Consider the following 139881-nt stretch of genomic DNA (forward strand, 5'->3'; position numbering starts at 1 on the left):
TTCAAAACCCCCTTCTTCTCTAGATGCAATTGTAAAGTTAAAAATAGTAGAAATGCAAAGCAGAGGAATATTTTGATTGGTAGCTGAACGATCTACCAAGATGGGGGGTTCAACGGCAATTCCTGTGCAGATTCTCCAGAGCGGGATGGATTTTGCCACTTAATAGGTTAGATTTGCTTCTCTTTCGGATTTGAAATATGTTTTACAAATCAATTTTTGTTTTTTTTTTAAATAATATATTAGCTGACATCAACAATTCCGCAAAAGGTACCCACCGGCCCGTACCTGCAGCAGAACTGTTTATCTCACTGAGAACTTCAGTAAACAAAGTCGGAAGATATTTCACTAAAACATAAAAATACAACATCGTCTTAAATTAACACTGACATATTTCAGTCGGATGTTTTGGGAGAATTTGAAGGACTACGCAAAGTCAAGGATCAGGTTGCCATAAGAATATGCCTGATCCCTTGTATATACATGCATGCGGGGCGATGAATATCGCAAGAATATAAGTTATGCTCTACTGTGAGGTGGCAGTTTGCACCGCAGCAACCGTGGAGACCATGGAGTCGACCCCGCAGATATTGCGGCCCCTGCAGATTTTGTAGAAACCATTCTCTCCCCAGTTTTCACCCCATGAGTTCTTGATAATCCAATATGGCTTCTCTTTCATCCGGACAGGAGCATAGCCAGCAGAGCCGTATCCCACCAATAACACCCCATGATCTAGCCTCTTTGAGCATATGTATGGGCAAGAAACTCCGCCTACATATGTCTGCATGAACACCGCATTGATGGCCACTGCATTTAAGCAAAAATCAAGATTTCAATCATTAGAATTCATTCTAGTAGAAACTTGGGCGCAGCCCATCTAAATATCAAAATAATAATAATTATAACAGAAGTTACCATACCTGCCAGAGGACCATTTTTCACAAGATTAGCAGCAATTTGATCTTCATCAAGGGAGACGACACTGAAGTTGGATACTGATGCTGCAATCTTGCTCTTGTCAAATTTGCAGGTCCCACGATCAGTACCTGTGTAAGGATAGTCCTCCTCTCGCATTAGTCCACCAGCTTTAAGTGTGTACTCAAAGGCGCTATTCATCAACCCACCATTGCACCCAGAATCACAAGAATCCCGTTCCTCTGGATCACACTGCAGAATGACACAAGCTTTATTTAGAAAATGAATACAGAAGAAGAAAGGAATAACCCTCCCTTTTTGGCATTGATGCAGAAGAGTCGGCCCATAACGTTCAGAACACAAGTTTGAAAACAAGATAGAGCACAAGTTCAAAAACATGATAGAGTGGGGTTCATGAAATTTATGAGCGCCTCATTCCTCATTCTATTCAATATATGTATACACAGATGAACATCTAAAGAGATTGTGTAGGATGGCAGGTTTAATGGATCAAATTCAAGTTCTTGTGTAAGTTAATCAATGAACCCCAAATATTTATATGCAACAAAGCAAACTTGACACTTTTTATGGGAAGGCAGCACCATGATTGTTTTATATCATAGTGATAACAACAGCAGTATGACCAAATCCAGGACGAACCTTCCACCATGCATAATCAAGACCTCAAAAGACCATTAACATTTTACAATCCGTCACTCCTGAATACATCATTGTGTACTTCAGAAGCACCCATAACCCAATAAATCTAGCTGAGATAATGCTAGATTCAGAAATGCAAATGAGAGGCTTCAAATGCTAAATTTTTTTCTCGCAATTTCAGCAACGCGCAATGCCAAGATATTTACGAATGCGTAATCAACACAATCCTATTATGCAAGACACCACACCATCTAAATTAATTCTGTAAGAATCGCAACACACACACATACATGCAGATATCAACCACATAGCGATAAAACACCCACACCTAAAATACACAAACGCGCATTAAAGTCTGCTTGATAAATGGCATAAACTAATCGAAATAAAAATTGACATGAAACATCAAGCATACCGCAGAAACTGGAAAGAAAAAAAAAATGAGAGGGAGAACCAAACCTCGTGATCGCAATCCACAAGCTGTTGCTCGCTGAGACTATCAAGCTTCCCTGTGGCAAGGAAGTTAGCACCTTCCAAGGCCCCAGTTGTGCTAAAGCTCCAGCATGATCCGCACGAACCCTGTTTCCCACAAGGCCACAACCATCAAAATAAATTAATTAATTATCAGTAATTGATTCACAATCAAAGTCAACACAAATAATAGTCCATAAACTAAACACAAATCGGCTTAAAAATGTAAACTTAGAAAGAAGAATCGAATACAAACATTTCCACACACAGATAAAACGCTAAAAACATGTCAAAAGCTTAAAAACTCAAAAGAGTACAATTTGTTTTTTTAATAATCAGAGTAAGAATACACATCTGATTATTAGTATCTTAGAAACTTAATAGCTTGAAAAATAATTATAATAAAAATAAACTCCTTTAATAAAAAATGAATACGAATAATATCTAAAATGGCTGTGAATTAAAAAAGAAAACAAGACCTGATTTTTGACGGCGGTTACAGCTCCATGATCTCTCCAATCAAAATCGGTAGGAAGATCTTCGGTCGGCAAAATCGGAGCGTTTTTGGCATCGGAGGGCAGCCTGAGGCGACTCCTGAGACCCAAGAAAGCCCTCCGGAACTCGGACGGGGTCAAGTCGGAGAACTGAGTCACGCCGTGAGTCGCCGACGGGTCCAGACTCTGGTGGCGATGCGCGCGGCGCAGGTTGGCACGGAACACCTTAAACCTGCGGTCATGCTCCTCCTGTGACTCGTACGACTTTCCGAACCTCCGCTTGAAGAGCTCGAAGTGGTGCTCCGCACCCAGCCGCGGGTTGTTGAGGTTCTCCGAGCCGTCGACGACCTGCCGTATGAAGGTTTCGGATTCAGAGGCGCTAAAGACAACATCCTCCACCAACGTCGTCGCAGCCGCCGCGACGACGACGAACAAGAAGAAGAGAGAGAAGAGAGAGAAACGAGGATCCATCGGCTCAGAGAGAAGTATGGGCTGTACAAGCCATAGGATGCTCTTTTATAAGCTAAAGGGTCCACGAAAGGGGGCAATTTCCCGTAATGCTTTCCAAAAAAAGAATAGATCTCCACTGCTAGAAAGTCGGAGCCCACCTTAAGTAACGGTTAAGATCAATTCATTTGTTACCTGCGTTGTAGACGAGAAACCCACTCTGTCGTGTAACGGGAATGCGGTTTGCTTAATCAGGAGGTAAAGATGTGGGAAAGCAATAAAAAGAGGACAGGTGGCGGGGTGTTGGGGTTGAATGGTAGTTGCTTCTCTCACTCAGGTTTGGTTGTTTATTACTTTTTTTTTTTTTGAATTGGGTCACGTGCTTTGTTAGGTTACTCGTAGAGCAAGTGGAGGGGAGGGGACGGGAGGTTGGGCTCTCTGGCGATTTTGCTTGCTGAGATTCCCGAAAAGGTTGAATGGCAGTTGGGTCAGGAACAAGTTGTTTCACTATTCTAGTCTTCTTCTGCTTTTTTCTATTCATTTATTATCTGTTGTCACTATTTTTATTTTTTATTTCTATTATTAGCCTCTGATATCACCTGAGTTATGTAATACTAATATTCTAATATAAGATGATAAATAAGCAAATTAATAATAATATTGAAGAAGTATTATTATAAAGAGATTTTATAAAAATAAATTCATAAATTAATATATTTTTATATGATTTTTTATATTTATTTTATAATAAAAATAAATTTAAAATTAAACATATTGTATCTATCAAAATACGTTAGTTTAATTTTATAAATTTTTTTATTTTACTAAAATATTTTTCTAATATTATTTTGAAGTTTTAACAGAATTTATGATGTGTTGGGCTTTGTATAGGCCATTAAAAACTTTGGGCCTCGAAAATACAAGTCCTATGATTTTTGGGCTTTAGGCCTCAGTTCAACAACTTCGGTTTTAGGTTTTGAAGACTTGGAGTGATGCCTTTCTAGAAGTGGAATCCGGTTCATCTTTTTATTTAGAGAAATACTTTTTACAGTCGGCAAATGCAGTCGGTGTATAGTCGTGGAAAAAAAAGTGAATTAATACAGGACCTACATGAAAAAAAAATTATTTTTTTAACTTTTTTTTATTCATGTAAGTTTTCCTGAATATAAAAAAAAATAATTTTTTTTTATTTATTTTGTATAGTCGACTGTACGCCGACTACATTTACCCACTATATCTAGCAAAGCCGTTTTATTTATTTATTTGGTAAGACCTGAACCGACGGGCCTTCACGTGACTTTGATGGAGCTAACATTAAAGGAAAATGTTATGTTTATTGTTGGTTCTACCGCTGGAGTTTACCCCCGTGCTTTTTTATATTTTTTTATTATTATTATGTTTTACTTAATGATTAAGTAAGTATTTTTTAATAATATTATAAAATTTTTTAAATATTTAAATATATTAAAAATATATATATTTAAAAAAAAAAAAAAAAAAAAGGAGGATCTCAAATGCACGAGCGGCCCCAGCGGCCACTCGGGAGCTCCCAACGTTAAAAGATGCGATGGATCATCTCGGGCGGGTTTCACCTATAGAAGAGTCAAGAGCTGCAGTTGTCGGCACTTGATTAACTCATAAATGACAGGCACATTGACAAATGATACTTTTTGAATATGAACTCGATCAAGCTTTATATTCTAACTTTAGGACTTAATGGATGTGCTAATCTTATAAAAAATTAGACACGCGCGGGCTTATAATATTTTAATATCCTATAACTAAAATGTTTGGATATTACGAAATATTTATGTTCTGTCTATCTTTATTTTAAATTGTATTCGATAATAATTAAAAATAAAAAAGATGTAGTCCTCAAAATCTATTCCTCTTTTACTTTCTTTTTTTTTTTCATTTTTTTCTATTATATTATATTTATTTCACAATGGATCTCATATTTTATCTACATTTCTCGTATACAATATGCTAAAATTTCACAATCTAAACTACAAATCATTTTCCTAAACTCATGATTTCCCTTTTGAATTAGACCATCTGGGCAATTGATTGAATCATAGACAAGACACATCCTAAGATTTTAGCACCATAACCCAAATCTTCTATCCAACATACACACAACTATGCAACATCCGCTTTTAACTATAGTCAAACATAGGAAACCCGTCGAAACAGAACTATACGTACAATTTCCAGACCGTAAAGCTGTTCAAGAATCAAAGTTAAAACTCCGGACTCCAAAGTCAGCTTTTACATAAAATCGTCGTCGTCGGCTGAAGCCTGAAAAGTTAAGTATTTCTACAATTTATTAATTATGTTCTTAATTTATTAATAAATCTTAATCCAATGCTTCTCCGTTTAAAACTAGGCGCTTTTTGTTTGTTTGTTAATGTTTATTTAAATTCCAGGACAACTGGTTGGGGAAACCGCATCGTTAGCGCCCTGAATTCTGTATATTCGTAAGGAGCTCTGAATATTCGGTGCATTTTCCAGGTAAGTAGGAAACTGAGTGTAGTCGTTTTATATATGACGAAGAGGAAGGAGGGTCTTGGCTCTTGAGCTGAAAGGGGTCCCCGTGGGTTAGACAGTGTTAAGGATAAGGAGTCAGATCGTGATAAGTCCATCCGAGTTTAGAAGACTGGCTTAATTAGACTTTGTTTTGTTTTCCACTAATGATTCTGTTGTACAAACTCTTCCTCTATTAATACTACATGCTGCACGTTGTTTTGTGTGGTTAATTTTTTCATCAACAGTCAGGAGCTTGACTTGGGTTGTTCGGGAGAAGGTCGCTCAAGAATCAAGATGGGTCTGCGGTTTTCTTCTTCTTCTTGGGTAGCAATTATCTTGGTTTTGAATGTGGTGGTGATGTGTAATGGCGGGAAGACCAGCAGTTTTGTGAGGAAAGTTGAGAAGACTGTGGATATGCCTCTTGATAGCGATGTCTTTCAAATTCCTTCTGGCTATAATGCACCTCAACAAGTACCTTTCTCCCTCCTTCCCCCTTTTTTGTTCTTCTCCTTTAATTTTCTTACACATGAGACCAATTCTTGAAGTTTTATGGTTTTTGGGTTTTATTTCGTTGTCTGATATGTGGGCGTTTGTGAATTAAGGTTCACATAACACAGGGAGACCATATGGGGAAGGCAGTCATAGTTTCATGGGTGACTGTGGATGAACCGGGTTCCAGTACAGTGATTTATTGGAGTGAAAACAGCAAGGAAAAGAAACAGGCCGAAGGCAAAGTTCATACTTATAAGTTCTACAATTACACTTCTGGTTTCATTCATCACACTACCATCAGAAACTTGAAGGTGACTGAAATATTTCACACAACTGTTTAGTCTGTTTCAGTAGACTGCTCTGACACTATTCCTCTGTTCCTGTTCTGCCTCTGTTTATGTAGACTGTATTGATATATTTTTCTTAATCTTTATTGGGGCAGTTTAACACCAAATATCAATACGTGGTCGGGATTGGGCACACTCCTCGGCAGTTTTGGTTTATAACTCCCCCTGAAGTTGGCCCTGATGTGCCTTATACCTTTGGTCTAATTGGTAAGTATTCTGCATCAAATCTGCAAAAGGAGTTCGCCAAATCCACATGAGACAGTATTCAAAATAATGATTATCATTTGTTTTTTATATACTTTTAAAAATAAAAATAAAAATAAATAAAAGGAAAGAGTATTAGTTGCATGGGTCTTAAGGGATTCAGTGATGTACTTATATCAGCAATAATGCTATGTGTTCATTTTTATATTTGTTTTTACCTATTATAACTTGATTTATGCCTTTTCGAACTAATGGGTGTCATTTGTAGGGGATCTTGGTCAGAGTTTTGATTCAAACAGGACGCTTACTCATTATGAGTTAAACCCACAGAAAGGGAAAACGGTGTTGTTTGTTGGGGACCTCTCTTATGCAGACAACTATCCAAATCATGACAATGTTAGATGGGATACATGGGGAAGGTTCGTCGAGAGAAGTGTTGCTTATCAACCATGGATATGGACTGCAGGGAATCACGAGTTAGATTTCGCCCCTGAAATCGTAAGAATCTCTTGGAACGTTTCCTTGTTTGGTAGAAAATTAAGTCTATAATTAAGCATAATATCACGTGTTCTGTAATTCTAAGTACCAACATCTGCTTTCACATTAGGGACTACTTTTTGTCTTGTCGTTGTAATTTATAGTAGTGGTTCATTCCTCCCTATTGAGCTAAAGTTGAGCTCTTTTCTCATGTGCATCCAAGGGCTACTTCTCAATGCCTTGACAGGCCACTGCGTCATATTGCTTTACAAGATAAGACTAAGCTGCGATTACCTTCACTATTCCCTTTGGATTCTGATAATGCAAATACTTCTTATGGCAAAACTCCCCCTTTACTTACCTGAGAAAAGACAATTTCCCTTTGAACTATCCGTCGTATACAATGACAAGAGGTCTTAACATGGCAAAGATAACATAATATGTCATTCAACCAGGCTGCCATTAACATTACTTTCCTTTTACAGTTCTACTCTTCTTTGATATGATTTTGACTCACAATTTTTGCATTTCTGGATATAATTTTCTAAGTTTCTGAACTTTGATTGCAGGGTGAAACAAAACCTTTTAAGCCTTACACTCGCCGTTATCATGTGCCTTATAAACCTTCAAAGAGTACTGCTCCCTTTTGGTATTCAATCAAGAGAGCTTCAGCTTACATCATAGTGTTGTCTTCATATTCAGCATATGGTAAGCATGCATTTGTGTTGCATGATATATTGATCTGAACAGTGTCATGAACACAGACATGTACAAACTAGCAACTTGAGGTTTCATCTTTTTTTAGCGGTTTTGATGTCTGTTAAGTAACATGGTAATTGCAAGAGTTTATAATGCATACTGGGTAAGACAATCCAGTAAAGGTGGGTGATTTGGATACTCCTTACTTTTGGTAGGATCTGGATTCTCTAAGATCTCTACGATAAACATTAATGTGAGAATATCCCTACCCTTGAATTTGAGAACAATGGTAGGGATTTAAAGAAATCCACCTGAAAGATAGACTTGGAAGTCTGGAGGATCTTAATCCCTTTTGGTAAAGATCAATTCCTTTGTTTTTCAATAAGTACCACTCCAGTTCTTCGATCACACCTGCCTACCATCTTATACTGTTTAAATCTATTAAAATAATCCTCATTTCTTTTATTCTTATACAGTAAACACAATCTATCCGTATATGTGAGGTTGCTACTACAATGTTGTGTTTAGTGTCAGTGCATTGATGATGGCATATGTTTATGTATTTTCATTAACTGATGTCAACTAAGCTTAAGTAGATTAATTTTTGCCAAGCAAAAAGAAAGAAAGAAAGAATAGCTTATCTTTACTTTTTTTTCCCAGGTAAATATACGCCTCAATACCAATGGCTCGAAGAGGAACTACCGAAAGTTAATAGGGCCAAGACACCTTGGCTGATTGTTCTTATGCATTCCCCTTGGTATAATAGCTATAACTATCATTATATGGAGGGGGAAACCATGAGAGTAATGTTTGAGGCCTGGTTTGTGAAGTACAAAGTTGATGTGGTATTTGCTGGTCATGTTCATGCTTATGAGCGATCTGTAAGTCCTCCTTGCCTTTTAGAAGTTTTTGAAGTATGAGTTTTGACTGTGGTGTAACTTGTCTTTAATTAATTTCCTCTTTTTCCTGGAAATCTGTGTTAGAGAAAGATTTTAAAATTTAGCAGCATTGCTAAACCCTGCGTCCCAAAATATATAAATAATCAGGTTGCAAACAAAAAATGTTTGGATGGGAGAAACAAAATATGCTCAAACTGCAGTCTGTAATCTTCATCTTCTATCTACCCTTATAATTTTTTTTTTCTTTTTTTTTTCCTAATGATGCTCCACACTGACAATCTTGCATGTTCATAAAGCAGACACAAATCCAGACCATTTGATGTCAATATATATATAACTATCTATTCTCTGGCAACTGAGACTTCCTTCCTTCTGATGTTGATTGACAACTAACATATATATATATATCACAGGAACGTGTATCCAACATTGCCTACAATGTCATAAATGGTATTTGCACACCGGTAAAAGATCAATCAGCGCCTGTATACATAACCATTGGTGATGGAGGGAACCTCGAAGGCTTAGCAACCAGGTAAGACTATTCATTAATGGAGTATAGAGATGAACTCAAAGTGCTATTTGGTTTCCTGTTTCTCGGCATCATTTAATTTATGCTTTCTTCTCTGGTGCAGCATGACCGAACCACAGCCAGAGTACTCAGCTTATCGGGAGGCAAGCTTTGGTCATGCCACTTTTGATATCAAGAACCGAACCCATGCTTACTACAGTTGGCACCGCAATCATGATGGATATGCAGTGGAAGCAGATTCCATGTGGTTTTTCAACAGATACTGGCGTCCAGTTGATGATTCCACAAACTCCCAATCATGATGATATTAAAATCTGTCTTATGCTCTTTGAAATGAGAAAATCTATTTAAAAACCTTATTTTTTATATACTAGCATACTATTGATCTGGAAGCTTTCCACATCAATTATGCCAAAAAACGATTGGTGTTCTGATTTTTTTAAGTTATAATGGGTCCCACTATAAGTGATATGTTAACACATCAGTTTATGTGTAACAAAACTCCTTTGAAATAAATGATCTTTTGTAGTTCATTTTGGGCGGAAAAAAGCTCTCATACCAATTTCAATATTTTCTTCAACCCTAATGTGCTCCACCTCCCTGTACGCACTTGGGTATTTTGTTTTCAAACTCATCTTTTCAAGCTATCTTCTCCTGCTGTGTAAATTGGGTGTGTAATTGGAATGTTGGGATTGGACTCCCCAGCTTCAAATGCCTTTCCACATGCGCCTATATGTAGATCATTGATGTAAAACTAGAATAAAAGACAACAGCAAATGAAACCTACATCAACTAATCAAGTTTTAAGGTGGCAAAAGGCATTACCAATGTTGTTACCAAAAAGCATTCCCCGTGTAACAGCCCGCTAGAAATTCAATTGTGAAATTTCTATTAACTTTAGGAACCTCGTGAAAACCCCATAAATTTTCACGAATCTATTAATCGTATAGATTTTTGTCTAACTATATAGTTAGTGTTATTATTTACTATGGTATCAGAAGTGTGTTTTTGATTATTGGAGATAGTTAGAAGTGTCAAAATGTATTATGGTTTGTGCCATTAGATTCGGAGGGTTATTTAAAGTCTTATGGCGCAATAACTTTTTTTCATATTTTCGGACAAAACGTCTGTTCAAAACTGTAGATATTATTGGATAAAAAGAAATATCTTGAGATAATTTTCATGAATATTATTGGGTAAAAATATTTTGAGTTGATTTTTATAGATATATTAGATAAAAATATCTTAAGTTGATTTTTTGTAGATACTATTGGATAGAATATTATAAGATAATCTTTTATAGATATTTTGGGTAGGAGAAAACTACACTCAACTCTCAACTCCAGTCTCATCTCTTCCATATCTCATCCATAAGTATCTCCAGCCACCTCTCCCCACGAAATTATTTTCATTTATACTTTTCATTAAAAGAATATCAAATACTCTCTCTCGGACAGCTTTTAGGAGTTCTTTTGCATGTCCATTTCGAAGCTTTTGTAAGTGTTTTATCATAAAGTCTTCTTCATATAAGTTGTTCCTTTTTTAGTCTCGTTTACATGGATATATTATTTACCCCATTTGAAGATCATTTGGTCAGTCAAATATTATATAAACTATAGAATGGTCATTCTGGGAGATAAACTGGACAATATGTTATAGTTTGGAGTTTTTGACCAAGCTAATGGATAGATATTGGTTCGAAATTTTTATGGAGTATTGTTAACATGTATATGTGACTATTGGTTGAGGATTTTTGCATAATTAAAGGTTTTGATGAAAGATTTTCTTAGATTTAGAAACTTAGAAACTGGAAGAAGAAAAACAGTTTCTGTTTTGAGAAAGTTTAACTCTTTGGTGGTCTAAATCTATTCCAATGACTTTAATAATTTTATTGGAGGATCCTAAGCATCTTATATACATGTTATATTATTATTTTGAAGATATTTGATGTTAGTTTCAAAGATATGAAATTTTATGCAAAGAGATATTCAGATAAGCCAAAGTGTGGATATTCTTGGCTAAATTTATGTTTTGGTTAATTTCTAACCATGTGATCTTGAATTAGAAACTTATATATGTTTTAGGACATCTTTTTAAACCATGTGATGGTTTGGTTTGAAGATCATATATTTATAAGTCATAGATCAAGAGATTTATCAAAACTAGTTGAGGAAAAAGTTTCTATATTTGGACTAAGTGTAAAACCAAAAACTCCAAATGTTATTTTGTGATTTTGATGACTTTAGTTTAATGATTTAAAGCATGGTTGATGTTAGGATGATATTATGAATATGTTAGAAGTAAGATTTGATTTTTAAAATTCTTGGAGATGTTTTGATTTAATGTCAAAACTTGTGATTCAAGTGCTTGGATCTTTTCACAAAAAAGTTTGGTGTTGATTATTAGTTTTTTCTAAATAGATGTTTTAAGTATGGTTTTGAACTTATGATTGGAAGATGTTTGTTGCAAAATTTTGGTTTAAGCATGAGTTTTGAAGTTGGAAGGAATTGCAACAAAAATCAAGGGAAATGGCCTATGGATGTTTCGGCCATAGTGTGTTTTTCATAGTTATGTTTTGTTTTAAATTTTTCTAAGTTGATATTTAAGTTTAGGACAAAATTTATATGAGGAATGTAAATTTTGAAAACTTTTGGAGTTAGTATGCAAAATCCTTAAGTTATGGGTAAAATGGTCATTTTCCCACATGTAGAGAGTAAAATGAAAATTTTACTCTTTAAGTTAGTATTTTTCATATTTCAAATTATTAGTGATTTAGTTCTAACTTTTAGAATCACTAATTACAGTTCCTCGTGATCGCACTTGAAGTTTTATAAGAAACGCGGAGATCGAGGTAAGTTAGCTTTTAACTTACTAGCAGTCTACTGTGTATGTGTGCTAAGTAAAGAAACTACAGTGTATATATGTGTGTTATCATATATGTCATGCCATGCCAAGTTATCACGTAATTGTCTATTATACAGAATTTATTCTGTCATAAAATTTTTATCTGTTACATAATATATTCTGTCATGTATTACTGTACCTTACAAGTACGTCATGCTAAGTATGCCATCTATTACATGTATGTCAAGTCATGTAATATTCACTGTTACAAGTATGTCATGTTAAATATGTTGTCTATTATATGTTATGCCATGTTACGAAATGTTTCTATCTCAAGTTGGTCATGTATTTCAAGTTATGTTCAAGTCACGTTATATTACTTCAGGGTTTCAGTCATTTCGTATTCCAGTCACGTTTCATCTTGATTACTTATGTATGGGGTCACAGCAATTGTGGCGCATACACTACGTGAGACACAACAATTGTGATACGTAGAATACATTGGGCCACAACAACTGTGGAGTATGTATTTAAGCAGTTAAAGAATAAGTTTGCGTAGAATACATGGGGCCACAACAACTGTGAAGTATGTATTTACATGTAGAATACATGGGGCCACAACAACTGTGGAGTATGTATTTTTCATGTTAATTCAAGTTTCAAAGCAAGTTCATGCTAAGTCAAGTTTCAGATCAAGTTCATGTCAAATCAAGTTCAATTCATGTTTCAATTTAAGTTATGTCAATTGTGCTATGTTATACGCCAAGTTATGCTTTAATTACTTATGAATTTGATTATGCATTTATGTTTTTACTGTCATCCATGCATTATTAGCTTGTGTAGAAGTTTTTTGTTAATTTACTGAGATTTGTAATCAAATCTCATTTTGGTAGTCCCAACTACCATTCCCCCCGAATGGTAGATTTTGTTACAGGACCTGAAGGAGAATCAGGAGCTGATCAACTAGACACAGTTGACTAAGCAACGGTGCGACATCAATGTTAATATAGTAATTAACGTAAATTACTACTTGTACGATTGAGTTGCATCTCTAGTACTTTTTGGATCATAACCATTTTGGACTAGTGTTGTGATCTTAGTTGTTTAATAGGTTTTTATGTATGAAGTATGTTTTAAGCATTTGGGATATTTTCAATTTGGTGCATAGTATTGCTAAAGAAAAAAAATTTATTCGCTGCGAATATTGCATATTGTTAAATGCATGTTAGGAACATTGCATCTTATATGTCATGAACGGGGGCAGGTAACCTTGTATTGCATGTCTCGACGCTTCAAATGTCCATCCAATCCCAAACAGAATTTGAGGGCGTCACACCCCGTGTGTCTCCCCTCCCCTCCTTTCCTTCACCAGCGATGTCTACCACCCTAGGATGATTCTCTAACCAATAGACAACAATCGTCAGTCACACGACCATCCCAGCCATGCAAGTTCATCGCAACCACACACTCTCATATCCCTATTGGTGGTGCCACTTCCACCACTGGTGGCTTCTGTCCACCCTCATGTGGTCCTCGACCACCATGGCAACTATGGGAAGGAGGGGAGGAAAGAAAGACGGGAAGAGAGAGAGAGAGAGAGAGAGAGAGAGAGGGGGAAGATGCACACTGGTACTATACCAAATCAGTGTATAAGATCATTTTGTGTTTCTAGTATTTTCCTATGTAGCCTTTAATATTTATATATATAATTTTTCATCAAAGTTAAAAACAATGACTTTAATATAGACTTGCAAAACAAAAATAATTATAATTAATCCCCACAACAGAAAAGTCTTTTTTCATAAATATAAAAAAGATAAAAATCATAAATTTAATCCCAACTAGCAATACTTTGGTGTTACAGATAAATAAAAAAAATACAGAAATGCTATTGTCACCAAAAGTTGGATTTTAACAATTTTTTTATTTAGTGATTATGTAAATATTTTTTAATAATATTATAAATTTTTTTCAAAAAAATGAATAAAAAAAATTCTTATCGAGATCGGTCTCATGTTACATCCTGTATAGCACTTTTCTAAAAAATATATGGAAGATAAGATGAATTACAATTTTTTAATAATTTTATTTTAAACTTTATTATTTTTAATTACAAAAATGACAGATCACCTGGTTATTATATTACAATAATAATATGTTTTTAAAACTTTTAGTTTGACCTTTTATTTTAATTTGATGTGTTTAAATGTTTAAAAAATATTATTTTATTAATAATCAGAAATTGTCTCTTATTTTATATCCACTGCTTACGTCATACTCAAATAAATTAAAACATTTATCGTCTCCCGGCTCTCTCTTCTACCTCTATCTCCGAACTCGCGGACTGATCGATGACCATCCTCCCATTTGCAGGAAAATAAGAATTCGTGTAGCGAACAGTCACCTATGAAGGATCCGCAGGAAGCTTCATAGAATGGCGGAGCAGACCAGCGAGGTGAAGAGTAGCGCAGTAGAGGAAGAAGACAATAAGAAGAATAAGAGTGGGATCGTAGATCCAGAGCTCTTCAGTTGCTTGCTTCAGCCTGTAACCGCAAATTCTGATCCCGAGTACAATGGAACTCGTCGACTCCTTCTTTGCCTCAAGGCCGAGTCCGGTGTTTTTCGCCGCAGAGTAAACTCTTCCATCTTCCGCCATTTTTTAGCTTAATCTTCCATATAAATATATATATATATATATATTATATGCATGTTATGTATATGTGTGTGTTTGTATTTGCATATATGTCTAATTAGGTTTTATTAATTGGAGCTATGCTTAAAATTTTGGAAACCTGTGAATGTGTAGGGCGTGGTGATTTAAATTTTTTTCAAAGTAATTGCTTGTTATTGGATTTGGTAAAGGTTTCGATTTTTAATGCATTCTTCTTGTTACGATTGAGAATTTTCCTCTGAGAACAAATTTCGCTTCATTTTGAGCAGTAGATTCGAGTTATAGCATTGCTATTCTTTTATTTTTATTTTGCCCGAAGGATTGGAGATGCAATGGAAAAGGTTATGTGGCCTACCGTAATTACATTGGCAGGCCAAGGGATTGGGAAAGTTTGAAGTCACCAAGCGTTCAAGGCACTCCCGGAAACAGGTTACTAAAATTTTTATTGACGAGTTCAATACTAGAATTCACAATTGTGGGAAGAGAATCACCTTTTTCTTCCCTCGGAAATAGAACCTATTATTTCCTTATGAGTTGGTTTATTAGATGAATTGGCGGTAGGATTATATTATACCGCAAAACCTAATCTGTATATGATTATCCCTATTTTGGCCTACTTTTACAGAAGCGAAGCCTAGATTCATTCTGTAACATGATATTTTGTTGTTTAAAGTAAACTTATTATATTTTCTTTGTTTTAACCTATCTAGAAAAGTGTCTATAGATAAATATTTTATTTGATAGTCAGAAACCATGGAGAACTTTGTCTTGGAAAATTTATTAGTAATGGGTGCTGTTTTAAAGTTATGTTTCATACAATTTCTGACGTCAGGATGATTTACTGGTTGATGCATCAGTGGCCGATGGATTCCACCTTCAAGTCCACATTCCTTGTTTGAGGTGGACAGCTGGAGTTCTGGCAGGGTATGTTTTAATCATTACGGATTCCTGTTCTTTATGCTGCAATTATTTTTGCTTATTAATTCTTTCTTTTTCGTTTGTCGTGATATATTGATAGTAAAAATAGTAACTTTGTAGAATCTAGTACATTGTTTGACTACATGGTCTGTTGAGCATCAGGAACTGGCCACAATGTAGTGCCTATTCTGCATACCGCATGTTCACTTTTAAGTATTTGATATTGAAATTTTATTTTACTTACAAAAAAAAAGTATTTGATATTGAAATTAAGACCCAATTAGTCATCTCTATTGTACCATAATGACCCAAGGGTATCAATACCTTTTCCATATAGGTTTCTTACATGCTCATCAGAGCTTGTATATTTGCCTCAGTAAAATGTGTAAGCGAGGAAGAAAAAAGAGACTAGCTTCATTTCAAAATTAATTTCATGCATTTCTGGTTTACGAGAGAACTCACCACATCTTCTAGCATACTGAACCATTCTGACTGGGTATTTTATGAGATGTCAAAGGTGCACCACTGCAACATTGATGGTATTGACATTTAAAAGAACATACAATATACAGGAGAAAAGAGAGAAAAGGGGGGGGGGGGGGGGGGGGGGGGGGTTGCCCTACAAGCACCCCATACAAGCTGCACAGTAGTAAAAAAGCTTAAATATTTTTGGAAATGGACCAATAACTTGGTCTGGTCCAATGCCTTCTCAACCCAAGGGCCAAGGATAGGGGACTGCTTGAGTGGCGGTTTTGGGAAGCAGTCCCCGAGTTGGGCTGCCTTGAGAAGTTCCTGCATCTGCTGTAGTGATCTATGAGACATTGATTTCCAGTTTGGTTTTTAGTTAAGTTAGAGGAGGTTCTTTTAGCAGTGCATTTGAACAATGCAAGAGCTGAACACTGTTGTTCTCACTAGTTTCTTTCATTTCATTCTGATAGCTGTCTTACAATTTTTCTTTTTTCAGGACCTGCAAAGTGGCAATCCAGATTCAACTCGCAGATCAAGTTTTAGTTCAAATGCAAGTGATAATGATCACCCACGTCAACGAGGGGCTGAGCTTGCATATTCTTTTGTAGGAATGCATTGCATCTTTGATCAGTGCAAAGCTTCTGGTATTTTTTCCCCGAGCACCAATGTAGACTGGTTATGTTGCTGTCTGACATCATAAATTTGACTTATGTTGAAGAAAACCTTATTAGCCTATAAAAAAAAAAGCTTATCAAAAAAGCTTGATGTGCAGTTACGGTTTTGAAGTTTGGGCAAATGAGATCCGATCTACTTGCATATGGAGCATCAGATGGAACCTTGACAGTATGCACAGTGTCAGGACCACCTTCAATCATCAAGGAATTGAAAGGTCACTCCAAAGATGTTACAGGTTGGATTGGCTGGTATTGTTTCTGTTGTCTTTTCTTATATCGTATAATTTCATATTTGTAATAAATGCCTGTCTACAGCTTGGTCAATATACATGTAGACTGTGATCAACAATGACTTGAAATCTGATGTAACTCTTATATTTATAAATTGGGCCACAGATGGGTGCTATACTTTAGCACTTTCCTTTCACACAAAGTAACACTAGGGCTGGGGGTGGTAGGGTCCTATATTGCAGGCCCCAAAACTTGTCCTTGCCATCTTAAAATTATTTTTGTTGAAGTTTATGGTCCTATGGTCTCAAAAGCTGTTGGGCTTATTCACCCCTGTAAGAATAGGATGGCAGGTGTGTTAGGGGTTCAAGTTCCTAATGGTGTGCAAGTCATAGCATGAGATTAATTACATGTTGGGGCCAATTAAAAATAATTATGTGTTGGAGAACATAATAGAAGTAGGGGTTTATGATCCTTTTGAACATCGATAAAGCTAATAAATATGTGAATTAGTATATTTTGGTGCAAATCATACCTACTGTTTATGTAGTATTTATGGAGGTTTATATACAATGTTTTAAAATTGGAACCAAGTATTGCATCATGCTTCTAAAATACTAGTGCTTTCTCAGACTTTGATTTCTCCTCAAACAATCAGTACATTGCGTCATCGTCGATGGATAAAACTGTGAGAGTATGGGAGATAGCAAAAGGACTTTGCATTCGAGTAATATATGGAGTTTCTTCACAATCATGTATTCGTTTTCACCCTGTAAGTATACACTAATGTCAATAGCATATGTTCACAACAATAAATCACACTGATATATATTTTCAGGATCCTCCTTGTTAGATCTAAATGTTTTAACATGTTTTTCATTGCATAAGCAAGCCTGGATTACCTAAATCAAAAGATTAAGTTCCTGTGCTAACCCGTTTGGGCCCTTTAGATTGATATACAACTTCTTTACCTATCAAAAGAAATGTTCCTGTGCTAACCTTCGAGTTGTTTTGGTCCCAGTTCTCTCAAATATTGCACTGAAGTTATTATGAACTTCAGATCCTCATCTGATTTATATTTTTATTTATTTGCTCTTCTTATAATAGCTTTGGAGGCTATATGTTATCTGTTGAGAGTTATGATGCATATCATAACAAAAGGAAATTTTGTCCTTTTTGGTATTTCTTATTTACCTTATTTTTCATTAAAGGTCTGTTTTGTCTTTCATATTGATGCAGGTAAACAACAACTTCCTTTCAGTAGGCAATTCAAACAAAGAAATCACTGTAATTACTTGTTACCCTCTCTTTTGCATATCAAGAAAAAAGGAAAGGTTATATCCCTGGACTAGCATGATAGCTTCTGGATTGTTGTCTCGTTGCAATCCTTTTATTTTAAGTTTTTGCTGGGAGAAAAATAATAGATTCCATCAAATTATTCAAATATTTTGTATGTTTAGGAATATGCATCTTGACTTTGACAAATTAGGTTTGCTTGTTAGATTATATTGCTGAGCTATATACCACAATTTTAAGAATATAACATGAGGTTGATGTAAAAGTGAGCCTGCCATATCATATCCTAGCCTTGCAATTATCACATCCTAATGTGTTTCTGTGCAAATGTTCTTGTCTGATACACATATACCATATCCTTGTCATGGTTCATAGATCCTATCTCATTAGTGACATTTTTTATACTGGTATACCAGGTAATTAATTTCAGCACAGGGAGAATTATTAATAAAACAGTCTTTGATAGTGAGGTGACCTCTATGGACCATGATCACACTGGCCAGCTCATCTTTTGTGGGGATGCGCGGGTATGATCCTCTGTAATCATCTTATATTTTCATGATCTGATGAGCTCACATGTTCTTTTGCCATTGTTATTGGAACAATATGTGCAGGGATGTATTTACTCCGTTAGTATGAACTCTCACACGGGAGCATTGTCCCGTTCTCACCGCCATCGAAGTACCCGAAGGCAAAAATCCCCCATTACAACTGTGCAGTACAGAAGTTTCTCCCTACTTGCTCGAGGCCCTGTTCTGCTGACATGTACTCAAGATGGAAGTTTATCCTTTTTCAGGTCTCTTCAGCTGAATATATGCCTTAAACTTTCATGGCCATGTTTGGTGGCAATGAAGGAATGGGAATGAGATTCACATTATTGCCCAGATCCACATATGGGGCAATGGTATGGAGATCTCAGTTCTGTCTGTTGGGAAATGATTTTACCAGGTTTTTGGTGTAAAATCATACCAATGGATGGACATGGTATTCTGATTCCCCCACCCTTGGAGATAAGAATTTAATACTTTTTGTTGTTTCTAAGTGCACTCAAATGAAGGTATCAGAATACCAGGTCTGGGTATCTCATTCCCAGATTTCATTTCCATCAACCACTTGGGGCCTTCTGTCCTTGTCCTGAAGCACTGATAATAAGGTTTGCATGTTCTTAGTGTCGCTTTGGAAATACAAGGTTATTTGACTCTTCGTTGCTCGCTTAAGTTAACTCAACAAATACATAGCATTCGAGCTTCCTTCTGTCCTCTGCTTTCCCTTGAAAAAGGAGAATACATAGGTTTGTATGTCTCAATCAACATTCCATATTCTCCATTACTATAAGTTTTTTGCTACTTTCTCATGATATGAAAACCCAACACCATCTAAAGATGGTATGAAATCATGAAACTGAGATTTTCTATGAATCTACATACTTCCCTGCAGTCAAATGAAAAGAAAAATCTTTGTTGATTCTTGCTTATATTGTGATTTTGTTGTAAAATGTAGTTGCTGGAAGTGAGGATTCGAATGTATACTTCCATGATTTAACTCGGCCGACGAATACATGTGTAAACAAGCTACAGGTCCATCTTATTTTCCAATTGGGTTTTAATGATAAACTGCATCTATCAATCAGCTTTTCAGCCTGACCCAACTACTGTGACTGCAGGGTCATCGCTTTCCAGTTGTGTGTGTTGCTTGGAACCATGGAGAGAAGTTGTTGGCCTCATCTGATTTTTCTGGCACAGTTATTGTATGGAAGAGATCGAAGACAAGTTAAAATAAAAATACAACATTATACAGGAATAGAAAAGGTTCTAAACACGTACTCTCGTAAAGACTGGTGCAGGAGCAGGACATTATCTTTGTTTGGTTGATTTTGACATTCTTTTGTGAAATCTTTTGTACCATTTGCAGCTGATCACTTAACATGTATTGGGTTGTACTATACCGTTGATTGTATCAGTCAGATCAGGAAACTGAGTGATTTGCATTTGAACCAATGTTGTATTCTTCAATTTCTGTTGAATCTAATCTGTTTTTTTATTTTTATTTTTAAACATATCAAATACTTGAGCAAATAACTAAACATTTTCTGGGAAAAAAATTAAAAAAAATTAAAAAAAAAAAAACACTTAAAACATTCACTGGATGTTCTTATTATTCAATCATAAGCTCGTTGTTCATGCATCGAACCGATCTTCAAAATATTAAGACAGACCTCATTTGTTTTCATCAGAGTTGAGTTGAGATTAAAGTTAAAAGTTGAATAAAATATTATTATAAAATATTATTTTTATATTAAAATTAAAAAAAGTTAAAATGTTTATTTTATTTTGTATGAGAATTTAAAAAATGTATAATGATTAAGTAAAATGAGATGAGATATTTTGTAAAAATGAACAATGTGGTATAACTTCAACAGTCTATCATTTAGAATAGACACTTCTACTCATCATCCTTATATCACATACCATATTTTATTTTTTATTTTTTATTTTGTTTTTACTATATTAAAAGAGTTTTTTTACTCATCATTTATATATCACACATTTAATAGAAGAAAAAATAAATAAAAAAATCATGTGCCTGAGATGATGAGAATAATTTTTCATTTAGAATAAATAATCCAGTTATTAAAAGAATATTACAGTAATTAAAATTTAGTTATTCGACAACTGATCAACATTCCGTTGTAGTCTAGTTGGTTAGGATACTCGGCTCTCACCCGAGAGACCCGGGTTCGAGTCCCGGCAACGGAATGAGTTTTTTAAGTAATGGGATTGCCACCTCTCCCTGCGCTTTTTTCAGTCCTAGCCTAGCTGTAGTGCACATGTGATGCGTGCGCCCAAACAACATTAAAAAAGAAATAATAATAATTATAGTGGCAGGTGGAACGGGTCAGGTTCAAAGTCAATATCTGTTATGCAAAACACATTTTATACAACGGGAAGTATCTATTGCTCTGGAAATGAGATCTATACACGTTCCTAATTCTTCTCTCTTTTTTTTGGGGGGAGAGTAAGGAATACACATTCCTGATTCTAAGAACAAAGAACTGGAGAGTGTGTATTACAAGATTACAGATGAACAAACACATCCTCCTCGACCTTTAAGATTAAAAAAAAGGGTGATTTCCCCCTTAAAACAAATAGGCATGACAAAAGGTTTTCAAACCATTTCCCCTCTCCCATCAACCTCATAAATACTACAGCGTTTAATGCAGATACAGCCTCCGTGTTTGCCTGAAGCCATTATAACTCCTAACCATACGTTTCTCTAATATGTCACCTACGGCGTCGTTTTGTCTCCACCTGAAACATCATAATTGCACATGAACATTGATCATACAGCTGCAAGCTCCTGCACAGTGTGATAATATCCTATCAATTTGTTACTTTTTGTCTTTTTTTTCCACCCTTTCTTTTTATTTTATTTTTATTTCGTAGTCTCCCCTTAAATGTAGAGCTTTAAAGTTCATGTGGTAGCATAACCCCAATTAAAAAGACGAATAATAACCCTTGCTTAGTACCATGAACAGTATACCCTTCCTGATGAAAGTGACATCCGTACATGTTTTCAAGAATTTCCACTGTAAGATACTTCTTCTAACTGATGGTTATATCAATATGTTAACATATCCAACATCTGAACTTGGACATGCACATTTTGAGTCTGCATATAACTAACACGGGAGTGAAACTAAATGCTGTAATACTTACCTTTGTATCCAAGAGTCTGGAAGCAGTATGAGAATTCTGCAACTTCTTCTGACCTTCAGCGGAACAATTTTCGCACAAGAAATGATCAAGTATTTTGGCGTCCTCCGCAGTCATGTTTATACAAACAGGGTGAAACCTGAATAAAAAGTAATGGTCTGCTTTTAAGAGGCACATGAATTTGACAACTTAAGCTCTTGTAACCAGGCTCAAGCAAATAGCTTGAAACTTCAAACCAGTCAGGTTCATAGCACATTTGTGGTTATCACTCTCGCTAGGTCAATACATATCAAAGCCACTACATTTAATCATTTGCACACATATCATAAAGCATTTATCTTTAAGACTCTCTACATTTTTTTACCAGTATCTTTAAAACTCTTACATTCATAGTGGCTCACACACATCAGCCCTTGTGTACAAGGTTTTGCACTTGTCCTACAGCCTGTGCACAAAGGGCACCACATCATGATGGATGTGAACATCCAGGTGGACCACGCCTTCTCAATGTCATTCATTGTGGCTTGCACATCCCCTCATAGAATTGGTACCAAGCATCATTATATTGCCAAATGAATACATTTATAAGCACCCATTCCTCCATCATCATGCTTCCATTCAATAATACTCTATTACAGAACATCTGCATAGATGTATCTTTCTAGTCATAGTTGTTGGAGCATAGAAACATGACCATTCATTACTAGTACTTTAAAACAGAACTGTACTATATTGATTCCATCAACCATTGCAAGACATAGAAGCCCTAAATTGGAAACACCAAGAACTACATGAAAGGAGCAGATAACTCCTCTTTGCAAGGCTCCATCAGAGACATGCAGTTCGTTTGAAGTTAACATAGTCTCTAAAAGAAAACTACAAAAAACTGGATAGACTGTGATTTATATTTAATAATGAGTAATTTCAAGTACTGCTTTTCATCACATTCTCACTCTTTGGCAAGTTGTCAGACACTTGAATTAGTTTCATATCCTGAACACAGAATGGCGAATCACAGTACACAAGCCTATGAAAATTAAGAATAAAAGAATAAAAACTACATCAAGCGTGATGCGCCTTATGGTAACCAATGCTGGAGATTCGTTTCACACCGTAAGGCTGAATGCGTATAGAAACTAGAAGTCCTTGACCTCTGGCTCTAAATGAGTAGGAAGGAGAAACAGCGAAGTGAATGCTGAGCAAATTGTAGGACTGAGTGAAACGGAACCGGGGTTAGTAAAGATAGTTTACCTCCCCTGCCCACAAATTACAAAGGGAGGTGTGCTTTCGTAGCAACCATTCCATTTGGTCTAGCTAAGTCAAAAGAGATATGGAGTCCGAAGGGGAGGGGGGTTTTATTCAGGGCTCGAGAGATGGAATAGATAGGGCCCCACAAGTTAAGCCCGATCCTGGTTCCAATGCTGCAGAGACAGGTGTTGCTGATTGAACTAATCTACTTTAGGGATTCACCAAGCAGCCCTACTGTGGTCCGTTTCCTGGCTTCGCTTGTGCGATTTGGACTTCTGATTGGTTCCATCCATCCCCAATCATAATGAATCAAATATGAAGGGATCAGTCAGTCAAGCGGTTCGGGTTCTCAGTTGGTTCTTGTTCACTCAACCCCCTTATAGTTCATTAGTGGGTAGGGTGGTAAACTTAGAGGGCGACTACGGTGGTACGTGGATCGATCATGGCGAGAATGGACTTCTCCGAAAGGATGCTTCTGACTAATAGCATTCAATTTTTTTTTTTTTTATAAGTAAAATGTATTAATATCAATAGGCGTAGCCAAGTACATTGGGTGTATACAAGAGAAAACACCTAGCCCATAATAAAGAGCCCCTAATGAACATCACCCAAGAGGGAGAAACTAGAAACCTATCCAATCTACACCAAGCCCTACTGGGACAAAAGAAGCCTCCCCAAAGCAAAGAAAGTCACTATAACCACCCCAACCCATTGTTTCCCACAAGACTACACTCCACCTGAATGATTCTACGAGGACAGAGGAAGGCTTTATGCCCTCCCTCTAGAAGAACCCGTGTGGGTGTGAGGCAAGAAACCTTTTACTCAATTGTATGGTTCTAGATTTTTCAACATGTATCCAAATTTTTTATATCTAATTTTTATGTTTGGCAATATATTCAATTGCCATAAAATTTGGTATTTGGATATATACTTCAATCACTATATAGGAAAAATCACATATATTGTATAACATTAATAGCATTCAACTTACCAATCACTACAACCTTCACACTGAACCATTAGGTCATCAGGGTTGTAAGGCATCTCACACTTGCAATACCTGACAAAATATAACAAGCAATAAACCATAAGATCTCAAACCAACTGATGAAATAAGACACTTGAATCAACAACTATGAACTCCAAAGATCCCATGTTACAAGAATTATATTGTTATTAATCCAATAAACAAAACAAAAATGCCAAATATGCTGTGGTAAAGATAGAATCATGAAATAAGGGAGCCCCAAGAGTAGATAAAAAAAAAAAACCAATTAACCAATAAATAGTGGCTTATTTTGGATATAAAACATCTTGTGTCATTTGAATTTGGGCAAGCAAAAGGACAGCAGGTACAAGCCCCAATGTCGGGCTCGTCAACTTTTAAAAGAATTTCCATCTGGTATCCATAACTTTAGCTTTCTCATGTCATATCATGTAGGGAAAATCACATCAAGGGAAAGCGAAGGACCATGTAGGTACAATTTATCAACCTCAGCTAGCAAGTATTTTAAATTAGTGAATGCAACTGAAATATTGAAATACAAGTTCCAATATTTCATAGTTTGAGGATGGAGGGAAGAAATTTTGCTGCGAATGAGTAACAGAAGGATACAAAATACCAAATTGTGTTCAAATTTATCTCCAACTAGTACCAACTAAAGTGCAACTCAGTAAAAGATTTTAAAATTTAAGTAACATGTAATTTCTACATAAAGGAAAGACAGTTATGTAAACTTTATCGCATCAAAATCACAATCTAACTAAAAACAACTAATGTGCCACCGGTACTATATGCACCACTGGTATGCTGGTGCATACCATGCACCACTGGTATGCTACAACGTTTTTCCATTGATTCTTATACTAAATGAAAAGCTGCAAATGGATTATGCTACCAAAAGTAGAAGATTGAAATAAGAATCTTCATTAGTCAAATGGCACATCAAACTGGAGTACTCAGACTGCAAAATCAATCTACAACCTACTTGACATACCTGCTGCTACCACAAATTCCTCAACTATAATACGACTTGACAACGATAGGCTTGATACATACTGCCACTTCGGTTATTTCCAGCAAACAATTATGATGTCTCAATCACTAAGATTTTTCATGTTGCACAAAATTACTTAAGGAGCGTACAGGCAAAGGTGTAATTTTTTGGATGGATCGTAGCCTTGGGTGTAATGTTATGTGCAATGCAGAGGGACCAACTAAAACACCAATCATTTAAGAGATTTTTACTTCTCAGATAAATCACTTATGACATTGCAGCTGGAAGTTCCAATAGTACATCCATGGGAACGGTGGTAGCAAGCTTACAAAGGAGCCAACTAGATGAATGATAAAAAATGTCTCGATTTCATCCTGGGCCCTTTTCTAAACTACCTAAAGGATTTTTTTAACTAACAATCCTGACTCCATATTGTGCTTGTGTACCGCATGAATTGAGTTGGCTCCAAACGGAGCGCTGGGGACAAAAAAAAAACAAAAAAGTCGAAATAAATTCATTGACGCCAAAAGGTTCTATCTCATCAGCCCAAGCCTTTAACAAGTAAATCTTTCATCCGTTGCATTAACTTGGAAACCTTTCCATAGAAAGCTACTGGGATTTGGCATTACGATCCCATACATTTTCAGCAAAAATTCATACACACGTACGTATGTCTAAGTGGAATCATGAATTACTATGGCGAAGATAGGAAACCTTTAAAAAATAAAACAAAAGATAATGATAAAAAGAGTCTCCTACCCTCCTTTTTCAAAAGTAACTCAAACAATAACAATAAACTTTTAAAAAAAGGGGCAAAACCCGAATTATTCGCTTACATACACGGCGACTCTGTCGGGATTGAAAGCTCCGGTGGAGGAATTGTACTCGAAACGACAGAAGAAGTCGTCGTTCCCGACGGCATCGAGCTTGGTGTAGCTCTTGAAGGAGTGGACCGTACACTTGGCCTCAATGGTATCGGCGCTCTGTGCGTCGTAGTGATCAGATAGGAAAACCTCCTTGGAGCCATGGAATTGACGTCGGCCGCCGATGGACTCCTCGGGCCTGTAGTACCATCTGACGTGGACCTTCACGTTGGTCCCACGGCCGTCCGCTTCGATCCGCTCGATCTTCGCCACGTAGGACGGCTTCGAAGGATCCGACGGCCGCATGAGGACGCAGTCCCCGCCTGAAAATACTCGGAGAAGTCAAGTCATGAGATGAGATAGCTCTCTCTCTCTCTCTGAACAGAAAGGTTAAGGCGGTGTTAGTTTTTCGGCAAATTAGAGGAGGAAAGTGTGGGAAAAGCGCTTACCTCGGATGGTTTTGTTGATGTGTTTGACCGTGTAAGACTCAAGTGTTCGTCTCGGAGCCTTTGGTTTGGCCATGGGAGTCCTGAAGAGTACAAAGACATGCACAGGGGCAGAGGGGGAGAGAGAGAGAGAGCGAGAGGGAGCAAAACCATGAAGTTGAAGACTTTTTTATTTTTTATTTTAATATTTTTAACTGCTTTTGAAGGAAGATACGATTTGGTGCATCGCGGGCACATATTAACTGATGGTGTCTCCGGTTTTATCTTCGTCTGCTTTGTATAAAGATTAGACTTCCAGTTGAAGTGGAAGGGTAGATATGAAAATAAATGGATTGCTAGGGGTGGTTCCGTGGTTTGTTGAGGAAGGATCGATGCGAAGCCACGTCAGCGTCGATGCAGATTTGGGCTTTTATCCATCGAGTTTTCTAGTAGAAACTAGAATGTATGTAGAAGCCCTCCGTAGAATCTTACATGTTCTGGTGGGAGCTCCAAGCCTACGTGGATGGTATAAAAATAAAATAAATTATTTTATATCATTAACGTAATTTGAATAATAAAATTTAAAATTTAAATTTTAGTTTTTCAATTAAATAAAAAAAATTATAACAAATAAACATTTGATTAGATATATTCTTTACAGACTTAATTCTTTCAAATAAAATTATTAAATATTTTTGAAAAAAAAAAAATAATATGATTATTAAATATGCTTATCAAATAAAGTAATGCTACGTACAGTCACTTTTGCATATTCCCTGCGCACTCCACTGATATGATTGGCTGGATTAATTTTTTTTTAATATCCAACCAATCATATAACTGGAGTGCACAAAAGAGTGCGTAAAAGTGATTGCACATAGAATTTTTGTATAAAATATATTTACTCATATTTTTTTTTTATTTTTTAAATAATTAAGAAAGTAACTATTAAGAAATTTATATATTTTTTATTTTTTAATGATTAAAAATGTATAAAAAATATTTGTAAAAAAACTCATTTATGCTAATATATATTTAATAAACAGTTACCCTCACATTATCCTATAGAAAAAACAGATCGTCTCGGAATATCCAATGTGAGTGGGGCTCGCTGCGTTTGTTGACCTGTGCCCCCATAACCTTTTTTCGTTTGACTCTTGGGTAACACTTCAAAAAAAATGCTACTTGAAGCTTCAATTATGATGGTCCTAATTATAACGTTATATTTTCAAACAACCAACCTAGCTAGACTCCAACCATATTTGTCTACTCTTATAAATTTGTATTTTTTCTTTATTTTTTTTAATTTGTATCTTTTGTTCATAATATTGATTGTTTCTATTGTGCAGATTTGGGTATAAATTAAAAATACAATAATTTTAGAAAAATAATACTTACAGTCATCGGTGTACAAGTATCGTATAATTATTTTGAAAAAAATAAATAAATACGAAATTTATATAAAAAAAAATTAACTTTTTAATAATGAACAATATTCTTTCTCAAAACTATTTCACGGTACTTTTATATTTCACGACTGTATATAGTATTACTCATCATTTTAAGAAGCAATATATAATTTTTTCAAGAATATGATACTTAAGTTATTGGTCTTGTGTGTATTAATTCTAAAAATGAAATTGATCCTTTCTCATTCTCTCTCTCCTTGAGCCTATTTGGGGCAGCTGGTCCTCCCCTATCCTATCCCACTTCTCCTCCAACTTAAGCTGCCTACCATATGTGCTCCTTTATTTTCCTTTTTGCTTTATTTAAGTTTGTGTTTCTCCTCTCATTTTTAGAGCAAATCTATTGTTAGCCACTTGGTGCGGCTGCCAATGCCTTCTTCTCTACATCCTCCACCAGTATGCCTCTGCTCATCCTCCATGTTCTTGGCTTTTGATCCACATGTGTTGCCATCAAGCACATTAGATCTTCGTTTTTATGCTACTCTTTGCTTTGTAAAGAGCTAATTCCGGCTCAAAACCAATGCCCCTTTGTCAAACCGCATTGTAATTGTAGCAAATGTGTCTTTTGCTCCACACAGCCAGTATAGGGTTGGAACCACCTCATTAGCCCACATTCCCTTCCTCTAAATTACCTTTTGGTATCTTGAATTATATCATGCTATGAGAGATTTATTAATGGGTTTTAATTTTCTAAAAATTTCGATTTCAATTGAATCCAGATTTTGAAGGAATAGACCTTTCAACCCTAGCCAGTGCTGTGCATTATTCCACTAGTTGTTTCTTACAAGCTAGGTTTAGAGCAGCATGCCCGTGCCTTCTTGAGTCATTGCTTGCTTCATAGCTTGGTCCTTGAATCAGAATTCTATGTAATCGCTTACGTCAGAAGAAATGAGGACCCCATCAAAGTCCATTGCCATCATAGAAAACGACAACTCATTAGCTGTACTATCTCTGATTTCAGCCCCACTTTAGACTTTGGTACATTAAATAAGGGATACCTTCTCAATTGGTTTTAAGAAAAGCACAGTGCTACTTTCTATGAGATTCCTTTTGATCATGAGGGAAGGAGGACTCTGTCACAACACCATGAAGGATCAATCAATAATGGCCTGCCTTAGGCCTTGCCATTGAGAAGTTCTTTTTTTTTTTTTTTTTTTTAAAGAGTATGGAAGCTCCTACAGCTTCAGGAAGTTGCTTGCATTTGCGTTGCATACAAATTTTAGCACTTCACAAATCTAACCAGAACCGGGTTTTCCAATGCAGATTGAAATGAATATAACTGTTCCAATTATAGTATGAAGTTGGGATTCCTTTTCTTTTTCTTCTCAAACCCCTTAATTGGGTGCGGCAATTGTGGCATCTGCGGGGGCACAAACAGCTTCTACCAATAATTTTTTTGATATTTTTGGACATGGGTCTGCACCAAAATTGCTGCTTGATACGGTCACCATGCATTTCTGCTTTCCTACGCATTTCTGGAATCAAGAACAGAATATAAGTGAGTTCTAGATTGAACATGAATCTGGATTGGGTTTAAATGGTATTAAATTGAATTTGAATGCTCAAGAAATGTGGACTGAAGAAATTAAACAGCAGGCCGAGTACCTTCTCAAAGACAGCTAGAGAGCTTGGAGCATGACAGGTCCCATGCTGGAAACTACCACAAGTCCCAGATGGAGTTCCAAAACTTGCAAATTTAATTGCAGAAATGAACTGCCCGCCTGCACAATGTAGGCTAACCTTTGGCATGTCTAGACCTTCAGATTTGCCATCTCTCTCAATATGCCAGCCGTTAATGTTTGAGTGATCCCCGGATACCTTGGCACAGATACTTGTAACTGATCTTTTTACAAGTGCAATTTTAGAGGGATCTCCGCCTATTTCCTCAAATACTACCAACATATTTTTAGTTGGCTTCAACCATGACCGAGGAACATGGTACCTAAACACATGATAGTAGATGGAAATGAGCTAGCAATATACCATCATTTAAACTTCACTTTTATCTTGTTCGTGGAGGAGGTTTGAGAAAGTCCGTACCATTTTTGAGTTGGTTGACCACAACCAAATTGGCACTTTGTAGGCCGGAATGTGTCGGAATAACTGCAACCACTGCAATTACCATTAGCATAGAGATTCCAATATCTACCCATGCTCTCCCCATTGATCCACACTTGGCCCTTCCCCATACTACTCATGTCCAAAGCCAAGGCCTCCTCTCCTTCCGGTGCATCAAAATGGGTCTGCAGGTTCAAATGTCAATTTAGACTTGTTGAGGTTTTGAATAAATTTAAGAACAAGCCTACCCCCATAAAAAGCATAAAAAAGAAACAAAAAAGGATTATATCAAAGACTCCTTTTGATGTTCCCATACCTTATACCATGTCAGAGGCTGTTGTTTCTCTGCCACTAAGGATCCTTGCATCCAATCAACTGATGATATAGAGTTAGGAGAACATAAATTCATGGCTTCTCCTTTAAGCCCAACCTGTACAAAGATACACCTGTGAGGTAGATATTCATCAAAGAATTGCAAGTCCTCAAAATATGCAGAAGTGAGATGCTTAGACCTTGTATGACCATTTATGCCAGGACAAATCCCTATTTCCCTGGTCTATCCCATGTATGACAACTGGTCCAAGGATTCCTGTGTTCCTCGTCTCAAAGTGTGGACCATTGTTCTTCAACACCAACAGGACCAAAAAGAAAGGATCAGTTGAAGAAATACTAGGACAAGCAATATAATAACCTGTTGAAGTATTAACCGGTACTAATCTATCAAAGTCATAATAAAAGTGAGGATTGAAGTATTAACTGGCAATCCAACAGCTATACTGAGTAGTGAAATTTTGTTTTTTCCAGATTTCAGGTCAACATTCCCTGTAAAAGTAAATCTCAAGCTCTTCCGAGTCCCAAAAGCTGTGCCTATCATTAGTCAAACACAATGCTTTAGTAATCATTAACATGATATAACAGTTGAACCTCTCTCTCTCTCTCTCTCTCTCTCTCTCTCTCTCTCTCTCTCTCTCTCTCTCTCTCTCTCTCTCTCTCTCTCTCTCTCTCTCTTCCCCCTTTTTTTTCATGGAGTAACAAAGTTCAATCCAGTTGTATTTTCTGGCTTTCTGAAATCAATAAATTCGATGATGTACCTGAAAATTTCCCATTAGTGAAGACATGCATAACATGGCCAGTTGAATGCACAGTGAGAGTTGGATGTTGGCCTTGATGCAGGAATGGTTCTGATGAACTAATATGAACACTGGAGACAATTTTTAATGGTAAAAATGTTATGAATGTGTATAGATATTTAACATTAGAATGAAAAAGAAATTTAAGAAGGATCCCATTCACCTGGTTGTGTACCAGAGATAGTCGCTAGCATCTCTAGTGACATTCAACTGCTCCAAGAGACCAATGACACTAATTGTTGAATCATCATCGGCCAGGGATATGTCTTCATTAAATGTATCCCATGGAGAAAAATCAACATTTGTAGCCAACATTTGCACTTGGGATGTCTGAACTCCAACCTGAAAAGGTTGAGGTTGTGCATCTCAGCATGCATGATAAACTTCAATAGGATGGAAATAAAAACACTGACAAAAATATCTTAGCACATTTGAACAGGCCTGAATTTGTTTGCAGTGAAAATTAATGTTGGGAAAATGAATTGAGATTGTTGGATAAATCATGTTTCATCATGGTGGTAATGATCTGCATATTTTACAGTTAGTTTTGGCTATATTATGTATATGGATAGAGTATACCGTATGTACCTATAGTCAAATTTTCAGGCTTCACACAGAACGTCAAGAGAATATAGCAAAAACCAAGATGAATCCAGTGGTTCCGATAGTCAATTCACTTACTTTGGCGGTGTTGAAGACAACATTTTCACAATCAGGAAGGATGCTTATGGACCAGGGTGGTAGGTTGTAGTGCTTGTTATTGAAAGTCAGTCTTGCAACTGACTTAGAATTGTAATTTGAGAGAAAAGCTGCACAGCCTTCTGACTTGGAAGAGAATACATGTGCCTGGGAAATGTTAATACTAAGTCAATCTGATTTAGATATAAGGAAAAGAAAAAGAAAAAGGAAATTAATTTGACACTATCCTATAACCAGAAGCGGTAATTTCCCAAACCCTTTGGATAGAGGATATGACAAACCTTTTCATAATTTCCCAAGGATGTGATAGTAGGGTCAGCATTAAGCAAAGCTCGCTCACATGACTTGATAGCCATATGGAGTTCCTTCAGATGGCCATACTTGGGCTCCCTTATCAAGCCTATCACATTAGTATGGTTAAACTATTAGTTACAATCTGACAAACTGACTAATTCCCTGATTATGTAAAAATAAAAAATAAAAAATGAAATCTGAGAGTTTATAAATTGAGTTTCCTTTAGTATTATACTGGCACAGGTTTCTCACCATATTCATCAATTGGAGCATCATAGTCATAGCTGGTTGTAATGAAAGGGCCACCAGCAGTTCTTCCGAAGTTTGTTCCTCCATGGTACTGCCAAACACAATATGAATATCACGTAAATCATTTCCAAATGCACATTGTCGTTATTTATAGATGTAATGCATAACTGGAATGGATCAGATCCTAGAACACATAAATTCTGGAAGACTTCTTACATGAGATAATGTTAATTTACTAGCAGATGAGGACAGTGAAAGTAAGAACATTAAGAACTAAAGAATTGCCATTACAAATCATGATCTTAGACTTCGTAGTGAAAAATTAACATTAAGAACATTAATTGGGAAATGAGAATAAAAGGTAAAGTGAAAAACGAAATCAATCACACATGAACATAAGATTTACGTGGTTCAATAACGTGTCTACAAAGTTACAGAGGATTTTATTATCTTGAAAGTCGAATACATTGTGCAGCAATACAATGAGCGGCTGTACAGGATAGTACAATGAGTAATGGTAGATACAGCCCTAGAGTGTGCAAGACTCGCATACTCTATTTGAAACAAGTGGATAAATCTAGGAATCATATGAAAAAAATTATTTTTTTAATAGTAGACCCTACTTTTTTCAAATGGAGTGCATGGGAATTGCACACACTAGGACTAAAAATATCATTTCTCATGGTACAAAATATATATATGGCGAAACCCTAATTAGGGTAATTAGCGTTTAAACCCGAATTAGGGTTCAGGTCAGGCTGTATTCAGAGCTAAAACCAGGTCAAAATCCACAGACCCCCTTATTGAAAATCTACCAAAAAACTGTAACGAATCCTTATCGGATCAAGTCATGAAATTGGACAGCCACAAAGATAAACCAGGCTCCACACAAACGAGCTCAACGGTAGAATATAGGCTAGATATGATGTTTTCTGGGAAATTAAAAGAGAATCTGCCAAGATCTTTCCACCAGCTTGTCATTCAAAGTATTCAGTTTTCGGACCCCAAAATATAAATCATCTCCCCTTTATTACATGGTAATTAATGAGAATAATATTGAAACATTTTTGCATACCATTAAGAGGTGCTGAATGCCGTGTAATTATGAAGAGTGACTAACCATGTAATAATTTACAAAGGAGCCTCCCTTCTGAATGAACCGAGCAACTGCAAATGCCAAGTCTTCAACAGGTCGATGGTGAATGGGGCCACCAAACTCTGTAAACCTTAAAAAGGAGATTCAAGATTAAATGACATGTCTTAGAGAAGTGATTCGGAAGTGGTGGTGGATGTAAACCTTACCAGCCAGTCCAGGTCTCAGTCCATAGTGTGGGTTTGTAAGGTTTATTTGGGGAGAAATAGTCACAATAGAAACCATTGCACGTGTTTATCTGTCATCAAGATTTAGAGAAAGATGGACTTGAACTTTTCACGTCTAAAGCTGAAGAGAGAGGCTCACTCTCCCATTTTTCTCACAAATAGAATTTCATCAGCTTTTGGTAGCTTGCCATGGAGTTTCATCGTACGCTAATTGTGTTTACAGGTAAGAAAAAGCTTATTTGCCAGTGCAAAAATTAGCTAGAATTCACACATAATTGAACTATTAGTTGTGTTTATAGCAAAATATTAACATTGATAGAATGCAAGAGAACAAAAAAGTGACAAGAAAGACCCTCCAGCATAAGTTTTAGCATATAAGAAGAAACCATGGTTGGAGCTTGTATACGTTTCATGTTTAAGAAGCGTAATTTTCAATTTTCATTTACCATTGGGTCAGGGGCATCATCTTCCTTGCACATTACCCATGGGACCCCAGTATCCATTCCAGCAGCCATCTTTGCAGCCCAGGTCATGTATGCATGGCCGGCAGTTCCAAATGCCTTGCTTACAGGCTCATATTCATTCTCAATCTGCACACAGAAAATAAGTGCAAAGATATATAAGTAAATCATTAAAATTAACATAACGAAGTTGCACAATGTAGTCGTTCTTTACCTCTTACTAGAGCTGATTCAACTGATTGTTTTATTTCTTTTAACTTTGCTTTGTAATACACAGGAAAATTTACTAACAGAGACTATTGCACGATGCAGGAGTGGATTTTCCCAAAACGATACCTGAGAGAGGATGATGGGACCACCTTGAGACGCGAACAGATTTTCATCCTTCATCATTGTAACAATTTTCTGGGTAAATTTTTGCATTGCCAGCTGTAATACAGGGAAATGTAAGATACTCGTAGTAAAAGTTAGTGGTTATCGAGTTTTAGATGCCAACATTTTCTGTACAGACTTTCACATGTGCAGTTCATCAATCACCTGTTTTTATTTCACACACACACACACTGAGAAGAGAGAGAGAGAGACCTTGAAAGGCTCATTATCTGTTCTAAAGTTAATGCCTGGAACAAACTTCAACCAAACAGGAAACCCCCTAATAAAAAATAAAAATAAAACACAAAGACAAAAGGTGATGAAATAATTGAATTTGAAGAACAGCAACGCCTCGTCACCCAAAGAAGGAAGTTTTTGTTACCCAAAATTCCACTCTGCACAAACATAAGGTCCAATGCGAAGATGCACGTATAGCCCAGCTTTCTGAATCGTCTTGATAAACCGAACCAAATCAAATCTCCCCTCAAAATTATACTGAACCCCCGAGAAAAAGAAACAAAAAACCATAACTCATCAGTTAATGTCGACCAGAAAGTATAAGAAACGAAGCTGAAAACAGAGGGAAAGAGAGCACGAGCGAGAAAATGAGTAAAACCGAAGTACCTTGCCAGGAGAAGGTTCATGAACATTCCAAAACACATAGGTATCTATAGCATCCAAGCCACCATCTTTGGCTTTCTGTATCAGACTTTCCCACATCTGCATTATATGCAAATTGTTTGTTATGAAAAAAGTATAAGCAAAACTTCACACATCAACCACATTTTCCTTGATAAATGTGGGGAAGGAATTTGGATAAAGTTTTGTAAATTAAATACCTCAGGGGTGCTTCTGGGGTAGTGTATAGAGCCAGAAAAGAGAATTTTCCTCTGCCCATTAATGACGAGTGACTTCCTATCATAGGTGACACTGCACTGAGCCAGCTGAAGACTCAGAAACAAAACCATACAGAGCAAAAACCACTTGGAAGCTGAGCTAGCCTCCATTTTCTCACCAGACTCTCTCTCACGCACACAGAGTCTAAGGAAAAGTGTGAAATGCGGGAAGAAGCGGTTGTTATATGGTCACCACCCCGCAACAAACAAAGAGTCCATTTCTCTGAACCCTTTTGCTGTCTTGTATATACTGATATACAGCTATAAGCAGCTCAAAAAGGTGGCATTCACAATCTGTGTGAGCGAGAGAGAGAGGTTTATGAGTGTGGGAAGCACGAGATTATAATGTGGTCACCACTCAGCAGAAAAACCAGTCTATTTGTCTCGAATCTGTCGTTACTGCATATACTGACACGATGACATTTGGCTCAAAAGAATAACCATTCACAATTAACAGGGCCCCAAATCAAGAGAGAGAAACACACCATACCCACTATCCTTGCACCTGATTCACTACAGTGGCATAGTGATAATGTAACGGAATGGAATGTACGTGACACAACTGCACTGTGGTCCTGCTTTATGGCCGAAGCCTTAATAATTTTCATACTGGCTTCATGCATGAATTTGATTTCTCCCTTGATACCAAATATTTTTTTTGGACCTCTCTGTCTCTGTCTTACATGAAATTCAGACAACAAAATAAAACACCAATGACATGGGAAAGCAAACAATATGTCTATGGTTAATATCATAATATTATCTTACAACATTATAGTAAACGTGAGATGGATGCATCCAAAGTGTATAAGCAAATATTTCTATATTGCAGTATATATTTTGTCGCAACAACATTGATTACTAACCCCAAAAAGCGTTGGAAATAAAGTAATTTACTCCAAAAAGCATAGATCTTATGCATCAACTGTTAAAGCGGCTACTTTTTGTGCTTAAAGTATCTATATCTAGTGCTGATATCTATGTAGAATAGGTAATGAAACAAAGGGGATTCAGTCAGCTCTATAATAGAGTCAAAATGATTGGTCCTATGGAAAATGAAGGAAACATAGGATGCCTCGTCGGCTGCTGTTTTCGAAAAAGAATCTCTTTTTGAAAACTTGGTCTCTCTTTTATGACCCTCATAACGACCCATGTGGGGGGGAGACATGCCCACAAAACTCAGAAGCCCCAAGCTTCTTGAACTTTTTTTTTTTTCCTTCATATCTATTTCTTTGGAGTTTTCGCTGCTTACAAATTTAAAACGTTAATATTTTTGTTATCATTACGAGATTCCTTTAACAATGTGTTAAGAGGTATAAAAAAAACGAAGGAATTTACCAGTAGATTTTTTGCATGTGTGAGAATTACACTTGTTGAACCATGTGTACGCCGTGAATTCCGCGACCGTTGTGTTGGACATTTTCAAGCAAAAGAACCTTAATTAATACTGGCGCACGAGAATCTCTGATGGCTTAAGACATTTTTTTTCTTTCCTGATAAGAAGGCTTAGACAAATTGATCGTCTTCAACTTGTTGAATATTAAATATTTTTGCATGCTAAAGTCGTGGCACTATTAAACATGCCATTAGCTGGAACGTACAAATCTTTGCGTCTATAAGTTGTAGCACATATTATATCACACGCAGTTATCTACGGAGGAAACTTTTAATGCAAGAAAATATCATAAATTGGCACTAAAACCAACATGGAATTTCTATTATCTTAATTCATGTAACATCACTAATAATTTATCACATCAGCAGCAAGTATAGAAGAAAAGACAAAGCAAAATAAATAGTAGTGTTGCTGGGAAGGAGATGACAATTTTTTCCACAAGTGCATATAAGTTTCCTTGGGGGAAAGCATGAAATTGGAGTATTTTCATTCCTTTTCGGTTCCTTGTGCAAGTCGATTAATTCCATCCATCCATCCATCCATCCCCCGTGTTAAATCTTAAATATGTTTATATGCCATTGGCCGTCAATACAACAGATCGCAGGATCCCACAACTCAAAGTTCGCCTAGTTTGTCAAGACAACAGACAAAATTCAGTGCAACTGCATCCAAACTTGTATATGGAAATACCTCCTCATCACAGACTTCTGCAAAACGTGGACAGTCATGATTGGAACCATTTTCTAAGCTGTCTGGAACCTTGCTTTTCCCCATCAGTTTTCTCATCACTCTGCCGTGAGAACTTGGATCTGTATTGCTCAATCAGCATGTCAAGCTTATCTGCAGCGTCTTGCCCCACGGGGTCTTTTCTCTTTTTCGGCCTTTTTCCTCTTCTCAGATCTCTCTCTTCCTTCGGGTTTTCTCTTTGGTTCCGCAGCTCCCTCTTTTTTGGTTGTACATCTGCTTCCATGGAAGTTTTTAATTTGCTGGCATCACTGGCTATCGTTTTGCCCCCGAGTGATCTTCCATTATCAGGATTCCTGCCATCTGGGTGATTCTTTGACTTCCATTTGGAGCCTTCTGGTTTTCCTTTAGGATAAACATCTTTCTCCTTCGCACCAGCCAGATTGCTTTTTTGCTTCTTACTAGCTCTGTGCCCTTCAGCGGCTGCTTGGTCAGGTGTGCTCTTCTCCACTATCTCGGATAAAGAATCCTTCGCCGATCCATCATCACCTCTGGATTTCCTTTTTTTGGACTTCTTTATGTCTGGCTGTGAAGCTGGTGTGCGAGTCTCATGACTCTTCTGCACATATTTTCGGTCATTGTGGGCACTGTGCTGGTTAGCCTGTATCTTAGCTTTCCGTTGATTCAACGTCTGAACATTATCAAGAGCAAACTCCACAATTGGGCGATGTTCAGGACCAAAAGTATCTATAAGTAACCAAAAAATTGTATTAAATTAGAATATAATGGGATCAACTCATTCTAGTGAACAACCTCAAAAGCATAAAACGTTAGTTCAATTTACAGAAGTACACCACCCACAAAATGACAGTCGGTCATAATATAAAAGGAAGAAATATTTCTGGTGTAATGAACTTGCCACCGATCATAATATCATAGGAGAGAACAAGGGTAGTAACTTATTAACAAAATATGTTACCAGGGTTGTTGTTAAGAACCCTCAGGGCCACAAGTGCATGTTGATGCTCCGCAAACTCAACAAAAGCAACTCCACGTGAGTGATGTTTGGTATCGACCTTTCCTTTCTTTATGTCCTCCAAGAACTTTATCTGCATGTGCAATATGAAAGACGAGAAAATTTCATGAACATATATGCACAAAGTTATATATACACGCTAAAAACTCCGAAGTTACAGGTTTAGCTAACCTGTTTAATCACTGGTTTTTGCTTCGTAGCTCGTGAGGTAACTGCATCAATGCAAAGCTTCTTAAGTCCTTTTTCAGTCATTGACTTTGGTAAATTGTATATAACAAGTCTAGTCCTCGAAACATGAAAATTTGGGGATTCAAGCTTGGTCATCTTTTTGCTCTCCAACCTGCAGTAGACCCAAAAGAAGAGATTAAAAAAAAACTGTTGAGAAGGAATGCAGAATTTTACAAATGCAACACATATCTCAGCATTTGATTTTTCAAAAGCTTTATCAACATCTTGTTGCCAGCCATAAAAATTACAAGACCACCAATGTCTTCTGAGGAATTCTCAAGGGTCTTCTCCAGAGAGTCACTGGTTTCTTTTTTAACTTAAAATTGAATAAATAAGCATAAAAATTAGAGAGAGTGCAATATGCAAAAATCAGATAATTTCTTTTTTATTCGATGTTCTAGATCGCACATGTATGCCACAATGACAAACAAGAGCATCATCCAAACTTCATATATAATTGGGAAATATTTGTGCACCATGCACAGCCACAGGTAAGAACTGCTTCTCATCTTGCATTCACCACATGAAAGATCCAGTTCATCATTGAGAAGAATAAGCTGCATCATTTATGAAATACTTACGTTTGGCGTTTAGACATATCACTAGCTGAAACCCCTTCCGCAGCTGGAGTTCCGTCAAGAATAAGACCTTCCTATTAAAATATTCAAAAGAAGAAAAGAAGAAAAAGAAAGTCAATTAAATTTGAGACAAATACTAAAAATATAACATTGCAGATGTGCAAACACAAAATAAACTAGGAATTACAATGAACTGGGAAGTGGAATTAACTAAACCAACCTTTGCCAGGTAAAGATAGCGTGGGTCATGAACCTCATTTTTGGCCTTCTCCAATTCCTTATCATGAGCTGATTTTTTATCCAATGCCTTCAAAACAGTCAATTGCCTACCCTTTAGACAAATCCCCAGACCAGAGCCAACATTTGCAGCAGTAACTGCAGCACTGGCTGCTTCTGTCGTTTTAAACTTGAGAAAACCTGTTCCTCTTGGACGCCTACCACAAGCACATGGAGATTAAAACAGACTCCAGTAGCAAATGAAGTACATAAGCATGCTGAGTTTTAAAAAAAATGCATACTTGGTGACTTGATGGAGCACTGGTACAAAGGATTGCACTTCCCCAAATCCAGAAAACCGCTGTTTAACCTCTTCATTATTGAGATCAAAAGGAAGGTTATTGATAAATATTGTTCTCTGTAAATCATCTTCTCCTTCTGTCTGTTTCAGTCTTGATGGCTCGACTTTGCTGGAGCTTCCTGGGTTAGTGACACCTGATACTTCTGCAGACTCAGCAGATAAATTATTTGGTGCACCAATGGTGTCAACAAAATTCAGCTCCTCATTTCTCTTGGGCAGCATCGAAACATCAACCTGAGAGGGAAGAGTTACTTTGGTAGAGGATGTAATCAAATTTTTCAGAACCTTTCTTGCAATGTCTGTTTCCTCATCAAAATCAACTTCAGTAGGAATGTCTTCTTGCCCTGTTGTATTGAAGTCATCTGACGCACTATCATTGCTATGAGGGTGCTTGGATTTTTGGTCAATATCCTCCGCATCACCCTCTAAATCCACACTGCTATTGTCATCTTCATCGTCTCTTCCATCTTGTTTTCCTGTGAAATCTATGGCTATGCTTCATTAAGATGTAGAATTATGATCTTCTAATTCAATTATTTAAGAAATTAAAGATAAATGATTCACACCAAAAAGGATGTAGACAGCATATATGGTTTTCGAAAAATATATAGAATGCAGCTTATTTCCCATACCATATATCTGCATTACAAAGCTTATTTCCTATTATAAGGTTTTAAATAGACATGGTAATAAAACATACCCCGGGAAATGCATTTGGAAAGCTAAAGTGCCCAGTAAAGTTGCATTTTTCTGCTGGTTGGTGTCGTTGGAGAAAGTTTTAACTACTGATAATTTGAGGAAAAGGGATTTATATGTGATGGATTGGTGCTTCATGTGTAAAAAAGATGGTGAATCTGTTAACCACCTGTTTCTTCATTGCGAGATGGTGACTGTTTTGTGGAATGAGTTATTCGCAAGGGTAGGCATTGCTTGAGTGATGCCTTTTCATGTGGTGGATTTCTTGGCTAGTTGGGAAGGTGCTGCAGATTGTGGAGGCAATAAAGCTGAGTGGAGGATGATTCATTCATGTTTGTTTTGGTGTTTATGGCTTGAGAGAAACGGGAGGTGCTTCGAAGATTGTAAACGCACTATGGGGGAATTGAGAGATTTTTTCTTTAGCACTTTAAATTTTTGGGTGAACAATCTAGTGAGGGATATGAATATTTGTAATGCTGTTCTTTAATTTAGTTTTGCTTTAGTTTGTATTTAGGTGCATTCTCTTGTACACTTCTTATGTACTTGGGCTATGCCTATTTACTCGGAATAAAATTTCTTATTACCTATCAAAAAATAAAAAGAATATGAAGCCAAAAGGTTTGCATTTTGTACAAAGGTGACCACCCCCCCCCCCCCCCCCCAAAAAAAAAAACAACCAAAAAAAAAAGTCATTGCCCGTACGCAGAAACATCATAACATTAAAACATGCCTAAATAATTGCTTCAAACCGTATCTGGCTACAAACCACCTATTAATATCAAATTTAAATAGCCCAGAAAATAAACAAGTGCGTGTGTGTGTATCTCACATTGGAATCCCACCAAATGCCTAGCTACAGCACATTGGCCCACCCAACATAATAATTCCCTCAATTCTCCAATCAAGGAAAAAAATATTAACTATCTTTTAATATTCTTATTACTATTCCATATGTTTGACTAATTAAAAAAATATTCTTATATATATATATATATATATTTTGATGAGTAATATTCTTATAATTATGCAAAAAAGGAGATGGATTTAACTCCTTAATACAGACCAAGAACTGAAAGTAACACAAAGCTATTAACCATAAAGAGAGCAGAATTTTAATTACCATCTTCTGAAGCAAGAACAGCATCAGCACCACTGTTATATACTTTCTTCGGAATGGCCCAATCAACAGCTATAGGTCTTTTCATAAACTTTTGCCCATTGAATTTTTGAATAGCCTACAAAAAGAAAGAAAAAAGGGTAAAATATACAAATAAAAGATTTCCAAGGCTTCACTACTCATTATATATATATATAAATAACCCCACACCTTTTCTGCATCCTGTTTGCATGTGAATTTGACAAAAGCAAAACCTTTAGACAATCTGCATGGGGAAAAAATGTATTAAGAGAAAAGAATGATTTTTCATCAATAGATGAAGTAACTTTGGATATTGAGGTGTCTACCCTGTGTCAGGATTATGTGGGATAAATACATCCCAAACAAATCCCACCAGCGAAAGCATATCTTTTATCTCATCCACTTTGGCCTACATTGAGGTTTAGAGACTTGGTTGTCAAGACCCTCATAACAGGGGAAGAAAAGATGAAAATTTAATTAGATCAAACCTTAAAAGGAAGATTTCTAACGATAAGTTTCCATTTCCGAGTCTTGGAACCCTAGCAATAAACCCACAGGATATTAAAATTCCCCTGCAATAGACAGTTAGATACAAAGAATAAAAGTAAACTGACAATAATGGTATAAATGAGAACAATGCCATTGCCATCAAGACATGCTGGACTCATCCTATAAATATCTATTTGAACCATGGCTGAAAAGAGATAGCTAATGATGATAAATGACATCAACTAGAACATAAATTTCTTCTTTTTAAGTAAAAAAATTTATTTGTACTAATAGAAAAATAGGCAAAGCCCAAGTACACAGAACGTATACAAGAGGGAATACCTAGTTAGGAAGAAGAAATAGATACATCAAAGCCTAAAATATAAATGAATTGAATTACTTTAATCGGTCAGCAGAATGCCAAAAGTTTCATTTGGATAATCTAAGCAACACCAAAACTGTAATCAGCCATCTTGCGTATGTTTTACCTCCCCACCCAGTTGACGTGCCCAGACAATTCCCCCTTTTATCTGTTTTCGGTGCATCATTGCAACTGAAGCATGTGCTGACTTAACACTAGTATAAAGTACAGCTGAAGCATCCATTTTGCATCCATCTTGAACGAGACCTGGAGAAATGTCACGTGTTTTGGCCAATTCAACATCCTAAACAGAACGCATTCAATGCTCAATTAATATATCCTGACTCTCCCACTTATAAAAATATATATCCTGACTCTCCCACTTATAAAAATATATATCCTGACCCTCCCACTGATAAAAATATATATATCCCGACCCTCCTACTCAATAAAAAAATATATAACCCCCCCCCCCCCCCCCCCCCCCCCCCCCACCCCCCACGTTCCAAAATGCTAGATAGGCAAAAAATTATCCATACCATGCTGGTCAAGATCTTCTTTAGGAAGAGGATACGTTACAGAACAAACAGAGCCAATCTCCTTGGCTTGTTTATGAACCTCTTCTGCCATATCAGCATCAAGAAGACCCCCAAATATGACAGTCCTAGCAACCCTTCATGACATAAAAAATATATTATATCATGGAAAAAGTTTTTGAACAAGGTAAGGGGAAAAATTAGCCAAGATGGGGAACAAGATCAAGTACTTCTGCTTTTCTGAACTAGCCCCTTTATCAGCAGGAGCACTAGAAATTGTAGTTTCTGTTCCAGCTTCCACCGGTTTCTCTGCATTTTTGTTCAAAAGCATCAATTATAGATATCAGATTAAATGATAGTAAAAAATTTAAATGATTATTAAATATAACACCAAAATTGTATGCCAAAAATGTTAACCGAAAAATTAGATAAATGAAAACAAGGACATAACCATCGGTAAATGAAGCAGGCTTTTCCGCCACAGAAGCACTACCAGCCTTGTCATTCTTCAACTTGGCAATTTCATTTGACTGAACCACTGATTTAAGAATTAAAAATATAAAAGAAAATTTTTAGCAATAATGCGTAGGTTTTGCATTCATTTGAGTTAAGCAGATTAAGAAACAAGAGCATGGTATGTTTAAAATCCGAATCTAAAGCAGGTCATATCAACCTTGATCTGCCTTTGATCTTCTTTGTTCAAGGGAAGCACGACGCTTAGCAGGCTTGACGGCAATTTTACGACCTCCAACTGATGAACCATTCTTCAGCTCAATAGCACGGTTTGCATCTTCTGCAACAGCACTGCAAATAAATGTATAATACATGCTAAAGGTAAAAGGGTTCAAGGCTTAAATAAAATATAAATAATTAAAAAATGCTTCAAATAAATGAAAAAATGCGGGCAAACATAATATTAAAATTTCTGCATGACATCACATCAAGTTCTTGCATAGAAAGACATCGAGCCCACATATAAGTTTGCCACAACTAGCTTCTCAGTGTAGAAAAAAACAATAAGGAATGTCATAAAACTTATTAATCCCTTCTTAATTTTAATTCAAAACATATCTAGTAAGAAAACTACTCTAACTAAAAAAAAAAAAAAAGTGGTAAATGGAAACGTAATGGGGACGAACCACACAGTTTAACTTACAATTGAATGAAACCAAAACCACGGTGCTCAGTTGACCCTGCCAAAATTGGGGGGAAAATGATTAGCATATTTACCAGTGTTTGGTTAAAATTATTGCAAATCCAACTAAGTGACAAACATAATACCCAAAAGAAAATAAATCACAAGATGGATGAATAAAAAGATTGGCACGTCAGTCTCATTTGAAAATATAGAACAGATGACCTCTAAAATTCAATTCAGTTTCCTAAGTAGTCACCTGACGAAAATAACTTCAACAATAAATCACCAACCTACTTAGACTACAAGCTAACAGCATTCTCACAATAGGTGGTACCAAAGTTATTATTCTAGTTAAAATATCGACATTCTGATATATCTATTTAAATGAGAAATAAACAATTAAACAGATACCAATGTGTATTGCATTTTTTCTTTTATTTCCAGCAGTCTGATTTACACTCCCAATATGATAATGCCCACTACTGCTCGGAGAGAAATTTCTTTCTTACCCTTCTGCATAACCATGAAGCATCGCCTGACCGGTCCAACATCGCTGAATGTTTCTTCAAGCTGAAATTAAAGAAGTAACGGAAACAGACACGTTTTACTCAATTACGCAGTAAAGACTTGAATAAACAAAATAAAAAGACACTGGTTGGCTGCAAAGAAAACCGACGGGAGTCATAAAAACATAACAGTTCCTATTTAGCTTCTTTGAGTTGTCCCCTTTTTATAAGCCAAAATCACTCAATAGACCAGGTCAGAAAGTAATAATCCAACCAAGGAGTTCGAGATTAAAAGCGTCATAGATAGAAGCGGCAGCCATGAAGTGGAGAATTTCCATCCTTTGTTCTCTCGTTCGCTTCCTCATGTCATACTTAGGCAATTGGTCTAGTTTGAGTTCTGAAAATGGCTCTCAGAAAAACTACAGATTTCAAATAGTAGCGTAGAAGATAAAGGGGAACCCATTTAGAACGGCGTATACCAGTCTTCTTGTGAACTAATAAAAAACACGTTTTCTCGTTATGCTAAGGTTATAACACTCTAATGTACTGAGCGTTCTGTTAATATGCCCCGGTCTTTGGTTGAGGCCCTTATGTGGAAATGCCCAAACTTATTGTTTTCGTTTCCGTTCTTTTTCTCGGTAACCAAACGAAATGTGAGATGTGAGCGCAGAGCGAATACCTGAGAATTGGTGAAAGAGTAGGGCAGATTGGATACGAACAGAGTGGAAGGGCAGTGTTCACTTTCGGCTCTGCTTTCGCCTCCCTTTTCCGTTTTCTTCCTCTTTCCCATCCCCTCTTAGTTTGGCGGAGACAGACTGCAAAAACCTGCTTCTTTTTCAACGTCACTGCGTACAAGTACGTGGGGTTTTGTGATTTTAGGCTTCAGGGTCGGGAATTCAGAACTAGGGGTTTAGGGCACGATTGGGCTGTCAAGATCTGGGCCAGAGGATCGGGCTTTTAACGTTCTCTTTGGTTTATAATTTTTTGGGTAAATTTAAAATTGGACAAATTTATTTGATCCATTAATGGCCCATTGGGCCTTAGAAACCCTTCGTTCTAGCAAGAAACTCTCCGCATAATCCTTGACCATAGGTCCATAATATGTCGGCTGCAATCATCACCTATAACATGCATATTCTCATTTGTATCGTTAGCTTTTGGATCAAAAGTAGTGCAAAAGATTCCGATATTTGTTACAAATATTTAATTCACAAAAAGATCTCATAAAAGTAAAGCTCACAAACTGATTATGCTTATCACAACACTTTAGATGGTAAAACGTACAATAAATATATAGATCTAACGTATTACATATAACTATGTCAGTATGTGAATTTGACTATTTCAAAATCTTGTTATGAACTTAACACTTCTCCTATGTTAATAGCAATACAGAAAATTGCACCAATGGCCTTATAACCTAATACAACAGTCAATATTCCTTCCCTTTTTGGAAGATATAAAAGCATTTTGATTGAGTGAATATAATGTTATTTGCCATCAGCGAGACTCATTGGTTGTTATTATTCGTGTGTATAGATCAAAAGCATCATTTCGAAACGACAACGTCTGACGACATTGACAGCGCCCAAACACGGAAAGCTGTGTGGTGATGCAGTTTTGATGCATTCAGTCGGAGAAAAGCCTGTTCTGCTTATGGTCATGGCTAATTTCCTGTACCTTTGGTCCCCCCATGCAGTCCCCACCCCGGGAGTTAGGAGATAAACCACTTGTGCAAAAAGTGATAATGTCTGGATTTTCATGGCGTTCCATGCCATTTATTTTTAACTTAATGCAGGTGGTCAGGGCTTCGGCTGCAATGGGTCTTTATGCAGAGAATATGAAATAGTGGGTCTGGAAAAATGGAGGCCCATGGTACTCCTTTAATCTAATGTGAAAATATCCATGTACTAGGGTAGGTCTTTGCCATGCGATGGAGATTAGAGAGTACTCATGCATGGACTTTTCATTTCCATGCAGGTACGGAGTCCCACAGTACCTGTCGTCGTGGAAGAATCCGTGTGAAAGAGACTAAACTAGAGTTATGTTCTAAATATCTAAAAGAAAATATAATTTTATTTGAGAAGTATTGCCTCCATAAAAAATTATATAAGAATAATTCATAATTCATATCAATTATAAATACGTTAAATATATTTTATAATAAAAATAAATTTATAATTTAATATACTAAATTAAACTATATTAATTTATAAATTTATTTATTTTCGTATGACTGATCTTTTGACCCACTTCTCCTGGTTGAGAATACAGGCTTTATTCAACTTCATCTATCGATCATTATTAGGTTTCTAAAATCATGATGCCATAAATATGAGGTATAATGGGGAGCTTCTGTGGCATGGCAGAGAGTCAAAGATACTGTTTCAAATTCCAACTCATGATCTGGGGACGGAGGGGGGATTATGTTACAGAGTTATACTACACAACCACCCACTATTCACTCAACCACCTCACTCCAACCTATGTGGCTTCTTCTCTTCTTTTTTTTTTTTTTTTTTAAATTAAAAACATTCATGTTTTGGTCCAGACATTTCAAATCCCCCCTCCCCCCCCCCCGACTTTCTTCTTCACTTATTTCTTCAGAAATCTTCTCCCGTGTTCTCTCATCCACTACCCCCGCTCTTGTTCTTTCGCCAGTCACCCTCTGGGCACCCGTGTGGCTCCTTCACTCTGAACCGTGTAGCTCCATGACTCCGGCAACGTGGCTCCATGACTTCGGCACTATGTAAGAAAAGATCATCTCTGGTTCTTTTACACAGATACTCTGTTAAGTTCCATTTCTCAGTACGAATCATTTTGTGTTTTTTGGATCTGCGATTTTGTGCTCGTTGGATCTATGTTTTCTGTGTATTTTGGTTACAAATTTTGGGTATTTTCTCGTTATTAGTTATTTCTCAGCCACTGTTTATAACTGTTTTTGGATACAAGTTCGGTTGTTAAAAAAATGTAGGGAAGATCTCAATCCAAAATATTGTTTGGCTGTTTGGTTGCTAAAACTTGGTCAAATAAATAGAGAAATTAGGAAAATTTGAAAAAAAAAATGACAAAGCTGGAGGGAAGAGGGAGATCATCAAGGCCAAGAGAAAAGAAAATGGTTTGTGACGTCTCAGATCAATCCTTTTTTGGTTAATTCCCTTCAAACTGGGTTTCTTCAAGAACCCATTAATTTTCTCATTTTCCACCTTATTAATTTTCATTACCATTAATCTTTCTCTTTTAAAAGCTGAGATTTAGTATTTTGAGTGACTAAAATCCTACTAATTTGTTTTAATCCTAATTCAAATCTAGTTTTTAGTTTATGTCCCATGCAAACGTGATATTTGGATTCTTAAAGGCTCAAATCCAAATCCTTATTCCTAAATTTATCTATATTTCTGGCCAAATAAACCCAGTTTGTTGTCCCTCTTGTATACATGTTATGATTTTTTATTTTTCCCTTAGTTGCTACAGGTATATACATTGAAGTTTCAGAATGCAAAGGACACTAGAAGTTCATAGGCCTGCTTTCCAACTAGAGAATTGATGTTGCCATCCAACCGTGCCACTGCAGTTGAGAAATTTGGAGTTGATAAATTTGATGGTTGATGAGTGTCATTGTAGGTGTTTTGATAATGATTGAATGTGATTGTAAATGGTTTAATGGGTTTAATTTTTATCCATGGGTCAATTTGTGATGGTAAAATGATTAAATGGGGTATGGAAACTATTTTTGTTGTGACTTTGTAGAGCCATCTTATACAGTACGAAATTAAGGTGGACTATAAGAGTTAATATGTAAATGAAATATAAAAGTTCCTGCAAATTTATTCAAGTTGATCAATCTTACAGGTTATGGTTGTTTGGGTATGAAATTGCATCCAAGGAGTCCTGCAGGATGTTAATTTTTTCCCCTTTTTTCTTTTTGATTGTAACCAACAATTAGATCCTATACAGGTACAAAAAGAATATAAAGAGGTTCCTTACCCTATGAGAAATATTTGATAAAATTGAATATGAAAAATTCACATTTCAATTCTCAAGAACATACTCGAGTACAGATTTTTCACATTTGGTTCCAGCAAAAACTATAGTCCGAATAAAAAAACAAAAAAAAAATTATTACAAAGGATGATCCGAACAATCTATTTAACACAAAACTATCCCCATACATTCTATTGTTCGAAACCAACCAAAAATTATTACAAGATTAGCATATAGGAAAAAAAATATTAACATTTCCCTGCCACATTTCAAATCCAAAAATATTGCCAACTCCAAAAATCACTGCAAAAAATCTTCACAACCTTTACATGTAAACTGTAATTTCCATCACAACCCTCACATGTTGCTAACCAATAATGTTATTAGCAATAATGCAAGCTTGGGCACCTAATATGCATCTTCATACTTCAAGGCTACAAGCTGAGGTTCATCATGATCCACACTGGGCTTTTCAAGATCCTCAAGGGAAGCCTCAGGATTTGTCTTCCAAAGTTCTTCTACCTTGTTTATCTATTGAGCATTGATCTGGCGTGCCCTCAACTGCTCTTGTTCAGATGGGATCTGCACAGGTAAACAGATTTAGAAAGTTCAATAATTAACAAATCAATAAATGACTTCATATGCTAAACAGAGAGCAATGCATAAAATAATATCAACCTTGACAAGCCATTGCAGAAAACAATGATCATCAATCAGGGGGCACCACTGACTCAGGTCCCAATTCATGTCCTTCAATGCATTAACACTTAAACAAGGCTCTCTACAAAGAAGAACCACTACACTCTCTGTCTTTGCTGAAACAAATCCAAGCAAGAACACATTGCGACAACCATAATTGTAGCATTCAAGGACTGTTTCTCCCAAAGGACTGTCTTTGTGAAGACAAACTTTCTTGTGCTTTGCTCGAACCTACAGAACCACCACTGCAATGAAAATAAGAAACATATATCAGAGATGCCTGTCCAATTGAAATAAATGATATTAGAGATCCTTTTATAAATTCTATTCACAACATACCAAGCTATATTTTCTACTTTCCAGTCTAACCATAATACAATTTTATTTTATAAGTCAGTCCAATCATCAAACCATAAACCCAAGAAATCACTCATCGACCAAAAACCCAACAAAACTACATTCTAAAAAACATAAATTTGCAGATGCTTTCCATATAAAAATTCCCCCCAAATTCCATTCCATGCTTTAAAAAGAGAAACCCACTCACCAGGTGATTGACGCTATACGAGCCCGACGTATTCCCTATTGAAAGGTAGACATTTAAAATGAATTGAAAAAAAAAATGTACCTTCAGGACTAACTCGGTCCAGCGGCTTGGGGCTGAAGGAGATAAGGGGTGAGAGAGAGTGAAAGGGTGAGAGAGAATGAAAGGGGTGAGAGATCCGGTTCGATTTAGTGGTTAAAGAGGGAGATGAGTTTTTCTAGGGTTCGGGATTGCGTCGGGGTGAGAAAGAAGGGGTGAGAGAGAAGAGGAATGAGAGTCGAGTGAGAGGGAGGAGTTGAAAAAAGGAGAGGACAGACAGAGAAGAAGGATGGCGTCTTTAGAGGGAGGAGGGAGGAGGTCTAAGGGAGAAGAGCCCTGGCTGTGAAGATGGAATGAAGCTCGATTGTGCGATCGATTTGAAATTGGTTAAACCGTGATGTGGCTCCGGACCGGGTTCGCCACGTCAGGAGTGCGGCGTGCGTTTGAAAAACCGGGGGTTGGATAGATTAATTCTATGTTACATGGAGGGAGAAGATAAATTTAAAAGAGCCTTGCTGGAGGACTTTACACACTCACGGCCCGGGGCATGCTACAATAATGGTGTTCCTAGCTCCGACAACAGTCCAAACGACACTCACGGGTGCTGTGTTCCACTTGTTCTGTCCTTGTGCTCAAACCTTGGTGCATGAGGGCATCATTGATGGTCACCATTTTATGAATGAAAGATGGGATAGCATAACAATATACGGATGTATCATTTTTCAATGATAAAACTCTCCCGTAATCATTATTCCCTCCCTTTTTGTGTCACAAACCGACGAGAAAAAATCTAGAGTAGAGACATTTTCTCACTCTTTTATTATTTTATTATTTTTGTAATTTTTTTACTTAAAAAAATAATTATTAGTGAAATTATATATATGTTTAATTTTTTTAATAATTAATGGTATTAAAAAATACTTAAAAATAATAATCAAAAATTTTAAATTTTAAATATAATAATAAAAAAATTATAAGAAGATAATAAGTATATCATTACCCATTTTCTTTTGGCCATTATTTCCTGTATTCGGTCTGGAAACTTGTCCAACTTTGGTTTGATTGGCCTCCTCGAGAAACCAAAGATTCGAGACCGAGAGTACCATCACCGAAACAAAGACGCAAGTGCTTTTGGATCTTTCTCGTTTCAACGCCAAACAAAACTTAAAGATACTCTAATCATTATAATTTATTTAAATTATTATATAAAATATAATAAATAATTTAATTTTTTTATATTAAAATAATAATATTATTAAAAAATAATATTTTATTCAACTTTTTTTTTTCCGTCTCAATTTATTCAAATTTCTTCTAACAATACACCAACCTTGAGTTAAAGTGAGGTTCGGTTAAAGGACAGCCGTGTGGACTGCGTCCTCGTCATAAAGCCAGACCAAAAGAGCGAGGCAAGAGACAAAATGCTTTCTAGACTTTACTTCCAGCGTGGGACTCACAAGAAGAGACATTATTTGTAGTGGGTCCCACGCATGTCATAAATGATAGACATCTCAAAACTCATCGAACCGATCCTCACACGCATACACACTGCATCGGGAGTCAGTTCCCGATTGATTAGTTTGATTCCGAAGTTAAACGTGGACCCTACCTCCGGAGAATACCGGAAATTGATTAGGTGTTGACTCTGTCCCACCTACTTGCCTATTTGTCAACGGACGAACCAAATTTTATCCTCTCATTAACTTATACATTAGTATAGAGAATATCGACTAATCCCGTATGGATTAGATTACACTTGACTTTGTTGAATTATTAGATAAATATATAATTGAAAATTAATGTAAATAATTGATCAAGTTGAATTTATATTTACGATTATAAAATCTACAAATCTTGCATACTTTTTAAAATAAAAAATAAAAAATCTATAATTTACATAAAAAAATATTTTTTTAGATAAATATTACAGACACAAAAAGATTATATAAAATAAACTCACATATTGATATGGTTTCATCAAATTTATTAGATTTTCTTTATAATAAAAGTAATTTTATAATTTAATATACCACATCAAGCTATATCAATTTATAAATTTATTTGTATATAATTCCTTTATGACAAAAATATTTTCCTTTCTTTAACATCAATCTTTCATTTAAAAAAAATAACAAACTTATTAATTCAAAACTATATCTATATAAAAATTCATATGAAACCAGCTTTTATATTGTTGGTGGATTGCAGTATGGTTTATGCAGGCATTGGTGCCGGAGAAAGGTTGGCTTATGGGCCCCCATACCATTTTTATTTCCCCTTAAAATCTAGACTTTTGGCATACAAGACTATATTAACGTCCATCCAACGTGTTTTTAAGGTCTAATTTGGATTAAAAATCCTCTTAATTTATTTTATTTAATTATTATAATTTTAAAATTTTAAAATAATAATAATATTATTAAAAAATAGATTCTTATACTAAATGAAAAGCTGTAAATGGATTATGCTACCAAAAGTAGAAGATTGAAATAAGAATCTTCATTAGTCAAATGGCACATCAAACTGGAGTACTCAGACTGCAAAATCGATCTACAACCTACATGACATACCTGCTGCTACCACAAATTCCTCAACTATAATACGACTTGACAACGATAGGCTTGATACATACTGCCACTTCGGTTATTTCCAGCAAACAATTATGATGTCTCAATCACTAAGATTTTTCATGTTGCACAAAATTACTTAAGGAGCGTACAGGCAAAGGTGTAATTTTTTGGATGGATCGTAGCCTTGGGTGTAATGTTATGTGCAATGCAGAGGGACCAACTAAAACACCAATCATTTAAGAGATTTTTACTTCTCAGATAAATCACTTATGACATTGCAGCTGGAAGTTCCAATAGTACATCCATGAGAACGGTGGTAGCAAGCTTACAAAGGAGCCAACTAGATGAATGATAAAAAATGTCTCAATTTCATCCTGGGCCCTTTTCTAAACTACCTAAAGGATTTTTTTAACTAATAATCCTGACTCCATATTGTGCTTGTGTACCGCATGAGTTGGCTCCAAACGGAGCGCTGGGGACAAAAAAATAACAAAAAAGTCGAAATAAATTCATTGACGCCAAAAGGTTCTATCTCATCAGCCCAAGCCTTTAACAAGTAAATCTTTCATCCGTTGCATTAACTTGGAAACCTTTCCATAGAAAGCTACTGGGATTTGGCATTACGATCCCATACATTTTCAGCAAAAATTCATACACACGTACGTATGTCTAAGTGGAATCATGAATTACTGAGGCGAAGATAGGAAACCTTTAAAAAATAAAACAAAAGATAATGATAAAAAGAGTCTCCTACCCTCCTTTTTCAAAAGTAACTCAAACAATAACAATAAACTTTTAAAAAAAGGGGGAAAACCCGAATTATTCGCTTACATACACGGCGACTCTGTCGGGATTGAAAGCTCCGGTGGAGGAATTGTACTCGAAACGACAGAAGAAGTCGTCGTTCCCGACGGCATCGAGCTTGGTGTAGCTCTTGAAGGAGTGGACCGTACACTTGGCCTCAATGGTATCGGCGCTCTGTGCGTCGTAGTGATCAGATAGGAAAACCTCCTTGGAGCCATGGAATTGACGTCGGCCGCCGATGGACTCCTCGGGCCTGTAGTACCATCTGACGTGGACCTTCACGTTGGTCCCACGGCCGTCCGCTTCGATCCGCTCGATCTTCGCCACGCAGGACGGCTTCGAAGGATCCGACGGCCGCATGAGGACGCAGTCCCCGCCTGAAAATACTCGGAGAAGTCAAGTCATGAGATGAGATAGCTCTCTCTCTCTCTCTCTGAACAGAAAGGTTAAGGCGTTGTTAGTTTTTCGGCAAATTAGAGGAGGAAAGTGTGGGAAAAGCGCTTACCTCGGATGGTTTTGTTGATGTGTTTGACCGTGTAAGACTCAAGTGTTCGTCTCGGAGCCTTTGGTTTGGCCATGGGAGTCCTGAAGAGTACAAAGACATGCACAGGGGGAGAGGGGGAGAGGGAGAGAGAGCGAGAGGGAGCAAAACCATGAAGTTGAAGACTTTTTTATTTTTTATTTTAATATTTTTAACTGCTTTTGAAGGAAGATACGATTTGGTGCATCGCGGGCACATATTAACTGATGGTGTCTCCGGTTTAATCTTCGTCTGCTTTGTATAAAGATTAGACTTCCAGTTGAAGCGGAAGGGTAGATATGAAAATAAATGGATTGCTAGGGGTGGTTCCGTGGTTTGTTGAGGAAGGATCGATGCGAAGCCACGTCAGCGTCGATGCAGATTTGGGCTTTTATCCATCGAGTTTTCTAGTAGAAACTAGAATGTATGTAGAAGCCCTCCGTAGAATCTTACATGTTCTGGTAGGGAGCCCCAAGCCTACGTGGATGGTATAAAAATAAAATAAATTATTTTATATCATTAACATAATTTGAATAATAAAATTTAAAATTTAAATTTTAGTTTTTCAATTAAATAAAAAAATTGTAACAAATAAACATTTGATTAGATATATTCTTTACAGACTTAATTCTTTCAAATAAAATTATTAAATATTTTTGAAAAAAGAAAATAATAATATGATTATTAAATATTCTTATCAAATATATTCACTCATATTTTTTATTTTTTTAATAATTAAGAAAATAACTATTAAGAAATTTATATATTTTTTATTTTTTAATGATTAAAAATGTATAAAAAATATTTGTAAAAAAACTCATTTATGCTAATATATATATTTAATAAACAGTTACCCTCACATTATCCTATAGAAAAAACAGATCATTTGTCTCGGAATATCCAATGTGAGTGGGGCTCGCTGCGTTTGTTGACCGGTGAGGACTTTACACACTCACGGCCCGGGGCATGCTACAATAATGGTGTTCCTAGCTCCGACAACAGTCCAAACGACACTCACGGGTGCTGTGTTCCACTTGTTCTGTCCTTGTGCTCAAACCTTGGTGCATGAGGGCATCATTGATGGTCACCATTTTATGAATGAAAGATGGGATAGCATAACAATATACGGATGTATCATTTTTAAATGATAAAACTCTCCCATAATCATTATTCCCTCCCTTTTTGTGTCACAAACCGACGAAAAAAAAATCTAGAGTAGAGACATTTTCTCATTCTTTTACTATTTTTTTATTTTTGTAATTTTTTTACTTAAAAAAATAATTATTAGTGAAATTATATATATGTTTAATTTTTTTAATAATTAATGGTATTAAAAAATACTTAAAAATAATAATCAAAAATTTTAAATATAATAATAAAAAGATTATAAGAAGATAATAACTATATCATTACCCATTTTCTTTTGGCCATTATTTCCTGTATTCGGTCTGGAAACTTGTCCAAACTTTGGTTTGATTGGCCTGCTCGAGAAACCAAAGATTCGAGACCGAGAGTACCATCACCGAAACAAAGACGCAAGTGCTTTTGGATCTTTCTCGTTTCAACGCCAAACAAAACTTAAAGATACTCTAATCATTATAATTTATTTAAATTATTATATAAAATATAATAAATAATTTAATTTTTCTATATTAAAATAATAATATTATTAAAAAATAATATTTTATTCAATTTTTTTTTCCGTCTCAATTTATTCAAATTTCTTCTAACAATACACCAACCTTGAGTTAAAGTGAGGTTCGGTTAAAGGACAGCCGTGTGGACTGCGTCCTCGTCATAAAGCCAGACCAAAAGAGCGAGGCAAGAGACAAAACGCTTTCTAGACTTTGCTTCCAGCGTGGGACTCACAAGAAGAGACATTATTTGTAGTGGGTCCCACGCAGGTCATAAATGATAGACATCTCAAAACTCATCGAACCGATCCTCACACGCATACACGCTGCATCGGGAGTCAGTTCCCGATTGATTAGTTTGATTCCGAAGTTAAACGTGGACCCTACCTCCGGAGAATACCGGAAATTGATTAGGTGTTGACTCTGTCCCACCTACTTGCCTATTTGTCAACGGACGAACCAAATTTTATCCTCTCATTAACTTATACATTAGTATAGAGAATATCGACTAATCCCGTATGGATTAGATTACACTTGACTTTGTTGAATTATTAGATAAATATATAATTGAAAATTAATGTAAATAATTGATCAAGTTGAATTTATATTTACGATTATAAAATCTACAAATCTTGCATACTTTTTTTAAAAAAAATAAAAAATCTATAATTTACATAAAAAATATTTTTTTTAGATAAATATTACAGAAACAAAGAGATTGTATAAAATAAACTCACAGATTAATATGGTTTTATCAAATTTATTAGATTTTATTTATAATAAAAGTAATTTTATAATTTAATATACCACATCAAACTATATCAATTTATAAATTTATTTGTATATAATTCCTTTATGATAAAAATATTTTCCTTTCTTTAACATCAATCTTTCATTTAAAAAAAATAACAAACTTATTAATTCAAAACTATATCTATATAAAAATTCATACGAAACCAGCTTTTATATTTTTGGTGGATTGCAGTTTGGTTTATGCAGGCACTGGTGCCGGAGAAAGGTTGGCTTATGGGCCCCCATACGATTTTTATTTCCCCTTAAAATCTAGACTTTTGGCATACAAGACTATATTAACGTCCATCCAACGTGTTTTTAAAGTCTAATTTGGATTAAAAGTCCTCTTAATTTATTTTATTTAATTATTATAATTTTAAAATTTTAAAATAATAATATTATTATTAAAAAATAATATTTTAACAATAATTTATTTAATTTTCAACTTTCATATCAACTCATTATTCAAATTTTCACTAAAATAAATAATTTGCTCTAAATGGATAAGTTTTACGTAATTTTTTTTTTTTTTTTGTTATAAAAGAGTAGACTCTATTTTAAAAAAGTAAAAAAAAAAATTTATTATTTATTAATAAAACTCAAGTGCTGAATTAGGTGGAAATGTGAATCATTTTGATTCAAATCATTTTTGTTGCGTAATAAGAGTTGAGGGCACGTGAAAATTTATCAAACATGAAGAAATACCAAATGTGAAAAACGTTTTTAGAGATGTTTGATTGCTTTTTCAATAATCAAAGTCATATTATTATGGGAATATGATCAACTAACTAAAGACGGGCAACATGCCAGCAACATTGAACACACGTGGACTTTTTATGGACTAATAAAAAAAGAAAAATTAAAATGTAGTTAAGAAATCCCGGTAAATAAAAGCATCCCAAAAAATGGGGAGTTTAACCTATATCTTGTTAAAATTTTATTGAATATATCTTATTGAAGAGTGAAAAGATAATTAAATAATAATGTATTATTTTAATTCAAGTAACATATATATAATAAAATTTTATCATAAGTTAAAATAAAAGAGCAATGTTAATAATAAACTCTAAATAGATAAGTCTCGTATAAAATCTTTTTAAAAAAAATCATATTAATAAAGATTAGTTCTCTTAAATTTTTTTAAGGCAAAATTTATTTTTTAAGAGATGTTTTAATCACAAAATGATTATATAAAAATAAATGTATACATTGATATAATTTAATAAGATTTATCAAATTATAAAATTATTTTTCTTATAAAATAAATTTTATAAAATTATATTAATTTATAAAATTATTTTTATATAATTATATTCCGTAATACGTCTCATTTATTTTTTATAAGATTTGATTTGATAGTTAAAAATTTTTATTTTAAATTTTAAATTTTTATTTTATTATTATAATTTTTTTAAATTTTAATATAAAATATAATAAATAATTTAATTTTTTTTTAATTTTATAAATTTTAAAATAATAATAATATTAAAATAATTTCATTTTAAAATTTAAAATTTTCATCTATCTACTAAACCGATTCTGAAGATTTTCGCGACAGTTAACATGTACGGATCATTTATTGAAACAAAAACACGTAAACTGAACTAGTTGAATCCTAATTTTGATGGTTTAACGAAAGTACAATGATGATTTGGTTGGATCCGATTTAGGATCTTGTGTCAGAAAAAGCGGACCCAAACCGCGAACCAACCCAGCTTTGAAAATCACCAGTGGGACGGAACGTAAGAGAAAAATTTATGGGGCTTTCCACAGCTGTCACTGTCAGCCAATCAGATCCCTTGGTTTATTTAACAATCCCAAGGTGGTTATGTCTTCTCTTTGCTCACGTCCCGTATTAATTAGGCCGTCTACACGTCATCACCTCTCCCTTCCCGTCTTCAGTCTTCCCAACAACATCAGCCTGCAGGGCGCTAGCTGGTCCCTATGGTCCTATGTACGCGCCTCTTCTCCTCTCCTGTGTCTGGCTTATTTGTTTTGGGCAATTCAAGAGTGGATGATGATAGGTAAGTGCCCTCCTCCTATTTATTCATTATTTTTTCATATTTGATTTTTTTTAATTTTTAATTTTATTTAATAATTAAAAAATTAATTATTAATAAATTATTTATTTTTTTAAAAAAATTTAATAATTAAATATGTTTAAAAAATACTTAAAAATAATATTAATAAAATAAAAATTTTAAAATACACTATAAATAATAAAATAATAATAAGTTTATTACAAAAATGGCTCTTTTTTCTTTGTTCTTGCTTTGAGATTGAGCTAAAAATAAGGTTGTTAGAACTACGAGCGATTTGGACGTTATTTGATTTGCATTATAAGCAAAACAAAGTGGTTCATGGGTCATGAATGGCTTTCTTTGCAAGGACAAATGATGTTTTTTTTCCCTAACTAGTTAATATAGTTAATTTATACATTTAAAAATTAATAAATAATAGATATATTAAATTATTTAAAATATGCTATATCGGTCTATGCTAATGATAATAACAAAATTTAAGATAAAAAATAACATTGTTCATTTATTAATTATGACTTGAGAGTAATTACAAGGAGAAAAGTATTTAAGAAAATGAAATATGTGAAGTATTCTATACTACTGCTATAACACGATTTTATAAAGTAAATTTATGAATTAATATAATTTTATTTGATATATTACATCAAATTAAGTTAATTTATATATATATTTTATAAAATTCCTTTATAACAAAAAAAAGTTATCTTTCTTTTAACTAATATTAGAATAAAGTAGCAATTTTCATAAAAATAATCATTTTTCTTGATCGACATTAATTGTTATAAAAGAACGAAGTACAATGCTATTTAATTGAGGGATGGTTTAACAGCCCATCAGTCAATAAAAACAATAGAGGTGCGAATATGGCTGTTCATTTTTTTGGTCAGAGATGCATGAAGACATATATATTGTGGAAAATTTATCTCAATATATTCAGTCCACGATTATTAATAAGATGTTGTAAGTCTTTAGTTATAAATAAAAATCAGTTTCATTTAAAAAAAAATTAAAGAGAAAATAAATTCAAAAGACCAAGACCAATCTTGTGATGTTGGTCTTCTTCTTCTTCATTTTTTTCTTTTAATATTAGAAATATTTCTCCCTCCATTTCGCTTATGAAAAAATATAGTTACAAACATACTTGTATATTAATCTGTACATCAATATGATGTGATTAGTAAAAAAATAAATTTTATTAAAAATAATATTAATTTAATTTTTAAATATAAATAAATTAATATTAATATATAAATTAGTACATAGTTGTGCTTATATGTAGCAAAACTCTTCACTTATATATTTGCTCCTTAATTATGGGTTCCATATACCAGATGATGTGTATATTTTGCCACTTTCTAGTTTCTAATATCATCTACCGAAAATTAACGACGTGTCGATGTCATGACCGGGCAAAAAATATTAATATTAGACTAGTGAGAAATTTAAGAACATAGAATATGTTTCGGAATCTAAACTATTTAATAATTAAATGTACAGGGAAAAAATGCATGCATATATGTATTGCACAGCACGTCGTATTTGGACGCTTTTCTCAATTAATTAGTCCTATATATGTCCAGCGGCAGCATTAACATTATTTTAGCCGTAAAAGCAAAACTATAACTATTGTCATCAGTCAACTAAACATGCGTGCCAACCTCGCTTTACTTTATGCCCAACTAGAACATATCTTCTCCTCCCTCTGGTTTTGAAAAAAATATTTGATTTGAGCCGTTTGCATGAAAAATTATAAATAAAAAATAAAATAAAATAACTAATAATTATGTGCATAGTTATAATTTCTTGAGTAATGCTAAAAATTTATTGTTTGATGCCTCCACGTCTAACTTGGAACAAGGAAGTTTGATAGTTTGAAATGCCAAAAAACACATTTGATGCCTAAGTTTTTCCTAAAGAGAGTGAGAGTTTGTGATGATATGAGTTCGTATCATACTCATATCAAGACCTTTATACTTCTTTTTTTGTGTTGTCATTGTTCTTTCTGTGCTTGAGGTGTCCACTCTTGCTATGGGTGGTATGTCGTCGCATTTAATTAGATAGTCTTTATCAGGAACAAAATCTCAACTTATATCGAATTTCTGTGTCTGTGAGCGGCACCATGTGGTATTTATATAATGTGGTAGCCCCTATCAAATAAGAGATCTCAGCTCATATCGGGTCATTTAATGTGACGTGTCTAGAGGTATGTATGTGTGAATGTTGTCCCATATTTCCTTTCTTGATTTAGGCTTTCTTCTCACCGCTGAACCTTTAATACATGGGCTTTTAGCTTTGGATAATCGGGCCAAACCATTCGAGTGAGGGACGAATATGTCATTCCACTTCTTATCACATGATAATGTTTGATATTGAGTGATCAAAACATAATGAGATAGTAATATTATTATTATTATTATTTTGCGGGCATTAAGGTACTGTTTGGATAGTGAGTTGAGATGATTTATAAATTGTAATAAGATTATTAAGTTGAGATAGTTTTTAAAAATTTTACATGTTTGAATTTGAAAGTGAGATGAAAACATTGGCAATGGTGCCATTGCCAAATCTAAAATTTGGTTAAAAGTTGAGCTTTGGCTAAAATCAAAGGTATTGAAGATATTCATCCACGTTAGACTATTTATCAAAAAGTTAAAATAATAATATAATATCGTATATTTTATTAATAATATTTTTTTTTTATATTTTACAAATATACTCAATGTGACGCCCCCAAATTCTGTTTGGGATCGGACGGACATTTGAAGCGTCAAGACATGCAACACAAGGTTACTTGTCCCCGTTCATGACATATAAGATACAATGTTCCTAACATGCATTTAACATTATGCAATATTCGCAGCGGATAATTTTTTTTCTTTAACAATACTATGCACCAAATTGAAAATATCCCAAATGCTTAAAACATACTTCATACATAAAGACTCATTGAATATATCACAACACTAGTCCAAAAAATGGTTATGATCCAAAAAGTACTAGAGATGCAACTCCATTGTACAAGTAGTAATTTACATTAACTACTATATTAACATTAACGTCGCACCGTCGCTTAGTCAACTGTGTCTAGTTGATTAGCTTCTGATTCTCCTTCAGGTCCTGTAACAAGATCTACCATTCGGGGGGACTGGTAGTTAGGACTACCAAAGTGAGATTTGATTATAAATCTCAGTAAGTTAACAAAAAACTTCCACACAAGCTAATGATGCATGGATGACAGTAAAAGCATAAATGTATAATCAAATTCATAAGTAATTAAAGCATAACTTGGCGTACAACATAGCATAATTGACATAAATTAAATTGAAACATGAACTGAACTTGACTTAACATGAACTTGATCTGAAACTTGACTTAACATGAAAAATACATACTCCACAGTTGTTGTGGCCCCATGTATTATACGTGTAAATACATACTCTACAGTTGTTGTGGCCCCATGTATTCTACACAAACTTGACTTAACATGAAAAATACGTACTCCACAGTTGTTGTGGCCCCATGTATTTTACGTGTAAATACATACTCCACAGTTGTTGTGGCCTCATGTATTCTACACAAACTTATTCTTTAACTGCTTAAATACATACTCCACAGTTGTTGTGGCCCCATGTATTCTACGTGTCACAATTACTGTGTCTCACGTAGTGTATGCGTCACAATTGCTGTGACTCCATACATAAGTAATCAAGATAAAACGTGACTGGAATACGAAATGACTGAAGCCCTGACGTAACATAACGTGACTTGAACATAACTTGAAATACATGATCAACTTGAGATCAAAAGATTTCGTAACATGGCATAACATATAATAGATAACATATTTAACATGACATACTTGCAATAGTGAATATTACATGACTTAACATACATGTAATAGATGGCATACTTAGCACGATGTACTTGTAATGTACAGCAATACATGACAGAATATATTATGTAACAGATAAAAACTGATGATAGAATAAATTCTGTATAACAAACAATTACGTGATGACTTGACATGGCATGACATATATTATAACACACATATATACATTGTAGTTCCTTTACTTAGCACACATACACAGTAGACTGCTAGTAAGTTAAAAGCTAACTTACCTCGATCTTCGTGTTTCTTATAAAACCTCAAGCGCGATCATGAGGAACTGTAATTAGTGATTCTAAAAGTTAGCACTGAATTACTAATAACTTGAAATATGAAAAATACTAACTTAAAGAGTAAAATTTCTATTTTACTCTCTACATGTAGGAAAATGACCGTTTTACCCATAACTTAAGGATTTTGCATACTAACTCCAGAAGTCACTAAAATTTACATGTCTCATGTAAATTTTATCCTTAACTCAAATATCAATTTAGAAAATTTTAAAACTAATCACAACTATTAAAACTCCATAGGGCCGAAATTCCCAAATGCTATTTCCATTGATTTTTGTTTCTAACTTGTTTTGATTAACCTTTTGATCTATGACTTATAAAGATGTGATATTCAAATCAAACCATCACATGGTTTAAAAAGATGTCCTAAAACATATATAAGCTTATAATACAAGATCAAATGGTTAAAAATTAACCAAAACATAAATTTAGCCAAGAACATCCACACTTTGGCTTATTTGAATATCTCTTTACATAAAATTTCATATATTTGAAACTAACATCAAATATCTTCAAAATAATAATATAACATGTATATAAGATACTTAGGATCCTCCAATAAAATTATCAAAGTCATTGGAATAGGTTTAGACCACCAAAGAGTTAAACTTTATCAAAACAGAAACTGTTTTTCCTCTTCCAGTTTCTAAGTTTCTAAATTTAAGAAAATCTTTCATCAAAACCTTTAATCGTGCAAAAATCCTCAACCAATAGTCATATATACATGTTAACAATACTCCATAAAAATTTCGGACCAATATCTATCCATTAGCTTGGTCAAAAACTCCAAACTATAACATATTCTCCAGTTTATCTTCCAGAATGACCTTTCTATAGTTTACATAATATTTGACTGACCAAATGATTTTCAAATGGGACAAATAAGATATCCAAATAAACTAGACTAAAAAATGAACAACTTATATGAAAGAGATTTTATGATAAAACACTTACAAAAGTTTCGAAATGGGCATGTAAAAGAACTCCTAAAAGCTGTCCGAGAGAGAGTGTTTGATATTCTTTTAATGGAAAATATAAATGAAAATAATTTCGTGGGGAGAGGTGGGTGGAGATACTTATAGATGAGATATGGAAGAGATGGGGCTGGAGTGAGAGTTAAGTGTAAGACTCTCTTACCTGAAGTGAGAGTTAAGTGTAGGACTCTCTTACCTAATAATATCTACAAAAATCAATTCAAGATATTTTTACCCAATAATATCCACGAAATTAGCTTAAAATATTTTTATCTAATAATATCTACAGTTTTGAACAAACTTTTTGTCCGAAAATATGAAAAAATATTATTACGCCATAAGACCTTAAATAACCCTCTGAATCTAATGGCACAAACCATAATACATTTTGACACTTCTAATTATCTCCAATAATAAAAAACACACTTCTGATACCATAGTAAATAATAACACTAACTATGTAGTTAGACAAAAACTTATACGATTAATGGATTAGTGAAAACTTATGAGGTCTTCACGAGGTTCCTAAAGTTAATAGAAATTTCACAATTGAATTTTTAGCGGGCTGTTACACTCAATATATTAATTAATAATTTAATTTTTACTTAAAGTTATTGTTTCTCAACTATTTTTTATGTCAACCTAATTATCCAATTAATATATAGTCTTGTTTACAAAAAATATTTCCTGAAAAACCTGGACATAATATACCTTGTTTACTAATAAAAGTTTTAAAAAGAATTTAATAAAGTATTATTAATTATTTGTGAATAAAATATGGATTTGATATGTAAACAGTGACTCAAACTTTAGGAATTCCTTTAAAGTTAGGTTACTTTTGTTTTTTTATATGAGATGAGATGAAATGAAAGTTGAATAAAATATTATTATAATATTATTTTTATTTTAGAATTTGAAAAAGTTAAATTGTTTATTTTATTTTTTATAAAAATTTAAAAAAGTTGTAATGATTATATGAGATGAGATGATAAGTTTTAAGAAAGTGAACGAGGCCTTAGAGCATCAGTAGCAGGCTCAACAAAATTAAATTTTAACTAAAGAATAGTTAAAGTGCAAGATAAAGTGTAACAATAGACTTAACAAATAAACAGTAATTTTAACCAAAGACTATATGACTAGCTAAATATGTTGAGCCAAATGGATTAGTTAAATATTATTTTTCAATTAAAATATGATCTTCCTGCCGCTGCTTCTTTCCCACACAAAGAAATAATGAAAAACAAACACAAATGATGCTCTGCTTCTTTCCCATCCTCGCCACTTTGAACTCCGTTTGTTTTTTTTTTTTTTTTTTTTTATTTTTTTTTCACTTTTGGGTGTGAATACAATATTAAACTGTAATGCAACAATAATATTTAATACAATTATATTCAAATTACAATTAGAATTAACATAATAAAAAGTTAAAAATCAATATTTTAATAGAATAGTAAAAAATTTGTTGAGTCTATTATTTGGAGTTGTAAAAAGTGACTAGCTAAAATTTATAAAAGTAAATTTTTTAGCTAGATTTTAGCTAAAGTTTGTTGAGGTCACTACTAATGCTCTTAGTGTAGCTCAAATTCTAAACTAAAAGGTTTTTAGCTAGTCTAATTAAGGTGATTTATACAAAACTTAACTATATTTTAGATTTCACTGACATTTGGTAGTACAATGTCTGTATTCTGAGATGGTTTAACTTTTAATATTTTTGAAGATTTGATAGATGTGGGTTCCACCGATCATTATATAGTGTCTGTAATAATTTTGTTTTATTTATAAATAAGTAATAATAGTTAATAAATTACCTATCCATAATTTCATTTCTATAATATATTTTGTAATAATATTATAAGATGACAATACTTTTATAAATTTAAATTATTTTTAAGGAATATCTTATAAAAATATTTTTTTATTTAAAATTGAATTAATTAAAATATTATAAAAACATTGTGTTTAAAAGACGTGGGTCTCTCATTTTATTTTTGGCCACGGGGGTGAGGGGTCGAACTTCGGTTGGTGTTTTTAGCTTTGGGAGAAAAAGTAAAAGGCTCCATGGTGTTAGAAAAACATATTTGTGAAACGGTAATGGAATAAGTTGAAATTGAAATCAAAATAACCCTCCTATCCGTTTGGATACAAGACCATCTCGAGTTGAGATGTACTCACAAACTAAATTGGACTTAAATATAAGATAGATTCTAGATAGATGGCATGTAAAATAAAATAAAAAAACCTCGATGGGTTAGAAATGTTATTATTTCAAATATTTCTAAATATTAAGAGAATTTAAACAAAAAGCACAAAAGATTTAAAATTCTAAGGATTTGTTTGGGATTGCGTTAGGAGTCTTAAAAACGATTAAATATTCTTAAAAGCTCTTTAATGAAAAAATTAAGTCGTTTGAACATTACATATTAAAGCATTTTTAATCTTAAATAAACTAAAAAGTACGCTTTAAGAAAAGTATCATCTTGATGTTTCTTTTCAAACGTGTTTTTTTGGATAATGCGGAATGTAATTTAAATTTTAAAAAGACTGTTAATAGACGAAAATATCCATACAACTTTAAAATAATTACAACTTTCAAATTTTTAAAGATATGATCATAATCTTTAAAAATTCAAACAATCATCATTTCTACTTCAGAAAGTATTTTTTTAATTTATTTACAAAGAAATATAATATATTTGAAAGTGTTTTAAATATATAGTTACCAAATAATAATTAATTTTTTAATATTAAAATTTATTACTTAGACTGTAAGTTATAAGTATTAAAATTATATGTTATATTTTTCACTATAATCTTAAACATGCACTAAATATGCACGTAAATGACTTCTTTAGTCTATTCTCATCGGATGATATCACGACAAATACCGCCCTGTACATATTTCAAAAGTTTGTGCCTCTATAGCTCTCTCATTCGAATTATAGCCCCCCACCCAACATGCCTTTATCTTTATCATTGCAACAATCATAAAGATACCCCAAGAAGAAAAGGAATATATAAAGATAAGTAGTGCCAATTAGTGCGTTAGACAAGTACGTTTTTATTTTATTTTTTTAATGGAATATCCTCATCATCAGGATGAAAAATTCTTCATGCGATCTTACCTTTAATGTTTTGAGCATACGATAATTAGGTCTAATTTTCAAAAAGTGAGCATATTATTGATGATTCCACTGACAAACAAGGCAAGTTTTGAACTTTATATCTTCGGTTGCAAGTTTTTTTCAAGAGCTTTTCTTCATTGCTTTATAATTGACTATTTATTTAAAAAGAAAAATATTTTAATCACAAATAAATTACATAAAATTAAATTTATAAAATGAAGTGACTTGATATGATATGTTAGATTATAAAATAATTTTTATCATAAAATAAATATAATAAATCATATGAAATCACGTTATTTTATGAATTTATTTTTATATAATATTTTTATATATGTAGCACTTATAATTTGAAAATACAATTTTTAGAAAAATTTTGATTGTTATAAGCCACTTGTTTCGAGATTCATCATCTTATACAAAAAATATTATTATTATTATTATTTATATATTTTGGATGTAATCGAGCTTTCAAATAAAATTTTATTTTATTACATGTATTTGAATGGTCATGTACATGACTCTTGAAAGAAAGCAACACCTTTGTGTAAAGGGTACCATGTCTCCCATACTCCCATGCATGACGTATTTCCCTTGCCATTTCAAACAATGATGTTGACTAGTAATACTCGTACGTCGTAGAGATGCCTCTAACACCAAAACTAAGGGAAATTAACACAAATACATCAAAAGATAGGGACCCTCAATGCAAAATCACAATAAAAAGATGACATACTCAGTGATATAGGCACCTTCTGTACGCCTCCTAGATTTTAAATGTTTCAAAGAATATATAAACAATCGTATAAGTTAAATAGACAGACAAACAAAAAAATAATGGAAGTTTGAAAAAAAGTGGAAAAAAATAAAGGTAACAAAAAGGGGAAGGGATTAGAATATGCTTGTGTATGGTGGATATCGCAGCGAAGCCAGGCCTTCCATGCTCAAGGACGAGATAGACAGCCCGAGAGAGAGAGAGAGAGAGAGATGGTGTAAGGGGTTTAACAGAGGGTTTTGTTCTACCAACTGGTAGTTAGAGATTAAGCTCCTTAACCAAACTCTCCTACACCAGCAAGAATAAGCTCTCGAGTCGCGAAGAAGAAGCAGCAGCGATACTGAGTCAAGCATCGCACCAAACTCCTGGAGCTCGGGCTGAAACAAAACCCAAAAGAAGAGGGATAAAAGAAAGAAAGAAAGAAAAGAGAAAATTCTGTTTTACAAAAGGAGATAGAGATGGAAAGATAAAGTTATCATTCTTTTGAGTTTCTCACAGAAGCTTTTATAGAGAGAGAGATGTTTGCGTATGATTCTCACGTGGAGATTTAAGCCTTTAAGGAAATCATAGAAGGAGAGCACATAATTGGAAAAAAAGAGAACAAGGTGAAAATTCATAGCTCTTCGAGTTATATTGCCCCCCTTTTCTTTTTTCTAAAAGAACAGTAGCTGGGGCTTCTTTATTTTAATATTATTATCCTTGGAGCATATGTATGCATTGAATTTTCAACGAGAAGCGAGGCCTTGTGTTGTTCTATTTTGGGGAGTATAGGGATTGGAAAGTGTTTTAGTTTGGGAAGGATTGTGCTCCTGCAGATCGGTTGGTGTCTCCAAGCTTCGCTGTTCCCCACGACGCCCACAACTACTACAGATTTCCAGGTTATTTTTTATTTTTTATTTTTATTATCATTATTAATATTCTCAACTGTCTGACATTTTTCTTCCTTTTTTTCCCTTCCTGTCACTTTGTCTTGGTCGCTGAAGCTTAAAATTTTGTTACTCTCTCTCTCTCTCTCTAGTGCTTGATAGGACGATGATGGTGACGATAAGAAAATGAAGTACATCCAGTTTTTATTTTTTAACATGTCCCTAACTTATAAAAGGTTGTTGGTATTTCGTTTTGCTTGCTTCTTCCTCCCCTATTTTTGGTTCTTTTAATTTTTTGTTGTAGATTTTGTCCTCCTTTTATCTTCTTCCGAAATCACGTTCTTTTCCCTGGAAATCTTATGTTTTTCTCCCTTGGTTTATTTTTGACTTTTTTGGGTCGTAATTGTTCATTCACTTGAGTGGGTAATGCTTAAATTTGATTTCTTTGTGAAGAGAAATGATTTATTGAGCATTAATTCTCTTTCTACTCAAATTTGTTGTAAAGGTTTTCCTTAAATCAGTATCTAAGATTGCTCTCGTTGATGCTTGTATAGAAATTTATCTTTATAAAAAAACCAATAAATTGATATATATCCCAGCATGGAAATGAAGATTGCTCTTACGCCTGACCCTTAAAATTCATAGCTTTTATATACTGTCAAGTGTTATGACAAGGGTCTTGTACCTGTAATAGCTTCTTTCAGGCAGTTAAGGCTGTACCTGTCTGTATCAAGACTTAAATTTGGTTACTAATATTGATTATTCTCCTTATTTAAAATAAGAATTATTAATCACGGGAAGCTGTTTTGATTTCCAATTTTCAGTTCCGAGGTGACTTCGTGATCTAAATCGCATAACCAGGTCGGGAAGTTTTGAGAGTTGAGAAAAATGGAAGCTTTTTACGCTAGTTCAAATAATCAAAGAGATACTGCGCCAATGCTCTATGTAAGGGAACATTTACCTAATTCCTCGGTTCTTCCCGGTAATATGATGATGTATATGAATTCTGGTTCATACTCGGATGCTTTGGCCGGGAATTCTCAGCAGCAAAACAACTGCATGGTGATCCCATCATTGGGTGCTTCAAATTCCGCCCAACAGCAGCAAGAAATTTTGTCAAATTTTGGTTCGCGCATTGTGGAGCATGATTTCAATGCATGGAGGGAAGGTAGAAATGAGATGTTAGTTACGCACCCAATGGGTGGCTCCACCAGCATTCTTCACGGTGGGCAAAACTTACAGGGCCAGGGATTATCTCTCAGCCTCAGCACACAAATCCCAACAGGAATTCAAATGCCTTCTATCCCATATCGGAATCCTAATCCAGGATTTGCTTCAATCTTGAGTCCTAGTTCGTCAGTTTCAGCTGATAGTGGCGATAGGAATGGCTCTTCTAGAGATGAACAGTTGAGAAATGCTGAATACTTGCCTCATAGTTTTCCTGGAGGAAATCAAGATTTATATAAAGGGCATTTATCTACATTAGGGATGCCACACATTGTGAGAAACATTCCCAATTCCAAATATCTTAAGGCAGCACAACAACTGCTTGACGAAGTGGTTAACATCCGGAAAGCTCTAAAGCAGCCTGATATTGCAAAACATGATGGCGCGCATGAGCATCAGATAAAGAGTCGCAAGGAGGGTGGTGGGGGAACAAAGAATGAAACTACAATGCCACCAAGTGGAGTGTCTTCATACCCCCACGAATCAGCCAGTAACTCTCTATGTGAGCTTTCTCATGCTGAAAAGCAAGATCTACAAGACAAGTTGACAAAGCTATTGTCCATGTCTGATGAGGTAAGACCAATAAGTTTGTTTTCCATGTCTCTTGCTGAGATAATTGTATTGATCTTTTCATTTATGTGGTCATGAAGTGGACTAATTTTTTGTAATGCAAAACCTTATTGCAAATTTAGCGAACCCGATTTTCTGGTAAGTTTTTACTCTATTTGAACAGTGTGTACCTCTCATTTTTGCCGCAAAACATTTTGTTTGCCTGCCTGGATGCATGCATGTGAAACTTTAAATTTTATTAGTTTTGCATCACATGTTTACCGAATTGAGGACCTCCAAAAGAATGATTGATACTAGTGTCCCAGGAAAAGATATTTATATTAAAGCATTAGGTAGCTGCAGGATCAAAAATTTAGTATCACATGCTGATTGGGCATAGGTATTATCTCACTGATTGGCTTTTGAGTATTTTGTGTCTGTTGGTGTTTAGCCATTTTTGCCACCAGGTGAATGCAGGCCAAATGGATATGGGGAGAGATGCTGGCATTACATAGATAGCAGTTCCTTATCTTGTTAAATGCTTTATTAAAGACTTATCACAAACTTTCTAGGATTGTTGAAAATAAAATTTTCTGGCGTAGCTTTAAGGAGGATATGGAATTCAGGAACTTTCAATGGATCATGGGAGGATGAAATGTTTAGCAAGCAAAAGTTACCAGACTTCTGGTGACAAAAAGTTTCAACTTTTAGTTTGTGACAACTTACCTATTTACAGTTCGTATTTGTATATTGGTTGATGGTGTCTACGCAGTTATAAGAAATTAGTTGGTGCTGCTGGGAACTTTTGTACAAATATAATATGAGCTACTTTTTTTTTTCTCAATTAAGTAATTAATTTGATGGTTATGATCATCTATAAATTTTTATTTTTACCTAGAATGTTAGTTTTCTGATCTTTCAGATGTCTCTGTAAAGAAGAAGAATGCATGAATTTATGCACTGCACAGTCCTTTTCAACCTATTTCTGATAAATACTGTGCTATTGGGCTCTCATTTCCTTTGTACCTTTGCGTGTGGATGAAAGAGATTGTTTTGATAAAGCTATGAGGAGTGAGTATAGTTTTATTTTCCTGCTCTGTGTTCTCATAATCTCTCTTATGTTACAATACCTGTGCCAAGTACTTTTGTTGTATAATGATACAAGTCATGCATAGGCTAGAATTCATTGCCATGGAGCTGATTCTTTAGTCAACAAAATCTAAGATGTGTTCTCATGATTTCATCCTAATCCCTATAATATTTTAAGAGGTATGAACTTCTTTTCCCACAAGGTCTAATGATGATAACTTTATTTCATAGGTTGATAGAAGGTACAAGCAGTATTATCATCAGATGCAGATTGTGGTGTCTTCATTTGATGTAATTGCGGGATGTGGGGCAGCCAAACCATATACTGCACTTGCCCTACAGACTATCTCGCGTCACTTTCGATGCTTGCGTGATGCAATCACTGGTCAGATTCGAGCAACTCGAAAAAGCCTTGGGGATCAAGATACTTCAGGAAGCAGTCAAGGAGTTGGAATAAGTCGCCTCCGATATGTGGACCAGCAGCTCAGGCAACAAAGGGCTATTCAGCAACTTGGTATGATGCAGCAACATGCATGGAGGCCGCAAAGGGGGCTACCTGAGAGCTCAGTTTCAATTCTTCGTGCTTGGCTGTTTGAGCATTTCCTTCATCCGTAATTCCTCTAACATAACACTTCTACCCAAAAATTTCCAATTTTTCTTGCATGAGATTTTAGTGCTTTGTTAACTAAGTTCTAAATTTTTTTGCCAGCTATCCAAAGGATTCTGATAAGATCATGCTAGCGAGGCAGACTGGCTTGACTAGAAGTCAGGTTAAAACCATTTAATTTTGTTGTCTACAGTTTCTGACATAGAATATGTGATGCTTTGTGTTCTTAAAGGAAAATCAGAAGTACCTCTTTCAGAGTTTGAAAGAGGTATTTTCATATGCATATCATATGAAAATTGAATCCCGTTGATAGAAAACAATTTCAGTCACTTGTGAGAATGTGATGGAGAAAGTTGAGAAGCCAGTGGTACGCAGGCTGTAGCCAAGGACAGTAGGAATAATGCGGTAGAAGTTGAAGAATAAACTTATTTAAGTTGACCTCTGTTAGTGGTCATCATGGTCGAATCAATTGAAGGAAGAAACGGAAGAGAAGTATCATTTGTTTCCATTCTTCTGCTTTTATTTTATAACCAGAGCATTAGTTTACTATGAAAAATAATATGAAAAATCTTGGGTTACCCCTTCACTAAATATCTGGGATATGGTTATATCAACTCATCATTAGTATTGTGCGTATTTTAAATTCTTTTTGAAGGCTGTTCGTGCAGATTAGAAGATACTAATTGATTAGAGTCGCTTCAATACTGCTTGGGATCTAAAAGTAGTAGGAGAAATGTCATATGCTCTTGGCTTCGTTTTTATTTTGTCCTTACTATTGACCAAGATATATACTGCATTAAATGGCTATGCATTGTTTCTGTGTTTCATCTTTATTAATTTAGTGACATCTTTGAGCTTGCTCAGGTCTCAAACTGGTTTATAAATGCACGCGTGCGTCTCTGGAAGCCCATGGTCGAAGAGATGTACAAAGAAGAGATTGGAGATGCTGAAATGGACTCTAATTCCTCATCTGAAAATGCAGCCAATGCAACAAAAGGTGATTATGGGACCTCTGAGGATAGAGGGGAAGATTTCCAACAGAGTGCAAGTTCAACAGCCACCGAGAGATGCAGCACGGGTCAACTCATGGACTCCAAACCAGATCATGTTCCTGATCTAGAAATGGCAGGATCTGGTGGAGTAGCCAATTATCAAAGCGGGACTCATGGAGAAGCTGAAAAGGAATATGGGCTAATGAAGGGAAGGGAGGAACAAAGGCCTACTATGGATGACTGTAATCTCTTTCCTGATGCTATGGTTCATTCTGATGCAGCCAGTGAACGGTTCATGGCGGCTGCTGCTGCATATCACATGTCAGAGTTGGGGAGATTCGGGGGTGGAAGTGGAGTGTCTCTCACATTGGGGTTGCAGCACTGTGAGGGTGATAGCCTACCCATGTCTGGTGGGACCCATCGCAGTTTCATTGCCATGAGAGGGGACCAAATTTACAATGCTGCACCATCATCTGTAGGGGCTGAGACTGCAGATTTTGAGTGCATGAATCCTGGTAACCAGCAACACAGGTTCAGTTCTTCCCATCTATTACATGATTTCGTTGTGTGAGAATTCGGATCGCGGATCCACATTATTGATTTTTGAACAATTATTGTTAGCAAGAGGGACAGTAATTTGCCTGGCTATGGACTCTTCTTCCAGGAACATTGATCTAGCTAGCAGATGGTAATAGAAAGATTGCAGCCCTCCAAATATGGTGACACATAAAACACAGTTGTAACATATCAAGGAATTGACTGGAAGATTAGCATATTGTAAAGATACATGTTTTTTTGCTTGACATGTTGAAGGAAATTGTACAATTTGTGCCTACAGTTTGAAGAACAAAGATGCTATAATCTGAAATAAAAGATCAGTAGATGTTGGGTGATTGCTAGTTTGATGCGGACGATGACCTACGGAGGATATTGGTAATTGTTGTTGCTGTTCTAGAAATGGCCACAACAACGGCAACGGGAGAGAGAAAACATAGAGCAGACAATCTTGAGCGGTTGACTGTTATGTTAGCATTAGGCGGATTTTAGACAGCAGACACGCAGGCTAGTTTGATTGTTAAAATGATCTATATTCATCTCATATCATTAATGAGATTGACTACCTTTTAAACTTTTCATAAAAAATTTAAAACCATTTCAACCTACTTCATACATTCAAACACATATCTCTATATATTTACATTTAAATATATCTTAATGAGACCTATAAAATACTATTATTTACAGATCAACTCAGGTAATCTAAGATCATCTCAGCATCTAAACACAACCTCACAACCTTAGTGACTCAAGTTTGTTCTACATTACCATTTCTCACCTTCCTGGGGATTAATGGAGAATCCTCTTTATAAGCTAAAACCATGACAATAAGCTAAAACCATAACAAATAGGGTATGGCGAAACTAAAGACCGCTATCAGGCTTCTGAAAATTAGGGAAAAAAGTCGTTTCATTCACGTACAGAAATTAGTGTTTACGCCACTCTGACCACCGCAAGAGGAATGGTCTTAATGGCTAGTGAGAAACCACACAATTGACAGGAAATCGTCACTCAATATTAAGCATCTGCTTGAACGTAATCCCAGGCTTCATTTAAGGCATGCTATATACAGAAACGTTTTCCCGAGGAATTGAAGTCAGGAAAAGTAGGCTCCAATAAACGTAGTCCCAGGCTCCAGAATGGATTCAAGATTGTCGCTGATTCGACCACGCCTCTACATATAAAACTGAAGTTTGAACAAGTGAAGATTCCAACTTGGCCAGATAGAAGTAGATATAATTCAAGCCTACTCCAGTGCTGAGACCTAGCATGATGCTAGGTACTACCTGAAAATTATACAGAACATAGTTAGGGAACAATTTAATATTCGTGCATGGATCATGACTGTGAACAAGGACGTGTGTATTCTAACCTTCTGTACAGAGCCTTTATGTCTTCCCCTAAGAGTGAACTTTCCAAGAAGAGATCATCACAATCTTTCACGTCAACAGTCTCCACTTCGAAATCCCGATAACCACAATATTCATTCCATTCAAACCACATCTTTGAAATTAACTCCTTCTTGAAGCAAGTGCCATGATCTTCCTCTTCAGGCGAATCAGCAGCTACCAATCGATATGCAAACACTCTCTTCTTTTGACCCGGTCGAAATGCACGACCTATTGCTTGCCGGGTCACTGACGGATTAAGATGTACATCCATAATTATTATGCGGGATGCCCCAACCAAAGATATACCCTCCCCACACGCCTTGATGGAGCCAAAGAAGACTTTGGCATCAGAAGAATTGTTGAAGCGCTCCATGGACCATTCACGATGGTCAGAACTTGATTCACCAGAAATCACAAAGATTTCTTTTCCAGGACTCCAACCCTTTATCTTCACAGCTAATCGCTCTAGAAATTTCAAGGGTAGGAGGTACTGACTGAAAACCAGCAGCTTCTCTCCGGCTGACTCACATAGGCTAAGCATATTAAGAAAGAATTTCGCCTTCACTCCATCTTTCACATCTATTTTCTCTAACAACTCATCCACCAAATGATCAGCAATTGCATGATTCTCAGAGAAAGAATTCAATTTTGGGTGAAGATAGACGGCACTCCCAACAGAACTTATCTTGAATTTCCTCACCAACTTTTTTAATTTCGAAACTTCATGCTTCTGTCTGGAACTTAAATTCAGCACCACAGTGAAATCAACAAGACCAGGAAGCTCATCTAAGAAGTCCCCTTTATAATAGTGAAGGACCTTGCTGGTCATCTCACGCAAATCTTGTATGACACCCACTTTCCTCCTAAAATCCTTGTCTTTCTGTAAAGTGTGTTCAACCAAGTCATAGAAAGCTGCATCAGCACCTGCTTTAAACTGCCTTCTCGAACCAGGTATATCTACTCTACTCATGATGCGCTTGACAACAGCTCGAGAGGTTTCCAATCGTAAAAACTTTGGTCGGACCAGATTCAAAATATTGAACACCTCTTTGACATGATTTTGGTAGAGGGTTCCTGAAAGTACAACTTTTCTAGGCGTTTGCACCTTTGCAAGTGACTGTAACACATTTGTGTCCTCGTTTCGTGGAGTGTGCCCTTCATCCAGAACAAGAATTGAAGGAGCCTTGAGAAGTATCTCTTGACATGAAGCAGAGGTATTGCTAGCTCCATTGTCACAAACAATTGTTGAGAATTGTTTGTACCCTAAGAAAAGGACACTCTTATGCTCCACCCACTGCTTCAACACCTCTAGCTGCTGAGATCGATTATCTGCCTTGACAGTGTAAAAATCATACAGTGGAATGTCCTCCACTTGCCACGTCTGGAACTCCTTTTTCCATGTAGCCAGTATTCCTTTGGGGAGTACAATAAGTGGTCTGGCGTGTGGATACTTTCCCAGGAAACTTTGCATAAAACTGATTATCATGAATGTCTTTCCAGATCCAGGAGCATGGGCCAGGATGCAGCCCCCAGGACTATCACCCACCAAGTTGCTAACAAGAAAATTGAAACCCTCCACTTGATGAGGTTTCATTTGCTTTGTATGCCTTGGATGGGCAGATATTTCAGTTGCCATTGTATCATCTTCAGAATATTTAACTCCAAATATCTCAGTTGAGTCTCTGTCTTTGGCATTCCGAGAATCAGGCATGTAAGTCCGGGTACTCCTTTTGATCTGAATTGAAAAGAATAACACTAGTCAAAAGGCAATTGAATTCCCAAAGTATCCCTATATGGGTTCAAGCATATCCATTTAATGATGGCTTTAATTCCAATACCAATACACTCAACTTTACAGAACTAGAACTCTATATTATTAAACATGGACAAACAAATTATCCCATCTCACGACATAGCAGCTACTATCACACAATCATTTTACTGTCAAAAGGGGTAAAAAGGACCAACAGTTAGAATACCAATTGTAATTTGATACTTATATCATTCTATGCATATACCACTGTTCCATGCTGACATTAGAAAATTCCAAAAATATAATAAATTCACCCACAGTCTTCACCTTATTGTACTGGAACTCGAATATTGTCTCAATACCCCTGTCTATTACCCCACAAATGCGGCAAACATAACCAAGATCATCCTTCAAGACAAAAGAATGATCACAGTCTTCCCCTCCTCTTGCTTGTTCTTCAGATGGAGGATCTACAGCATCATCCTAGTGAAAGCAGCATAAAATTAAGTTAATATAGTCAATAATATCAAGTTATCCATATCAATTTCACATTTATAAAAAGTTATTTCTCCAGTCCTTAGTAAGGTTGAGTGACCATGACCATTTTCTAGTTTTTTGGTAATACCAAACAAACGCCTTAAATTGGAACCTAGATTTTCAGGATTGAGTATGATTCATATTAACAATGCTTGTGCAGCAACTTTGAAGCATAAATAAGCAAAACTTTATCATTAGTGCTCATTACAAAAACACATAACTTCTAGTTTTAAGGACAGGAGATAAACATAAAATATGAAAAATGAGAAAAGAGCTTATGCAATGCATACATAACTAAGAAAAATTATAGGAGTAAAAGTTTAAACAAACAAAATAACATGAATGTATGTTTAAACTACCAGCAATTAATGTACATTTTAGATACACTAATGCATTCCATCCAGCAGAATCACCTAGCAGTGACTTCTTTGCAGAAACTATTCATCATCTTCTTCAGTCTATACTGATGGAAGTTACCACAGCCTTTTAACTAAATTCAACCTGACAATTTTTGTCCTTGTTTTCTATACCACTTTTCCCTTAAATTTCTAGAAAGGTCTTGCAAAAGAAATAGCAAGTCACACCCAAATTTGTTTAGTTATTTCTAACATCAATAGTAAATCCAAAATCCAACTCTACTTTTTGTCCATGGGTAACGTACAACTCAACAATCCTGACTAAAAAAATATTTCTAAAATATTCGCAACGATGTTAACCAAGGCATTGAAGCAAAGAATTTTGATACAGTCCAAACAATAGGGTGGATACACAATCTCGGTCTATCTCATCTTAGAGAAAAATAAAACAGAATGAACAAACTGAAAATTAAGAACCATGTCTGTCTTGACAATGACTAAACTTTAAATACCTTCGAACATTCTAACGCCATTGACATCTCCTTCCACATATCTTCCAGGCCATCATCTTCAGCATCATTTTGATGATTTTCTTCATCGTCTATGCCAACATAAACACCCTTTTCTCCCTTGATTTCGAGCTCATCACCGTTTTCTCTCTTGACTTTGAGCTCAGCACTTGCTTTTTCTCGTTGAGCTCCACCCTTTTTAGTATTAGCAAGAGGGACACGATAATCCTACCAATAATTAGAAGGACAGGATAAAAATGTTATCAGAACAACAACTTGCATTAATTACTTGATATCACTAATAAAGAGCATTAATCACTTGATATATCGGAATATCCCAATTGAGCAACATTTTTACCTCAAGCAAATGCAAAGGGTACAAACACTGTTGCAGTTGGTACTGTGTGTACATACTTCACTGAAGCAATAAGCTTCTTCAAAGCAAAACTGTTGCTTACAAGAGGCATGGTACATCCTATCAACTCATGCAACATAGTGTGCATGCATGGTAAGAGTAAAAAGGTATATAATCACTTGATATCACTAATAAAGAGCATAAAGTGCTTTTGTACTTAGTTGCAGTGTATGTCACCCATGTGTGATACATGCTACTATTGAATGGCTGTCTAATTATTTTTCTCTAGCTTTAGCTTTAAATATTTTTTCGGCCTCTTTGCTTTCTCTAGTTAGTTCTATCTGAGCTATACTCCCTGTGTACTTGGATAGTACCTTTCTGATCATTAATGAAAGTTATCTTACTTGTCATATGAAGAAATATTTCACTCATATGGTGAATGAATCCAGCTGTCCAATGGTTTACAGTTCACATTAAGATTAATTCGAAATCATTGAAACTAAGAAACAAGCATCTTAGTTAAAATGCTACAATAAATTATAATACTCATCTATTACAGGAATTTAAATACATCTACTTTTTACACAAAAACTGAAGAAGTGGGGAAGAGGGCAAAAATTGCAAAAACGTTGACCAACACACAAGAACCCGTACTTGTTTAAATAAAATAAAATTTTATTAAGACAAAAGAGAGTGTTATCCCAGTATTTAGGAAGTATATGGGAGATCCACATAACTAGGAAAAGGAAAAAAGTGCTAAAAACTCGAGTTTTCATCGACTTGAAAGCCTAAGACTTGGCAATGACAGGCTCGCGCCAATAAAATCTTTTTATTTAAATATGCGTACATATTATTAAATATTGAATGATCATAATTTAATTTACAGAAATTCAGTAACAAAAAACAATATCGATATATTCTGATTCCTAAATTGGATAGTACAAGGGTTTAAACTCACTTCATCAAACTGTGATTGGTCAAAAGCTAAATCATGTAGTTTTTTGAGTGTGTGCGTGTGTGTTGATGAGTGTGAATTAAACATGCAACTCCACAATTACAAGTTCAGGGCAGAGTTACCAAAAAGTCCTTCATGAGAAATTGTCCAGCTGGTCTTGGCAAGACAATCTCCCGAAAAGGAACAAAAGGCTCCTGATATCCATTGTCTTCATCATCTGATTCAATAACTACAACTGGCGGTGCTAGTGCTTTGACGTCATTTGTAACATGTTCATCCTCCAAATCAATGATATTAATATCTGATGTGCGAGTAGCTTGTTTCGAAGCCTCTTTACTCTGGTTCTTTTCTGCTTCCAAGAATGTATTTGAAAGAGTGGGATACTTGGAGAAATAAGGGTGCAGCATCTGCATCCTTCGAGCAATGAGGGCTTCTATATCTTTCGTAACACTTCCGTATTTACCAGAGCCTAACCTTTCCAGGAGGTCAGGGATAGCAAAAGGATTACCGTAATCAATAACTTCTGGGGAGGTCTTTGGTTTCCTCTGTTCAATATCATCAAGCATGCTTGCAGGGAAGGCTATGCTTTTGTAATCTTTTCCATTATCTGATAGCTTTAGTCTTTTATGTCCTGTTTGGCAAAACCCTGATCTCGATACAGATTGTGTGACATATGAACTATCACATGTAAATAAATAACTAACAAGAATAATGACTCCAAACATAATAAGTTCATTATGAGGGGAAACTAATAGTGAGATCATGCATAGAAGGGAAAGTATGGAATGGGAAAACTATAAACCCTTATTTTAAAAACAAGTATAAAATCCAAATAATGAGCAACTTTTTGAATTTGCTAAATTCCATGGAAAACTGAAACAAAAACATAACGTGGAAGGATACAATACTGAGGGCAAGCAGTGGATGGAATCATGGAATCACTTTGGCACAGATATTTTCTATCTTTTTTTGATAATATTTTTTCTAAGCGGACACTAGAGGAGCTTAGAACTTTCGTTTTCCATACCCTATTTCTTTGGGCTTTAGCTGTGGACTTTAATGGCCTAAATCTTCATGAGTTTCTTATTTCAACTAGTACAATTTAGATAGGTTTTATCTCTTGTATATCTTCTTGTGCACTTGGGCTATGCCTATTCTTATTAATACTATCGTTTACTTATAAAAATATATATATATTTCTTTGATTTTTATTTTCAAAAAACACCTGCTTTATAGTTCACAAAATTAACCATGTAATGATTTTAATAAAAAAAATGGGTTTCATTTCCATGTAAAGATCATTTCCTTCATGAGCACGTTCACCTACTCCGCTAAATACGGATACACTCCCATGAGCTTTGGCAATTTTGTTGATCAATTCCATAATGAGTACTGTTTTACCAACTCCAGCTCCTCCGAATAGTCCTATTTTTCCTCCATGGCGATAAAGAACTAAAAGATCTACTACTTGGCAATTTTCACGGAATGCCCCAGTTAATCAGTTGTTGGGTTTTAATTATGAAAAGAAGAAGAAGATAATTTTGTATCTAACTGTATAAAGGCAGGCACAGATCTATGAAAAGGAGATGGCAACAGGCACTCCAAGCACGTTGAAAATTCCTCCTAGAGTCGCTCCGCCGACTGGAACACTTAAAGAAGCTCCCTTGTCAATCACTTCCATTCCTCTCATTAGACAATCTGTAGCACTCATAGCTACAGCTCTAACGGATTATTTCCTAATAATTTCTGTACTTCACAAGTCACATTAATTTGTTGACAGGTAGTATCTCGACCCTTAGCTAATAGAGCGTTGTAAATATTAGGCATTACATCCAGTACCGGACCAGTGATTTGAGCTACACGTCCCAGGTTTTTATTCAACGGCGGAAACCCCAGGACCAGAAGTAGTAGGATTTATTATAATCATGGGTTGTGTACTCTATACTGTACACCCACCTATATATATATATTTACAACAACAATTAAGCACCCAATTATCCTAAAAAAAGAAAAAGTCATAAGAATAATTTTTAACCCCATGCACTGTCATGGTCGAACAGCGAAGCTAAAAGAAATGAAAGAAATATCAACTAACAGGTCCAAATTAATGTGAAAGTGAAATGCAAATAAGCAAAAGAAACACAGGAAACTCAGAGACAATACCCTTCAGAGTGGTGTGATCAGTGGGCAATCTTTCAACCTCTTGCTCCATGACCCACCGAGCTCCAGAAACGCTGAGCAGAACAAAAGGGTGCGTTATTAGCCCAAAAATAAATTTTCTCCCATGAAAGCACACAAATTGAAAGAGAGAGAAATTCAATCAAATTAACTCACATTTTGCTTCACAGTTTAAAAAGGATCTTCTTCTCTCTCCAGTCTCGACGCCGGGGGGGGGGGGGGGGGGGGAGGGAGAGAGGAGGAGAGGGAGAGAGAGAGAGAGAGAGTATTTTCAAGCGAAGCTTTTTGTACCGGAGCGATATTTTCAACGGTAGTGATAGGTTAACAATTAGATGGATATCAAAATCATCTCAAATCTTTTTTATTTAATTATTATAATTATTATAAATTTTACATAAAATATAATTAAATAATTTAATTTATTTAAAATAATAATAATATTAAAAAATAATTTTAATAATATTTTTTTTAATTTTAATTTAAAATCATCTATTCTGATCTCATTATCTAAATCTCACTTTGTTTATATAATTTTAAAAATAATAATAATATTTGTTATTATATTTAAACATGGTCAAATCAAAAATAAAATAAAATTTAAAATAATATTATTTTATTATATACAAATTTTTATTTATTAATAATTTTATCATTTTCTTATTTTCGAAAGGAGCTGCTAGAGGTCTGACCCCATTTTATTTCTAACTATTTTTTAAGTATATTAGGATAGATTTAAATAGTGAGATAAGAATATTGAATTTTGAATAAAAGTTTAAAATATTATTTATTAATATTATTATTATTTAAAATTTAAAAAAATTAAATTATTTATTATATTTTGTATACAAATTTAAAAAAATTATAATAATAAAATAAGAATTTTATCACTCTTAGTCATTAAAAAATATATATATATATATATAATTTTATTAATTATTAAGTAAAAACAAATTTCAAGCTAGCAATAAATATTGGACGGCTAAGTATCAATTTACTTTTCAAAATTTTAAAAATAAAAACATATTTTGTCATTTTGAGAAATGATGATGCTAGTGGCCTGTCTAGTATTTACCACTAGGCATACCATTAGTGCAATTTTTTTTTTTTTTTTATCATCTTTAATCATTAAATATATATATATAACTTTACCAATAATTACTTTTTTAATTATTAAATTTTTAAAAAATAGCTTAACAATTAAATCCATTGGTATAAGTTGGTCAGCTGACTATCATATTTATCTTAGAGAAATCTATCTAAATAATTTAAAAATAGAATTATTATATTTTCAAATTAGTGTAAAGAATATATTATACACACAATTTAAATGGTAAAATTTTATTTTTAAAATTAGAATTTTACCTATCGACTTGAAAATTGAGTTTTAAAAAAATAAATCTCAAAACTTTAAAATTGTTACTATTTAAAAGATATTAATAATTTTCTTTTTAATAAGAGAGATGAAGTTTAATCTTAAATTTTTTTTTATTTAAAAAATCGAATTATATGCCATTAAGTAATTAAACTCTTCACATATATTAATAAACTTGAATATCACGTGAACGCCCTGAGCATTTGTAGGGATATTGGTCTCGCTAGTGAGCTTTTTTCAACTATAAAATGATTAAGAAAAACACAAAAATATGACAAACCATTAATTAAAATTAATGTTAAAGTATGTATATATATATTAAGGAAGAAAAAATATACATCGTTTCATTATTTATTTATGAGAAATACGTTAGTTATAAAGTAATTAGATAAAAATAATCTTATAAATTGATGTGATTTAATATAATTTATCAAATTATAAAATTATTTTTATTGTAAAAAAAATCTGACAGATTACAACTATATTAATTTTATGTAATTTATTTATAATTGTAACTACTGTTTATTTGTTTATCGTGGTAGTGGAGTATTTAATATTTTATTAAGATTTGTTTATTTATTTATTATTTTTTATTACTATTTATAAATTAGATGAAAAATATTAGTGAGGTTTTTAAAATTTTTTATTCAATTTGATTGTTTATGTATTTTTATTTATTTATTTTATTTGTAAAGAAGTTATGTATTTTTATAATAATTAAAAATACTTAAAAAAGTAAAATAAAAAGTTAAAAGTTTATAATTAGTGGGCCGCACGATCCAAATCATATACTCACCGCCGAGGTGCAGGCTGCCGCCAAACACCCACCCTCGTAGATCACTGACAGTGAATTCCGAGAGAGAGAGAGAGTGATTTGCTTCGTATTCCCACTTTTTGCTCTCTCTCTCTCTCTAGAAATTTTATTTTTATCCAATTTTGGCGCCTCTGCGACTGCGTAGCTGCTGCTTTCCACGAAGGCCATGTTTACGACCTCTTAGATTCTGCCCACCACCAGCACCACCTTCTTTCTCACGTCCCGCTTTCGATTCCCCACAATTCCTCTCCCTCCCTCTCATGCTGTATAATATTAACATTTCGTATTCCAATTTCCAAGTCGCTCATCCTCGTCTCTCTCTTCTTCCTCTCTCCAATGGCTTCCCAGCAACAGTTCTCTGCTCTAAAGGTACCCGAAATATAATTCCCCCCCCCGCCCCCCCACCAAAAAAAACCAAAAAAAAAAAAAAAAACCAATTTGCTTGGACTTCGGAGGTCTTTCGGTTCGCTGATCGAATTATTATTGGCTTTTTGAGTTTTGTAGGGCAAAAAAGTGCTTATGGTTGGAGCAGGTGGTATTGGCTGCGAGCTGCTCAAGACTCTCGCTCTGTCTGGCTTCCAAGACATTCATATCGTCAGTTGCTTTTTTTTTTTTCATTATTATTTCTTCCTCTTCTTCTTTATCATATTTCGAGGAACAATTACGAATGGGCTATTTCGTATTTTCATTTCTGATACTTTTACAGGGGTTTTGTTATTTCGGAAGTGGGGAAGGGTTCTAGTGTTTAATTTATACGGATTAACTTATCAAACAAAATTGATACGGATTAAAGGACAAAAAAACCTTAATTTGCTACTTGATTGAAGTTTATGTGTTCGTTGTCGCGGGGTTTAGTACTTGCTTTGGGTTCTTTTGATGCTGTTTATGGGAACTTCTAAGGTAAGGTCTGGGAACTTCCTTTTATTACAAAATCTATTTTTTATAACTATAATTTATACCACAAAATTCTTATTAACTATCGTTTATTTATGACTGTACTAATTATTCCTCTTGTAATCAATGACGAGAAGGAAAAAAATTCCCATGCTACTTACAATCTCTCCCCTTTTATGCTATATCATATACGATTAAGAATTTTATGGGATCGAGTTTCTGTATATTAATCTTTCTTTCTTTCTTTTTTTTTCTTTTCATTATTAGTTTGGAAGATGTACTTATCAGAAAATGTTTGGGTAGGTGCGGTAGTTGTGGACAGATGTGGCCAAGTTTGAGATGTTAACTTCAATAGCAGTTGAACCGACTGATTTATGGTGATGCACATATCTGGGACTAAACTAGTTGTATGACCCCTGACAGTTCATCACAGGATCGTGAAAGCTTCTTATTTGAAGTCTTTTAACATTTTTTTAGACATGGTAGGAATTCGTATGTCACTTACTGTTACTTTGTTGTCTTTGTGTCATTGCTTGAACCATAGATGGTGTTGGGAGGGAGGGAGGGAAAGTTGGTCGTTGTTTTAGTTGTGAGGTTTGTCAGAGATTGTGGCAGTGGTGTTGCCTTTGTGTTAGTGGTATTAATGACACTAGCAAGGGTAGCTGTGGTACTTGGATCTTAACTTTGGTGGATGTGGTGGTTTCTAGCTATAGGGCTAAGTGGCAATAGTGCATTAATAATAATGAATAGCCTAAGATGGTGATCATAATGAGTTCAGTGTATATCTCGTTTGTCTTAGTGGTGGGGGTCTTGGTGGTGGTCTCGCCCATGTGTGATCAAGACCTGCTTGAGGATATCTATGAAATTGGTTTGGTGGTGCTATCCCCTTCTCTTGATCATCTATAAGGTGTAAATTTGATTTTGTTGTTGGCTGCCATTGTTTTGCTAGGCTCTGCTGGGATGTATTGGGCTGAAATCAAAGTTTTGTATGTTGAACCTATTCCAACCTTAGATGTGATTGTCATGTTGGTCAGAAGGTGTAACACCCCGCTCCCCTAGTTAAGTTTTTGTTTTTTGTTGTTGTTTTTTTTTAAAAATTCTAAAGGAAGGGCCAAGTACAAAAATTTCTTATTATAAATAGAGTCATTTTGAATTAAAATACTAAAATCGTAAATGAGAGTGCGTGGAAGCATTTATTAAAATTCTCAAAGACCGTGCCATAAAAATCATAACTTATCTCTGCACATGACCTAAGCCACTATTGCGCTTCCCTGGATTAAATCTTTTTCTACAGCTCTAGCTTCATAATTATTTTGACCTAGGGTGGCTTAAAAACACAAAACAAAGTAAAATGAGTTGAAGACTTAGGTTGTGTTTGGGTAGTGAGGTGATCTCAAATATTCTATGAATAGTAGTGAAAAAGTAATGATAAAATATCAAATAGTAGTACAAAATAGTAAAAAGTAGGTAAAAAGTAATGATAAAAAAATAGTATTCTTAACGTAAACATAACATAAGGTTTTTCATAAAATATTTCGTGTTGAAAACTTAAAATCATGATCATTAATGCGTATGCTTATGCCATTTATAACTTGTTCTTGAATTATTTGACTTATTATACTTATCTCACTGGCCCACATACTTAACCCTGTGTGCAAGGTTGAACACTGGCCCCACATCTTGTGGCCGCAAGGGGAGTTGCTAATAGTATTCTAGCATATTATGGTGGACCACGTTTAGATCTGTGGCTTCCACATCCACCAATGAATTCGCATTGGTGCTATGCATTTGAATGACCATCTGACTAATTGTTCTAAACTTATCTTACACTTGATCTTATGAAAGCTTGCGTGTCTTATGCAACATGAGATGCATAATACATATAATACATACATAACTATAATATGCGGAATGAAACATGATGAACGACGTACTTGCAAATATCATAACATGCGTGGTACATGAACATTGGCTTCTAAAGAACTGAATTTAATAAATATATATAGCTAGCTAATGTATGCTAATCATAATTTATGATCAAGGTACTTACCTTGTAGTACCAATATTTCTGACAATTAAACGTTCACATCGTACGATGGAGTAAAATGGCCGAGAGAAAACAAACATGCAATTTGAGGAAAGTTGTGAAGAAAGAATAAATCGCTCTATGAACAAAAGGAACTGAGATCCCCAAGCACTTGAGAAGTGGAAAGGGCAAAAATGTAATTTAGTTTCAAAAGCATTTATCAAATGATTCAAATTATGGAAGGCTACCATTTTTTTTTTCATAGGGAATGATCGAAGGATTTTGCTACAGCCACAGACAAAAGCCATAGATGGTGGTCACCAAATAGGCTATTCATCTTATTATTATTATTTTTTTTGCTTTTTTTTTTTTTTTTGTTTTCCTTACATTTTTATATATCTTTAAATATATATTTTAAAAAAATCACAATATCATTTTAAATCACAATATCATTTTAAAACACTTTCTTAATTACTAAGTAAAAAAAAAAAGAGAATTAGTGGCCACCATCGATGACTTTTGTCTGTGGGAGTAGCATTATCCATAATTTAGCAGTACTTGCTAAGAGAAAAATGAAAGAAAGAGAAATCGTGAAGGAGGCTTAGATCTGGGGTAGTTACAAATGTATAGGAGAGAGAAAGAGAGAGAGCCTTATGGTAATTCTAGTGAGAGAAAAAAATGAAAGATAGAGAGAGAATCGAGGTTATTTCTGGCATGCTGAAGGTAAAAAGAGGGCTAAAAACAAAAAAAATGTAGGCTTAAATAGGTAGGTGCATGAGACTCTATTTATAGGATTTTATACCATGTGAGTGATGATATGGGTTGGGTTTAGGAATTTTAAGGTGAAGAGGATTCTAGAATTGTAATCCTGGTGTGTTTAAAATAAAAAAACATACTCTAGTAGTTCATTAAATGTAGGATTGGGAGTGACTAAGACTGTCTAGGAAACTCCAATCAGTGATGATTTTAAATTGAAATAAATTTCTAATAGTTGATCTTTAAATTCTAAAAGGAGTTTAACTCATTCAATAAATAATAAATGGGATTTAACCTAGCTATTGAGTCTAATTAAAATTGCCAATCAACCTGAGAAATTTATGGCTCATGGGCTTATCCAATATGGCCCATTAAATATAATTTAGGTCTAATAAAAATTATTATTATTCCAATTTTAGAATTACTGGGCAGGGTCATTACAAAAAGGCCTTACCTTGGTGAGGTTTTATGTCAAAAAAACATTAGAAATGTGGAGTAGCATTGCCTTTTGCTGCATTACCCATCTAATATAACTTAGTGTAGCTATTGGATGAAGAAGTCTGCACATTCAATATTGTTTCTCCTTCCTCCGGCTGAGATTTAGTTGGTGTTATATTGTAAGCAGCTTTTGTGCTGGATAATTTATTAATTTAACCATTCTGATTGGCTGACTAGTGAGCTATTGCCGTGTGCGGTTTCTAAGGTTGTGGCGATAATGTAGGTTTGTATATTAGTTGAGGATGGGAGGTGCTCTCTCATCATACTAGAATTGTGTTGGGAGATGGTTCTAGAATAAAATTCTAGAGCGACATATGGGGTGAAAATAATACACTAAAAGAGTTATTCCCCTCAGTATTCAGGATTGCATGTGAGAAAGAAGCTTTAGTGGCTGATTTTATGGTGATAGTTGGGGATCAAATCCAGTGGAACATCATCTTTTGGGCCATTGGTAGTTTTGAGGAGTTCTCTCGACTTTTGTTTTCCGTGAGACCGAGCATCCAAGGAAATGATAAGCTGTGGTGGGTACCTGCAGGTAAAAGCATATTCTCGGTTCGATAGTTCTATAAGTCTCTCACACACCCTCAATTTCCATGGAAGAGGATCTAGCGTCATACAACGCCTCCCCAAGCAACTTTCTTTGCATGGACAGCTTCAATGGGAAAAATCTTGATGACGGATAATTTTTGAAGATGTGGGGTGATCATAATAGATTGGTGCTGTATGTGCAAGAAGAGTGGTGAAATTTTAAATCATCTTCTACTACATTGTGATGTTGCTAGAGCGTTATTGGCTGAGGTGTTCAGTAGATTAGAGTTAGTGTGCGTTATGCCCGCCACAGTGGAGGTGCTCTTGGCTTGTTGGACAAATCTAGGAGGTATTCCACAAATCAAAGCAATGTGGAAGATGGTTCCTATTTGTACTCTAGGGTGCTTATGGCAGGAGTAAAATGCAGGACGTTCGAAGACATGGAGCGATGATTTGAGGATTTTAGATCTGTTTTTGTTAGCATGTTATTCCTATGGGCCATAGCTATAGATTTTAATGGTTTAGACCTGCATGATTTTCTTGTTTCCTTTTCTTCATCCTAGATAGGTGTTTCCTCTTATATACCATCTGTAGGTTTGTATTATAATCTTTTTGGAGTCTCTGTCAACAATTTTGCTGTTCATTTTTTAATATTAACTTGCAGATTGACATGGACACCATAGAAGTGAGCAACCTTAACCGACAATTTCTATTCCGACAGTCACATGTTGGGCAGTCCAAGGCCAAAGTAAGTACATCACCAAAGTCCTGCATCATTTGTCTTGCACTGGCACTTCTTTTTATATGATCTTCTCATAGAATTTTTAACCAGGTTGCTCGTGAAGCTGTCTTAAAATTTAGGCCTCACATAAAAATTACACCATACCATGCAAATGTCAAGGATCCTGACTTTAATGTGGATTTCTTCAAACAATTTAATGTTGTTCTGAATGGACTTGACAACTTAGATGCAAGGCGACATGTGAATCGCCTATGCTTGGCAGCCGAAGTTCCTTTGGTTGAAAGTGGGACGACTGGCTTCCTTGGACAGGTGATCTGCTGTCTTATAAAAATTTGAAACATATTTTCTGATCTTATACTAAAAGAGGTCTATCATATGGACTTTATTCAATTATGTCTTTGGTGATACTTTTTTCTGTTCCGTTTGTCATTTTATTGGCTATATGTATATACACGCACTCAAAATTCAAAGTGGATCATTTACCTATAAAAATAAAATAAAATAAAATTCAAAGTGGATCGTTAATTCACACAATCCGTGGAAGTGGTGACTCTTGTTTATTCCACTGAAGATGTTTTAATCAGGGAAACCTACACTTTTTGTCCACATATGTAGGCATCTGTTGTGTTCACATGGAAGAGTCTTTTCTATAACAATTGTATGATAATTATTCCATGCAGTTCATTTTATAGGATATGAGATTGCTGCTGCTCCATCTATTATGATCATTTTTTTACTTCATGGGTGTAGGTAACTGTACATGTGAAGGGAAGAACAGAGTGCTATGAGTGTCAGCCAAAACCTGCCCCAAAAACATATCCTGTCTGTACCATTACCAGTACTCCATCCAAGGTATTTCATGTTTTTAGTCGTTCGCTACTGCTTGGTTTTTGAGTAGCTGCTTTTATATGTTTGTATTGGAAGATAGGAGCCTAGTTGGCAGCAGTTAACTGTGCATTAGAACCTATACCTTTTTTCTAGATGGTGCCTTAATATATATATTTGCGTTTTTATAGAGGCGGTACTTACAGCTGTTATTTTGTTCAGATTAGTGAGTATTTAAGCAAGAATTCCTATAATGAGAAAATAAGACATGAAGTAGGATAATTTTGACAGGCAAAACAATGCAGTGGAGAGGCATCCATGGGACCAAGAACAATATTGTGAAAATGAGTTTCTGTTAGGAGTGAAACTTTCCTTTACAAAGGACATGAAAGCTTTAACTTGCAGCTCCTAAGTTATCGTGGCTGCCATTTATTTTAGACTTTCAATATATAATTGTTAGAAAATAAATTGTATTCTGATTGAGCAGTTAAACTCAAAAATGCATAATGTCCTGTGCTTTCTATCAGCTTACAGTAATAATGTTCTTAATTAGATGAATGATCATTTGTCACAATGGTTAAATGACTGATTGCTCGATCATTTGCATGATAAACTTCTTCTCCATAAGTGTTGGTCTATGATGGTTGTTATTTTTTATTTAATTTTACAGTTTGTTCACTGTATCGTATGGGCAAAGGACCTACTTTTTGCAAAGTTATTTGGAGACAAAAATCAGGAGAATGATTTAAATGTGCATTCTAGTGATGTTGCTAGCTCATCAGAAAAAGCAGAATATGTTTTTGAACGTAGAAAAGATGAAGACATTGATCAGTATGGAAGGAGAATATATGATCATGTGTTTGGTTATAACATTGAAGTAGCTTTGTCCAATGAAGAGACGTGGAAAAACCGTACTAGACCAAAACCTATCTATAGTAGTGATGTCCTGCCCAATGGCCTGGTTCAACAGAATGGAAATTTGGATAAAAACTGTGCAACAGATGATCTATCGTCAGTATCTGCCATGGCATCTCTGGGAATGAAGAATCCACAGGATATATGGAGCCTTATGGAGAATTCAAGAATCTTTTTGGAGGCTTTCAAACTATTTTTTATGAAGAGGGAGAAGGTTTGGCTTGAACCATTGCTGTGTTTGGATAAAGCTCTCAACCACTTGATTTATTTTTCCCATGTCAACAACTGATTTTGTTTTCTGATTTTGTATTCTTCTGTGGGGGTAAGCAGGAGATTGGAAACCTGACTTTTGACAAAGATGATCAGCTAGCTGTGGAATTTGTTACTGCTGCAGCAAATATAAGGGCTTCTTCTTTTGACATCCCTTTGAAGAGCCTTTTTGAAGCTAAAGGTATTGCTGGTAATATTGTACATGCTGTTGCAACAACGAATGCTATTATTGCTGGGTTGATTGTGACAGAGGCAATCAAGGTGCTGCAAAGTGATACAAAAAATTATAGGTGTGCGCAGTTTTCGTTCCTTTCTATTTTGTGCATTTACGTTTAAAATATGTTTCTGCCTTTGGTTTTCTGGATGGATGTGTTATTTGCATGTGCGGCTTCCTGTCCTCATTTGTTAATGAGCATTTAGGAGCTGAATTCATGGCAGTATATACTGCTTAAAAAAGAGGATGCTTTAGCTTTTGCTAACCCCCAGCTGGTAAAAAGAAAAAGAAGATACTGTATACATTATATCACGAGTAAATTCATAGTCTTTCCTTTGAATACTTTGGCTCTGGTTGGCTTGCTTTTAAAGTTAGAGGGGAAGGCCCCATTTGCGAAGTTCGTTTACTTTTTAATTTGGTCGAATGAGTGGAATATTGTCAATCCCAGGATAATGCAAATGCCGCTGTTGAGATTTTTTATTTTTATTAAGAGCTTATGAGGGACATGAGTCAATTTTTTTTGTACGGAGATTTTTATCACCTTTTACCATGTTACTAATCGGTGAGATACCATTCATGGGTTAATGTATAGCATGAGTAGTACCCCCCCCCCCCCCCCCCCCCCCCCCACAAAACCCAAAAAAAAAAAAAAAAAAATCTGTATATTTGGCTGCTGATTTCCTCTTATATGATTGGGATTGTTATGTAGGATGACATATTGTTTAGAGCATCCAACAAGGAAGATGCTGCTGATGCCAGTGGAACCATTTGAAGCTAACAAATCTTGCTATGTTTGTTCAGAGGTATTTTAGATCTCTCTCCCCCTTCCCCCCCCCCCCCCCCCCCCCCCCCCCCCCCCCCAAAAAAAAAAATTTAACTTTCTTTTAATCATCCACAAGTACAATATGCTCACATTTGGTATGACTGAAAATAGACACCACTAAAGCTCGAGATCAATACTCGTCGTGCAAAGTTGCGTGACTTTGTGGAAAAGATTGTTAAGGCCAAGCTTGGGATGTACTTTCCCCTTATTATGCACGGGTCAGCACTTCTTTATGAAGTTGGTGATGATCTTGATGAAGACATGGTAGCAAATTATGCAGCCAATCTCGAGAAGGTATATATCTTTCTTTGTGTTTGATCTTCACTTGTCATTTTGTTCTTGATGTGCCCCTTTTTCTCTATTTTTTTGCTTTTTAAATTTTGATCTCAGGTGCTGTCTGAGCTTCCTTCTCCAATTACTAGTGGGATTACTGTCACAGTTGAAGATATGAAACAGGAACTTACGTGCAATATCAATATCAAGCACAGGTTTTTCTTTACTTGAGCTTCCTATCTAACGTGCGAAGTGCTTGTTTAGATTGACAAGTTTCACAACTATAAAATTTTGGCGTTTCCTTTCTGTTTTGGGGGGCATGCATTTCTATTTTGGCAGAGAGGAATTTGATGAAGAAAAGGAACCTGATGGAATGCTTCTCTCTGGATGGACTCGAGCTTCTTCAGTGGAGAAGGATGATAACAAGCCTATTGGCAATGGTGGGAGCACATCAAATGCATCAGTGGAGGTTGAAAAGAATGATGAGATAAGAACTGTTCCTTCTGGGAAGAAAAGGAAAGTACGTGAGGTTCCCATGGCTGCTGCTCAAGATTTTTCGAATGCTGCTGATGGAACTAGAAATCACAATGAATTGGAAGTGATCGTTGATGAAGACGATTTTCTCATGCTCGGTCAGGATCCTGGCATTAACAAGAAGAAAAGGTTGCAATAGTACTCGACTTAATTATCAAGGGCGCATCTTACATCCTAATTTTGTACCATTAGGAAGATATGGTGATTCTTTTGGAGCTCATAATGGTCGCTTTAGGTCTCGATATTTAGCCTTTTGCTTGATTTAGATAGAATTAGTTGTTCTCTCTATCCCCCTTGTATTTGTTAACACAGTTGTAACAATGTGTATTCTTCGTAGCTATATTAACACGGGTTAGCGCTGTACTGTAGCAATGATGGAGATTGACCTGAAATGAACTTTGCTCATTGAATTAATTAATGACCATAATTCTCAGGAGCTATTTGAAACATTCCTTTTCAAGTGTAATTTACTAATTTTCATGTGCAAGTGATATTTTTCTTTTGAATTCATAAGGTGCAAGTCATGAACCGGTTGGAGCATCAAGAAACAATGTAGTTAGCTTGCTAAATTCTTTGCACGGATTCCCAAAATGCTGTTCGTCGGCTGTGGAAGAAGATGCTAATCCATGGTTATGAGAATCAAACTTCAGAATCAGACTTGCTTTTTTTGAAAATTAATGCAGAGTGGCTTCCGATAACGACAGATTACAATATAATTAGTCATGAATTTTGTTAAAAGAAAATTACAATATATTTAACATTAATATTTAATTTACTGTAATTTATCGTTGAAATTTGAAATTTATATAGAGTAGAGAAAAAAAAAAAAGTCAATAATTAATTAACATAAGGTGTAGCACATTGTGTGCTACAGGATGCTCTCCTACATGACGGAAGGTGGATGCTCTATTGTTGTTTCTTCAAACCCTCGAGGCAACGAACATCTGCCATGCACGTAAATGTTGTCAGTATCTTTCTGCATATTGGCTTTAAAGAGAGGACACAACAATAGAGAGATGAGGAAAGTGTTGACAGTGATGACGGTTTTATGTACTTACGAGTGTATAAACGAGAAAAAGCTGGTGGATGTAACGTTCAGAAAGGTAGCACTGGGGATAAGAGCACACCCGTAATCATGGGTAGGAGTTGCATTTGGGGTTCGAAAAATGTGGGCTGGTTTTGGGGACTTTAAAAATTTCGTGTTAGAGGTGGAGACATGACCACATTCTTATCGACACTCCCTCTGGTTCATTCAACAGCCCCTACCTTTAATTTTTTTTGTACGAGGCATCTCATCTTTATCCCCTGAAAATTGACCTTTTTCCCTTGTCATGCCTCAAAACTTTGCACACAGAATCGTGGTGGAGAATTAAAGATGATTTTGGCCATTCACTTGGGTAGATAAAGTGCAATCACTTAAGTGCACCAACTTGGATAGCGCATGCAGCGTCCAAATGTAGCACATATGCTGATCATCTCATGCCTTTATATTCCATTGCCTATGGTCATATGTTTACTTTTCCCAGTTTGGGTCAGACAAATTGCATGATTTATCCTTTTGATGAATTGATCCAAAATGGGTTATTTGATGCTAATGTTTGCCATAGACAATCTGCACTTGTTTTCTCAGTACTTTTACGGGACAAGGACACTTCATTTTTTCAATTTTGGACAGTTACAAAAGGATTATATAAAAATAAACCAATAAGTTGATGTAACTTAATGGATGCTTGAGCTGCATAACCCCATTTGGGGGATTAATGCAATTAGAAAAACACTTGTTAAGCAATTAAGCCCTGTGAATATGAAAGCAAACCTTTAGATTGAGTGAAGAAACTGATGGAAATTTCTGGTCGTCCATTACCGTAACAAGAAATAAGAAACCGATTTGCACGCAATAATAATAAAACAAAGAATCACTATCCTTTGAACTTTTTGACAAATTCAATCTCTAACTTGCATGGTACAAAAAAACATAATGCTCTAATATATAATATTGATAATGTATAAGATTACTAGGAGAGCATCTGTGCATGCATGCATCCTTTCCTATATTGAATACATGAATCATACGGTATTTGGAAACTAATAATAAAAGACCAGGTGGATGAACAATCATTTCATTGAGCATTGCAGATTATTTGCAGGAGAGAAGCGTGCGCTCAGAGCTTGGAATTGCTGCTGAAATGTCCCATCCATGATGACGCGGATCAGAACGGCATTGAAGTTCCATGCACCAGATGCTTCAAACTTGTACTTGCATAGATCAGTACTCAATGTTTCAATGATCATCATCTACCATTGAGATTAGCAAACTGGGAAAACATTGCTGTTCCTGAATGCCCATTCATGGCCTGAGCTTGGGCTGGACTCTCATGCTCTTCCGGAGTAGAGACCAGAAGGCTATCAGAGGTGGAAGCAGTGGTGGATGATGTCACAACAGCAGGAGAGGTGGAAACAATGGCAGAGGAATTGCTTTTGCTTTTATCATCTTCAGCATTTCCTTGCGAGAAAGTCTCTTGAAGCTGCAGAGCGAACTCTAAGTTCCAAAGCACATCTCCCATTGTCGGCCTGTCCACCCCATGTTCAGCCAAGCACTTTTCTGAAGCCTCAGCAAACTTCTTCATGGATTCAGGATTAATGGAACCAACGAGTAAGGGGTCAGTGATCTTGTCAATCAAGCCTTTTCTCTTCCATTGCATAGCCCAGTCAGCCAAGTTAACTTGCTCCCTAGGGAGCGCTGGGTTAATGGCTGGCCTTGCGCAGAGCACCTCAAGCAAAACCACCCCGAATGAGTACACGTCTGATTTATCTGTCAATTGTTGCCTCCTGAAGTACTCAGGATCTAAAGTACCCGAAGCTTCCTTTCACTGCAGTACTCACATGACCTTGCCCCATTGGAGCATCCTTTAAGAGCCCAAAATCGGCAACCTTGGCGGGGAAGTTTTCATCGAGCAAAATGTTGGTGGTCTTAACATCACGGTGAATTATGCCCTGTGCAGTTCCGGTGTGAAGGTAGTGAAGCCCTCGAGCCGAGCCTATACAGATCTCCAGCCTCTGCTTCCATGACAATGGGGGCAAATCCTTGCCATACAAATGATCCCTGAAAGGACCATTGGACATGTACTCGTAAACCAATATCATTTCCGAGTTTTCGTCGCAATATCCGATCAGGGAGACCAAATGTCTGTGTCGTAGTTTCGACAACATTTGGATCTCTGTCTGGAACTCTGTAATGCCCTGTTCCGACTGAGGGTTCCCTCGCTTGACTGCTACTTTAGTCCCATCGTCGATCACCCCGAGATACACATTTCCAAATCCACCAACGCCAATTACTGCATTGAAATCGAAATTCTTGGTTGCCTCCTGCAATTCCGTGAATGAGATGTACCGGCCTAATCCCATAGTCGAGGAGTAAAAGTTGCTCTTGTGAGACCCCATAGAGTTCTTGCTTGTCATGAAGCTCGTGTCACTAGCATGAAGAGGGAGCAACCATGAAGAGAAGCTATTCCTCTTCCGCCAGTCTGGAGGCCTCTTGTGCCGCTTCATAACCATTGCACCAAGACCGATGAAGGCTCCGAACATCATAGCAAACCCAACTGCAGCCACCTTACTGCGGTTGCTCCCGTCAGCAGCCATGCTTCCTTCAACTCCGAATTCTCTGTCAAGACTGTTCACCGAACTGCTGATTTTGAAGACCTCTAGACCGTTCAAAATGGCGTTCGAATCACCGGAACCCAATTTAGAAGGATCAATTTGGACAGTTAGTCCGTTAGACATCAAGGAAGCATTAACCACAATATCCTTATAGTAAGCCATTGCCAAACCATTCAAGTTGTGTGACAAATCCAAATCAGATATCGCCATTTCCCCATTAATGTAAACGTTGAAATAGAGGTTATTGAGAGCTTTGCTCACAATGTCACAGAAATGAAGCCGAATTAGGTACCCAAAACCTGGGTCTGCCTCAAAGTTCCATGTCACGTTGAAATTAGGCTGACTGACCTTGGCATCAGCCATTTCAACTGCGGAAGCATACATTGTTTGTGGCGCGATCAAGGGCGTCACTCCCTCGGGGTATTTGACTATGGTGGTCGAAACGGAGACGCTCTTTGCCAGGTTCTGGACTTAAGGTACGACGCATCGGGCTGCCAAGTCCTCCCGAGAGTATCGTTTCCGGAGGTGATAAGGGGTCCTCCCATATTAAGCCGGTACATGGTTTGGTAAGCGTATGCGGATAGCCCCGAAACTTCGCCGACAGGCAAAAGCCCGTTGGCGACTTCGGTGATCAGCTCATCGGGTGCCGCAACCACCTCAGTGGCGTTAATGAAAGCAGCGGAATTCTTTATGGGCACGAACTTGATCGAAAAATGTGGCTCGGTCACGTTGAGAAGGAACTCCTTGAGGACGTGTTTTGAGCTGTAGTTCATATTAAAGCTGTGGAGAAGCACGTACTTATCGGTGCTGACCGAGAATGTGGCAGTCCTGAGGTCGAATTGGTCGTTTGAAAGGGATAGAAATGGAGGCGAACCCAATGCCAGCAGGCCGAGACAAGGGGAAGGAGTAAATGGCTTCTTGGACAAAGATTCTTGCCGATAAGTAAATGGGTGAAGGAACATCGGCCTTCTCCACTGAAACCTTGATTTCATCCTTGGCTTCTAAGAATTGCTTAGATTGCTCTTCGGTTCTGAACACTCTTCCATCAGGAAGGGAGGCTAATTTATCGGCGCTGGTGTCAATGAGGAAGTTGTCCTGGGGAACGAAGGGAGCGAAGGCTGAAAATGCGGTGGTAGAGGCAGTAAAAAAGGCGTAGATAAGGACCAGGAGAGTAGCCATCGACGATGGAAAAGGTGCTGGAAAGGAGGATAGAAAGAGATTGGATGTGGGCAAGTTTCTTGGTTTCTTTCCTATGATCTCCATCCCTCCTGGGTGAGGAGGTGAGCAGAATGCATGGAGAAGAAACTAACAAATTGGTCTTGAAAAAGAGCCTGTTTTGGTATCTTTGTGATGGGTTTTTCCTTCACGTTCTGTTACTGTTTTTCTTGGATAGAATTGGAGGGAAAGAGATGATTTTTACCATGGACATGATTCTTTTGTTGGGTTTGGCTCCTTTTTTGGGCACTACCAACTAACTAACAGTTATAAAAATATCCCATAATTTGAAAAGGTCAAACACCATTCCTATCCTTCCTCTGTCTCTCTCATTAATCCATCCAAATCTTTGCAGTCGAAGGGAGGCCTTTGATGCATGCATTTTAGGACAAATAGCCAAGTGCTGGTCTAGACGTGCCATGCATTCCTAATCTCCGCCAACACAGTGCAACCTAGCTCAACTTCTATAAAATGTTCGAGTCCTCTTAACTTTGTTTGTTCTCGAAGCCATGGCTGTTTATAACATGATCATGGTTGTCCTCTATCTGCAGTTTCTTCATAGCAATCTTCTCTTAGACAATGAGTTTGTATGAATGGTGGCATGTAATAACACGGTACATTTGCTAGAAAAGTTATGTATAATGTAAAGTATGTAAATATTGTATAATCGTTTTGAAAAAAATATAGTCTATTATTAAAATAATTAATTAATTTTTATATAAATTCTATATTTATTTAATTTTTTAAAAATAATTACACAACGTTTTAAAACTCAACTGCAAATATCGTTTCTGTGAATATTAATTTTAATTCCGACACAAATTATCTGAATTTATTTTTGTCGGTCTCTTTTTACGGCTGCAGATAACTTAAGGAAATGGAAATGACAAAAAGTAAAAGAAAAGTCAAATATTACGTGGGCAAAGACCCCCTTCACCCCTGCGTTAGAAAACGTCGTTAAAATTAACGACTCCTGCAGAACGTACGCGCCCAACAACACATTCCGACGTCGTTATAAACACCCGTCTAACACCACTTCACCCCCCTCTCCCCTTCTCTTCCACGTCTTCACGAACGTCTAAGGAAGATCGCCCAGCCCATACCCGTCTATCGAAGCTTTGACCGTTTGGGCTCTGAGAAGAAAGGTACGGTTCAATTCCTTATGGTTCGGGTTTTGGATGTTCGAATACGGAGTAATCTTCTCTCCGATGACATTATATTGCTGATTACATATATGTATGTATAGATATTGATTATCGAATCCCATGACTTTAGGCTTTTTTTTTAATCTCACGCACTTTGTTTGATTTATCTGTTTTTCAAAACGTTACCTAGTTCGCTTGTTATGCTGTAATCTCGGATCTCCCTGAGCTCTGCAGTGTTTGAAGTTCTATTACTTTTGTTTCTGTTGCTATTTTTGGGTTTTCTGATTTGGACTCACTCTACGATGCCTAAAGAGTAGCAGATTGACTCGATTTCGGGGCCACTTTCTGTTGAGTTTGGCTTGATTTCCTGCTGAAAATGTATTTTTTTTGGGAGTTGGCTCGACCTTGGCTCAAGCAAGCTGAGCTTGACACTTCGCTCGATGATTCGCTTGAACGAAGTGGAAATAGAGAGTTGCGCTTGACACCCACTCGAGGCTCTGCTCGAGCAGTATGCATCCAGAGAGTTTCGCTTGACACCCACTCGAGACTCCGCTCGAGCGGAAGTGCAACCCTAACCTTTGCTCGACATTTCGTTTGAGCGAATGTTCGTAAATCAGGCCCGTGCTGCTACAGTATAAATATAAATGTTTTAACATTCATTTAAAAGACTTGGACCTTTGTGGCTGCTGTATTTTTGAGAGAGAAAAACAGAGAGCATCCTCTTGTGATATTCCTAAGTGTGTTTGAACACTTTGGAAGATGATTTTGTAATCAATACTTTGTACTCCATCATTTGTTGATAGTGAAATCATTGAAACCGACCCTACCAGTGGACGTAGGCTCACATTGAGCTAAACCACTTAAATCTTGGTGTTATTTGTGTGCTTGTTGTTTATTTTGTTGCTTCCGCTATTATTTACTTCAACTTAGCTTTTGTTTTTTCAGTCTATTCCCAACAAACTGGTATCAAAGCGCTAGGCTTTGTGCAAAGTCTTGAGGAATGGCTATGGCAAAGTTTGAAGTGGAGAAATTTGACGGCCAAAATAGCTTTAGCTTATGGAGCATCAAGATGAAGGCTTTGTTGCGACAACAAGGCTTGTCGAAAGTATTGGAAGGGAAGGTATCCGATGATTCTCCTGCACCAGCAATAGAAGATGAAGAGAAGGCACATAGTGCCATTTTGTTGTCATTATCGGATGGAGTTTTGAGGGAGGTTGCTGATGAGGAGACCGTTGTTGGTCTTTGGTCTAAGCTTGAGAGTTTGTATATGAAGAAATCTCTCACCAACCGTTTGTATCTGAAGCAACAGTTATACACGCTCAAAATGAAGGAAGGTACTCCTATCTCTGAACACTTGGATGAATTTAATAAGATTATCATGGATTTGAGGAATATCGATATTAAGCTTGAGGAAGAGGATCAAGCTCTAATCGTTTTGTGTTCGTTGCCTATGTCGTTTGATAATTTTGTGAATTCGATGTTGTATGATAGAGATACTATTTCCTTAGCGGATGTGAAATCTGCTTTGAACTCTAAGGAATTGAGAACTAAATTGAATTTGAAGGGGACGGATAATCAAGCTAGTGGTTTGTTTGTTAAGGGTTCCTCTAGCAGGGGTAGATCAAATGAGAGAAGTTCAGAGAAGAACAGGAGTAAATCCAAGGGCAGTTCACAGTTGAAATTTAACAAGAAAAATATTAAATGTCATTATTGCTATAAATTTGGCCATTACAAAAATGAGTGTCCTAAACTGAAAAACAAAGAGGAAGGCAATAGTTCCTTTAATGCTGTTAGCGTTGCTGATGAAAAGTCTAACAACGTAGATATTGTTCTAGCAATTAGTGGCTCAAATAGTTGCTATGGTGACAAGTGGGTCATGAGCTCAGCTTGTACCTTTCATATGTGTCCCAAGAGGGACTGGTTCACTACCTATGAGTCAGTCAACAGTGGCTTCGTTTTGATGGGAAATGATATGGTGTGTAAAATTGTTGGGATTGGTTCAGTTAGGATTAAGATGTTTGATGGGATTGTCAGGACATTGTCTAACGTCCGACACATCCCAGATTTGAAGAAAAATCTTATTTCCCTGGGCACTCTTGATTCTTTAGGTTTCCGATACACCATTGAAGGTGGAGCTATTAAAGTCAGTAAGGGCTCCATGATTGTAATGAAAGGAGATAAGACAAATGGTCTTTATTTCCTTCAGGGCAGTACAGTGACAGGTGCAGCTGTAGTGTCTATTTCAGATAATCCAAACTCAGACAATACCCATCTATGACGCATGTGTTTGGGTCACATGAGTGAAAAGGGAATGTCTATCCTGAGTAAGCAGGGTTTGTTGTGCAATCAGAAGATAGAAAAGCTTGAATTCTGTGAACATTGTGTGTATGGAAGATGGTACCTTTATGCTTAATGTGGTGCACGTGGACCGAAAAAAATGGCCGCTGTTTTGAGAATAAGGAACGCTCTCCGGATGCTTTTCGAGCTTTTTTCTTTCACACTCTACTCCTTTGGGCATCTACTATTGTTTTGACTGGAACGAGTCTACTATCCGTAGCACTTAGATTGTAACTAGGTTCTTTCTTGTATACTCCCTGTGTACTAGGGCTTGGCCTATTTACGTGGATCAATAAAATTTATTTACTTATAAAAAAAAAGTTTACTACAAGAGTTCACAAAACTAAAAGTACTATGGACTATATTCATTCTGATCTTTGGGTCCATCTTCAGTTCCATTGAAAGGTGGAGCCCAGTATTTGCTTATCTTTATTGATGATTACTCACGGAAGGTTTGGGCTTATTTTCTGAAACATAAGAGCGATGTATTTGCTAACTTTAAACAGTGGAAAGTTTTGATTGAAAATCAGACAGGCAAGAAGGTTAAGCAACTCCAAACTGACAACGATATGGAATTCTGTGGAGGTGATTTTGATGAATTTTGCAAAGATGAAGGCATAGTGAGGCACCGCACAATGAGACACACTCCACAACAAAATGGAGTAGCTAAGCGGATGAATAGGACTCTCTTGGAGAGAGCCCGTAGTATGCTTTCAAATGCCGGCTTGTCTAAAGATTTTTGGGCTGAAGCAGTCAACACAGCTTGCTATTTGGTTAACCGCTCTCCAGCCACAGCTATTGGTTTAAAAACTCCAAATGAGGTATGGTCAGGTACTCCCTCCGATTATTCAAATTTGAAAATTTTTGGTTGTCCTGCATATTTTCATGTTAATGATGAAAAACTTGAGCCAAGGGCAAAAAATGGCATATTCATTGGATATGCCAGTGGGGTGAAAGGGTTCAGGTTATGGTGTACTGATCCCAAATCACCTAAGTTTGTAACTAGCAGGGATGTAGTATTTGATGAACAATCCATGCTTAATCCGAGAAAGGAGTTTATTGTGTCTACAGGTGAAGAGCAGAGTAATGGTAAGAAGGTGGAGTTACAGGTTGAGGCTTCATGAGGGGTGCCAGACGACACCCAAGGTCATGTTATTTAAGATGAGCATGATCCTGATTTTGATGATGGCGCACAGGGTGAGCAAGATTACAGTATTGCTACTGGTAGACAGAGGAGGCAGATCAGGCCACCTTGAAGATATGCTCATGCAGATATGGTGATGTATGCACTTACTACAGCCGAGGACATAGATGGTAAGGAGCCTTCCAATTATTCAGAAGCTGTCAAAAGTAAGGAGTGTGCACAATGGTGCGCAACAATGACTAAGGAGATTGAGTCTCTTCACAAGAACCAAACTTGGCATCTGGTTAAGTTGCCTAAGAAGACAAAGACTGCTGGTTGCAAATGGGTCTTCAAAAGGAAAGAGGGAATCCAAGGTGTTGCAGATGCAAGGTACAAGGCACGCTTGGTTGCAAAAGGCTACAGTCAGAGAGAAGGCATCAACTTCAACGAAGTTTTCTCTCAAGTTGTGAAACACAGTTCGATTAGGGTGTTGCTTGCCATAGTGGCAACACATGACTTAGCGCTTCAGCAACTCAACGTTAAAACAACGTTCCTGCATGGTGACCTGGAGGAGACCATTTACATGCATCAGCTGGAAGGGTTCATTGTTCAAGGAAAAGAAGATCATGTGTGTAGATTGAAGAAATCATTGTATGGTTTGAAACAGTCTTTGAGGCAATGGTATAAACGCTTTGACTCTTTTATGATGGATCATGGTTATGTGAGGAGTAGCTATGATTGTTGCATTTATTATAGGCAGTTATCTGATGGGTCTTTCATCTATTTGCTACTTTATGTTGATGATATGCTTATTGCTGCCAAAAGCATATCTGACATTAGTTTGTTGAAAACCCAACTTAGAAATGAGTTTGAAATGAAAGACTTAGGTGCTGCAAAGAAGATTTTGGGGATGGAGATCCATAGAGATAGGAAAGCTGGAAAGTTGTATTTGTCCCAGGGAAAGTACATTGAGAAAGTTCTTCAGAGGTTTGGAATGTCTGATTCCAAACTAGTAAGCACACCACTTGCTACACATTTTAAACTTTCAACATCCTTATCTCCTCAGACAGATGAGGAGGAACTGTTCATGACTAGTGTTCCTTATTCCAGTGCAGTTGGCAGTATTATGTATGCAATGGTTTGTACTCGTCCAGATATTTCACAGGCAATGAGTGTTGTTAGAGGTATATGGCTAACCCGGGTAGAGCTCATTGGCAGGCTGTGAAATGGATACTCAGGTATTTGAGAGGTACTTCGAACCTTGGTTTGATATTTGATAGAGAAACTGACTACAATTCAAGGGTGGTTGGTTATGTTGATTCTGATTATACTGGGGACTTGGATAAGAGAAGATCATTGACAGTGTATGTTTTCACTTTGTGTGGCTCTGCTATTAGTTGGAAAGCAACACTACAATTTACTGTTGCTTTATCAACTACAGAAGCAAAGTATATGGCAGCAACTGAGGCTGTTAAGGAGGCCATTTGGTTGAAAGGTTTGATCAGTGATTTGCGATTACAGCAAGATGCAACTTCAGTGTTTTGTGACAGCCAGAGTGCAATACATTTGACCAAAAATCAAATGTATCATGAGAAAAAAAAACATATTGATGTTAGGAATCATTTCCTTCGAGAAGTTGTTACAGAGGGAGTGTTAGAAATTCAAAACATTGCTACTACTAAGAATCCAGCAGATATGATGACAAAGCCAGTTCCGGCATACAAGTTCAAACTTTGCTTGGACTTGATTGGTGTTCGGGGTATGTGATTCCCTTAGGGGATTTGGTGGAGGGGGTCGGTTCCTTATTTAATGGTTTGTTGTTCAGGCTCGACGGAATTCAAGCTAAGGCGGAGATTTGTTGAGTTTGGTTTGATTTCCTGCTGAAAATGTATTTTTTTGGGGCTTGACCCTGGCTCGACTGTGGCTCAACCCTGGCTCAAGCACGACACTTTGCTCGACACTCCGCTTGAGCGAAGTGGAAACAAAGAGTTTCGCTCGACACTCGCTCGAGGCTCTGCTCGAGTGGAAGTGCAACCCTAACCTTCGCTCGACACTTAGGTCAAGCGAATGTTCGTAAATCAGGCCCACGCTGCTACAATATAAATATGAATGTTTTAACATTCATTTAAAAGACCCGACCTTTGAGGCTGCCGTATTTTTGAGAGAGAAAAACATAGAGCATCCTCTTGTGATATTCCTAAGTGTGTTTGAACACTCTGGAAGAGGATTTTGTAATCAATACTTTGTACTCCATCATTTGTTGATAGTGAAATCATTGAAACCGACCCCGCCAGTGGACGTAGGCTCACATTGAGCTGAACCACTTAAATCTTGGTGTTATTTGTGTGCTTGTTGTTTATTTTGTTGCTTCTGCTATTATTTACTTCAACTTACCTTTTGTTGTTCGGTCTATTCCCAACACTTTCTAATTCCCTTGAAGATATATGGTTGCTTATCGTTTCCATTTTCGTTGTTGCCGTTTCCCGTTTCCCGTGGTGCTATGCTTTTTATTTATTTCAGTGGTCGTGTACGATGGTTGGTGTCAATAGCGAGTGCTGTTGAAAGTATCAAAACTGTTTTTCTAATTTCTTAAATTAATTATTATTGAACAGGAGAGCTTCTTTAGAAAAGTCACTGTTTTTATTCACATGGGAAAGATTTTTGTTCACTTTAGATTAAAGTGGAAGTTGGTGGTAATCTGAACCCACTCAAATCGAAACGTAGAGGTGATGGTGATGGTAACTGAGAAATTTATTTTAATAACTTTAGGGATTTGTATAACAATTTAATTTGTTAATCAAATTGTAGTAATTTTCTCGATTTTGTTTTCTCCATCTAAAACAGTTCCTTGAGGCGATTTCTTTTAATGCACGCTGATTCTTGTGTTCTTTATCATATTGTTGATGGGCTATTTATTTATTTTTTTGCTTTGGACTTCCTTGTAGAGTAATGGTATCTGGATAATTAGCTGAGTTTGAACTTTGGAAAATGCGAGGATGGTTGTGCGATTGCCATTAGAACTTAAAAAGCTTTGGTGTCATTGATTATGGGGTCTGCTTGTTGTGTTGCTGCTAGAGATAACAGTCCACCAAATGGGTGGAGAGGGGAAAATTTGCATAGGAATGTTCGGTATTCTCCGACATGGAGCTTTCGATGGGATAACCCAGGGCGAGTAGCTGGCGAAGAGATTTCTATGGGTTGCTTCTCAGATGGGGTAGGCCGGAATGGTCGATTGGGAATTAAATATGAGCCATCATATGCTGACGATGGGAGTCCTTTCCAAATATGTGCATGGCAGAAGTCTCCAAATTCTGAAGGAACTGCTGGGCAAGTGAGAACTCTTGCTTCAGGTACCTTCAGACTGGCAGCTCTTTTAAGTTTAATTGCATTTCCTATGATGTTTTGTTGAGTTTCTTGCATATGTAATCTGACATATATAATATCAATTTTCTTGCTTTACTGTAGATTTGAGAGAGAGCCTTTGTATTTTTTTATTATATATATGTAAAAATATAATTTTATTGCAATTACAATAGACATAGTCCAAGTATATTCTCTACATAGAGAATATACTTGGAAAACGCCTAGCAACCACTAGGAACTAGATAAAGATACAAGCAAATTATGAAAAGTAGTCTCATTACAAATGATAATAGAAGCCCAATAAAATAAAGTGTTGAAAAAGAATATCTTCCACTGATCCAAGGAATGCTCCCGATCTTCAAAATGCCTACCATTTCACTCCATCCAATGGCACCACATAAAACAATGAGGAATCCTTTTCCACCCTGCAGCAATATGAGCATTACCCCGAAGACCACTCCAACTCCTGAAAATATCCATTACTCTTCTAGGCATTACCCATACCACACTAGTCCGGTTGAAGATATCATCCCACATAAATTACTGCCTATGGTTTAATATTTTAAGTGAATCCCTTGTCCAATTGGGAATATTAAGATCTTTTAGTGTTTGTTAGGTACGCTCTTCTAAAGATTCAACTAGTTCTTATCAATCATATATGAAGATTTAGTTTCTTATGCATTTTTATTCCACTCTTATCTTTGGAGTGACATATTTATGGGTTACGACGCTGGAAATAAAGAGGAGCTTTTGATTCAATTGTTATCTCAGGAGATCATTATAGCTTTGTGATAGAAATCAAGCTAGTGGAAGGCTTTAGGCATGTAATACCTAAGATTGTGTATAGGAAGTTGGTTCTTATAATGATTTAAAGGAGATCCATTTATAATCTTGAATAGTCCTTTTTTAATATAGGTTCACATGTACCGATTAAAAAAAAAAAAAAAAAGAGTATAGTCCACATGTGGCTTGACTTTTCTTGGGTCTTTATAAATGTTATCAAGCTAATCTCAAATGGGACTTGATCCATGCTGCCTATGATGCTGCCTATGATGGAATGACCCAACTAGAACATCGGGGATTTAAGGGGGAGATTATAATATCCCAATGTGTATAGAAAGATGGTGAATGAGATTTCATATATCTTGAGAAGGAGAAGTTGGTAGATGGAGTCAGTGAAGACAGGCAAAAACTAGACTTTCATGTAGATGCCGCCCAAAAGTTGTTGACTACTAGGCAGGCTTCTTTGTTCCTCGGTGGTTACTTTTATGCAAATATTTACTTGATGTCTTATTTATAGCGATATTTAACTCCATATCACACAGAGAGATGATGTTGAATTTTTTAGCTCTTAGGAAAAACCTGTTTTCATTTTCCTTTCCTCGAGAAGCTGGTTTTCATGGAGGCATAGCGAAGGGAGATTCTTTAGATTTTTGGATTTTCATGGATCTTTTCCTAAGACCTTACTAAAATATCGTGCCAAACAATTAGGAAAATGAGATCTGTTACCCTATCAAAATGATGACCTCTCCAGTATTCCCTCTTCTCCACATTTCTCTCCTTTCCTCTCTCTCGCTTTTTGGTTGTAGATTTTGACCTTCGGTACCTGTGATGTTACTAATCTTTTTTTCTGTGTCTATCGTCAGATCAATCATTTTCAAGGAATATTTCTATGGGCATGAGTTTGGAGCAGGTAGAGCTTATCTAGTGGAGGCCGCTTTCTTAAATGATTTTGTGATTCTGTCATTCTCGTTACACCCTAAATTTAACTTTTCTCTTCACATTTCTCGATCACAATGCAGGTGAAGGAATCTCCGACAGGTTCATTTCCATCTCCCTTTAAGCCGTCACTTACAATGCCTTCTACCTCATCCTTGTTGTCGTCCCCTTTGTCATCCCAAAGTCATCTGCCTCCTGCGAGCTCTACCACGTCAGGGTGGCCCAGACGTTCTCCAGGACACCAGCTTTAAGGCAAGTATCGGATAGCCAAATCCTTGGATTCAAGTCACCAGACAGATACTCAGTTTCTGAAGAAAGGCCAGTGCTCCCAATCAATGAATCGGCTAGGGGCTCCCGTGGGGGCTCTTCTGATGGCTGGTCTAGGCATGCCTTCAATGGTCTCATGGACACCTCTCGTAGAGAGAGGTGGTCTTTCGATAGCGATTTCTTTGGCTTTAATTACGAGGAGTTAACCCGATCCAGTAGCCGACTTTCTACTTCTTCCTCTGTTGATCTACAAAGATGTGGGGTTTGCTCAAAGCTCCTGACTGAGCAATCGTCATGGAGTGATCAAAAAATTATTTCCAATAATGAGCTTTCTGTAGTTGCTGTGCTAACTTGTGGGCATGTTTATCATGCTGAGTGTTTGGAGAATATGACTCCTGAAATTAGCAAGTATGACCCAGCTTGCCCAGTTTGTACTTTTGGGGAGAAGCAGACCCTGAAATTTTCTGAAAAAGCACTGAAAGCTGAAATGGATTTGAAGGCTAGAAATAAGAGATCGAGGAACCAAGTTGTGGATAGCTATCTTGATGGTAATTCTTTTGTCCTTGATCGCTTGAAAAATATTGGATGTCAAGGGAACGGTTCCAAGATGTTTCGCAGTTCCAGCTTGAAAGACTCTTTGGGGAAGCCTTTCTTGAGGCGGCACTTCTCATTAGGCTCAAAAGGATTCTGAAGCCTTGTCAGAGAATCACTCTACTAGAAAGAAGGGGTTCTTCTGGGTTTGAAAGTATTAGCTTGAGGAGTCAGGGTGTAAAAAAAATCTATAGAAGATAAATTCAATATAAGAAGGAAAAAAATAGTAGGGATCGCATTCTTACTTTCTACAGATCGATTTGTTCATGCATTGACACATATATGATTCGATCCAGATGGGCTTCTGTATGGATCTGCCAAACGGACAACGTCATGCCCACTTCCATTATGCGCATTAGTGGAAGAGGGCTAGGCAATAGACCGATAATTAAATTTCTTGTCGATGTTAACCTCACTTTTTTTCATATTAAATCTTGGAGGCAATTTTTTATTGGTCTTTAAATATATACTCAATTGATAGGAATATCAATCAGCATACAAATAAAGGATAAAAATAGGGATGAAAATCCCAACATGATATCACCCTAACAATCAGAGTGTAAAGCAACCAAAAAAAAGGAAAAAGATGGTTAAAGGAAGAGGGGTAAAAGGAAGAGGGAAATGGGACCACAAGAGTGGTTTCAATTCCATAATTTCTTTCTTGATTCTGAGGTTACCATCTTACGGTGAAAATGGACATTTTTGCAGATGTTAGCAAGCTTTCTTATCCGAGTTGCATTATTCATCCTTACCCAAAAGCCAGAGCCATCAACATTTGTCACTCCGGAAACGAGTACGTTTCTCGTGGCTAAGTTGGCAGTACCCTTCGTGGCTCTTTTGCAGTTTCCAGTAAAGACACTTGTGAAATCCTTGTTACATGCAAAAAATACACACTTCTTCTCTGACTATATCCCATTATTCATCCTCCATCTAAAACAAAAAGCTCAAGCTAGTAGCCTTAGCTCAAACCTGCTATTGCAAAAATGGCTCAAATACTAGATAAAAATGGCAATCCAATTCAGCTCACCGATGAACATGGCAACCCGGTCCGATTAACTGATGAATATGAGAATCCCGTTCAACTTAAAGGTGTGGCTGTCGAGCCCCAAACGCTAGCTGCAACAACGGAGAAGGAGATTACCACAGGTGGTGGTGCTGCTGCAGGTGAGCATGATGATCAGCAGGAGCAGGAGCATGGAGCAGCAGCATGAGGAGGTTTCTCGCTCCAGTAGCTCCAGCTCTGGCTCGGTGAGTAGAACATATTTAAATGACGCTAATTGCAGATAATCTATATTTTTGTTTTCTTTTTTTATTTGGTCGTCTCTCCATGTTCGGTGTCAATTGCAGTACGAGGATGTCGTCGGACAAGGTCAAGGTGGGGAGGGTGAGGGTGGGGAAGGCAGGAGAAGGAAGAAGAAGGGATTAAAGGAGAAAATAAAGGAAAAGCTAACCAGTGGAAAGCACAAGGACGAGCACAAGCACTCGCACTCCAACACCACACAGATTTCTATGTTGATTTATGTTTAGTGCATTATTTAAGTGGTCAGTTAATACCACGTATGTATTTTCCTTTTATGTTGGGATGGTTGTTACTTGTTGATTTAGTCTTCTTACCACGTTTGTAGCAGTTAAAACGTGGGCTTACTTTCAGTTTTTATTTCAGTTCTCTGTAAAGCTATTTAACAGCCAAGTTTGTTATTGAAATGTTGAAGTTGATTTCCTCCATTCTAGCTGTGCAATCTCTTCAATTTATATTTCTTAACAATTGGTATCAGAGCCCCATCACAGGGGCCTGATTATTTAGAAGCAGCAGTCTTCTACGAAAGTTTTTTTTAGTTGAGAGATGACGACAGAAGGTTCGTTTGTACAACCAGCAGTTCCAAAGTTTGATGGTTATTATGATCACTGGGCAATGCTCATGGAAAATGTTATTATGATCACTGGGCAATGCTCATGGAAAATTTCTGCGATCAAAGGAGTATTGGGGTCTGGTGGAGAATGGTGTTCCTGCAGTAGCAGAAGGTGTTGTTCTCACTGATGCACAGAAGAAACACCATGAAGAGCAACAGTTGAAAGATTTAAAAGCTAAGAACTATCTATTTCAGGCATTAGATCGTACTATTCTGGAGACAATTCTCAACAAGAAATCTTCAAAGGCTATCTGGGACTCCATGAAGCAGAAATATCAAGGCACAACGCGAGTGAGACGTGGAAAATTGCAAGCTCTTAGAAAGGAATTCGAAATTCTTCACATGAAAACTGGAGAAATTGTGAATGAATATTTTGCTCGCACTCTTACCATAGCCAACAAGATGGAAGCAAATGGAGAAGATAAGGGAAGTACTGCAGTTGTTGAAAAGATTTTAAGATCCATGACTCCAAAATTTGATTATGTTGTATGTTCTATTGAGGAGTCTAAAGATATCGATACTTTAAGTATTGATGAGTTGCAGAGCAGTCTGATTGTCCATGAACAAACGCGCAGTCTGATTGTCCATGAACAAACGCATGAGTTCACATGTTGAAGAAGAGCAGGCTTTGAAGATCACTCATGGAGATTTCTCAGGAGGAAGAGGTCGTGGTCGTGGAAACTACGGAGGAAGAGGAAGAGGAAGAGGAAGAGGACGCAACAACAGATCTTTTGATAAGGCCACAGTGGAGTGTTACAACTGTCACAAGCTAGGACACTTCGCATGGGAATGTCCAAACAATAACACAGAAGCAAATTATGCAGAGAATCAGGAAGAAATGTTGCTGATGGCATATGTGGATACCAACAAAATCAGTCGAGAAGACATGTGGTTTCTTGATTCTGGTTGCAGCAATCACATGTGTGGCAACAAAGAGTATTTCTCAAATTTTGATGGTATTTTTCGAGACTCTGTGAAGCTTGGCAACAACACAAGCATGGATGTGTTAGGAAAGGGCAATGCCAGATTGCAGGTAAATGGTTTAATACAAATCATTACAGGTGTGTTTTATGTACCTGAATTGAAGCATAATTTACTAAGTATTGGACAGTTGCAAGAAAAGTGACTTAATTTTGTGTTTTAGCATGGCAAATGTAAAGTGTTTCATTCTCAGAAAGGTTTGATTATGGATACAAAAATGACTTCCCATAGAATGTTTGTCGTGCATGCTATATCCCACCCTATAGCATCCACTTGTTTTAACACAATAACTGAAGACATTGAACAACTTTGGCACTGTCGATATGGACATTTGAGTTTTAAAGGGTTAAAGACTCTTCAACAAAGAGAGATGGTGAATGGCTTGCCGAATTTTCAACCTCCCTCGAAGCTGTGCAAAGATTGCTTGACAGGGAAACAACACAGGAACTCATTTCCTAAGAAGACCATTTGGCGAGCTGCAGAAATTCTTCAATTGGTGCATGCAGACATTTATGGACCAATTAAGCCCATCTCTTACAGCAAGAAAAGGTACCTGCTCACTTTTACTGATGATTTTAGTAGAAAAACATGGGTTTATTTTTTGGTGGAAAAATCAGAAGCTTTTGGTTTTTTCAAGAGTTTTAAGATTCATGTTGAGAAAGAAACAAACTGTTTTCTGAGAAGTCTACGCACTGATCGAGGAGGCGAGTTTATATCCCAGGAATTTGTCAATTTTTGTGATAAAAATGGTATACGAAGACAGTTAATAGTTGCATATACGCCACAACAGAATGGAGTTGCTGAATGAAAGAATAGAACAATTATGAACATGGTTCGAAGTATGCTTTCAGCAAAGAAAATTCCAAAGTCTTTTTGGCCTGAAGCAGTTAACTGGACTGTACATGTTTTGAATCGAAGTCCCACTTTTGTAGTGCCAAACAAAACTCTAGAAGAAGCTTGGAGTAAAATTAAGCCTTCAGTTGATTATTTTAGAGTATTTGGATGTATTTCTCATGTCCATGTGCCTGACAATAAAAGAAATAAACTTGATGATAAGAGTTTCAGTTGTGTTTTATTGGGAGTTAGTGAAGAATCAAAGGCTTATAGATTGTATGATCCTATTTCACAAAAGATCATAATTAGTAGGGATGTTGTATTTGAGGAAAACAAGAACTGGGACTGGGGTAAGAAATATGAGGAAGTCACTATATGTGATTTAGAATGGGGTGATTGTGAAGAAGAAGTAACTGAGAATGAGGAAAGAAGTGAAACTTATTCTAATCCTGATATAGAAGACAATGCAGCAGACAATACAATTGATGTTATTGCTGAAGCTACTGGGAAAAATTATTTAAGTCAGAACACAGACAACCTTCAAAATTCGAGTGCAACCAGAAATTGAAGAGCACATGTTTGGATGAAAAATTTTGAAACAGGAGAGGGACTTTCTGATGAAGAAAATGAAGGGGAACTTGCTATGTTTACAGCTGCTGATCCTATTCATTTTGAAGAAGCTGTAAAAAGTGAAAAATGGAAAACAGCCATGGATGTGGAAATGGAAGCAATAAACAAAAATTTGACTTGGGAATTAACAGAATTACCTAAGGGAGGAAAGACAATTGGAGTAAAGTGGGTGTATAAGACTAAGTTGAATGAAAATGGAGAAGTAGAAAAGCACAAAGCTCGGTTTGTCGCAAAGGGCTATGCACAGCAATATGGAGTAGACTATACTGAAGTTTTTGCACTTGTGGCACGAATGGAGACAATTCGTTTGGTAGTAGCACTTGCAGCTCAAAGAGGTTGGTCCATTTATTAACTAGATGTGAAATCTGCCTTTCTACATGGTGAATTGGATGAAGAAGTTTTTGTAGAACAGCCTTGCGGATATGTACAGAAAGGAAGTGAAGAAAAATTTTACAAGCTAAGGCACTTTATGGACTTAAACAAGCACCCAGTGCTTGGTACAGTCGTATAGAAGCTTATTTCATGAAAGAAGCTTTTGAGAAATGTGATTATGAGCACACTCTGTTCATCAAGATTAACAAGGAGGGTAAAGTTTTGATTGTGAGCTTGTATGTGGATGATCTAATCTTTGCTGGAAATGATGAATCAATGTTTGAAGAATTTAAACATTCAATGAAGCATGTGTTTGATATGACTGATCTTGGCAAGATGAGGTATTTCCTTGGTCTTGAGGTGTTGCAAAAGTCTGATGGTATTTTTATTAGTCAAAAGAAATATACTTTGGAGGTACTGCATAGGTTTGGAATGGATAAGAGCAACTCTGTTTTCAATCCTATTGTTCCTGGTTGTAAACTTGTGAAAGATGAAGAAGGAGTTAAAGTAGATAAGACTTACTATAAGCAAATTATAGGGAGTCTCATGTATCTCACTGCTACACGGCCATACCTAATGTTTATAATAAGTATGATTAGTAGGTATATGGAGAATCCTACTGAATTACACTTACAAGCAGCAAAAAGAGTGATGCGATATTTGAAAGGAACTTTTGATTTTGGGATTTTCTATAGGAAGGGAGGAGATGATGAACTTATTGCTTATACTGACAGTGATTATGCAAGAGATTTAGAAGATCGAAAGAGCACTTCTGGTTATGTTTTCTTATTAAGTTCAGGGGCAATTTTTTGGTCATCAAAAAAACAACCTGTAGTGAGTTTATCTACCACAGAGGCAGAATTTATTACTGCAACCTCATGTGCATGTCAAGCAGTTTGGTTAAAAAGGGTGTTAAGAAAGTTGGGTCAAAATCAAGGTAAGACATGCATTATTCAGTGTGATAGCAGCTCTGCAATCAAGCTCTCCAAGAATCCAGTGATGCATGGTCGAAGCAAACATATTGATGTGCGTTTTCATTTTCTCCGAGATCTTACAAAGGATGGAACTGTGGAATTGGTACACTGTGATACACAAGATCAGTTGGCTGACATAATGACAAAACCACTCAAGCGAAACATTTTTGTCAAGCTGCGAGAACACTTGGGAATCTGTTCTGAAACTGATGTAAACTGAAGTTTGCAACATTCAGTTTAAGGGAGGAAATGTTGATTTATGTTTAGTGCACTATTTAAGTGGTCAGTTAATACCACGTATGTATTTTCCTTTTATGTTGGGATGGTTGTTACTTGTTGATTTAGTCTTCTTACCACATTTGTAGCAGTTAAAACGTGGGCTTATTTTCAGTTTTTATTTCAATTCTCTGTAAGGCTATTTAACAGCCAAGTTTGTTATTGAAATGTTGAAGTTGATTTCCTCCATTCTAGTTGTGCAATCTCTTCAATTTATATTTCTTAACATTCTAGTACAACCACAACCAGTACTGGATCCGAACACCCGGAACATGAGAAGAAAAGTATGATGGAGAAGATCAAGGACAAGCTATGTGGGCATCATATCAGTTAAGAACGTTGTAAAAAAAAAAGTGCATGTATCTGTTGTCTACAATAGTTTGAGTTGCTTGTCGAGATGGGGAAGCATGTAGATCATGTATATATGTTCTGCATCCCGTCTGTCGTTGAGTTGTGTTCATAATTTTGCAGGGAAGATGTGTAACGCAATTCGACATGTGATAATTTTTTCTTTATAAAGTCTATTTCATGTTGTAGTTAGTTTTCTTCACCTTTTCGTAGTAGCAAGAAATTAATTTTTGGAGTACTCTTTTTATGGGCTTCAAAAGATTTCTGAATTTGGCCTACGTGTTAAGGCGACAAGGATCCGTCTACCTTGATAAGTTAAAAAAATAAATCCTTTTGTTTCCCTTTTACTAATTAGTAATTACTCTTCTCAAAGTGCATGTTTTCTCCACCTAAAAGATTCAAAAACCGTTTAAAAAATCCTAATCGAATTTTTCTATCCTAAAAGGATTTGTTGAATCGATTGAAAGTCGTTTTAATAATATGCAATGCTGTGTTTACAATTATTCATTTAAAGGAATAAATATATTATTATTTTTTATTCCTTATTTTTTGTTAAATAGATTTTGTGTTGTTGAGGTAAAATAACAGATAAAATCCAAGTTCCATTTCAATTTATTTATTTATTTATTTTAAAAAAAGGTACTAGAAATTATGACCATGAAAAAAAATAAAAAAATGATGAGGTGTACTTGGTCCGACGACGTCGTTACTGTGATAGACGAGGTCCTGAAAATGGAGAACCGTAGAGTTCAGTGCTCACTTCTCTCACTCTACGAGTCTTTAGCCTCCACCGTCGCCCATCTCTCTGTCTCTCTGTCTGTATTGAAAACCTTGTGTTCGCGGTAGTAATGGTCACTCAGTCCTGCCTCGTCTCCCAAACCCCTTCATTCCTCTCCTTCTTTCCCAAAACTCCCATTCCTACTCCCACTCGCACCTCATTCTCATTCTCATTCTCATTCTCATTCAACAAAGCCCCCAACCTTCGTTTCCCAATCTCTCTCTGTCGCCCAACAGCAATGGCCTCCAAATCCAACCTCTCCAATGACGTCCCCGACGGCCTTCAACAACTAGACTTTCTAGATTCCGAACTCGATCGCTTTGCTGAGGTCGCCAACAAGGTCGCCGACGCCGCCGGAGAAGTCATTCGGAAGTACTTCCGGAATAAATTCGAGATTCTTGACAAGGAGGATCTGAGTAAGCTCTTCTTTCTTGGAGTGGGAAACTGGGGTGTTTGATTTTCGTTTGTTTTTTCCATCAGTTAATTGCGGAGAAATTCAGGAAAGGGAAGATGAGAGAGATTTTTCTTGAATCTACAGATGATAGATTATATGAGTGCTTTCTTTTTGGGTCGTTATGGTAATGAAAAATGACGTAAAAATGGGGAGAAAAAAAAGTTTACGTCAGGTTTTTTTCATCGGCAGAGAAGGTTAAATGTGAGTTGCTTATGCTGCTTTGATGTTCCAATATTCCAATTACTCTCATTAAGAGATCTAAATGTGGTTTGTTGTGAATTGACTATCCTAAATTTAATCACTCACATCAAGTATACTCGGAAAAGTGATTGGACTGAATAGAAATTACAAGGATTTACGCAGTTCTATTTATGCCCTGAACCTTTACTGGGTTTCTGAGAAAACCCAGGAAGGTAAAACAAAATCAAAATCGAATTTATGAACTTCTATGCTTTATGCAATTCTCATTTCCTTAAGTTGGGAGTACTCGCATTCTAGTCGACTTAGTCAGACAGGGACTATTATTTACTTTCGTAATTCTAGATGATGGCAAATTAGATTTCTTTCTCTACTCTTATTAGGGGAAAAAATATCATGATCAGATAGGATTAATTATTTTATTTGGGCTAATTCTCTACATTAGGTCTTTTGTTATCGCTCATATTTTATTCAATTTGCTGCAGGTCCTGTAACCATTGCAGATCAAGCAGCAGAGGAATCTATGGTTACAATTATACTTGAGAATTTTCCTTCTCATGCAATGTACGTGATTATAATCTAATACCATCCCATGTTTTTGTATCGAGCTAGTTGCGTCTAGACTTCATTCTATCATGTCTCGCGGTATTAATCTGAATACTATGTTATTAATATTTATTTTTCTTTCTGTCATCTCCGTGACTATCAAATAAAAATACTAATCACAATGGGCTGAAGTGAGGTTCTGGATTGAAGAAAGATTGTGTGCGTTTGTAAATTACCAATCCAAAACCAAAAGTGTCGAATTTCACAAATAAAAATGGATTTTTTTTGTTTCTTATTGCTAACTTATCAAAATATATGTAATCATAGTTATGGAGAGGAGAATGGATGGAGGTGCAAAGAGAAGTTTGCAGACTATGTTTGGGTTTTAGATCCAATAGATGGAACAAAGAGTTTCATCACTGGTATTTTTCTTCCTTTTTTTTTTATTTTTTTTATTTTTTTTTATTTTTTTAATTTTCATATATCATCATTATTAGGCTTAAGCCTTTTGAATTATACATAAATAATTCTATGCTACTATTTGTTCCAGGAAAACCCTTGTTTGGTACCCTAATTGCACTCCTATACAGGGGTAAACCAGTAAGTATACCTCAGCTCTTATACAGTGCATAATATTGAACAGAAATTTTGTGATTAATATAAAAGGTGGGTTTTTTTTCTTTGCAATTTGAAACATAAAATTCTCTTTTTAATATGCTAAAAAAGTATGGGAGGAAGAAGGGAGGGAAATACATAGAATCCTGATGCATCCATGGTCTGTGCCCAAATCATTAGTGAAATACATATTGCCAACGGTATGTAGGTTTTGTCTCTATTGCATGGTATTCGGATGGTTCAGCTTGTGAAAATAGAGATAAACTTCTTAAAAACTATATGCATGTGTTTTTTCAGATTCTTGGCATAATCGATCAGCCTATTCTGAGAGAAAGATGGATTGGGAGAAGTGGAAGGAAAACAACACTAAATGGACAAGAAGTGTCTACTCGCACTTGTGCAGAACTGTCACAAGCCTACTTGTATGACTACTACATATTTCTTATTTTGAAGAAAACAAAAAACAAAACAAAAAAGTGCAGGAAGTTAAATATCGGTTATTTTTTCCTTGCATTTGCATTTTATTGGGAAGATAGTGAAACTCTTTATGCACAATTTCTGTGATTCGTGGATCTATAACCTGTTTTCTTTTTGCACCTCTGCTTCCTTTCATTTTCTCTGTTTAGGTACACTACAAGTCCACATCTCTTTGGTGGGGATGCAGAAGCAGCATTTGTTCGTGTTAGAAACAAGGTCTATGGTTATCTGCTTAAACTTGATTTTAAAGGAGGTTCTGTGTTGTGTACTTGTATTAAAAATATTTCCTAATAGCTACTGAGGATGTGCTTATGATTTCAAAAACCGTATGAAAATTATGATAATTCAGATTGTTTTAATGTTTTTGGTATTGCTTCTTCTCATCTTTCCTCTACATCTGATGCTTCACCAGCATTTGTGACAAATTTTTTGGGCTGCTTTTAATCTGCGTCACCAGATGCCTTGCGGTATAAATTTGCCGATATTTTTAGAAAAACAAATTGCATGGTTTCCGCACTATTGAATTAGATGTACCCTCTCTTGCATGGGGAAACAAATTGAAATACTTGTTCATTGATTCCTGATGTTCTTTGTTATGTTCTATGATCCACAGGTAAAAGTGCCATTATATGGCTGTGACTGCTATGCTTATGCTCTTTTGGCTTCTGGTTTTGTGGATCTAGTTGTTGAGTCTGGTTTAAAGGTAAGCTTCAGTCACTTTTGTTTTATATTGTTGATGTACCCACCCATGGGTAGCCCAAGGGCGAACGTGTGTGCATGTGCCCCATGTCACATGTTTGATTCCCCCTGGGATCAAACTGTGGTTTAAGTGGGAGGCCATGATGGTGGGTTGCTGTGCTAGTCTCCCCAGGGGTTTAGGTTCCATGGTTGAGTCCTAACTCTAGGGGCTTTGCGGTGGGGTGGTTCCCCCGTCATTAAAAAAAATAAAAAAATAAAATAAAATTGTTGACGTACTATGACACCCAGGACATGTTTGGTTATGGGTATGTCTCTATGGTCAAGGGCTAGTAAATGTTCCTTGGTTTTCAAGCAGGGACAAGTAGTGAACATGGCATGGGTGGCACTGGTCAAATGGATATATATATATTTTTGTTGATACATTTGGGGGAGGGGGGTTTTGAACTCCAAACCTCCATTTGGAGGTTGGGGGTAATGCCAATCAGGCCACGGCCTTTGGAAATGGATATGTGTCCAGGTCTGTCCAAGAAAACAAATCGGCTGGAGGGAAATTTGTATTAATCTTTTGGTGGTTATTGGGGAAACTACCGCAATCATATTTTCAGAAATAACGACAGCAGGGTTTTTCTTTTTCTGTAATCCTTTTGTGCAATAATCATCTTATGCAGAACATATAGCTATCCTGCTCCTATCTGATCAAAATGGTAACTCTTTTTCTCAGCCGTATGATTTCCTTTCGTTGATACCTGTGATAGAAGGTGCGGGGGGTGTTATAACCGATTGGAAAGGAAACCAGCTTCACTGGGAGGCATCTCCAGATTCACCTGCAACAAGTATGCTAATTATCTGCCAAGTTTTCACTTTTTGATGCAGACTGTAAATCATTTGGTTTTGTTTTCCTCGGTGTATTTTTAATGGTCAAATCAAATTTGCGTAACTGTATTTTGTTGCTTATTGCTTTATTTTCCAGGTTTTAACGTAGTGGCAGCTGGGGACAAACAGATTCACCAACAAGCTGTAGATTCATTACAATGGCAGTGAAGATTAAGTTGAACTGGAATATGTAAAAGCCAATGCCATTCCCGGAGTCCTATCTTTGGGTTTAGATATCTCGAATAGAATGTAGAACAGTAGAAGGACCAATAGGATTAAAAAAATAAACGACAAAGAGATCTCTTAGGAGGAACTGCATTTTTCATTGTCTTTTAAAGTCTGTGCGTATCTTGAAAAGCAATTGCAATGGCAATTGTCAGATTATACCATATGTAGAATTTCATAAGCCATATTCTCCTCCCACCATAACTATTTTGGGGCACGTGTCCCAATCTCAACAGGATACACAGGACACGTGTCTCAATCTCAACAGGTCCACCAAGCCAAATCCTCATTACTAACCTGCCTTCTGGTTCTCAACTTGTCGTAAAAACTGTTGGACAAGATTTGGAACCCACGGTTAAGTGCCCTTCAGGGAAGGGCGGGTTGTGTATAGATACAATGATAGACTAATAAAAGCAAATGTTTTTTCATGGATCGAAGGGGTCTCTTTGTATGGTGGATTAATAATTGGCCTGTGCATTTCTTCCTTGGACATGGATTGAATTTCAATTAGTTGATCCGGAGAAACAGAGGATTTCTTAATGCGATATGATCACACAAAGTTTGGAATCGACGATTCTTGCTACTTTTTTTTAAACTCTCTCAAGCTTGTGTGTGTGTTGTGTATCCAACAATTACAGTACCGTGTCTATGTAGTTATTTCAAAATGTGTGCGGCTACCATGCCGCCCCATTTCTACCGCTGGGCGTATTGCCCAGTGGTTTTTTTTTTTTTTTTTTCATTTTTTTAATCATTATTTTAATCACTAAATAAAAAAAAATACAAATATACTGAAAATCACTTCTTTAATAAAAAAAAAAAGGGAGTGGTATACTGTAGCTGTACACTTCGGGCAGCAGAGTGACTTTTTCCATTTCAAAATATTAACTGTTGATAAAGAACAGTGAAATATGCTTGAAACTGTATGCTTGTGTAATTTATATGCGCTATATATCCCAGGAGTCAGGACTCGGGACGTTTTGAGCAAATGAAAAGCAGCAGTGCCATTGATCTATGTTTAAACGTGTATGAAAAGGTTTACAACGCCAACCCAAACTGCTCAAAAAGCCCGAACGCTATTATAGTTTTAATTTAACCAAAACCAACCAACCACTTTTAATTTTATTGCAACTGCTCAACCTCTTAATTTCGTGTTAAGCAATAATGACTTAAAAAGTCAAGTTAATTGATAAAAAAAAATGGCCATGCATAGCCACTGCCCCCCCCCCCCTCCTTTTTTTTTTTTTTCTGTTTTGGGGGAGTTTAGATGTTGAAATAATCTCAACTCATCTCATTCCATCACATCTCATCTCATCTCAACATCAATCACTTAAACATAAATACTTTTCAATTTTAAATTTTTAACTTTTCAACTTTTTCATCAAAACATTACTTAATCATTACAACGTTCCAAACTTCCAAAGAAAAAATAAAATACAATTGAACTTTTTCAAAATATAAAATAAAAATTATATTCTAAACAATAATTTTATAATATTTTTATTCAACTTTTTCTCTCCCATTTCTCATAACCTATAAAATATCTTAACTCAAACCATTTTACTACTATTCACATATTATTTTATAGACCTCTCATCATCTCATCTTAAAATCCAAACGAGGCTTCAATATTCTCTCTAATTTTCATGAATTATGTGTGGATAAGTATCAATCCTCATTATATTACAGATCATAGACTGGACATAATGCCCCCTTCATTTAGTCCACTGATCATGGTTTAAACATGCCACAACGAAAGTTGAACCACATTTTACTAAGAAGCTACACGCACATACACAAATATATAACACATGACTACGCGGAGGGCTCAAAACTTAGTATAATGTTGTGCCATATGATACACATGATATATATGTATATATATATAGGTGGGCATACATATATTTAGAGATTTCCACAGAGACTGCAGCCAAGCTTTTATACTCATGGCTAAATGAGCATCAGTTGGGTATGAGTTTGAAAGGAGGCTTCACAAGAGCTGGTGCTGGATCATATCTTCCATAGTCTTTTGTGTTGACCCTTAAAAGCCTCTCGTGGATACTGTCCTCTTCATCGTGGCGGGATGGTTTCTGTACTGGTATTCCCTATGCATCAATTAAATAAATAAATAAAATCACACAATATCGAACTAACAAATCTGAAAATAAAAGAGGTTGCATGGAAAAGTACTTCAACCATATATATCACAGTAATTTCATATCTAGCTAAAAGTTTAATGCTTTTCAAGTTTGATTATTATATATAGATCAGAATCATCAATCGATGCAGCTTGGTGCTTTTGATCATGCATGCATGCATCATATAATGAAACGCCCACAGAAAGAAAGAACATGACTCCCATCCCAACACAAATAAGGATCAGTGAGTGATGGTGATTATAATCTACTAACAAACCTCATTCATTGCATCCGCTTCTTTAGCCAACTCATTGAAGAACTTGGACTGCCCACCTGCGAAAGCATTTCAAGCATACAAATGGTGTAAGATTCTCCTCTTATCAAACACGTTTGAAGCAGCCAGCATATATGGGAAACGTATGGAAAGTAATGTTCCCTATAGCATTAGTTTGTTCACATGCCTTACACTAATATGTATAAGCATCAGGGAAAGAAGCTCAAGATCAAGATCAAACCTATGAACCTTTTCGGGAGCAACTTAAATAAAACCCCAAACCCTTTTCTAAAAGAGGCTGGCAGTGTCAGTACGATTTGCAACAACGGCTGCAGCAATATACTTAAAAAGACCCAAGGACCCACCTGCAATACAAGCTGATAAGAGTGATACTAAAATGAGGAAGAGGATGCTGAGTTTCTTGAGAAGAATGAGACCCATGTTTGGACACAATTTGTGCTTTTCCTTTTCTCATGCAACAGATCATAGACCAAATGATGATTCCTTTCTACACTGTAAGGATCATTAACTTTACTTAGAGTGGGAGTCTTAGAGAGAAGCTGAAAATTGACAGTTAATTAACATGAAAGCAAGTTCCATTTCCTTTTAGTTTAAAAATTCAAAGGAAAAGGGAAAGGAGACCACTTTTCTGTTGTTGGGGCACGTCTAGCATGTTAGTGGATTGATTGAGGTGATATGTTAATTTAAGATGATAATCCTGAGATGACGCCTAGTTGAAACTACAAAAACACCCTCAATATTAAAACGAAGTTTGCTATTATTTCCAGCTTAATTCTTCTCGATTTCTGTCAAAATCCGGCTGCTAGCCATGCACAAGAGATTCCCAAGTCATGCAGACTTGCAGTCAAGACAATTAAGGTGGATTCATTTGGGCGTGCTGCAGTCATTTTCTTGATTCAGAAAGTGACACTCATAAAACTAAATATATGTGCCTCAGAATATGCATATATGTATGAAGCAGAGCCTAGAATCATTGTATTTTCAGGTTTCAGATGCGTAAGTGTCGCAAGAGGCAATGCAGGAGTGCAAACTTGGAAAGCATGCTTGTGATAAATTATTAGATTATTTTACCTGCTTATGCTTTTTAAAAAACACATTAGGTTGGCATAAAATAGCTTTTCTGGATGATTAGTGCTTTCAATTATCCTTAAAGACAAAGACAACAAACCAAATACCACTAAAAGGACAGTGGCGGAGAATAATGAGACACTCTGGAGGTTTAAAATAAAAATATTTTCCTTGCTCCCTTTTCTAGCAAAGTGGTATGACGAGACAGGCCCCTTTCCCCTTATTCAAGCAAATCCTTCCTATTAGCACTCAATAATTGGGTCAATCTACTGATCCCTAGAGGTAGGCTAGTTTTTGAAACACCAATGAAGGTTGAACAGCTAATGTGATCAAAGAGTTCTTCAGTTCTATGTACTAATCAGCATGAGCATGTCCTGTAAGTGTATAAACTATCTAGAAAATGGGTCTTTTTACAGAGTGATATTGGAGACCTCATGGGTAGGACAGGGATTCTTGTGATATTTTGTCATGATTTCAAGCATGCCAAAGGATGAAACACAGCACTTGGCCAAGGCTTCATTTTTTCAGTTTACTTGAGATAAAAGTATGCCATGCGGAACCTACAAAGTGATTGCTTTAACGAACAACCCAGTTTGTGATAACTTTAACAATAATCTCCAAAAGGAACTTTAGATTATTTTAGGGTCGCCTTTGGACTTCCAATAAAGTGATCACTTCTTCTCCTTGTCTTCCTTTTTCTTTGTTGTTTTTGGGTCCTATCAGTAGTCTTCTTTCTTTGATAAGTACATTCTATAATTACATAAATATATATATATATATATATATATATATATATATATATATATGCTAATTGATATACTAACTGCATTACTGATAGGTTTATTTAGAGATTTTATAAAACTGAAGTTATTAACCGACGTGATTTAATGTAAAATGTTATATTTGTTTAATAAAACATAATTTTGTGATATGATATTTTATATCAAATCACGTCAATTTATTAATTTATTTTTATAAAAATTTTGTATAGATCAAAGAATTTCTCATCACATTAATACGATGACCATTGTGAAATTCTTTGAACTATACATGAACTAACAAGCAATTGGTACTTTTTATTTTTTATTTTTTATGAAGAGAAGAGATCACATATCCATGAGTGACCTTCTCCACTTTTATTAAAAAGCTCTCACTTGTGGCAGAGGAAACATGTGGTAACAACCAAGACGCAAAGGGATTACAAATAGACAATAAAAACATCCCAAAAATCAACACCAACAAGATAAACAAACCTCAAAAGACCTAAGAGCACTACCCATCCCTTCGAAACCTATGCATAAACCAGCAACAACATACCCAAAAAAAGGAAAGCAATACAAGCAAACCAACACTAACATAGACTAAACCAGTCGTATAGTGGGAAGACCAATTTTTTCAAGTCTTAAAATGCCTTTGAGGGGAATAGGCAGCTCCTAAGCTGACCACCACTTACCACTTGTCCCTTTCACCCCCATCCTTGCCAGAAAATCTGTAGATTTATTCCCTTCCCGAAATATATGTTAGATGTGAGCGTTAAGTCCCTGCAAGACATCTATTACCTCCTTTCAAAAATCCTCAATGTACCAGGTTTTACATTTTTTTTCTTTTAGCCATTTAATGTCCAGCAAAGAGTCAAGCTGGACATCAATAACAACAATGCCCAGCTCTTTAACAAACTGAAGTCCATGCAAAATCCTCATCAATTTTGCAAAATTATTAGTACCGTTTCCCATGGCAACTGAGAACGTGTTGAAAAACCACCTGCAGTGTGAAAACAGAGAGAAGCACCGTTCTCTCCCTTGGCATATTAGGCGCCTCCCACAGACACCCACAGTGTCTGCAGCAAGTGACGCCTCCATTTCTTCCGTAAATCCCTTCACCAAAATTGTAAGTTGTAGGCTGCTCTCTCCTATAAATAGGAGAGAGCTTAGTTGCAAAATTTGTAGGCGGTGGGCAGAAGAAAGGCAGTGGGAGAAGAGAGAAAGAGGGACGTGAGAGAGATGAGAATTTGTAAATCTTGTACAAATTCTATAAAAGAGGCTCCAGTGGACGTAGGAAATTTGCTGAACCACTTAAATATCGTCTTGTGTGATTTTCGGACTGGCCGGAGGCACAACAATTGGTATCAGAGCTCTGGTTCGAGCTGTCTGAAAATTCAAGTTACTCAAAATCAACTTTTGACAACTCCAAGGTGTTCCTCGCATTGAAACGAATCCGTTGCTGCAAACGGAATCGAAAACGGAGGTCGGACGAGCCCACACACGCCCCTAGAAGATCGGCGCGTGCATCTGCTGCAACTCACGCGCCCCCACGCGCACCGGAGGTTGAAGACGACTGATCCACACGCTCCCACGCGCCCCCACACGCTCCAGAGGAGGAAGACGCATGTCAGACATGCGCCCACGCGCCGCCACGCGCCCTACTGAGGTTCAGCGCGTGTTATACACGTTCCTCACGCGTTCCCCACGCGCACACAGAACTGTAGCGCGTGTGTTCCATGCGCCCACGTGCCGCCCAAACGCCCTACTCCACGCATGCATCCCACGTGCCAGATAGATCAGAACCGTCCTTTTTTCAGATCTTTTTGGGCTAGATCTAAGCCATTCGGAGTCCAATTTCGACGATCAAATAGTGCTTTCTAACTATTTGGATCATTCCAGACTCATCCGTATGGTGGGAATGTTGAGATTCACCATCGGCACATTCAATCTGAACCATCCACGTGTTGCAGATCATTTTAGGCTAGATCTACGTCAATTGGAGTTCCATCGCGATGATCAAATAGTGATGACAAACTATTTGGATCATTCCGGACTCATCCGTACGGTGGGAATGTTGAGATTCGCCATCGGTACATTCGATTTGAACCGTCCACGTGTTGCAGATCATTTTGGGCTAGATCTACGCCAGTTGGAGTTCCATTGCGATGATCAAATGGTGCTGACAAACTATTTGGATCATTCCGGACTCATCGGTACGGTGGGAATGTTAAGATTCACCATCGGTACTTTCGATCTGAACCGTTCATAGTTGCAGATCAGTTGTGGGCTTGATCGTAGCCAGTCAGAGTCGTAACGGACTCATTTGTTTTGGGCTTGATCGCAGCCAGTTGGAGTCGTGAAGGACTCATTTGTTTTGGGCTTGATCGTAGCTAGTTGGAGTCGTGCCAGACTCATTTGTTTTGGGCTTGATCTCAGCCAGTTGGAGTTGTGCCAGACTCATTGGTTTTGGGGTTTGATGTCAGCCAGTTGGAGTCCAATGTTGCCGGACTCAATTCGTTTGAACTTGATTTAACCCAGTTGGGATCGTGAAGTTTGAGGAGAAAACTTCAGATCATTGGATGATGCTGATTAACTTGTTATATCAGCAGGTTTTGGCAGTAATACAACTCATGGAGCATAATGTTATTAAGAGGAGAACCGCAACTGATCTCATTGTGACTTTATTTGAAAAGCCAGTTGCAAATAACAAAGTACAGATGAAGAAACAGTTCAATTTCAGAAAAGGCAGAAGGTACTATTGTTGCCCAATAGCATTTGAGGTTGTGGTAAAAAAGTTGGGAGGTCATGAGAATGGCTATGAGTAATTCTGCAAAGAAGTCGAAGTTGAAGTTTCTCAATGTAAGAGATCTTATCCTGGATGAGGAGGTGCGCAGAAAAGATTCTGGTAAGATCTCGAGTTGTTGGTCCTGAATGTTGATAGTAAGGACAGAGGCAAGTCAAGATCTGGACAACAGATGACTCGCTAGAAATTGTGGCAAGACAAGCTACAAGAGACTGCTAAAATCAGGAAAAAATTGAGAATGATGCTGTGAATATGGTGACTGAAGAAATACATGGCGTTGCATTTCTTGCAGTGCACAATGTTGTTAAAGACAGCTTGAAGACAGCAGTCATTCAGTAGTATTTTCTCAAAAAGACATGGAAGGTCACAAATGATTCATTGGTCTTGGCTCGTGGTAATGGTCGTGTGAATTAGATGAGGAAGTAAAAGGAACTCAGTTTTACTTTTCCTCATCTAAATCTAAAGAAATCTCCCTAGACCACGACATAAAGTACAGGGGTGAGAGATGGGAACAAAACGTCAGATGTTTCAGGGATATCTACACCTAAAGTTGGTGATCACATAACTACCAAGACGATCAGACCTCCATGGTGGTTACTACCTTAAACTATATCCTACTGAATGAAGATAGTGAACTACGGTATGAAGAAAATCTTGCAAGAATGGAGATTATGCAAGTCGAAGTTAGCAGAGACTGCACACAAGATGGGCACATCGACTGAAGACAGAATATGTTAGTAGCAAGATGGGGAGTCAGTCGCCCAAGTCAGAGATGGAGACCTCAGCAACAGGTTCTCTGATATGTGTCAAGGTCCGTGCGATACCATTGATTCCCAGTGCAGTGGGAGATGTGTTGCCCTATATAAATGTGTTGATTAAGGGCACTGTACGTGATGAACTAAAATTATGCATCACTTTAGTCAGTCTTCTAAGATGAAGACATGAGCTGTAAAATTATATAGATGATAAGGGATCATGCTAGAGATAGAGGCTAGCATGTTAAGAACCAGTCTCCAAGTTGGAGATTGGTGTGAGTGTAGGATTATGGAGTCTGGTTTGAAAGCTGTAAAGGCACCAGGCAGATTATTCGCTCGGATGTGGCTCGAGTGAAGCTCAGTTCGCTCAAGGTGTGCATGAGTGCCAATTCATGGACTCGAGCGAAAAAAGAATCCTAGAGAGTTGAGATTGTGCAGTAAAGCACTTGTAAATCTCTTCTGAAGAAAATCCCTTGCAAGCTCTGTGGATGTAGACGATGCTAATGCATTTGAAGATGCATTTGGAGAGGCATCTGGACATCCATTTGAAGACGTACCTGCAGATGCATTCGATAGCAAAAGTCTCTCATGTCAAAGAAAGAGGTGCATTCATTTGAAGAATGAATCAGTTTACAAGCGGCCTAATATAGCACACTTGGGTGGAGGTGGTGATTGTTGAAAAACCACCTGCAGTGTGAAAACAGAGAGAAGCACCATTCTCTCCCTTGGCATATTAGGCGCCTCCTACAGACACCCACAGTGTCTGCAGCAGGTGACGCCACCATTTCTTCCGTAAATCCCTCCACCGAAATTGTAAGTTGTAGGCTATTCTCTCCTATAAATAGGAGAGAGCTCAGTTACAGAATTTGTGGGCGGTGGGCAGAAGAAAGGCAATGGGAGAAGAGAGAAAGAGGGACGTGAGAGAGATGAGAATTTGTAGATTTTTTGTAAATCTTGTACAAATTCTATAAAAGAGGCTCCAGTGGACGTAGGCAATTTGCTGAACCACTTAAATATCGTCTTGTGTGATTTTCGAACTAGTCGGAGGCACAACAGAACGCTAGCCTCATGTTTCCATCCGAATCCCACAAGACACCCCCCACTCCTGCTAATCCCGGATTCCCTCTAGAAGCACCATCTACAATCAATTTCTTCCTCCCTTCAATAGGGCGAATCCATCGAACTAGACTAGGAAACCTATGCTTTGGTACCTTGACGTGAACTTGAAAATCCTGTAAAATGGTTATATCCCTCACCGACAGCAGCTTAGGAGACTTTTAACTTTTCACCAATCTTTGCAATCCAGTGCTTCAACCGCATCCAGACCTGATTAACTGTCTCACTTCTTCCTTCTATTCGAGCACGACATTTCCTCAGCCAAAGAAGCCAAGTGATAACTACAGGTAAAAGCCCCAGTATTTGCCCCATTTGCGAACTCTTAGAAGCCTTCATAGACCACATATCAACTAATTGCACCCAGGTTGAGGTTGAAAAATGACCAAACCCCACCTGGCCGCCGCTCACTGCCACACTTCTTTTTCAACGTTACCAGTCGCAAGAACATGGTTCAGGTCCTCATACCCATTTGTCAAGCAACAATCACATTTAGACACAATAGGAATTCCCATTGATCTCAGTTTTGCATCAACACTCAATGAATAGTGAAGGCCTTCCACATGGTTACAAAAATATTCTTTGGGAGACGAGAATGCCACATCCAGTCAGCCCATCGAACTAAGGGAGCCCAAACTCTAATACAATTCCGTGCACTCTTGGTCGTAAATTACCCAGACGGGTTATCTATCCATACTAAAACATCTTCCCCATCTCTACTCTTGCGCAAAACTCCTAAAACCGTAGTCGCTTTCTCCTCACCAATTAACCGAGTAAGCAAAGCCACATCCCATTCATTATCAACCCGGTAATCTTTAACTTTCAAAGAAGGACAAACCACATTCTCATGCATTGCACCAATAGGGCCATCCTCCAACCACTAATCCCACCAAAAAGACACATTTCCATTCCGAATTTTCCACCTGGACTTATTGAAAACCTCTAGGATGCACGAATGAACTCTCCTCCAAAATCGAGTTCCCTTCCCCTGAGGCAACAGAGAAATATGTTGATCTTTGATGTATTTGGCTCGGAAAAACTGAAACCAAAGAATATCATCCGTTAATTATTTCCATGCAAATTTCATAAATAGAGATTTTTGAACATCCTGCAAGTTACGGAATCCCCTACCCCCTTCAAATGTTGGAAGACACAATTTGTCCCAAGGCTTCCAATGTTTTCTGGGTTTGCCATCTTTCACACCCCCAAAAAAATTACTCAAGCTTCTAGTGATATTTTTCAACATCGATAAAGGCGCATGAATCGTAGAGAGCAAATGAACGGTGAGACTCATTAGAACCTGGTGCAGGAGCAACACCCGAGCTCCATTCGGCAATATTTTATTTTTCCAACCCTCCATCCTTTATTTTTCCAACTATTTCCTCAAGATGCAGAGCTTTCAATCGACCGGCTAAGATGGGAACTCCTAAATATTTAAACGGCAACTTTCCTTCCACAAAACCCAAGATCCTCAATAAAATCCGTCGTCTAGTAGTCACAATTGGTACTGCTTACCAAATTAACAAACAAAAAGAAAACTAAACAACCAAACTAAAAAGGAAGAGTTTTGTATGATAAGCAGTCATTGAATTGTTTGCTAAACACTCTGCTCCTTAACAACTTATGCACTGAAAGTTAGAAGATGCCAAAGAATCCATGCAGAACGTACGTAGTTAGATTAATTACCAAAATGGACAAAAATGCATTTCTCAACATACACTATGTGACATCCACAATGTTTAGTCTTCCGCAAGGCTCCCTGAATAATAACTGTCGTCCTGCCTTTTCCCGTTTGTGAAGTGGTTTGTTAATGTTATTTCTTTACCAGGGACAAAACCTGACATATGGTAAACTCTCTCATTTCCGTGAACGTACTTTCCACAATGATACTGATTTCTCTACTCGGAAGCAATGTTGGTGATAATCTATGGATTAAGGAGGATAAGAATTCTTATGCAAGATGTTGATTTTATCTGTCGGATAAAATGCTTATAAACTAGACAAGAAGACAACGAATTTTCTTTCGATGGCAAATGTCGATTCTCTTACCCGAACACAAATTTACTTAGATAGATTTCAGATTTTACTTCGTTTCTTATGAAAAAAAGAAGGGGATACTTCCTTAAATAAAGTGGGGAAAGACTAGGGAGGATTGGAAGAAGAGACTCAAGAGAAAAGGGGTGAGCTTGCCTCTCTAAACTGAACTTTTTGGGTTGTGTGGGAGCTAATTGATGGACAAGTGAGTTGTAGTTTAGCAGGATTGATTTTTGATACAAAGTTGCTAAGAAATTAAGAGAAAAATCATAATTAAGTATGAATATAAGTTTAGGTATTCCGCCTCTTTTTCCAGAGTATCACATCTAGGTTTCTTTGGTTTCACACAAACTTTGGCAGGTTGTATCAGACAATTGTCAAAGTATTGCTGCCAGAAATTCTTATAAGACACATTTTGTCTGCCCAGTGGTCCAGTGGAAGCCGTTACATGCATATGAATATAATAAAATTCAATAACATAAAAAGCCCAAAACCCATTACATTAAAACCCATTACAGCTTCTTTACTGAATATAAGCATTACTTTGAAATACATATCCTTTCATTAAATAATTGCTTCCACTGCTAAGCTTACCTTGGATCATCGATACTTGGAAAGAAATTCCAAAAGCGACTCAATATATCTATCCACAACTCTAAAATATTTCTCCCTCCAGTTCTTTTTAATGATAAGGATCCCAAAGCAAGCCCAGAACCCGAATGCATAGGATACTGCTACAAATCCGTAGAAGAATAAAGGGTGATCAATTATTCTGTTCCTTTCTTTTTCATCTTTTTCTTCTTTCAATTGGTTTGTGCTTGAGCATTTTGTTGGCAAGGGGCCTCCACAGAGTTCTGGATTATTGTCGTAGCATTGCATTTCGAAAGTTGAAAATTGCCGCTCAAATGGGATTTGTCCTGAAAGATTGTTGTAGGCAACGCTGAATGCAGATAGAGAAGTGAGACCAACCAATTCAGAAGGAATTTTACCTCTCAACTTGTTGTAAGAAAGATCCAAATTCTCCACACTCTTCAAGTTTTGGAAAGATATTGGAATGGAACCTGTTAGAGAGTTATGCGACAGATTTAAGGACCAAAGCTGTGATAATTCTCCCATTTCAATGGGAATGCCACCTGTCAATTGGTTTGATGACAAGTCAATTACAGTCATCAACAAGAGGGGGACACCTTTGAAAGTATATACCTTACCTTTTATTCGAAACACTGATTCAAAGTCCAACCCATGGAAAAAAAGCCAATTGTCACTTGTTAATAGGTAATACAATTCACCAAATTGCGTGAAATAGTTGGAGTTAGTAGCGCTTGGAGAACTCTTCTTCCAGAATGTAACGTTATCAAGGCATGAGGGAATGCCTCCTGAAAGACGATTACGAGAGACATCAAAAACTTGCAGTCTTTGCATTCGACACAATCTTTGTGTTAGGTGACCTTCAAGGTGATTTCCACTTAAAAGAATGGATACCAAGTGAGGATGATCATACAACCACTTTGGAATGTTACCAGACAAGTAATTGTCACGAACATCTAGGATTCCCAAGGGACTGTTCGATATCGCAGGCGAGATTATTCCTTCAAAGTGATTGCTGCCAAGATTTAAGTACTGAAGCCGTGTCAGGTTGGACTCCCGTGGGAGCATTTCTCCTTGCAACGTGTTGTTTGACAGATTTAAATATATCAGTGTGGACTCTGTGGTGTCATTTCCAGTCAAACTTCGTGGTATTGTTCCCGAGAGCTTGTTGTTAGAAAGGTCTAATATGCTGAAAAAGATACTACCAAAGGATGAAGGAATTTTGCCTTCTAGTTCATTTGAGGACATGGCAACATCATATGAGGTTGAAAAAATACTTATAAAATTTTCAGGAATGGGACCTTTAACGCGATTATCAGATATGTCAAACATATCGAGGTTTGAAGTTCCATTAATGAAGCAATCAAGAAAAGAACCTTCAATTTTGTTGCTTCTCAAGTATAACTGTGTGATGCTGTTGTTGAGGAACAATTGACAAGGTATGCCTCCTTCTAAGGAGTTGTTCGATAAGTCCAAGAACCACAAGTTAATTTGGGTGGAGATGAAGCTCGGGACAACATGACCATTCTTCTTGTTGAGGTTGCAGCTCGCCAACTTCAGTACAGCAAGCTGAAAGGTCAGGATCCACGAGGGAGACTCAGTGTCAACTTCCAACTCATAATTGCTTGAAAGATCGAGGAAAACGAGACTTGAAGCATTGGCAAATATGGAAAATGACACCGGCCCTTCTAATTGATTACCAGAAACGTCGAACCAGTGCATTTGGCTTTGATTAGAGAATATTGATGAATGCACATTACCTTGAAAGCTATTATTCGAAATATCCAAATAGAGAATTGTCCCAAGAAAAGAGGGAATATTGCCGTCCAATTGATTATCCGAAATACAAAAGCATGCCAATTGAGAAAAAGAAAACAATGCAAACACTGCTTAACATACACTATTTGGGTAAGATGAGGAAGACTACCCCTAATTTTGATGAGTAGTAATGTTCTTTGATAAAATAGTATCTTTCATCAATTTAAGTCTTTACTTCCAACGCATTCCTATAAATTTCAATGTTAAACTATTTGACTTGAAAGATTATTTCTAATTTTGATAAGCAGCGTAGCGAAGCTCTTTGATAAATTAGTATCATTGATCAATTTAGATAATGTTTAGATAATGAGTTGAAATGAAAATTAAATAAAATATTATTATAATATTATTTTTTAATATTATTATTATTTTAAAATTTTTAAAAAATAGATTATTTTTTTTATTTTATATAAAAATTTAAAATAATTATAATAATTAAATAAAATGAATGATTTTATATTTAAACCGCACTTACGTTGAGCCTGTTTCATGAAGTGATGTTTGGAAAACTCTTCCAAATTGAATTAGGGTAGTGATAGAGTTACTACCTTATTACTATCCATCTACTATTTAAATGTATTTCAATTATTTTTATTTTTATTTTATCTTCTTTTAAGTATTTTTTTAACATTCTTAATTATTAAGAAAAAATTAAAACATATATATATATTTATTAATACTCACTTTCTTAATTATAAAGTAAAAAAAATCAAATATAAATAAAATAATAAATAAATTGTAGTAAAATAGTAAGTCTATGATTTTCCGTTGAATTATGGACCCATCACGATGATAACGTCGAAAAGATGAGACGAAGGGAGCCGACAACCTTTGGACAAATTTAGGTGGGTGATTGGGAAAAGTGAGATAAAGTATTGTCAATTGTCATCAGTGGAGATTGACCCGTATTAGGTGGGTGACTGAGTCTACACACCAGCACCTTTCTTTTGGGGCAGAGAGAATTTTAAAACGAGGGGTATTTTTATAGAATATTTTATAAAATTAATATTATTTTCTAAAAATATTTTATTTTATAATATGTGTTATAAAATATATTGTGAATTGTGTTATATATGTATCATTATCCTTTATAAAAATATTCTTCATTTTAAAACATAATTTTGTAAAATATTATAAAAAAATATTATGTATTTATCTTTTTCCTTTGTTTTTTTATTATTTTTTATTGTGTATTCTCTTATAAAGAGCAAATCTTAGGAAAATAATACCTACAACGTTTGGACCATAAGCAAAGAGAAATTATTTGTAAAAATTTTAATAGATAAATTTCGCATAAGTATTTTATGAAAAAATGAACCATACCATGAAAATGTATTTAAAAAATATTATTTTTGAGTAGGATTTACATTTTTACAAAATATCTATTTGAAATTTGTATTTATCATTTCATATCCTAATGTGTGGGCACTCACTAGCCTTTTTTTTCTTTTTTGTATTGATTGTTGCCCCCAAGAAAATTATGGCCTCGTTTGAATATATAGTTCAATGAGATAAAATATATTGTTGACAGTTAAATAAAATATTATTATAATATAATTTTTTAATATTAATTTTATTTTAAAATTTAAAAAAATTAAATTTTTTAATATATTTTATATAAAAATTTGATAAAATTGTAATAATTATATAAAAGATGAAATGAAATAATTTAGATTTGTATAATCAAATCAGCCTACGGCAACTATTATTGACTACATTGGCTTGACACCCATACATGTGTATCATTGATTATATTAAAGCTTAGTTTGATTATATGGATGAGATGAGGTAAAAATTAAATAAAATATTATTTTTTAATATTATTTGTATTTAATAAATATCACTTTCCATCTTACAGATTGAGACTGCAAGTTACATACTAAAGAATCCTTCCATGGATAAACTTTGGCTGGACAATGATTAATCTATTGAATGGGGAATACAAAATGCTGATTATAATAAATATAAACAACAAAAGCATAACAATCGAAAAAAAGAAAACAATGCAAACACTGCTCAACATCCACCATTTGGGTAAGATGATGAAGACTATCCCTAATTTTGATGACTAGTACAGTTCTTTGATAAAATAGTATCTTTGACCAGTTTAAGTCTTTATTTCTTATACATTTTTCGTTATGCATTTCTAAGAATTTTAATGACTTGAAAGATTATTTTTTATTTTGATGAGTAGCGTACCGAAGCATTTTGATAAATTAGTATCATTGATCAATTTAAAAAATATTTAGATAATGAGTTGAGATAAGATGAATTAAAATGAAAGTTAAATAAAATATTATTATAATATTATTTTATAATATTATTATTATTTTAAAATTAAAAAAAATTATTATTTTATTTTATATAAAAATTTAAAAAAATTATAATAATTAGATAAAATAAATAAATTTTTATTTCAACCGAAATTAAATGACATTAAGCCTGTTTCACGAAGTGATGTTTGGAAAACTCATCCAAATTGAATTGATGACCCATGACGATGATAACGTCAAAAAGATGAGACGAAGGGAGCCCACAACCTTTGGACAAATTTTGGTGGGTGACTGGGAAAAGTGAGACGAAGTGTTGTCAATTGTCAACAGTGGAGATTGACCTGTATTAGGTGGGTTTACACACCAGTACCTTTCTTTGGGATAGAGAGAATTTTAAAGATTTTTATTAAAACGTTCTCATCCCATTCTTTATTTTTATTTCTATAATTTAATTTAAAATTAAATTTTTTTAAATTTTATTCATCTTTTAAAAACTTCATACATCTCATTCTTCATTTCTATTTCTATTCTATTAAATAATATTTTTTTATTCCTTTTTTATTATTTTTTTCTTTTACTTCTATTTACAAATTTAACTACTCAATATTTTTTCTTATTTTTTGAACTATTACTCTAGTGAATATTTTAAACAAAAATTTAAATTATTTTTTGTGAATATGATAATATTTTTAAAATTAATTTTTTTATATTTTCGTAATTAATTAAATTATTTTTTAAAATTATTATTTAAAACTATAATAAATATGAGTATGAGAGAAAGTATAGATGATTGAAAAATTATTTATTTTATATATTAGAATAAAATATTGATAAAATGATTTAGGGAATGAAGAGTGAGTCCTCAATATGAGGACTTACTGTTTATTCCCTAAACTTTTTCCCTAAAATAGGAATCCGAATGTAGGGGATATTTTAATCAAAACCTTAAAATAAATCCTAAATTATGGAGAATATGATACTTTGGAGAACCATATGAAGATGCTCTTAAGTGGGTGACTGGGTCTACACACCAGCACCTTCCTTTGGGGTAGAGAGAATTTTAAAATAAGAGGTATTTTTATAATATATTTTATAAAATTAATATCATTTTATAAAAATAATTTATTTTATAATATATGTTATAAAATATATTGTGAATTGTGTTGCATATGTATCATTATCCTTTATAAAAATATTTCTCATTTTAAAATATAATTGTGTAAAATATTGTAAAAAATATTATGTGTTTATCTTTTTCCTTTATTTTTTTATTTTATTTATTGTATATTCTCTTATAAAGAGCAAATCTTAGGAAAATAACACCTACACCGTCTCGACTATACATAAAGAGAAATTATTTGTAAAAATTTTAATAGATAAGTTTCGCATAAGTCTTTTATAAAAAAGTGAAACCTATCATGAAAATGTATTAAAAAAAATCCTTTTTGAATAGGATTTACATTTTTACAAAATATCTATTTGAAACTTGTATTTAACATTTCGTATCCTAATGTGTGGGCATACACTAGCCTTTTTTTTCTTTATTGTATTGATTGTTGCCCCCAAGAAAATTATGGTCTCGTTTGATTATGCAATTCAAATAAGATGAGATGAAATATTTTATTGACAGTTAAATAAAATATTATTATAATATAATTTTTTAATATTAATTTTGTATAAAAATTTGATAAAGTTGTAATAATTATATAAAATAAGATGAGATGAGATAGTTTAGATTTATATAATCAAACCAGCCTAAAACTATTATTGACTACATTGACTTGACACCCATACATGTGTATCATTGATTATATTAAGACTTAGTTTGATTACATGGATAAGATGGGATAAAAATTAAATAAAATATTATTTTTATTTGAATAAATATCACTTCCCGTCTTATAGACTGAGACTGCAAGTTACATACTAAAGAATCCATCCATGGATAAACTTTGGATGGACAAGGATTAATCTATTGAGGGGGGAATACAGAATGCTTATTATAATAAATATAAACAACAAACGCATGCCCATCGAGAAAAAGAAAACAATGCAAACACTGATCAACATCCACTAAACCAAGACATTCATCAAAATAAAGCAGGTGTCTAGACAAGTCTTGAGATTACTAAGATGATGAAGCAGAATCAATCGGTTTGTCACTTTCATGTCGCAGGCTGTTTTCTCTACTGTAAGCAGCCTTGGCTCCCTGATAACAATGAGAATTGATCCATTAGGAATAAGCCGGCCATATAAACACAGCGGGATTAAACATTGCAAAACAACCACTTACTTGAAGGATTGTTCCTAATTTTTTCAATGCTTTAGCCCGCAGCTTCAGAACATCCTTGGAAACACTAGGGTCTTTGAGAACCTGAGACAGAGAGAAGAGTAGATTTTTTGTTTTTTATTTTATTTTTTGCTAAGTAATGGGGTCAAGGAAATCATTTCTTAAAATTTTTCTAAGATGTTAATTTCTTAGAAAGTTAAAAATGAACCTAGAGTTTCTTTTCCTCAAAATCTCTATAACCTTAAATTCAATAAGCACCCAAAATTCGAGATTATTATAACCTGTTGATTTACTGGTATATAGTCTTGAAAGTTCTGTATGAGCAAGGGACAGCTAAAATCATATAGCATCAAGCAGAAATACTACAGAGAAAATATTAAAACTCACTGCTTGGCAGACATGCGACAAGGTTGTCTCGATATCAACGACATTAATCTGCCAAAGGGAATTAACCATGGCTTCCTTCTTATCTTCAATGGCTTTCAGCAAGTTCTCTTCTTTGTTTTCTCCTTGGTTTAGCTTCATCAACTCATCCTGTATCTGAATTAAAGACACGGCACCTACACGTGCAGAGAAGCATGAGCTATTCGCATTCGATAGCAAAACTCAACATTTACAGAACAACCTAGATTCTGTTGTTATAAAAAAATAAAAAATGAAAATAAAAATAAAAAATAAAAAATAAATAAAAAAACCAAACAAACAAACTTGATAGCAGATACACGGTACCTGAAGCTGCCATCACTTGCGATTTTATCAGATGTCCTTTATCCCGTACCCATTCTGCTAAAAATGGTACCTTCATGTATCGTAAGTCTTTTCCAAGTTCTTTCGCAGCTTTCCTTGAGTAAATATAGCCAATGGTATGTAGCATAGCCTCACCAAAAGCTGATATCAGTAACAAAAATGAGCAAGCAAATTGCACTAGGTGACAGGGAAAAAAAAGCTACTATTTCTTTGTATCTAATGAGTACCTTCGCTTTGTTATGCAGATATGATGCAAATTTTTGCCTTTAAAGGCAATGGAAGACCAAATGAGGCCAGAGAAGATATACAAGCAGGCATGTATGTATTAAGCACTGCATGCACTTATGAAGTACAAATGCAATACCACCTCTATTCACTGCTACTCACGGAAAGTGACTAATAAGTGTGAAATGAATGGTCTAAAAACCAGTTGGGCTTGGTCCCAGCATTAACCTTCCACCAGATGGGTAATGCAATCTGTCAACATGGTCTACCAGGCGGCGGGGTGACAAAGTGTGGACTTGTGCTTGGTGAAAATTTTGTTCTTGGTGAAGAGAGGGGAGATAGATAACACTAAAAGACTTCATATGAATTTTCACCAAATGAAGTGTTCTACTTTTATCAGATTTATTATGTTAATGAGGCTCTCTCAAATTATAATAGCAATAAATGCCTCTGAAATTAAAATTTGTATTTTGTGCCCATCAATTGCCTTATTAACCAAAAGGAAAAAAAAAAAAATGCAGCCTTACAAGCCAAGCATTGACCTAAACTAGATTGAGCTTTTATGTAATTGAAATCTAGAATGGAACCAAAACATCTTTTGGTTCAGTAGTGTTAGACTTTAACTTAACATGCCTGGGGCATCTAGAAAAATTATAGAGACCCTGAGGTTTGCTCAAGGATAAAGGATTGTTGCTAAATGTGAGCTGAATTCGTTCATACGACCACTCTAAAAAAATAGACCACCTTCTGAGAGGAAGATAAGGAGCAGGGGAAAGGACACAAAAAAAATTATTTAAATGTCAATAAATTTCTTTTGCATGTAGTTATATAAATCTGAGAAGTTTTGTATTTTCTGGAGAATCTCAATCAGAGATTGCTATAAAGAATCAAAAGATCTCATACATGACCTGAAAATAGCTCATCAATGATGCTCTTGCTTTAGTAACTTAAAACAGTTTCTTACTTTATTTCAATTTAATATCACTCTTCGTTCCCTAGAATATATTGGGGTTGCTACTCATTAAAATATCTTTTGTTAGGAGAGATTCTTGGAAGCCAACACTTTCCGATTTGTAGAATCTTATGGTGGTTAGATATAGAAATTACCAACTTGTGAGAGTCGTCGTGCTTCTGAATTTGCCCATGCTATGAACTCGTCTATTCTACCTTCAACAAATGGTTGAAGGCGATTTTTCAGTATTTCTATGAGCCTTTCTTCCCTTTCCTTCTGCAACGCCTGCACATTTAAAAAAAAAAAAAAAAGGCAGAAGTTTCAGTTAGGTGAATCAAGAATTTTAGAGCAATGGTGAAAGAAGTATACCTTTAGCTTCTCCTGAATTCTTTGCTTATGGACCGTAGGATCTTGTGAGTCTTCTTCCATTTCAAAAGATGCCAAAGAAGCTAATGCAAGTCGCCCAACATACTCTTCAAAGAACTCACTCCCAAAAAGCATCCCAAAAACGGCTGAA

The 139881-nt window shown here is 35.9% G+C and overlaps 14 protein-coding genes, 1 long non-coding RNA gene, 1 other non-coding gene and 3 pseudogenes across 30 annotated transcripts in view; 8 read left to right on the forward strand and 11 right to left on the reverse strand.

Annotated features, from left to right (window-relative positions):
* Positions 1–321: 321 nt before the first annotated feature.
* Positions 322–3034, reverse strand: LOC122313269 (cysteine protease RD19A-like). The gene is made up of 4 exons (XM_043128100.1): positions 2523–3034; positions 2032–2151; positions 918–1164; positions 322–804 (listed from the first exon to the last, which is right to left on the reverse strand). The coding sequence occupies exons 1-4, from the start codon at positions 3006–3008 to the stop codon at positions 524–526; spliced, it is 1134 nt and encodes a 377-aa protein (XP_042984034.1). The 5' UTR covers positions 3009–3034; the 3' UTR covers positions 322–523.
* A 1983-nt stretch (positions 3035–5017) lies between these two features.
* Positions 5018–9693, forward strand: LOC122313268 (purple acid phosphatase). The gene is made up of 10 exons (XM_043128099.1): positions 5018–5289; positions 5411–5495; positions 5756–5981; positions 6113–6313; positions 6445–6556; positions 6822–7051; positions 7600–7738; positions 8390–8610; positions 9042–9163; positions 9264–9693. Exons 3-10 carry the CDS (start codon positions 5805–5807, stop codon positions 9460–9462), a joined length of 1401 nt encoding a protein of 466 aa, XP_042984033.1. The 5' UTR covers positions 5018–5289; positions 5411–5495; positions 5756–5804; the 3' UTR covers positions 9463–9693.
* Positions 9694–14282: 4589 nt separating this feature from the next.
* Positions 14283–20305, forward strand: LOC122313267 (WD repeat-containing protein 13-like). Its single transcript, XM_043128098.1, has 12 exons — positions 14283–14636; positions 14995–15104; positions 15533–15599; positions 16558–16705; positions 16834–16971; positions 17596–17735; positions 18203–18250; positions 18676–18786; positions 18874–19055; positions 19429–19550; positions 19760–19836; positions 19923–20305. Exons 1-12 carry the CDS (start codon positions 14439–14441, stop codon positions 20031–20033), a joined length of 1452 nt encoding a protein of 483 aa, XP_042984032.1. The 5' UTR covers positions 14283–14438; the 3' UTR covers positions 20034–20305.
* A 637-nt stretch (positions 20306–20942) lies between these two features.
* On the forward strand, positions 20943–21015 carry TRNAE-CUC. The gene has a single exon. It is a non-coding gene; the product is annotated as a tRNA-Glu (tRNA).
* Positions 21016–21157: 142 nt separating this feature from the next.
* On the reverse strand, positions 21158–26701 carry LOC122313866 (chromatin remodeling protein SHL-like). 3 transcript variants are annotated; one of them, XM_043129147.1, is made up of 5 exons: positions 26530–26701; positions 26058–26403; positions 24212–24280; positions 21976–22111; positions 21158–21616 (listed from the first exon to the last, which is right to left on the reverse strand). In XM_043129147.1, the coding sequence occupies exons 1-5, from the start codon at positions 26600–26602 to the stop codon at positions 21599–21601; spliced, it is 642 nt and encodes a 213-aa protein (XP_042985081.1). In that variant the 5' UTR covers positions 26603–26701; the 3' UTR covers positions 21158–21598. The 3 variants fall into 3 exon arrangements, with proteins under 3 accessions (XP_042985081.1, XP_042985080.1, XP_042985082.1); XM_043129146.1 differs by having other exon boundaries at positions 21158–21567; positions 26530–26699; XM_043129148.1 differs by having other exon boundaries at positions 21158–21567; positions 26058–26457; positions 26530–26682.
* A 2249-nt stretch (positions 26702–28950) lies between these two features.
* On the reverse strand, positions 28951–35930 carry LOC122313169 (beta-galactosidase 3-like). 2 transcript variants are annotated; one of them, XM_043127938.1, is made up of 19 exons: positions 35394–35930; positions 35179–35274; positions 34937–35049; positions 34768–34834; positions 34519–34611; positions 34168–34311; positions 33704–33792; positions 33522–33627; positions 32405–32492; positions 32140–32258; positions 31841–32005; positions 31323–31501; positions 31121–31230; positions 30787–30896; positions 30542–30652; positions 30346–30459; positions 30012–30214; positions 29577–29913; positions 28951–29446 (listed from the first exon to the last, which is right to left on the reverse strand). In XM_043127938.1, exons 1-19 carry the CDS (start codon positions 35559–35561, stop codon positions 29306–29308), a joined length of 2553 nt encoding a protein of 850 aa, XP_042983872.1. In that variant the 5' UTR covers positions 35562–35930; the 3' UTR covers positions 28951–29305. The 2 variants fall into 2 exon arrangements, with proteins under 2 accessions (XP_042983872.1, XP_042983873.1); XM_043127939.1 differs by lacking the exons at positions 34768–34834; positions 35179–35274; positions 35394–35930 and having other exon boundaries at positions 34937–35048.
* A 1200-nt stretch (positions 35931–37130) lies between these two features.
* On the reverse strand, positions 37131–45673 carry LOC122313168 (RNA-binding protein 28). Of its 4 annotated transcripts, none has more exons than XM_043127937.1 (18): positions 45493–45673; positions 44817–44877; positions 44326–44362; positions 43843–43973; positions 43663–43707; positions 43400–43478; positions 43173–43306; positions 42761–42900; positions 42272–42322; positions 42110–42192; positions 41973–42027; positions 41766–41880; positions 39891–40440; positions 39593–39806; positions 39376–39446; positions 38738–38906; positions 38510–38639; positions 37131–38277 (listed from the first exon to the last, which is right to left on the reverse strand). In XM_043127937.1, the coding sequence occupies exons 1-18, from the start codon at positions 45601–45603 to the stop codon at positions 37571–37573; spliced, it is 2883 nt and encodes a 960-aa protein (XP_042983871.1). In that variant the 5' UTR covers positions 45604–45673; the 3' UTR covers positions 37131–37570. The 4 variants fall into 4 exon arrangements, with proteins under 4 accessions (XP_042983871.1, XP_042983870.1, XP_042983868.1 ...); XM_043127936.1 differs by having other exon boundaries at positions 39891–40425; positions 43621–43707; positions 45493–45672; XM_043127934.1 differs by having other exon boundaries at positions 39891–40434; positions 43621–43707; positions 45493–45672.
* Positions 45674–48818: 3145 nt separating this feature from the next.
* On the reverse strand, positions 48819–50726 carry LOC122313354. Its single transcript, XR_006243364.1, has 3 exons — positions 50125–50726; positions 49476–49741; positions 48819–49379 (listed from the first exon to the last, which is right to left on the reverse strand). It is a non-coding gene; the product is annotated as an uncharacterized LOC122313354 (long non-coding RNA).
* A 2471-nt stretch (positions 50727–53197) lies between these two features.
* Positions 53198–54121, reverse strand: LOC122313353 (chromatin remodeling protein SHL-like). The gene is made up of 2 exons (XM_043128281.1): positions 53959–54121; positions 53198–53830 (listed from the first exon to the last, which is right to left on the reverse strand). The coding sequence occupies exons 1-2, from the start codon at positions 54029–54031 to the stop codon at positions 53469–53471; spliced, it is 435 nt and encodes a 144-aa protein (XP_042984215.1). The 5' UTR covers positions 54032–54121; the 3' UTR covers positions 53198–53468.
* Positions 54122–67541: 13420 nt separating this feature from the next.
* On the forward strand, positions 67542–73717 carry LOC122313352 (BEL1-like homeodomain protein 6). 3 transcript variants are annotated; one of them, XM_043128280.1, is made up of 6 exons: positions 67542–68372; positions 69185–70160; positions 71457–71836; positions 71935–71995; positions 72697–73355; positions 73489–73717. In XM_043128280.1, the coding sequence occupies exons 2-6, from the start codon at positions 69249–69251 to the stop codon at positions 73514–73516; spliced, it is 2040 nt and encodes a 679-aa protein (XP_042984214.1). In that variant the 5' UTR covers positions 67542–68372; positions 69185–69248; the 3' UTR covers positions 73517–73717. The 3 variants fall into 3 exon arrangements, with proteins under 3 accessions (XP_042984214.1, XP_042984213.1, XP_042984212.1); XM_043128279.1 differs by having other exon boundaries at positions 67542–68099; positions 68310–68372; positions 72697–73717; XM_043128278.1 differs by having other exon boundaries at positions 72697–73717.
* Positions 73718–74237: 520 nt separating this feature from the next.
* Positions 74238–81666, reverse strand: LOC122313351 (protein CHROMATIN REMODELING 35-like). Of its 5 annotated transcripts, none has more exons than XM_043128275.1 (7): positions 81573–81666; positions 81402–81472; positions 79361–79869; positions 77932–78156; positions 76854–77009; positions 74755–76508; positions 74238–74668 (listed from the first exon to the last, which is right to left on the reverse strand). In XM_043128275.1, exons 2-7 carry the CDS (start codon positions 81448–81450, stop codon positions 74665–74667), a joined length of 2697 nt encoding a protein of 898 aa, XP_042984209.1. In that variant the 5' UTR covers positions 81451–81472; positions 81573–81666; the 3' UTR covers positions 74238–74664. The 5 variants fall into 5 exon arrangements, with proteins under 5 accessions (XP_042984209.1, XP_042984208.1, XP_042984206.1 ...); XM_043128274.1 differs by having other exon boundaries at positions 79361–79884; XM_043128272.1 differs by lacking the exons at positions 81402–81472; positions 81573–81666 and having other exon boundaries at positions 79361–81395.
* A 1908-nt stretch (positions 81667–83574) lies between these two features.
* LOC122313339 (SUMO-activating enzyme subunit 2-like) lies at positions 83575–93352 on the forward strand. Of its 3 annotated transcripts, none has more exons than XM_043128235.1 (11): positions 83575–83971; positions 84107–84196; positions 88969–89052; positions 89137–89355; positions 89797–89898; positions 90542–91000; positions 91114–91346; positions 91980–92073; positions 92205–92387; positions 92484–92581; positions 92706–93352. In XM_043128235.1, exons 1-11 carry the CDS (start codon positions 83939–83941, stop codon positions 93037–93039), a joined length of 1929 nt encoding a protein of 642 aa, XP_042984169.1. In that variant the 5' UTR covers positions 83575–83938; the 3' UTR covers positions 93040–93352. The 3 variants fall into 3 exon arrangements, with proteins under 3 accessions (XP_042984169.1, XP_042984170.1, XP_042984171.1); XM_043128236.1 differs by having other exon boundaries at positions 83576–83971; positions 91117–91346; XM_043128237.1 differs by lacking the exon at positions 83575–83971 and having other exon boundaries at positions 89124–89355.
* A 1514-nt stretch (positions 93353–94866) lies between these two features.
* LOC122313104 lies at positions 94867–97989 on the reverse strand (annotated as a pseudogene).
* A 4926-nt stretch (positions 97990–102915) lies between these two features.
* On the forward strand, positions 102916–108780 carry LOC122314368 (annotated as a pseudogene).
* Positions 108781–109038: 258 nt separating this feature from the next.
* Positions 109039–110042, forward strand: LOC122312781 (annotated as a pseudogene).
* A 5333-nt stretch (positions 110043–115375) lies between these two features.
* Positions 115376–119939, forward strand: LOC122314369 (bifunctional phosphatase IMPL2, chloroplastic). The gene is made up of 9 exons (XM_043129901.1): positions 115376–115836; positions 116558–116636; positions 116946–117040; positions 117169–117218; positions 117531–117655; positions 117860–117926; positions 118324–118413; positions 119131–119242; positions 119380–119939. Exons 1-9 carry the CDS (start codon positions 115491–115493, stop codon positions 119448–119450), a joined length of 1035 nt encoding a protein of 344 aa, XP_042985835.1. The 5' UTR covers positions 115376–115490; the 3' UTR covers positions 119451–119939.
* Positions 119940–121202: 1263 nt separating this feature from the next.
* LOC122313958 (protein CASPARIAN STRIP INTEGRITY FACTOR 1-like) lies at positions 121203–122491 on the reverse strand. Its single transcript, XM_043129303.1, has 3 exons — positions 122282–122491; positions 121920–121975; positions 121203–121609 (listed from the first exon to the last, which is right to left on the reverse strand). Exons 1-3 carry the CDS (start codon positions 122355–122357, stop codon positions 121466–121468), a joined length of 276 nt encoding a protein of 91 aa, XP_042985237.1. The 5' UTR covers positions 122358–122491; the 3' UTR covers positions 121203–121465.
* Positions 122492–131071: 8580 nt separating this feature from the next.
* On the reverse strand, positions 131072–132781 carry LOC122312782 (receptor-like protein 56). Its single transcript, XM_043127434.1, has one exon. It carries the CDS (start codon positions 132779–132781, stop codon positions 131072–131074), a length of 1710 nt encoding a protein of 569 aa, XP_042983368.1.
* Positions 132782–137004: 4223 nt separating this feature from the next.
* The window catches only part of LOC122313959 (chaperone protein dnaJ 10), a 5038-nt gene continuing 2161 nt past the window's right edge, over positions 137005–139881 (reverse strand). Inside the window, exons 4-9 of the mRNA XM_043129304.1 lie at positions 139734–139881; positions 139520–139649; positions 138170–138328; positions 137828–138000; positions 137444–137524; positions 137005–137359 (exon numbers count right to left, since the gene is read on the reverse strand). The exon at positions 139734–139881 is cut by the window's right edge and continues 18 nt beyond it. Of these exons, the coding sequence (XP_042985238.1) occupies positions 137279–137359; positions 137444–137524; positions 137828–138000; positions 138170–138328; positions 139520–139649; positions 139734–139881 (772 nt within the window). The 3' untranslated portion in view covers positions 137005–137278. The remainder of the gene's footprint in view (positions 137360–137443; positions 137525–137827; positions 138001–138169; positions 138329–139519; positions 139650–139733) is intronic.

The sequence above is a fragment of the Carya illinoinensis genome, chromosome 6 (assembly GCF_018687715.1).
Source record: "Carya illinoinensis cultivar Pawnee chromosome 6, C.illinoinensisPawnee_v1, whole genome shotgun sequence".
NCBI lineage: Eukaryota > Viridiplantae > Streptophyta > Magnoliopsida > Fagales > Juglandaceae > Carya > Carya illinoinensis.

Excerpts from the sequence above, each read along its gene's own strand:
- LOC122313269 (XM_043128100.1), bottom strand. The coding sequence starts at position 3,008 with ATGGATCCTCGTTTCTCTCTCTTCTCTCTCTTCTTCTTGTTCGTCGTC. Across the intron at positions 2,152-2,522 it reads TAACCGCCGTCAAAAATCAG|GGTTCGTGCGGATCATGCTG; the intron begins GTCTTGTTTTCT and ends TGTGGGAAACAG. Across the intron at positions 1,165-2,031 it reads TTGTGGATTGCGATCACGAG|TGTGATCCAGAGGAACGGGA; the intron begins GTTTGGTTCTCC and ends GTCATTCTGCAG.
- LOC122313268 (XM_043128099.1), top strand. The coding sequence starts at position 5,805 with ATGGGTCTGCGGTTTTCTTCTTCTTCTTGGGTAGCAATTATCTTGGTT. Across the intron at positions 6,557-6,821 it reads TTATACCTTTGGTCTAATTG|GGGATCTTGGTCAGAGTTTT; the intron begins GTAAGTATTCTG and ends TGTCATTTGTAG. Across the intron at positions 8,611-9,041 it reads TTCATGCTTATGAGCGATCT|GAACGTGTATCCAACATTGC; the intron begins GTAAGTCCTCCT and ends TATATATCACAG.
- LOC122313267 (XM_043128098.1), top strand. The coding sequence starts at position 14,439 with ATGGCGGAGCAGACCAGCGAGGTGAAGAGTAGCGCAGTAGAGGAAGAA. Across the intron at positions 15,600-16,557 it reads ACAGCTGGAGTTCTGGCAGG|GACCTGCAAAGTGGCAATCC; the intron begins GTATGTTTTAAT and ends TTCTTTTTTCAG. Across the intron at positions 16,972-17,595 it reads TCACTCCAAAGATGTTACAG|ACTTTGATTTCTCCTCAAAC; the intron begins GTTGGATTGGCT and ends GTGCTTTCTCAG.
- LOC122313866 (XM_043129146.1), bottom strand. The coding sequence starts at position 26,602 with ATGGCCAAACCAAAGGCTCCGAGACGAACACTTGAGTCTTACACGGTC. Across the intron at positions 26,404-26,529 it reads CATCAACAAAACCATCCGAG|GCGGGGACTGCGTCCTCATG; the intron begins GTAAGCGCTTTT and ends GAGTATTTTCAG. Across the intron at positions 22,112-24,211 it reads TGTGAAGGTTGTAGTGATTG|GTTTCACCCTGTTTGTATAA; the intron begins GTAAGTTGAATG and ends CTTTTTATTCAG.
- LOC122313169 (XM_043127938.1), bottom strand. The coding sequence starts at position 35,561 with ATGGAGGCTAGCTCAGCTTCCAAGTGGTTTTTGCTCTGTATGGTTTTG. Across the intron at positions 35,275-35,393 it reads ACCCCAGAAGCACCCCTGAG|ATGTGGGAAAGTCTGATACA; the intron begins GTATTTAATTTA and ends CATATAATGCAG. Across the intron at positions 32,259-32,404 it reads TGCTCCAATTGATGAATATG|GCTTGATAAGGGAGCCCAAG; the intron begins GTGAGAAACCTG and ends CTAATGTGATAG.
- LOC122313168 (XM_043127933.1), bottom strand. The coding sequence starts at position 45,603 with ATGGGAAAGAGGAAGAAAACGGAAAAGGGAGGCGAAAGCAGAGCCGAA. Across the intron at positions 38,640-38,737 it reads AAAAACCAGTGATTAAACAG|ATAAAGTTCTTGGAGGACAT; the intron begins GTTAGCTAAACC and ends TTGCACATGCAG. Across the intron at positions 38,278-38,509 it reads GGTTCTTAACAACAACCCTG|ATACTTTTGGTCCTGAACAT; the intron begins GTAACATATTTT and ends GGTTACTTATAG.
- LOC122313353 (XM_043128281.1), bottom strand. The coding sequence starts at position 54,031 with ATGGCCAAACCAAAGGCTCCGAGACGAACACTTGAGTCTTACACGGTC. Across the intron at positions 53,831-53,958 it reads CATCAACAAAACCATCCGAG|GCGGGGACTGCGTCCTCATG; the intron begins GTAAGCGCTTTT and ends GAGTATTTTCAG.
- LOC122313352 (XM_043128278.1), top strand. The coding sequence starts at position 69,249 with ATGGAAGCTTTTTACGCTAGTTCAAATAATCAAAGAGATACTGCGCCA. Across the intron at positions 70,161-71,456 it reads TATTGTCCATGTCTGATGAG|GTTGATAGAAGGTACAAGCA; the intron begins GTAAGACCAATA and ends TTTATTTCATAG. Across the intron at positions 71,996-72,696 it reads CTGGCTTGACTAGAAGTCAG|GTCTCAAACTGGTTTATAAA; the intron begins GTTAAAACCATT and ends GAGCTTGCTCAG.
- LOC122313351 (XM_043128272.1), bottom strand. The coding sequence starts at position 80,002 with ATGATCTCACTATTAGTTTCCCCTCATAATGAACTTATTATGTTTGGA. Across the intron at positions 78,157-79,360 it reads TTCTCATGAAGGACTTTTTG|GATTATCGTGTCCCTCTTGC; the intron begins GTAACTCTGCCC and ends AATTATTGGTAG. Across the intron at positions 76,509-76,853 it reads TCGAGTTCCAGTACAATAAG|ATCAAAAGGAGTACCCGGAC; the intron begins GTGAAGACTGTG and ends TTTTCAATTCAG.
- LOC122313339 (XM_043128235.1), top strand. The coding sequence starts at position 83,939 with ATGGCTTCCCAGCAACAGTTCTCTGCTCTAAAG. Across the intron at positions 89,356-89,796 it reads CGACTGGCTTCCTTGGACAG|GTAACTGTACATGTGAAGGG; the intron begins GTGATCTGCTGT and ends TCATGGGTGTAG. Across the intron at positions 89,899-90,541 it reads TTACCAGTACTCCATCCAAG|TTTGTTCACTGTATCGTATG; the intron begins GTATTTCATGTT and ends TTAATTTTACAG.
- LOC122314369 (XM_043129901.1), top strand. The coding sequence starts at position 115,491 with ATGGTCACTCAGTCCTGCCTCGTCTCCCAAACCCCTTCATTCCTCTCC. Across the intron at positions 117,927-118,323 it reads TTGTTCGTGTTAGAAACAAG|GTAAAAGTGCCATTATATGG; the intron begins GTCTATGGTTAT and ends TATGATCCACAG. Across the intron at positions 119,243-119,379 it reads TCCAGATTCACCTGCAACAA|GTTTTAACGTAGTGGCAGCT; the intron begins GTATGCTAATTA and ends TTTATTTTCCAG.
- LOC122313958 (XM_043129303.1), bottom strand. The coding sequence starts at position 122,357 with ATGGGTCTCATTCTTCTCAAGAAACTCAGCATCCTCTTCCTCATTTTA. Across the intron at positions 121,976-122,281 it reads CTTATCAGCTTGTATTGCAG|GTGGGCAGTCCAAGTTCTTC; the intron begins GTGGGTCCTTGG and ends ATGCTTTCGCAG. Across the intron at positions 121,610-121,919 it reads AAGCGGATGCAATGAATGAG|GGAATACCAGTACAGAAACC; the intron begins GTTTGTTAGTAG and ends ATTGATGCATAG.
- LOC122312782 (XM_043127434.1), bottom strand. The coding sequence starts at position 132,781 with ATGCACTGGTTCGACGTTTCTGGTAATCAATTAGAAGGGCCGGTGTCA.